Source organism: Perognathus longimembris, chromosome 3 (genome assembly GCF_023159225.1).
Source record: "Perognathus longimembris pacificus isolate PPM17 chromosome 3, ASM2315922v1, whole genome shotgun sequence".
Taxonomy (NCBI): Eukaryota; Metazoa; Chordata; class Mammalia; order Rodentia; family Heteromyidae; genus Perognathus; species Perognathus longimembris.
This window is the reverse complement of record NC_063163.1, coordinates 27,510,734-27,654,912: the sequence shown is the minus strand read 5'-3', so window position 1 is coordinate 27,654,912 and position 144,179 is coordinate 27,510,734.

Here is a 144,179-nt window from a genome sequence, read left to right as displayed (position 1 = left end):
GGGAAAATAATCAAGATCCCAATACAGACAGAGATATGAACCCTAAATAGTAGACATCAGATCAAGAAATGGGAAGACACAGCTTTAAACAAGATAGTGATAATGAAAGGAACAAACGATCATCTCTCAATCCTAACTCTCAACATTAATGGACTTAATTCTCCAATCAAACTACATAGGCTCATAAGTTGGATCAAAAATCAAGATCCATCTTTCTGCTGCCTCCAAGAGACACATCTATCCAGCACAAGTAAACATCTTCTAAAAGTGTAAAGCTGGAATCAAATCTATTAAGGAAATGGCCCCCATAAGCAGGCTGGAGTTGCAATCCTAGTATCAGACAAAATTGACTTCAAATTAAAAAAGGTAAGAAGAGACAAAGAAGGCTACTACATACTAGTAAAGGGATCTCTCCTACAGGAAGATATAACCATTCTAAATATCTACACACCAAATGCAGGAGCACCCAACTTCATCAAACAAACACTACTGAGTCTAAAAACACTCATAGGCCCAAACACATTGATAGTTGGGGACTTTAACACTCCACTATCACCTCTGCACAGATCAACATGCCAAAAACTGAACAAAGAAACCACAGATCTTACTAATTACATAGACCAACTAGACTTAACCGACATCTAAAGAATATTCCACCCAACAGCAACAGAATACACATTCTTCTCCGCAGCACATCTAACATTCTCCAAAATAGATCACATCTTAGGGCACAAAGAAACTCTGTACAAATTCAGAAGTATCAAAACCATTCCCTGCATTCTCTCAGACCACAATGGAATAATATTAGAGCTCAACTCAAACAGCCACCACAGAAAATCCTACAATTCATGGAGACTAAATAACACACTGCTGAACCATCAATGGGTCACTGAAGAAATTAATATGGAAATTCTAATGTTTATGGACTTCAACCAAGTTGAGGACACAAAGTACCAGCTCCTCTGGGACACAGCAAAGGCAGTACTCAGAGGAAAATTTATATCTCTGAGTACATACATCAACAAACTGGAGAAACAGCAACTCAGTAATTTAAGGAAGCACCTTAATTTTCTGGAGAGAGAACAGCAATCCAAACCCCAAGTCAATAGATGGAAGCAAATAATTAAAATCAAATAATTAAAATCAAATCAGAATTAAATAAATTAGAGATGAAAAAAAAATCAAAAGAATCAACAAAACATAGAGTTGGTTCTTTGAAAAAATCAACAAGATAGACAGACCCCTGGCAAACCTGACCCAAAAACGAAGGCAGCACACTCAAATAAACAAGATAAGAGATGAAACAGGTAACATCACTACAGAAATAACCGAAATTCAGAAAATAATAAGGGACTATTTTGCAAACCTTTATGCCAACAAATTCGAGAACCTGGAAGAAATGGATGATTTCCTAGAAAAAATTCATATCCCCAAACTCAACCATGAAGATTTAAACCTTCTAAACAGACCCATATCCAGTATTGAAATAGAAATGGCAATAAATGATCTCCCATCCAAGAAAAGCCCAGGTCCAGACGGATTCACTGCAGAATTCTACAAGACCTTCAAAACAGAACTCACACCAATATTTCTCAAACTCTTCAATGAAATTGAAATAGAACGTTCACTACCAGACTCATTCTATGAAGCCAGTATAACCCTCATCCCAAACCAGGCAGAGACTCATCACGGAAAGAAGACTACAGACTGAAACACTTGGGCTCCTTGGCGTAGGATGGAACTTCCTTAACAAAGACCCAGAAAGGCTACAAATCAAAGAAAGGTTGGACAAATGGGACTGCATCAAACTGCAGAGCTTCTGCATGGCAAAGGACATAGCTCGCAAGATAAACAGAAAGCCCACAGACTGGGAGAAGATCTTTACCGGACATTCAACAGACAAAGGCCTCATCTCTAAAATATATGCAGAACTAAAAAAAATTACCTTCTTCCAAAACAGCACCTCAAATAACCAATAGCCCCTTCATCAAGTGGGCTAAAGACTTACAAAGAGACTTCTCTGAAGAGGAAATGAGAATGGCCATGAGACATATGAAAAAATGCTCTACATCACTGGCCATAAAAGAAATGCAAATCAAAACAACATTGAGATTCCATCTCACCCCCGCAAGAATGTCATATATCAAGAAAACTAACAATAACAGTTGTTGGAGGGGATGTGGCCAAAAGGGAACCCTACTTCATTGTTGGTGGGAATGTAAACTGGTTCAGCCACTCTGGCAAGCAGTATGGAGATTCCTCAGAAGGCTAAATATAGAACTCCCCTATAACCCAGCAGCCCCACTTTTGGGTATCTATCCAAAAGACCACAAACAAAATCACAGTAATGGCACCAGCACAACAATGTTCATCACAGCACAATTTGTCATAGCGAGAATCTGGAACCAACCCAGATGCCCCGCAGTAGACGAATGGATCAGGAAAATGTGGTACATATACACAATGGAATTTTATGCCTCTATCAGAAAGAATGACATTGTTCCATTTGTAAGGAAATGGAAGGACTTGTAAAAAATTATACTAAGTGAAGTGAGCCAGACCCAAAGAAACATGGACTCTATGGCCTCCCTTATTGGGAATAATTAGTACAGGTTTAGGCAAGTCATAGCAGAGCATCACAAGGCTCAATAGCTATACCCTTATGAACACATAAGATGATGCTAAGTGAAATGAACTCCATGTTATGGAGACAATTGTTATATCACAGTTGTAACTACTTTCAACGTCCCATGTGTATCTGCAGCTTCTATTATTGATGATGTTCTAGTATCACCTTCCTGTGGTTGTACCTACACTATCTCTGTAACCTTGTCTGAGTATATTGGAAATCGTGTATACTGGTATTGGAAGTAGGAAATTGAAAGGGAATACCAAATTTGACAGTCACAGGGTAAAAAAAAAAAAAAGACAAACAACTACAAAAGCAATACTTGCAAAACTGTTTTGTGTAAGTGAACTGAACACCTCCGGGGGTGGTGGGGAGGGAAAGGGGGAGGAGGGAGGGGGTATGAGGGACAAGGTAACAAACAGTACAAGAAATGTATCCAATGCCTAACGTATGAAACTGTAACCTCTCTGTACATCAGTTTGATAATAAAAATTTGAAAAAATAAAATAAAATAAAATTTCACTCATTTCCTCATGATCATACCTCACATTAGAGATAGAGTGTGTTCTCATTTATATTGATTAAAAAATCTGTTCATACTCAATCACTTCCTTTGAAAAGTTTTCTTTTAGCTCAAAGAATACTTAGATGTACCAATCCCCTCACTGTGTTTATTCTTTGAGGATTTTAGTAAGTTATAATTTAGGTATGAGGAGTAAATTTTCTAATCAAGTTTTCACTTTGAGATGCGAGATATAATAAAAGCAATAGAAATCTTTATTTGAGAAAACTAACTTTTGGCCTGTGAAAAGCTTGGAACTTTAAAGTTACAAAGGCCTTTCAACCATTTCTGACTGAGTGCTCAGGAAACTAGAAAGGAGAATTACTTTTAAATTACAAGTTACCATATGTGTCAAAATATGTTGTAGTCATATATGGAAATCTATATTTCAGTAACTTCATTTTTAACTGTGCAGATGACACTTTTTCATCTAGAAAAACAACTTAACCCTTAGGGACCTTTGTTTGTCATGTTTAAAATTATATAGCTGAAAATGTTGTCAAATTGAAGATGATTTCCCAAAGGAAGAATGTAGACAACCTGTAGCCACATATTGATTTTATTACCTCTGTTGGGTGAATAGCAGATATATAGTGATAATTGTAAAATGAGACTATTGCTTTCATATTTGTTCATATTAGAAGATTCAGTCACTCTTTTTTAACCCCTGGAGTGTGAACAAGTATTGCAATACAATGTGCCTGCTCTGAGATTCACCATTATATTGCATGCTGTAATTGCACTTTCTCAGCCCTTCTCCTTTTTACCTGAGACCAAAACCTAAGTCCCATGCTTACTGAAATGATTCCAGTTAAAATAATGGAAATCTCAGGCTATACTTTTTTCAGTAAAGGCCATATATTTGAGAAAATTCACTTAAATCCAGTAGGACTGAACTTATTTTTCCTCTTTATTGTCAAAGAGTAGTACAGTGGGGTTACAGTTTCATATGTAAGGCAAGTACATTTCTAATCTGACTTGTTACCTCCTCACTCATTTTCCCTGGCCTTCTCCCTTCTATGAGTTGTGCAGTTTGTTTACACCAAATGGTTTTTATTAGTATTGCTGGTGCAGTAGTTTCTCTTTTTATCCATTGTCTCTCAATTTTGGTATTCCCTTTCCCTTCCCTAGTTCCAGTACATGTACATACAGTAACCAGGGTACTAAGATCAGTTACAGTGACAGCAGGGGTAAAAAACCACATGAAGGGAATACGAGAGAGAGAGAGAGAGAGAGAGAGAGAGAGAGAGAGAGAGAGAGAGAGAGAGGTGAGAGAGAGAGAGAGGTACGGTTTCACACGGCATGTTGAAAATAACTACCACAATGATATACCACTTGTTACCATAACTTGGAGTTCATTTCGGTTAGCATCATACAACACAGGCCATAAAAGAAGTGAAAAACAAAACAACATTGAGATTCCACTCACCTGGGTAAGAATGTCCATTATCAGGAAAAATAATAATAACAAATGCTGGAGGGGATGTGGCCAAAGGGAAACCTATTATATTGTTGGTGGGAATGTCAACTTGTTCAACCACTCTGGCAAGCTGTATGGGGGTTCCTCAGAAGGCTAAACATAGAGCTCTCTTATGACCCAGCAGCACCACTTTTTACAAGCAAGACCACAATAAAGCAAGCAGCACAACTATGTTCATCCCAGCACAATTTACCATCGCTAAAATGTGCAACCAACCCAGATGCCCCTCAGAAGATGAGTGGACTAAGAAAATGTGGCACATATACACAATGGAATTCTGTGTCTCTATCAGAAATAATTACACTGCCCCATTTGTAAGGAAATGGAAGGATTTGGGGAAAAAAATACTAAGTGCAGTAAGCCAGACCCAAAGAAATATGGACTCTATGTTTTCCCTCATAGGGAATAACAAGTACTTGGCTAGGATATACCTACCAGAAAACTGCAATAGCTCAATAGGATTGAACAGTTCTTGAAGAGCTAATACTGGAAAAATATGTGCTCTCCATTGACTCTTCCCTTGACTTTCATGAAGGTGAAGAGTATGTCACAGAAAGTGGGGAAGCTGAAAGAGAAATTTCATGTTACCTAAATTCTTCCAGAATATCTCATAAATATAAAATCAAAGGTAAACTGTTTTGTCTTCAATTATTTTAACACCCAAACTGCAAAAGTTTAAACTTCTAGTAAGAATCCTTGGGCTGAAGATATTACTCAGTAGTAGGGTGATTATCTACCATGTAACAGAATGTACTGTATTCCTTTAGTGAACACATTCTCTCTCTCTCTCTCTATATATATATATAACACATATAAAAATATATATAAATAAAAATTATTTTATAAATTATAAACAAAAATATACATATATTTCCATATGTATGAAATCTGAATGAAACAAAGTGCATATCAAAAACATATTTAATATTTCATTTTCTGTAAATACATTGCATTTTCTGTAAACACATTGAATTTTGGGTGGGTTTCAGTACCTCATTACTAGGGCTTAATCTCAAACAACTCAGGCAGGGCTTCAATGACTTTCTCTACATTTTCTACATTTTCATTACAACTCCTCCAATACTACCTGCATGAAGCCCCCACAGTTTTTTCATGGATGTATGTTACTGGTAATCAAAGAAACATTTCTTGAATTTGTATACCCTGTCAGGCACTAAACTGGGAACCTAATATTTCATATCTCAGCCTTCTGTGTTCCTAGGATACTGGGATGGGGCACAGGCACACAGTGTTGATTTATTTTTTTGATACTGTTAAAAAAGATTGAAATTCAATTAAACATGCTTTGACTAGTTTGACAAGTAGGAGAAAATAGTATTAGATACAGAAAATTGTAAATTTCTTAGTAAAGAATATGATAGTACACACATTGACTGTTGAAGAAGGAACATATATAAGAAAACCTAAAATAATCTGTGGAGTTGTTCTCTAATTCATATCCAACCATTTTTCTTTTGAGAGAATGGGAATGAATAATTGCTGCATTAAAAATATGCATTTTAGTGATGATATGTGTTTACTGCTCCGAATATAATGAATCTATCAACGATGATTTAATGACTTAATGAGTTATATCTCTATGTCATAGTGATGTTTATTGACTCATTTCAAAAAAAATATAAAATTCTTCAAGCTTTCATCATTCTCTGACTTTAGTCCTTAAGTAAAAGAAAATAATTGATGTTGAAATGCACATAAATACTCTTTGTTCATAACAAAAGTACTTTTATGAATTCTTTGATATGAATTATCTTGCTTAAAATCTTATTCATTTAATAGGTGTGGTTTACGAAGTGGCATGGGACTTTCATTACTTCTTGCTTTCACTCTCTTGCTTTCCTTCTTTTGTTCCTAAGTCCAAAGACTGAATACACCAAGCACCATTAAGTTCGTCCAACTTTTCCATTACAGTTCCAAACAAGTAAAGTCCATATAAGATCTTGAGGGATGAATAATACCTATACAGTTCCCCATTGCTGCATTGATTAGCTTCAGTAAACCCAGTACAGTCAAAAAACACTATTCATACTTACTTCTAAAAGAACATTATTCACCGTTGCACACCAAAGATCACTTGTGACTAGTGATAATGCAGCTTTAATATAACTAAATTACCAAAATAATATTAGTTTTTGTTCCCTTTTTTCTATCTTTTTTTTTTTGTCAGTCATAGGGCTGAACTCTGGGCCTGGGCACTGGGCCTGAGCTCTTCAGCTCGGTCTGGTGCTGTACCACTTGAGACACGGCACCATTTCCAGTTTTAAGGTAATTAGTTGGAGATGAGAATCTCATGGACTTTCCTGCTTAGGTTGGCTTTGAAATATGATCTTCAGATCTCAGCCTTCTGCATAGCTAGGATTACAGATGTGAGCCATCAGTGCTCAGCTCATAATTACTTTCTTTAGTCAATTCTTTCCAGAACAATAAAAATTAATGGGAGATAGATGGGTGAAAATATTACATATTACCAATATATTATAGGTGATAAATAGGTAAAAGCATAGATATGGAACAATATTGGACTTGACAAATAATTTTAGAGACAGGGACTACCCAATGTCTTATAGGAAAACTTAAAAAGCTTGGAAAAAATTATACTAAGTAAAATGAGCCAGACACAAAGAAACTCTAAGGTTTCCAATTAGTACACGTCTAGGATAGTCCTAACAAAAGATCACAATAGCTCAATAGGTATGTACATGTAAATATATAAGATGATGCTAAATGAAATGAACTCCAAGTTATGGAAATAAGTGGTTTATCATTGTCGTTGTTATTTTCAATGTACCAAGTGAGATTAGGCCATTTTCTTATATCTTTCTTCCCCAGAGTTTTACATATGATGTCACTCTTACTGATTTCATTACCATAGTTATTGTATATATGTTTACTGGAACTAGAGAAGGATAAAGGGAACATCAAAATGGAGATACAAAGGGTAAAAGGTGAACCAATGCAACAGCAATACTTACCATATATACTCTAATCCAATTTACAATTAAGGGTGGGAAGGAGGAAAATGGGGAGGGGGAAAGGAGGAAAGGGTAACAAGTTTGATAAGAAATGTAATCGCTGTCATATGTATGGAACTGTAATCCCTCTGTATATCACATTGACAAAAATAAATTAATAATAAAAATCAGGAAAGCTCAAAGGGTATTTTTGAATGTGTCTAATGTTATGAGAAGCACAATGCCTTACACAACTATTTCTAAAGTCAAATGATTAGTACATAGGTTGTGGTAGATTATGTCCCCGTTTCTTAACTCAACAAATTCTGAAGCTTGATTGTCCAAAGCCTGGAGAAAATGAATATTCTTTAGAAGAATACAGCTAGCAATAAATATTGTTATGGATTTAATTGTATCCCTTGAATTCATTTTGCAGAATCATAAATCACCATGTAAACACATTTATGAATTAGGCCTTGAGACAAATATTAGTGTTAAATGAGAAAAAATTAGGATGTGTCTCTAAGAGTATAATTGGAAGACACTAAGAGGAAAGGATATATGCCTCTTTTCTAATAGAAAAGAAAGTCAAGAGAGAATACAGAAAGAGACTGTCTTCAAGACTGGGAGACTTTCCATCCTCCAAAAATTGTGTGTAAATAAATATGCTCTGTTTAAGACACTCTATCTATGGTGTTGCATTATAGCTTTCTAAGCTGACTAAAGCAGTGTGAAAAGAGCAGAAGAAAATAAATTATCTGACTGTTAGGTTTACATCAATGATAATATGGTGTTGAAAGCTGTAAAATGTTAACAAGAAACTTGTGAATGGGAATAAAATGTGTCCCAAGAAGGGGACAACAACTGTTTTGGTGTTTTCTTTTAATAATGTTTCAAAAACAGAAAAAATATTTGTCTCAGTAAATAACTGTTCTCCACATTGCCTTTGGAATGATCATATCATCATGACCAGATATTAAGAAAGTAAAATAAATATAGTTTTCTAGAGGGAATATTAACAGTTAAACATAAGCAAAGCTGAATAGCAAGATTTTATACTGATTTTTCTTTGAAGTATATTTTCATTTTTATATCAATTCATTTTTTCCTTATATTTATGTTTAAATAAACAGCATTATTCACATAAAATTTTATATATTAAAATGAATGAGCTACTTGTGTGGCACAATTTTATTTTATTTTATTTAGCACAAAGAGGTTTTGTGTTCCTTTTTCAATAATCTGTAATATATACTTTAAAAATCACTATTCTGTGATGAATAATTGAGTGTATGGAGTTTAAAATACAATTAGGAATTGATTTATAGCCAACAACATAGCAGTCCAACATTTATATTGAAAAAAGAAAGCAAGTAAGTTATGGCCAATACTAAGAAATCATAGGAGATCATCATTTTAGGGTGAAGTGAAAACAACATACTGACATACAACATTTTCATGGATGTGAAATACCCATAGATACAAATAATGCAAATATTCATTAAAGCAAGTTGGATTTATTTTCCCCTTTGGTCACTGACAGAGGTCATCTGCAGAGATTCCTGGAGACATAGGGGAAAATTTAGATGCAAGTGGCAACTGAGAAATCATCAAATAATGTCTCAGCAACCAAGGCTATTGGTCTCACAAACCATTTTCCCAGAAATACTTTTGCTAAATTTGCTCACATGAGAATTTTTTTCTCTTCATGGACAGCTTTTCTCTTACTAGTTAAGCTTTCCAGCTGGGGGCCAGTATTACTAATGGAATTTCTTTTTTCTCCTCTTTTATATTTATATTAGTGCTCTACTAACTAAACATTTTGTATTGATATTTTCCTTCTTGTAAAATATATTACCTAGTTTTGTTTTTTATAGGCATTGATAACTTATCTTCAGATCATGATGTCAATAAAAAAATCACAGATTTTTCTATCATGTTGGAACACGCTAATGTTTTTAAAATCTTTTCAGTGGTGTGAATATTGCCTACGGCACATAGGACCCCTACTCAGAGAACAGCATTCATACACAAAAGACTGAGATTTAGCTTTATAATCTCTACCAATCAATTTGTGTGACATATCTTGCCTTTGTTTGATTATAATTTCAAAAACTAAGTCAGGCCCTTTTTCTTAGTACTTTAATTTTCAGCTCTATAATCTTTGGAGTTATGACTCTAATGTCAGGTCATTTTAATAAAAGAACAAAAAGCAAAACAAAAATTGGAAATAAGAATCTCTTGGACTTTCCTGTCAGGGCTGTCTTTGAACTACAATCCTCAGATTTCAGCCTCCTGAGTAGCTAGGATTATAGTCATGAGCCACTGGAACCCGGAATTCAGTGTATATCCTACAAAATCAAGAAGAGTGAGGGAAGGGGTAGGGAGGGGGGGATAAATGAGAATGTTGAAAGGGATGACATTGGTCAAGATTCATTGCATTCATAAGATTGATTCATTAAATGAAAACTCATTCGTACAACTACTTAAAGAGATAATAAGAATACAGAAGATGGAAGTCGCACTGTGGCTCAAGCTCTAGTGGTAGAGCACTAGACTTGACCTGAGAAGTTCAGGGACAGCATCCAGGTCCAGAGTACAAGCTCCATGACAAACCAAAAAAAAAACATGAAGAGAAAATAATAAACCTTAGATAACATTTAGAAAACTTGAATACCCTATGTACTTGTCTGATGCAGAACCAGGAGGGGAGTCCAACCCTCTGCTTTAGTGGGATAAAATGCTTGCCATAAATGCTCAGTGTATCTTCACCCACTCGAAAGCAATACCCAGTTTTCATTATGGTTGTCCTTCTGGTCTGTGTTTCTCACAGAAAGAAAAAGTAATTTTCAACTGAGATTGTACTTTTCGGGAATAAAGAGACTAGATAATACTTGTTTGCTTGTTTTGATTGTAGATGGATCATTTGTTTGACTACTAAATGAGGATATAGTATCGGCAACAATATTCATGTTTCAATTTATTTTAATTTGAATTTCAATATTTTAAGAAGGATAACAAAATTTTATATGTACTTTATAACATTTTCTTCTGGTGCCTATATATACATTATTCATTATAGCATTAATTAAATAGCAATTACATGTGTACATCTATATTTCTGTTGTTCCATAGTTGGCAAAATGTGAGAAGATACATTATGAAAGGTGTGTTCATAACACTATATAATACAGTGCAAGGTCAGTAACATGATGACCTCCTGAGGTGGAATAGTCCAATAGGCATACAATTCCTTGGTAACTGTATTCAGCATGTTTTTTTTCCATTTAGGCTAAATTACGTACTCTGAGGTCCCAGAACTATAATGTGACTGTCTTTGATGACATGAGAAGTCTGCCTGTATTATATTGTGCTCCAAACAGCAGTTAGAGATGAGATTTTAATGACATTAGTTTCATATTATTTGGTCTCAGCATTGTGGTACATACGATGGTTGCAATTAAAGAAAAACTACTTGAGGAGATTTGAATCTATTTGGGAATATTTCTCAGTTGAGTTAGCAGATACACACACACACACACACACACACAGAGACTCAGTCAGAAAACAGAATAGTTAGTGAATATGGGCTATTTAAATCTACTGGAATTGCATTATTTCCCCTATTATGGTGAGAGGTAAAATATATAATAACCAAGGTTTATATTTCTTAAGCACCTTTGGATTGTGCTCTAGTATTTAATGAGCTAACTTTTGAGTTCAAGTTCAGTTTATATAGTGTTTTCCAAAGAACAGGAAGAATCATACTTAGAAAACCTTAGGACATCATCCAAAAGTCAATTTGTGCTTTTGGCTATTCACTGTTCTTAGTGTTCTCAATTCATACTTCTTTTTTTTTCTCTCAATGCTGCAGCCAAACTTTTCTCCCCTTCATAGATTAGAAACATATGCCTGATGGATAAAACATATTCAGTGTTTCCTTCTACAAAACACCTTAAAATTCAGCTTGCATTTCATACTACTTTATTTTGCATGCTTGTAAGAAAATATCTAGGGAAAAATATTTCCTGTGAATGTAATGTGATTGTTAATCTTTTGCAACAGCTACAATAATAATAATTTTTAAAAGCAGGGGATGATTGAATTGTGGTGAATAGAATACAAACTTATCTGAATTTTCAATTAGGGCAAGCTAACATTTTAATGGAACTTTAGATAGAAAATGATGCTCCACACAGAGTGTATGTTAAGAACTGGACCAACCTTTACTATTTCAAGGCAATTTGTAACTTGAAAGCATTTTCTCCTGTAAAAGATGGTGTTCTCCTGGGTACAAGTGGTTCAAGCCTGTGATCCTAGGTAATAGGGAGGCTGTGATCTTAGTATGGGATCAAGGTTCAAAGCTTGAAGCCAGATTGGGCAAGAAATCTTTGAGACTCCTATCACCAATTAACTACCAAATGGTAGAAGATGGAGCTGTGACTAGTGGTAGAATGCTAACCTTGAGCAAAAATGAACAAAGAAGAGGGAGAAGGAAAGGACCATGAGATGGCTAGGGAGAGGGAGTGGGTCAGTGAAAGTGAGAGGGAGAGGGAGAAAAAGAGGGAGAAGGCAAGGGAACAGGAGAGGGAGCTGGGCACAGAAGTGTGTAAGACTCTAAACCCCAGAAATGGTGCTGTGGTTCAAGTGGTAGAACACTATCCTTGAGCAAAAGAAGCTCAGGGACAGTGAACAGGCCCTCACTTCAAGCTCCAAGACTGGCACACACACAAACACACACACACATACATACACACACAATCACAATAGCTTTATATGCGGACAATATATCTCCCTTATTCATAGTTTTAGAATATCATGCAAATATCTTTTATTTTAAGATCTAATAATTAAGCACTTCAGCAATGTCCTAAACAAAATTTCCTAATTTTGTCCTAAATGTCCTAAAACAAAAAGAATCTTAATAGCTACAGAAATTAAACAAATTTATGGTAGTTTTCCTGTTCTTTTATATTTTCATTATCCTCTGTTTTTTGTCTCTGTCTCTATCTCCTTTGAAACTTTTCCTGAGGCTGGCTGGCAGGTCCTGGCCTGGCACTGGACAGTCAGATGTATCACTAAGAAAATAGTCCCCTAATTATCAGATTTATGAAGAAAAGAGTCATGTGCTAGATACTGGGGAAACAATAATACTTTAAAAAATTCATTGTCTTGCAAAATACAAAACAGGTTATGTACATGTATACCTTTCTTTGGTGATATAGAAAGACACTTGGCCTTTTGTTGTCCTCAGAAAACTAGTTAGAAATGTATTTATAATGAGTTTAGAACCATGTATTCATGTAATTATGTATTCATCAAAATGTATTGATTCATATGAATGTATATATACATATATCTGTCTAAGTATACATGAGTGCTTTCCAGATGCTTTTGCTCTGTTTACACATTAACTAAGCATAGATAAAAAGCTTGACATTTTTGCCTCCATTTTGTATGTGCCATTTCTCTAAGCCATTTCTCTGCAGACATTTTACAATCACTTTGTAATACCAGAAGGACAGGGCTTATGACTGATTAATACCATCTTTAAGAGAACCCAAACTATCCCTGGGAAACACAGAGGAATCCTCAAGGAAGGCCATCTACCCCATGAGGTTAACCACATATGACAGGGATTACAACTTCAGAAACCTTTCCAAAAATGAAAAAATGATCAAGTAAGTCATATTTTTAGAACTACTTAGTAATTATGCATACTGCCTTCTCTCTTTCCCTTGGTTTTAACCCATCATTTTAAACATTGCTGTCTCTATGCTGAAGGCAGCTGAAAATGGGCGTCAGTGCTTTCTTCCCACTCTATGTCCATGCCATGCAATTTATCTTTAACTGCCCCTCACTATCTTCCTTTATTTGCTTTATATTACCATTGTTCAGATCAAATATGAGAACCTTCTGGAAGATACTAAAACTACTTTCATGGATATAGAAAATTCATAGATATATGTATAATTTCATATTTTGTTAAACCATATGAGTATAAATGTATGTATGTGTGGTGCAAAAATGGATAACATAGAGACCTGATTTGAAAAGATTTTCTGTGGAGTTTTGTAGCAAGTTTGGGCAATTTCAACCCTACATAGTTAATCAATGAGCGTTGTGGAGAACTTAAAGTATAGGATCAAAGAGGACATGTAAGCAGAATAAAATTGAAGGATTTCGATTTAGGATAAACTACACAGCAGAATTTAGGAAATGAAGTTTACTAAGAGTTGAAAGAGGTTTTTCACGGTGTTTATACTCCCATCTACAAAATTTTCTATATATTCTACTTTTCTCATTATTGTGATTGTGCAAGGCATCTTTAAACCATACAAAATGTAATCAATAAATATGAAGTCACCATCCAGGTATAGAGATTTGGTACTTCCAGTAGGAATTTTGCAATATTCTGTATCATTTCCCTTCTGATGTAGCCACTATCTAGAACTATATTTGCCTTGCATTTATACCTCCATATGTTCTGTGGTATATAGGGTATTACAACAGATTTTAGGGTATTTGTTCTGCAACCTTTCATATGTACCCAAGTATATGAGTAAAAGTATTATGTGTTTACCTGCAAAAATAATTGATATAAGTAAACACATGTAAATAAATATGTATTTTTATTTTCACCAATTTCCTTATATCTTCCCTTTTGATTACTATTTTGAGGATTTTCTTTTAGGTATTACTCTTACTTTTTAGTATGGAAGTCATTTATTTGTTATTATTACCTTTTTCTAGCTCTTCTGAATGTTAAACGTACAAACCATTGGGCATCTCAATGTCACATAGTGGATCTTAGGCAAAACTCCACATTTCCTGAGTTTTCTTTTTCATGCTACTTACTCTTGCACGCCACTTGCTCTTTCTTATCCCACCACAAAAAGTGGGATCCTTCTTGATCTCCCTCTTTATAGATAGCAAATATCCGTTGCTTTGTAGAAAGCTAAATTCTAACAATGGAGTCAACATCAATTTATTAAGTACAAACAATGGACCACATAATCCTAACACAATGCATAATATAGATCAAAATAACAAAAATACATTTCCATTCTGAATAATGGCTTTATGCCATGTATCATTCAAGGCAGTTTATACTGCAAATTTTGTTGTTGATAATGCTCTTGGTGTGTTAGAGGTAGTTGCTCTCTATATATTGCCAGAGATGGCATTCCTAAATTTAGTGCTATAGTAAAATAATACAATTGTGTTAAAATAAATTAATATGCCCAATAAATGAAATCAATACACTTTCCAATTTTTACAAAGCTATTAACAATTTTGAGCTTTTGTCTGACTTGTTAACATCAGTAATAACATATATTAACTTTTAGGATTATACTGACTCTTTAAGAATATAAAATATTTAAGACTTGTTTAGTAGAATATTAGGTGTTCTATAAATAATAATTGCCTATTTTTTTCCTGTTATAAAATGGGTCAGGTTATTTCTTTATATTATTCTGCAGCAAAATGAAAATTCTTAATTATATAAGAAGTAAATATGCATTGCACAGTAATAAATTTTTCTGCACTTGGTAATGACATCTTTAAGAAATCATTTCCTATATGAAAATTAATGTCTAATCTGTTATTGGTCTTGAACTGAACCAAACATCTTCCTGTTAATTATAGTGTTTTTTTTGTTTTAGTGGTAACTTAGAAAGTTAGCCTCCTGAATTATGTTTATGCTTTTGAATGAAAAAACCTATAGGAAAATTAACAACATGATTAGTCTGTGGTAATGTACTGTATGGTAGGACTACTCAGTTTGTGCAATCTATCTTTCTTTTTCCTATCTTTTTTTGTGTCTGTTAAATATAGCAGTTTGGATAGCTTCCTCAGGCTTCACTACATTCATTGTATATGACCCACAATTTCTTACAACCCTGCATTCTTCTCTTGCCTTTAAGGATTTCTTTAAGCTACTGCATTATTCTGTTCACATTACAATAACAAAACAGCCCACACATTTGGGCACCATAAACAACCAAATGTGATTTTTTTCAGAGCCTGGAAATTCACATCCAAGGTAGCAGCAAAGTTGACTTCTGGTGAAGATTTTCCTTCCATCTTGCATATGGCCACCATCCGTTTCATCAAAAGGACTTTACTTATCCACACACAGAAAGTTCTCTACTGTCTTGGCCTCTCTTTCTGAGGCAACCAGCCCAGTTGAATTAGGATACCATATTAAACTGTGAAATTAATAACCTCCTATAATGCTGTATGTCTAAATATAGCCATCATGGAAATGATGTTTTAAAACATGACTTTTAAAGGAGATACAATTTGGTACAAAATAACTTTTTCAAATTTATTTTCTACAAAAATATTGGGTGCTGTTAGTACAAAATATTGTCTTGCATAAACTGTAAATAACTATATTTATGTTGATGTCTGTTAAGTTCATGACACTTCCATTCTCTATATTTCCCTATTCATCATAATAGAATCACATTTCTACAAATACTTAGAGCATTGACTTCCACATGTTCTTACAATCACGTTAGGCTCATTTTTATAAGATACAGGTCAATACCCACTTCCTGAAAGTATGATTGAACGTACTGAAGCAAAACTTTAAGAATCTAGTTTTTACAAGCCCCGTAGAAAATTCTTACATTATCTGGAGATTTGGAGACAATATTTTGTACTTTATATATTCAAATCTATGTTAGATATTCCAATTGTGGACCCATGAATTGTCCTGAAGGTAATCCATCTCTACGTTTAGAGTCTGTGGACAGTCCTTCAGAATAATTTTTGCATGCAGGATATATTGGTTGCTCAGCACAGAATATTGCATAGAGTAGGTTATCCGAGAATGTTTATGAACTGAACTAGCAGATGTGTTCATAAACAAATGGCTGAGTACAGTGATGAAATTCCTGTGGAGGATGATATAGTTCTAAAATATAGCATCATGAAACAAATTCATTCAGCAGTTTAGAAAACAGAAAATGAACAGAAAGTGAGATATGTGTGCCCCATTAGAGACTCAGAAAGCATGAATCCAAATTTGTAATAACAGCTCAATAGAACAGAAAGATAACTATGTATAGTACAAACATTTTATTGTACTATAGGATGATAAACTTACAGAGTAGTGAATTCTGTGTACCTTCTACAATATAGTAATGGTAAATTCTCATGAAAAAAAAAAAACCCTATGGTAAAAACATAGTTCTCCTTTACACATTTCCCTTAATAAGATCTAGGGACTTCCAGAAACTGACTGCTCTCACAGTGACAGCCAAGTATTGGTCCTTAAAAGACTTTTCAAATACTGTGACCATTTATATCAGTAAAATGTTCATTTTTTTGGTGAAAAGGGAAAATTCATTTAGGGTTAGGCATTTTAAGTGTACAAGTAAGGAAAAAATAGAGACAGTTTTTAAATTTTGTGATGATTAACAAAAGAAAATGACTTTCATACATTGCTGATACTAAAGCAGTTTTGGTGTATGTTAAAGAGAGTTTGTGTGTGTTTCTGAAAGATCAGCAATTTAGATGGAATCCTAGAACAGATTTGCTTCTGTATACGTTTTCTGCTTGACTAAACTCTATTTTCACAATTAAAAATCACAAGATTTTTTTGTCATTTCCCATCATCCAATTTCTAAAAACACATGAAAAAGCCATCCATTCCTGATGATTTCTGATTAATTATAAAGTAAATATATTGTCCTTTATCATTTTTTGTAAAAGAATGCTCATCACTTTGTTTTCAGCTATCATTTCCTGTTGAATAATAAATTAATATATCTTTAAATTCGAATAAAGATCTTTCAGCAACCATATCTATAATGTCTCTAAAGATTTGGTGTGACAAAAGTGTAAATAAATATCTGATACATTTCCGGCTTTCTCTCTCTCTCTCTTTTTTTTTTTTTTTTTTTGCCAGTCCTGGGCCTTGGACTCAGGGCCTGAGCACTGTCCCTGGCTTCTTTTTGCTCAAGGCTAGCACTCTGCCACTTGAGTCACAGTGCCACTTCTGGCCATGTTCTGTATATGTGGTGCTGGGGAATCAAACCCAGGGCTTCATGTATAAGAGGCAAGTGCTCTTGCCACTAGGCTATATCCCCAGCCCCTCTCTTTTTTTCTAAAAAAATAATTTAAAATAATTTTTTACTGGCTAGATGCTGGTAGCTAACTTCTGTAATCCTAACTATTCAGGAGGCTGAGATCTAAGGATCACAGTTCAAAGTCAGCCCAGGCAGGGTAGTCTCTGAGACTCTTATCTTGAATTAACCACCAGAAAGCCAGATGTCTCAAAGTGGCAGAACATTAGCCTTGATACAGTTGCTTAGGGATATTGCCCAGGAACTAACTTCAAACCCCATGGCTAATAATAATAACAATAAACAATAGTAATAATCATAAACAATTATGCAATGTAAAATTATTAAGTGCAATTATTTTTATACATTTGGGTTTCTACATATCTATTACTTTATCACTCTTTTTTTGCAAGAAAACCAATGTAGCATTATTTTTATACATATACTATGACCAGATGGATTCAGTTTTAAAATATGAATTAAAAGTTGCATTATTGTTAGCTCATTACTTACACAAAAACATGCTATAATGCTATGTGGCTGTGCATGCACATTCACAAGGCTGTCTTTTATATAAAGGGAGTATTTTGTATAGTTGTGTACAGTTTTTCTATTTCTGTTTTCTATGTAGCAATATGCCTCAAAAACAGTTTTCTTTTCCTTAAGTTTCAAATCTTCCTTATCCATGGACTACATTGGCTGTTTTATATATCATTGACCAGAATAAGTCATGAGATCACATGATCCTTTTTGTGAGGGTACACAATCTTCCTTCATGGAGAATGATACATGGGGAGAGCTTCCATGATCTCATGTGAGTATGAAAATCTCAGATACTGAAGATGAATATTAAACAGCATGTAGCCTAAAACATCTTTATATACAATTTTAATTATTTCAGGGTTAGTGTAGTACTTAACAGGATGTATTCAATATATAAGTAGTTGTTATACTGTATTATGTAAAAGATAATGATTTTAAAAAGATTATATTCAGAGTAGATGCAATAATTCATACATATTTTGGCCAACAAAAGCTCAGATCCATACATGGAGAACCTGAAAATATTGAAGGCCAACCACATATGTGTGTACTTGTTTATACACACATGTTTATATCTACACAATGATTCTGCCAAATGGAATTACCTAAGGGATTAAGAAATGTTTATCTTAGAAAACTAAAACAAATGAACAAAGACTTGTACAAACCTTTTATTCCTAGATACATGATGTTATTCTCTTTTACATTCTCACTGGCACCTACATTTTCTACAAATTAAAAATATAGGGGCTGGGAATATGGCCTAGTGGCAAGAGTGCTTGCCTCCTACACATGAAGCTCTTGGTTCAATTCCCCAGCACCACATATATGGAAAACGGCCAGAAGGGGCACTGTGGCTCAGGTGGCAGAGTGCTAGCCTTGAGCAGGAAGAAGCCAGGGACAGTACTCAGGCCCTGAGTCCAAGGCCCAGGACTGGCAAAAAAAAATTATATATATATATATATATATATATATATATATATATATATATATATACACACACTCAAATATATATATGCTTTAGATCAGTGATCCAAGTTGAGAAATCAATTAAAAACTTATAGGAAAGCTGTTTCACTGTTGTGTTTCCTAGCTACTGCTTCATTGCTCATTTGTAAAAACAAACATTTGCCATGAAGACATAGCTGCCAATTCAGCCTAAATAAGACAAATGAGATAATGAGAGCAGTGGCACATTCAAGTTGACAAATCCTGCAAAATGCCCAGCTTTAAGTAAAAAGCATTCCTTTTCCTGCCAAAAGGTCTATATGCTAATGCTAACTAATTTGCCAACCTTGGCCCTACATTGTATGACAATGGCTGAGCATCCCAATTTATTACAGTTGTGACATTAATTTGGATGTAAAGTGTGGCTCTATCTAGTAATCTGTGCAACCTCTTAACCCAGCAACCAATCACACGGATGCATACTTTTGCACTGAAAAGGCTTAGCAAAACAGAGATAGTTTATAGCCAAGGATATATTAAAAATCAAGAGGCTAATTTTATGGACACCACACTGTTTGCTACAGCAATGACAGTGAAATAACTATGTTATAAACTTTGACATTGTGGAAGGGTTCTGAGAATTTCCCCCTGAATCAGTTCTTTAAACTCTCAAATTTGGTGATCAGTTTTGACAGATTGATTTTTAATATTTCAATTGTGATTGGAGATTTAGCTCAATGGAAAATCACTTGCTTTGTAAGTGAAAGGCTTCATTCTCAGTTCTGAAACACACAAACACACACATTTACAAACACACAAATATGCATATATATATTCAATTCAGAGTAATAAGAAAAATATTCAGAATCTCCTCAGGATAGTTCCAAATAAACATAGGCACTGACAAACATGTATATATTTCAATTGATGTTCATAATTATTGTTCACAAAAAATCCTCATATATTGGTATTAATTCTGATGTACTTTTATTTTGTGTACTAGCATAGAAATGAATTAAAATTTCAGTTTGAATAAATCTTATTTTGAAAAGATTAAAGTTATCCATGTAGGATTAACAGTACTTTTCATCTTTCCTATAAAAATAATACTAGGTTATACAATATGCATGTTATAATTGTATACAGGGTGGAAGAACACCATAAAGATCTTTATTTTGAATGAGTTGGTATTGATGTCATTCTTTAAATACACATAAGAAACATAAGCTTTTTACTTAGCATCATCTTATGTGTTCATAAGGGCATAGCTATTAGGCTCTTGTGATCCTCTGCTGTGACTAGCCTAAACCTGTGCTAATTGTTCCCTATGAGTGAAATCATAGAGTCTATGTTTCTTTGGATCTGGCTCACTTCACTTAGTATAACACATGTTATGGAAACGAGTGTCATATCACCATTGTATTTACTTTCAAAATGCCATGTGAAACCATAGCTTTTTTGTTGTTGATGATCCTCTTGTATCCCCTTCCTGTGGTTGTTCCCGTGCTATCATTGTATCTCACGTGAGTACCCTGGATACTGTATATACTGATATTAGAACTAGGGAAGGGAAAGGGAATAACAAAATCGAAAGACAAATATAAAAAGACAAACGACTCCAAAAGCATTACTTACAAAACTTTTTGGTGTAATCCACCTGAACATCTCACGGAAGGGAGAGGGAAAGGGGGATGGGGGAGGGGGTAATCAGGGAGAAGGTAACAAATTGTACAAGAATTGTACCCACTGCCTTACTTAGGAAACTGTAACCTCTCTGTACATCACTTTGACAATAAATAATTATGAAAAAAAGAAACATAGGCTTTGTAAATTTCACCGAGATTTTCAATTTTGAGAAGAAACTAAGAAATGAAAATATGAGATTTAAAAATTATACTCATCCTTCTATTGGGAAAGTGAAGTGAGCCAGACACAAAGAAACATGGACTCTATGGTCTCCCTCATAGGGAACAATTAGCACAGGTTTAGGCTAGTCACAGCAGAGGATCTCAAGAGCCCGATAGCTATACCCTTATGAACACATAAGCTGATGCTAAGTGAAATGAAATCCATGGTATGGAAACGACTGTTATATCACTGTTGTAATTACTTTGAACATGCCATGTGAAACCATAGCTTCTATTGTTGATGATCCTCTTGTATTCCCTTCCTGTGGCTGTACCTGCACTATCTCTGTATCTTATCTGAGTACCTTGGAAACCGTGTATACTGGTATTAGAACTAGGAAATTGAAAGGGAATATCAAAATCGAGAGACACAGGGTAAAAAGACAAACAACTACAAAAACAATACTTGCAAAACTGTTTGGTGTAAATCAACTGAACAACTCATGGGGGGAAGGGAAAGAGGGAGCGGGGAAGGAGGAATGAGGGAGAAGGTAACAAACAGTACAATAAATGTATCCAATACCTAATGTATGAAACTGTAACCTTTCTGTACATCAGTTTGACAATAAAAATTAAAAAAAAATTTAGGGATGCCACATTAAAAAACAAAGGGCTGTCCTTGATCACAACACACTGTATTCACAAACTGCTTAGTTAAGTATCAAATGTTTTGTACAACTACTTAAAATTATAATAAAAATATCAAAACTACCTGGACAAATATTTTCAACTCGTTATAATTAAAGACTTTTGAGGAAATGTAACTTAAGGAACATTTATAGTAGATAAATTTAAAATAGTTTACAAATATAGAAATAATCAAAATTTTCATAATTTGAATTATCTACTCTCTCCGTTTTGCTTAGTGAAATATACATTTTTAATATCATAAGCCATTCCATTTGTAAAATGCATCCCAAAATAATTTTGCAATTACACTAACTTTCATATTAGGTGATATCAATGTGTAGCAATACAGACATTAAAATAACTTAGACATTATATTCTCAAATATCTTCGAGGTCCTATTCTCACATTGAAAAAATGTTAACTCAATATTAAATATTTTCTCTAACAAGCATGTTATGAAGCTTCTAACTTTGCTTCCATTTATTTCTCCATCTTACTATCTACATCGTAACTGAATTTCCTTTTCTTGACCATGGACTATCCTGAGAGTCTTCACATCTAAAAACTGCAATAAGGTTCTAAGTTATGGAATTTTACTTCCAAAATTAAATTATGCAAGGACTGTAATTTCTATTTTGATTTCCATATACTGCTTTTTGTTTTAATTGCTTTTGGGGAAAGTAAGTTGTACTAATAATTCTTTAATGAAAAGTAAGCCATCCTTTGAGTATTCTTATGGAAAAACCACATCTTAAGCCAATGAGGTCCATAACTAATATCAGGACAAGTGTAACATATGCTTTATGAGTGAGCTTGAAAGTGTTGCATCTCCATTTGATTATGGCTTATAAAATATTCCAAATCAAATTTTCCCATCCAAGACATCATCAGAATTCTTGCTCACAGAAACAGTAAGATGACTGTTCTTTAGAGCTTCTAAATCTTGCAGTTATTTCTTACAGAACCATAATTAGTATACATATTATTGCTCAAAAGATAGAATTATTAGAACTCTTTAATGATGTGAGATAGTTTTCAAACAGGTAATAAATAGAAATTTTAAGGATTTTTAAGAATCTTGGAGAGCGTATAAATTACTTTGATCAGATTGTTAGTAGAAATCTGGTCTTCAATGAGTCTATAAAAGTGAGTCACATGATTTCCCTGCAATCACAGGAAACAGCATCATTGTCATCTATAATTATGTTAAATTTGGATGTAGCTAATAAACTATGAGCTCATGATCTAATTAAGCAAATTCCCAAGCAAAATGTGAAAGTTGCTACCAGATATTTCAATGTCTGATAAGAAAATGTAAATAAGGAGATAAAAGTTATGGAAAAATATAATCCCTCTGTACCACACTTGGACAATAAAGAAAAATGTTTCATAAAAAAAGAAATCATAGTTTAATGATTTGATAAAAATATCATTTTCTAATGATAAAACACTAAAGTTGAATAACTGTAACAAGTTCAAAGTCAGAATACTGCCAAGAACATATGATCTAGAAATGAAGGGAAAATGTGAGCATCCTTTTCACAAGTTCAGACAAGTTCAAAGATAGTATATGTGATTACTCCTTAGTTCTGCAAAAGCAATTCTGAAAAGGTGAAGAATATGTCATAGAGTCATGATCCAGCCATTCTGTTTAATTCAAAGTTTAGTCTGCTTAGTTAAATGCTTGCAACAATGCACCAGTTGTTAAGCAAATATTTTATGCATACCTAATATTTTCCATTGTTAAAGTCTCCTATTTTCTTAATATATAACATACATTATTTCTTTTTCTTTTAAAATATTTTACCAAATATTATCCTATTTCTCAGAATTTTCCCTCTTTTATGTTTAATTTCTCTACCTTTTAGACATTCTTCAACTCTATGCAAATAAATGAAGAAATTATTTCACCACTGAAATATGATATTCTTCTATCCACGAGTTGTTTGGAGAAGAACAAATCAGGCCATTTTATATTTTACTAGATGTTAGTGTGGCTGGCTCTCAGCATTTTCATTGTTCAGCAATTCATATAGATGACTTATTCTGCAAGAGAATATACTTGACTGAAATTTGGCCTGCATGAAATAACATAAATGTCATCTCCTAGTACAATGTGACAATTATCATTGATTATGAACAATCAGATGGCCAATTTTTAGCACCTTCAATAGATGCAACTGTATATGTTTCCATTATTTGTGGATTTATTGCAAAGTCAACAATTTAATCTTTCATAAGTATGTATTTCCATTCATACATTTATTCTATAATATTTAAGTAGTAAATTGATAAATTAACCTCAATAATTATCCAAATTTTTCAAACAATACTGGAACATCAATATGAACAATTTTTTCTATCTTGTTATAATTGATAAATAATAAGGGCTTTATTCAAGGAAAATATGATATTTTGTTAAAGGCATAATTTGTGAATTATTATCCTAATTATGATAATTAATATTATCAAAACAGGAGGTATTTGTCAAAAGTACATCTTTTTCAGATGCTAATCTTAAATTATTGACTCTATTAGTTTTCTAATTAATGACTCCAGTTTTGTCACTCAATAACAGTTGATGTCACTTTCATGTTCAGTATTTTATTTAAAGTTCAAAAGAATTTAAATTCATATCATAAAAATTCTATTCTGAAGAGAAATCTCTGATCATATGTAGGAGAAATTTTATTATACTTCAGACCTGAGATGGACCTAGGAAACAAATTCTTATCAAGTTCTTCCTCATATTTCCTACCAACTCATACATGTTTTGGTAAATTCTATTGGGCTTCTTTGTTAACTCCACCTCTGCCACTACTTTTTCCTTTGATTTAATATCAGGTGATGTAACAGAATCCATGAAACCTTCAGAAGAAATTATTCATCCTGACCTCACCTTAATTCCTGTGAATGAATCACAGAAGGCATAAGTACACTGACCTTCAGCTGTGTGTGAGGATGACTCTCCATCTCCTGCGTAGGTCACTAGTCTGCTGACTGCACAGGGGTACTTCACTATAAAACACAAGTTTGATGACAGTGTTGTGCATTTTAATTCATTCAACCTATCCCAACTATTTTTTTTCCTTGTACTTTAAACAGTTTTTCACGTAGTGTGTCAAGGAGTATATGTATGTGTCGAACTACATGTTTTCTATTACTGCTGCAAAACAATACAAAGAGCTACATACCAAAACATATCGACAATAAAGAGGAATTGGTAGATCTTGAAGAAGGCATCATTCTATATTTCTGTATGGAATTAATAGTCTTAGATCCTTACCACCAGAGACTCTAGGATAATATTATGGAACAGCTGTAATCTTTCTATCTGCCTATGATAGCTGAATTTACCATCATTATGAATTTCAGCTTGTAGACATATTTTGTCAAAGATATTTTGAAATCATGGAGTTCAGAAATAAACTCAATACTGAAGATGTGTCTGACTAGCAGAATCACAGAAAGCTTGTTAACCCTTATTCCCAGGACAAATTTCTGTGTAATAAGCTACTTCAAAATGTGCTAGCTCAAAATTCTGCCATGATTGTGCACACATTTTTATAAGTTATTAGTCTGGTAAGCTCATAGGAATATTTTCTTGGATGATCTAGGCCATAGTAAAATTATGTAGCTACAATTATCTGGGATCTTTGGATGCTACATGTCCTCACTTAAAATGAATGAAACTTTGTTAAGGTAGCTAAATATTATTGACTGTATGCAGCCACATCTACCTGATGTCTTTGTCAAGGTGGCTAAACTGTGCTTATTTGTAGAATTAGTCTCAGAGTTAAAATAAGATGAGACCCTGGAACATTGAAGATTCAAAAAGGGGGGGAAAAACCCAAATCAACTAAAACTCAAAAACAACACGAGCTCTTTAACTTTTTTTTTTAACAAGGTGATTAAAAGTGGAGACATGAAGATTTGGAGTCCAGGCCCCCTATAAATAATCTTCAACATATAGTGATTAAAATAACTATTAGTATACATGTGATTCTTGTATTCTTCATTAAATATTTGTTCACTTTCTTAAAGTTATTTATGCTTTGCATTTTTTCTTGCTCACTGGGAATAATTCCAGTAGTATCCTTGCCTTAAGTGTAATACAAGGATTAAAAGAACTAATCCATGATGTATGAAATATATATTATAGAATACAGAATAGCAGATATAGATAATTTTCCTATATAACACATTTCCTTCTTCACATAGGATTTTCAATAATATTGAATGGAAATATTACTTATGATCAACTAAAACTAAAAAGTATTTCTACAAATTATATGACTAATTTCTGATAGATTATACAAAAATGATGTTGCAACAGGTATTTAAAATTTACCATTTTGTTCTGATAATCTATTGGAGGGTTTTTAGTTGGGTTTTTTGTTTTGTTTTGTTTTGTTTTGTTGATATTTTAATGAAACTGGGAATTGGCTTCAGGGTCAAATCAGTTTGCTATGCAGGTGATCTGCCAATTGAATCTTATGTACAGTTCCAAATGAATTCTTTCATCTTCAGGTTATTTTATAGAACTATACAAGTATTTTATCATAATTAATATATTGGTATCCTCAAGTACTATATAAAATGTTAAAGGTTTTTCTCTTTGTTTTTCTATTTCTCAGAAGAGCAAAACACTGCCAAGGACTTATTCTTTCCTCCTGCTTCCTGTTTCATTAAGAATTAATGGTCATTCTCCTTTCATTTTTCCTTTGCTGTAAGGCTAGGTATAGTCTTTTAAGTTTGCTCTCTATGTGTATTTTCTATTTTTATAGGTTCACATGATATAGTGGTACGATGCATTTTTTACTTTTATACATGCCTTCTGTCACTTAGAACAATGTTTTGTACTTTTATTCATGTAACCACAGAAGGCAGTGTTTCCATATTTTTAATTTTAATCAATCACACACACACACACACACACACACACACACACACAAACACACAGCTTCTTTATTCATTGATCTGTCCATGAATAGGTTGAGTATATTTATTACACTGATTGGTGCTTCAATCCATACAAGAGTATGCATTTGTATAGGTGTTGATTCATTTTCTGGGCTATATACTAAGAAGAAAGCTTGATAGATACTATGGTATTCCTATTTTGTAATATTTTATGGATCTTTGTATTATTTCCAAAAATGGCCATATGAATTTACTTTCTAACCACAGTTTATGAAAGATCCCTTTTCTATGAATCTTCATCAATATTTGCTAATTAGTGTGTTTTGATAATATAAATCCTATGGGGGGTTATTATGTTATTATTTTGATTAATATTTTTGAAATGTTTAGTGATGAATAGTTTTATTTTATACTTGTTCACCATTTTAGTGTATTAGGCACTTTGGTCAGTGTGTGTGTGCATGTGTGTGTGAGCACGTTCGCTTGCACACGTGTGTACCAGTCCAGGGGCTTATTATATTCAGGCCTGAACACTTTCCTGAGTATTTTTTTGACTCTCTCAAAGGTAGCGCTCTATCCTTAGTTGAGCTTCCTCACCACTGCTGAGTTTGTATAAGTTTGTTGTAAATAAATGTCTCAAGGAATTTCTTGCCCCGCTCCCTTCAACTGCGAACCTCAGATTTTAGCCTTCTGAGTACCTAGGATTGCAGGTGTGCGACATCAGTTTTGGACTATTTTAGTAATTCTTTTAAGTCAGGAATGTGCTTGTATGTGTGTGCGTGTGTTTGTGCATGTGTGTGTGTGAGTGTTAGCTTTTGAGTTGACTGAGCTCCTAATATACTTTAAATGTTCATTCTTCCTCTAGAATACAAATATGATTTCTCAATCATTTTACTGTTTAACTATGTTTCTTTCTCCTTAAATTTGTTTTTATATAGTCCTATTTGGCAAATTTTTTATTGTTCTGATATCATTTGTGAATTACAGAGAAAACAAATACAAAATTTTGAATATTTGTCTGTTTGAATTTGATGCTCTTGGAATTTCTGTTGCAAATTTCAAACTCATTTATTTTCTTTTTCTAACTCATGTCATATTAGTTGATATTCTTCTATTCTAAATTTTGAATGATTTCCGTGTTCACAGATAGTTACCTATTTCTTAAAATTTTCATTTTTATAACTGCTTTTTTCACTTATTTAGGTTAAGGTTGAATCTCAAACATGCCCTTAAAAGTTTGTGTTAAAACTTCCTTAGATTTTAGAGGATTTTGACCTTGAGGACTCTAATTTCCTCATAGTTAAAACCTTATAATTTTTTAACATGTTCTTTTAATGTTCTTTTATATCACATATATTGAGAGTATACAAAATAATAATTTAATATACTTAATGCAGTGCTTTCTAAAGTTGTTAATTTGTACATTTTATGTTATATGTATACAGAATCTATGTATGGCATATATTGGCTTTTGGCTACAGTTTGGTAACTTCTAGGATAGAATGTAACATTTAATAACTGTATTCATTATAGTGTACACTAGACCTCTGGATTTGTTCACCCTATATTACTAGGTCTTTTATTCTTTGAACTATGTCCATATATGTTCTCCTACCCTGCCCCTGGTAAATACAGTTTTGCTCTCTGGAGAAAACCTCCTTACAGACCTGCTCATCTGCTCACTACCATTACTGGAGGAAGAGACAGCTTACTCCTGGAATGAGACTTTTCATATTGGAGACTAATTATTACCAGAGGTAACCTACTCTGATTAATGATATAAGTGACCTGCAAGTTTTAGAATTTCTGGTAACTGCATCTTTTCACAAAATGCTAAGTTTTATTTGGCAGGATGGTAATCACAAAATTATTTTTATTTTAATATTATTTCAAAAACAAATTTCAGCTGTGATTTTTCTGTCTATTTCAAAACAAATTCAATAACGTATGAAACAATATATTTAATATTTCGTGTATAATGCTATTCATATCCTTCAAATGAATTAAAAATTATATAGGAATTATTAAGGTTAATTAATATTATTCGCCAAATGGTATTATTTTCCTTTTCACAAGCACAATCCGAAGATGTAAAGAAGAACACTTAAAAACATTAATTTTTGCCATTTTTTCAGAAGTTATGTATCTTTACCATTGTTAAAGCAGATAATTTTAGAAATATATTAGAAGAACTCTTTTTTTGTTTTTTGTCATTCCTACAGCTTGAAATTCAGGGTCGAACACTTCTATTTGCTCAAGTCTAGCATTCTACCTCTTGAGCCACAGTGCCACTTCTCAATTTTTTCTGTTTATTTGGAGCTGAGGAATCGATCCCAGAGCTTCATGCATGCTAGGCAAGCACTTTGCCCACTAAGCCACATTCCCAGCAGCTAGAAGTCAATTGATCATTAATTTTATTCTGGGTGATCTTTATGCTTGATTGCCTTGGTTGATAATATTTCCTATTGATATCCTTTAAAGAATTTGTCTTAAATTTGACATCTTTGCAGTGATAGTAATAGTAGTAGGCTAAATATCATGTAAATGGCTCGTTTAATATCTACATGGGGGCTTTTTGACCTTAATATTCAATTCATTTTAACAAACTATATTTCACTAACAAATAAACATAAAAATCAAAGAAAGGGTAGACAAGAATATTGAAAGGGGTGATAGGATGAAGATGCACTGTATTTGCAAACTGCTTTGCTAAATGATAACTCCTTTGCATAACTACTTAAAAGGAATAAAAAGAACTAAAAAAAAAACAAAACGAAACAATCATGAAGCATGAAGACATTATAAACAAAATATTCTTCTAAATTAAAAATAAGTATAATGTACCTAAAACAAGTAACCACTGGGTGGCACAAGTGAGAGATGGAAAGGAGGAGGAGGAGAAGAAGGGTCATATTTCTCTGATTCTGTAATGTCCTCAGCAGTAGCCATATCAAGTAAGGCAAGTGCAGATGGCCATTGACTACAGATTTACTACATTAACAGGAAGGTAGAATCTGGATTCTGTAACAATGGCGAAGAACAGTCACAAAGGTGGCAGAACTTCTATCAGCAAAAGTAGAGCAAATGGATTCAGGAATTCCAAGTATACAGCAGCTACTCTTTTTTATGTGATTGTCCCGGTTCCTTTTTGTTCATGGGCTCAGGATTCATATATCATGAGGAAACAGTCTCAAATTATTTTCCTACCGTGTGTGTGTGTGTGTGTGTGTGTGTGTGTGTGTGTGTGTGTGTGTGTGTAAATATATATATATATATGGTGGTGTCTTTTAATGTGGCAAGACATTTTTACAAATATACACTGTCATGCACACACACACACACACACGTGAGTTAAGAATAGTCCTAAAAAATGTTTCAATAATTAAAATGGTACTAAGAAGATCCAGATATGTGACAGTAAACTCTGCATAGGTATTTTGCACCTTTAACCCGATTTAAGCTCCAAAAGCCCATCATTTCTTTACATTTGAAAATCAAGGCAGATTTTTCTTTCTGTTGCTTGCCTGCTTGCTTTTGTTCCAATTCTGTTTTGTGTAACATTTCTTTTTGAGACAGAGTAATTTTGTGTAATCCATTCTTGTCTTATACTCACATCTTCCTATCATCCTGTGTCTCTTATATGGATGGCTGGGGTTGTGGGCATGAGTCTAGATGCCAGGCCTATCAAACAGGCTTTTCTTTTTCAAAATCCTTTATTTTTTCATATTTATTGTCAAAGTACAGAGAGGTTACAGTTTCATACATTAAGCCTTGGGTACATTTCTTGTACTGTTTGTTACCTCCTCCCTCATTCTCCCTCCCCCTCCCCTCTCCCTCTCCCCCCATGAGTTGTTCAGTTGGTTTATACCAAATGGTTTTACAAGTATTACTTTTGGAGTTGTTTGTCTTTTTATCCTTTGTCTCTCGATTTTGATTGCCCTTTCACTTTCCTAGTTCTAATACCAGCATATACAGTTTCCAGCATACTCAGATAAGATACAGTGATAGTGCAGGTACAACCACAGGAAGGGGATACAAAAGGATCATCAACAAAAGAAGCTATGGTTTCACATGGTATGTTGAAAGTAATTACAACAGTGATAGAACTGTTGCTTCCATGACATGGAGTTCATTTACCTAGCATCATCTTATGCATTCATAAGGGCATAGCTATTAGGCTCTTGTGATCCTTTGCTGTGACTAGTCTAAACCTGTAGTAATTATTCCCTATGAGGTAGACGATAGAGTCCATGTTTCTTTGGGTCTGGCTCCCTTCACTTGGTATAATTTTTTCCAAGTCCTTCCATTTCCTTACACATGGGGCAATGTCATTCTTTCTGATACAGGCATAAAATTCCATTGTGTATATGTACCACATTTTCCAGATCCATTCATCTACTGATGGGCATCTGGGTTGGTTCCATATTTTAGCTATGACAAATTGTGCTGCGATGAACATTGTTGTGCTGGTGGCTTTAGTGTGTTCTTCTTTCCAGCCAAGCAGCGGGAAAATAGACAGTAGACCATTGCAAAGACCACAAATCAGCTTTTCTGTTACTCTTTAGTCTGACATTTCTATGGAGCAACTTCTGTTATTACAGGACAGTAATTCAATAATATCTCTGCAGCATTAGAGTCTTTTTTTATATTATCAACTAATTAGGCACTTACAAGATGCTTACTATATAACATAGATTAAGGAATATTCAATTAGTTTAAAGTATCTGGAGACACAGAGATCATTCTCACTTTAGAACTGTAGAATTGTTCTAAATCATTCTGTACTAGAAATGTACCCCCAGTACTTATTCTAAACTATCCACAAAATGTTATCCATGGGCCGGGGATATGGCCTAGTGGCAAGAGTGCTCACCTTGTATACATGAGGCCCAGGGTTCATTTCCCCAGCACCACTTATACAGAAAATGGCCAGAAGTGGCACTGTGGTTCAAGTGGCAGAGTGCTAGCCTTGAGCAAAAAGAAGCCAGGGATAGTGCTCAGGCCCTGAGTCTAAGGCCCAGGACTGGTCAAAAAAAAAAAAAAAAAAAAAAAAAAAAAAAAAAAAAAAAGGTATCCATGACAATACTGACAGTTATTTCTTTTTGCCATGGAGTCCCTATGAAAGAAGAGGGTTTTTATATACACTACTAAGAAATCATTCATCAATAGGTAGTCAAATAAACTTAATTCAATGTTTCTGCTTATTAGGATTAAACAACTACAAGTATAGTGCTGAATTTGATTTTTTTTTCTATGATACAACTTTAAATACTATTAGAGCTATTGGAAACTGACTAAATTCTCATTTACTTCCATGTAAAAGTATTTTTGTGAATTCAAATGTAGCAATTAATCTTTTTGTTAACATGCACATAATATAAATCTTTATATTGGAAAAGGATCCTTATGTGACACTTTGTTTGGGTATAGGGGAACAGTGCAACATCTTTAAGGTCCAGCCAAGGGTGTCTAAATGCAATTCCATTAGAGAGCCTCAGTCATCATTCTTTCAAGCTGGGTTCAAAAGGGCAAAGTCAGTTTTTTTTAAATGATTTTTTTAATTATTGCATGTGCCCTTTTAAGTCACTGAAAAGCAATCACCTTTTCCACTCATCTGGTAATTGTGTTCAATGTCTGCAGAGGACACTCGCCTCCAGTAGTTCTGAGACATAGACACTTTGTGCAGCTGTTGAATAATGTGCTTATTTGGGATGTGTCAAGGCCAAAATAGCATGCTTAATTTAAACATATAACATGGCAACAGTTTGTTTTCATTTTAAATTAGAGTTACCAAATTGAAGACCTTCTCTATAATAAAACTGTTAAGGCAAATTGACAGCCAATATTCCAAAACTTTAACTTGATTAATCCTGCTCTTAGCAATCTTACTATTGCAATATGTATGATCCTAGTTACTCAATGAAGGAAAAAGAAGAGAGTGCTACCTTCTGTGAATTTCAGTTTCATATTACAGTTACCTACCTCACATTGGTGCTTTTTAGATAAGATATTCATCTTAGACTGTAGACCAGTGTCTTTAAAATGAATATATGTAAATACTATGTTTGTATGTCTTTATCTTTAAAAAGGATCAAATAATCTTATTGTTTTTGTGATTATAAAGTGAATTAATTTTAAAAAATTGTGATGATCCTAACCATATTTCAGATTTGTATATAGTTTTCATCTTCAAAAAATATAAACTTGGGCTGGGGATATGGCCTAGTGGCAAGAGTGCTTGCCTTGTATACATGAGGCCCTGGGTTCGATTCCCCAGCACCACATATACAGAAAATGACCAGAAGTGGCGCTGTGGCTCAAGTGGCAGAGTGCTAGCCTTGAGCAAAAAGAAGCCAGGGACAGTGCTCAGGCCCTGAATTCAAGGCCCAGGACTGGCAAAAAAAAAAATAAAAAAATATATATATATAAACTTAAAATTTTAAACAATTACAAATATAATCATTCTTAGTCTAGTTATATTATAATTTATATGTGTTGAACTATGATGATAGGAAGTAAATGAAACTATAAAAAATCTCATGAGGGTATGGTGACTTCTGATATCATTATAATTTTATTCCTAAAATTAGTTAGATTACTCCATTTGAGCTAATTTTATATCTTTCAAAAATTATATTTTCAATGAATGGCATATTTTGACAAATATTTACCCTAATTAATAATTACCATCATTTAAGAACAACTACATTTCACCATACAGAGTAATTTTATTAATATGAATATTTTCAACTTCAGTGCAATGATTTTGGCAGTTTTGGGGAACAGACCTATAATACAGACAGAAAAAGATATGAAAGAGCACCTCCCCTATACTATATTTACCTTGCTTTTCATGTCATTTTAATACCTTTGGCATAAAATTTTGTATTTTTCATTGACATATGATTATGTCTTTAAAATGCTTTAAAACAATTTTAAATTGTTAGACATTTTAAAAATAAAACTGGCAAATATTGAATTAAAGATTTGCATGTTGTCCATTCTTGCTATTTTAATTTTTTTTCATGCCATCTGGATTACTCTTTACTCAGCCAGGAGATATTTCAACAACAATGAAGTAGATTTAGTCAAGAAGCATCAATTGATTGGCCATAAATCTAACAAAAGCCTTCTAGAGCCATATGTTTATTTGGTACTAATGCATTTTATGTCTATATAATGATAACTTATAAAATACACATTTACCTTTAACATATTCTTCTGAATATATTTGTTTAAAACAGTGAGAAATGTCGGATGTTTTGTGTGATATGAAGCTCAGTTAAACTAAGAGCAAAGGTTAAAACCATTAAGGATCTGATCGCTCCTTTAAAAAATAGTAACAAAGTGATTACAAAGGGCTAGAGCAAGAGTTCTGCTTATTTTATTAGGGATATAATTAAGTTGTGTGAGGTAATTGGCAATGAAGAATTGATCTTGAATTTCCAGAGTACTTTTCATATGTGATGAGCCAAGTCATGAAAGTTGGGAAAGGAAAAAACAGTGGGGAATATGTTTCTGTTAAAAGTGTTCATACTATACCTTTTGCTTTGTTTTGAGGGTGAGTTTTAACAGTGAATGTGTTATGACCTTGCCTGATTATTATGAGAGTATAGATGCAACCATTTCCATAAGTCTTGGACATGTTTACCTATATCTTCATAACTCTTTCTATCTTGTATGTACACTTTCAAGTATTAGATACAGAGTAATAAGGGAGCATACATATGTACACAAACATCATAAATTTTTTGAGGGTCTGATGACAGCTGTTTCATACTATACACCTCTGAGAATCTATTTTATACATCATAATACACACTACTATTTTTTTTGTTTAGTAGAGTTTCTATAACATTCTTCTCATTTGGAGACATAATTGAAAAATAACTTGTAGAAATGGTTATATTGACTAAGGCATGATGCAATGAAGGGCTATTTCAAGGGCAAATTTTCAGTGTTAGCTCCAATTTTCTTTGCAGCAAGGAAACTGAGAATCATTGTATGGAGGCCTGTAGAGTAGTGTTTATACTCATTAAAATCACTGTTCTTAATTTTTATAGCCTGTGCTGACCTAACATGCTGTCCATGATATGCAGTGGATATGTTTTGGAAATTACATCAACAGAAAATGATGCAGAATCAAAGTCAAATGTATATGCTCAGAAATCAAACATATGATATATTTAACTATAAATTAATAATACAGAAGCAACTAGAGTAAGGCTATACATAAAAATATTTAATTACATTTCACAGATTTTGATAATCTTATTTATTTTATCAAAATCCATGCTAATATTTGACAGCTCCATGATACTGACTACTATGACTTATCATGTTATGAAATTCAAACAATGTTTCCACAGATATTTAAGTATGTAGTATTATATGCACATACTGTAATGTGATGATACAATTTTAATATAGCAAACAATATTTTAGGAACAAATATGATACAAACAAGTGAAATTTTTAAAGATATTATCCCTAATGAGTGTTTCATACCTGGAATTCCATTCAGGGAGAATCTGGTATGAAATATTACTTTAAAAATATGTAAATAGCCAGACGTTGGTGGCACAAACTTGTAACTACAGCTACCCAGAAGGGTAAGATACATGGATTGCAGTTCAAAGCCATCCAGGCAATAAAAAACACATGACTCTTTTCTCTAATTAACCAGAAGTGGATTCATGACTCAAGTGATAGAATGCTATACTTGAACAAAATTGCTCAGAGAAAGTGCCCAGGTCCTGAGTTCAATGTCAAGACCTGGCACAAAAATAGACAAGCAACAAAAATATGTGCATAAACTGTGCTTATCAACAATCAGATTCTTTAATAAACACATATAAACTATTTTCAAGTAATTATATCAAAACAGCATCCTGCAAGGAAATTCTAGCTACTGTTTTTTTCAAGGTATATTTTTAATATTCTAAATTTTCATTGAATGTAATGAGTTACTGGTGGGATGGCTTGTGGTTGGAGTCCCAGAAAATTTTCTATATGAACAATGGAAACATAATATAGACAAAAATTCCCATAAAGATAAAGATGTATGGTGAGACAACTAGAAAATATCATAATTTAACCCTAATTATGATTAGATACAAGGTAGTGCACTCTATTCAACAGTATTACAACTTTCCTTTTTGAAGATTTTATTCTTCTTATTTGATAGCAACTATTTCCCTTTGTAAAAATTTTTATTCATATGTCAATACCATATCAGTATTTTCACTTGCTATTAAGGTTTTATTTTTTAAACAGCTTTATTTAAGTTTGATTAGACATTATGGACTTGGTACTAAGAAAGTAAGAAAATGACAAAGTTGTCTTTTTTATTTATAGGCAGATTTAGTTTCCTATATTTTATTTGAAAAAATAATATAGGGTGAAATGTAAATGATTTAAACAAACAGAATTTGTGAACTTTCAATTGCTAAGTGGAGAATTATGACCTAAACATGTGAGAGGTAATTTTTCTTTTTTTCCTTTTGGCTGGGTTAGCATTGACTTCCCGAAACAATAAGAAACAAGTTTTAAGCCTTACTGAGTGCCAGAAAACCGAGGGGATTGAAGGAAGTGAATTGATAGCTACTGAAGGTCTGAGGTTTTCTAGATGGACGACTGAGGTTCAAGAAGACTAATCATTTCAAACAGAAACATTCCTTCTGGCCTATTGCTACAAATCCCTAAAGGTACATTCATGCAGGAAGAAGGCAAAGCCCACATTATTAATAAGCTTAAAAACAGATTTAAATTGATCTCCTTTAGGTTATCTAGCTTGTTTTATATTCTATTCTCTCCCTTGTGTTTAGTTTCACAGGCTTTTAATCAGATAACTTTAAAGTATTGTGAACCCAGGTTAGAATTTATCATGAAAAACATCAGAAAAAGAGTGAAAGAAAGGTTTCTGAGTCAGGTAAGTCAAATACCTTACCACAATTAAGATGATGAGGACCCTTGAAGGGCAGAGAAAAGAGGGGAAAATTCATGCACTTGACTTAAGAAAAGCTGAGTAACCCCCAGAAAAAAAAAAATCAGAGAGCAGGTACCGGAGATAAAAGGTTGGCAAGGACTCCCTTAGGAATTGCACTCTGAAAATCCAGGGTTCAATACAAGCTTCTTTCATTAGTGTAAGTGTTTCTGCACAAATAACTTGTCCTTACAATTTGGTTTAATCTTAGAAATTGAAGAGGCAAAGACCTATTAGGTCACAGAGCTTGTCACTCTAGTGCAAAATAGAACCAATATCTTTCATATATAAGATTGCAGAAATTAACTTAGAAGTTGAAAATATTGAAGAATTCTTTTCCTGTAGAGGGCTTAGGAAATACAAGGCTTGTTTTAGGTTTATATTTGTTTGAGATGTTTGCTCAAAGGTGCTAAGTTTGAGCAAAAAAAGTGATGCTTTAGGTCAAGATAATAGAAATTTTAAGTCCCATCATGTTGTAAGATGCCATGGAGAAGAAGGTACTTTACTTGGCACCTTTGAAAATGATCCTTAATTTTTCTTTGCCAGTGTTTCAATTAAATATTCCAGTAGGTTGCTATCTCAGATCATTGCTAGACATCATAATGTACAAATTCAGAATATTAAACTGTATGTTGCATTCTAAACTATTTTATACATTTTCTATTGTTGAAAATAAATCCCAGATGTATAAGTATATTTTCTTTATCTAAGATGGAAAGTTATTGCTCTAACTGATATGGGAATGTGGCATATTCAGGTAAGCATATATAGATATGCTATTGTTCAAATGTACTGACCTTATACTGGCTTTTATTTGTTGACTTGAAGATGAATAAACAAGCAAAATAATTAAGGCATTAACATAATAATACTTAAATTCCAAATGTACATTTGTTAGATAATAATAAAGACACAATTACCCAAAAGCTGTTTCTAAGCTTTCAAGAATTAAACAATGTGGTTTTCATAAATAATTTTTTATCCCCATATTATTCTGCTTAATAAAAATAAAACTGGTAAGTTGTCTTTTCTTTCCTAATTTCAGATCACATTTAATTTATTCACATGTTCATTTATCTGGCATATGATAATATTGGGTAAAATACCACCTTTGATCATATATACTTAATAGAAAAAATTCCAGTTTTTTTTGTCCTTTTCTCCAGGCTAGCTCTCTGTCTAGTTAACGATTGCTGGTGATGTCAATCACCAGGAATTCCCCAAAATGGGGTCAGATCATAGATCAAAGAAAGCAAGAAACACATTAAGTGAACAATATTTTCAATGCCCACGTTATTGAAACATGGAAACATTTGACAATTCTGATATTACAGGCTTGATTAGGATATATGTACTACATTCAGATAAGCTTAGCTTAGAACTACAATTGCATGATTCTTTTACTTGAGTTTCTTTTCATGAATTAAAATGTCATTGCTTAATTAAATAATCACAATGTTGAGTTGTCTGAAGGTTTTCCCTTAAGAGATATCCTAATTGTCCTCTAATAGTTTCACATGGCCCATTAAAGTAACTAAGAAAGCTCAAACCTTTTACTTGCAGATTCAGAAAATGTTTCACAGTGTGGATCATTGTTTTCTAATTAAAATGTATGCAACCCTCAAAAACATCATCAGGATGTTTACTGAACAACTGAATAGGGGCCTAGAAAGGTAGTTACAGAGAAGACTAAAATGGTGCTGATGTCCACTTCATGTTGCTTATTCCTAAAATGAGTCCAAGTTAGTTCGTGAAATATTTACTTTAGAGAACAAACAGGCATTACAAAGATCAGTGAGTTAAGACCTTAATATTAAAAAGATTTATTTTTAAATACTTTTGAAAATAAATAAGAATTTAAGTTCTCAAGGCTCCTGTGAGCATCAATAGCAGAATATCAATGCATCAAGTACAAACTATGTTCATCTTTAGAGGGGTGATCTGGGGTGTGTGTGTGTGTGTGTGTGTGTGTGTGTGTGTGTGTGTGTGTGTGTGTGTCTGAGCTGGGCTGGTGATGAAGTCTAAACTCAGGGCCGAGGCACTGTACCTGAGCTTTCCTATCTCCATTAAACTACCCAGACAAAAGCTGGAAGTGGTGTTGTGACTCAAAGTGGTAGAGCAAAAGCCTTGAGCAAAAAAGCTGAGGGACACCACTGTGCCCAGGCCCTGAGTTCAAGCCATAAATGGGGAAAAAAATGGAATGGAAGTAAGACTTAATGCTAACACTCTACTTCCACAAATCATTTACATTAGGCAAAATTGAAAAATAAAACTATATATATATATATAGTTATATATATATAACTATATATATATATAACTATATATAACTATATATAACTATATATATATATATATACCTATATTGTACATTACAGACATTGTAGTCTATCCAAAGCTCTAACATGATGAACCTGATTCTGTGTGGTATATATACACAATGAGATTTTATGCTTCTATTAGAAAGAGTGACATTGCCTCATTTGTAGGGAAATGGAAAGACTTGGAAAAAATATATAATGAATGAAGTGAGCCAGACCCAATGAAACGTAGACACTATAGTTTCCCCCATTGGTAATACTTAGTATATGTCTAGGATAGCCCTAGCAGATGACCACAGTAGCTCAATAGCGGTGTACATATGATCACATAAGATGATGTTAAGCAATATGAACTCCATGTTATGAAAATAACTGGTCTATCATTGTTATTTTCAACATGCCATGTAAAATGATGTCTCTTTCTGTTGTTTTTCTTCCCTATAGTTTTACCCCCTTGTCACTGTATCTGATTTTGGTACCCTGGGTACAGTATTGATGTTTGTCTGAATGGGGGAAAAAAGGGAAACATCAAAATGAGGAGACAGTGGGAAAAGTTGAACCAATGCAACAGCAATACTTAAAAGACAATATGCTGTAAACCAACAATACAACCCAGGGGGCGAGGAGGGAGGCAAGGGGTAGGAAGGATTGAAGATGGGAGAAAAATGAGGGAAGCGATAACAAGTTTGACAAGAAATGTACTCACTGCCTTACATATGAAACTGTAACCCCTCTGTACATCACCTTAACAGTAAAAATTTAAAAATAAATAAATACTAAAAGTTAAAAAAGTTATCATTTTCTTGGAATTGTAGTTTTATTTATCATGAAACACATAACTGATTTTTGTTGTTCTCTTTGGTATGAAATGGTGACATTCTTTTTACCTTTCTGATCTCTTGCTGGACAATTTTCACCATTTTATTATTTAAAACTTATAAATTATTTTATTTTTCTACTTTAGTCAAGGAAAGATTCTTGAGTTTGTGATAAAATTCTTGTTTAGTTATGCTTTCCTAATATATCTCAGCTTGAAACAAAAATTTTATATTTTAGTTTTGATTTTAGACTTTGAAACTAGTGGGTGTTTAGGTGATATTGACCAAAATCATTTGTTTATCATGGGATAATACCACTAATTACCTTCTATCATCTATTTATCAAGATATTCATCAAGAACTGAATTTATGACACAGAAATTCTCAATAGACATTTAATGATCAAATCAAAAGAGGCATGATGCTTTTTCTTAACTTATATAAGATTCTCTTCACACAAATAGAACTAATTTGACATAAAGACTATTTTCTAATCAAATCTGTCATTTTTTGTTGGGGTTCTTTCTCTGACCCTGCTCAGATGCTTATTTCTTTCTCTCTTATTACCATCCGTATCGTCCTCTCCCCTAACCCTCGGCCTGCAGGTAAGTTAGAGTGAGACGTAGGGGTTACTCCGGCCTGGCGGGCACGCGACCTACGTGGTAATGTGGCCGCTATCCTTCCCTGGGAGCTAGCGTATATAGACCACGGAGTAGGCTTCTGAGAGCGAACTAACTTTATTGAGAGAAGGACAAGGGGAGATGATTCTGAAGGAAGGGGGTTGGCCAGGATTCCGATAGGCCAAGAGTTGTCACCTGACCCCCAAGAGCTGGCTGGCAGGTTGGAGGGCTGTTGGCCCAACCGGTTTCTCTGGATTCCAATCTAGAGGGAGTAGCAGGGCCGCATTCCCCAGGGCTGGGGGAGGTGCCTCAAGCCCCTTCCATCAAGGCGAGAAAGATGGACCCCAACAATTTTTTATAAATAATATTATTTCCAAGTAAGCCAGTGAGGCAAATTCTTCACCAAAGAGTCTAATATGCTATGACAATAAGTAAAATAATCCTTACCATTTTTTTTCTTTAGAGAGAGATAATTCATCTACAAAGGAATACACCACCAGGGAACTATGCAGACATGAGGCAAATTATTATTTAAATGATAAAATGTAAATAATTTAAAATGATATAGTATAGTTTTGCATGGATGTGTGTGTTTGTGTCACAGTTAATAAATATGGCAAATTATTCCTCATCTACTTCCTACTAGATTACTCACTGCTTTCTGATAAATGACAATAATAGATAATTAGGTACTATATGTACTATTTTTATGTCTTTTCTATTAACCCATTGATATCTAGCTAGGTGGATAGATACTTATATCTGTCTGTCTGCCTGTATATTTAGAGATCCCTCGGGTGATAATGACTAGTTTATCTCATACTGGAGTTTTTGCAGCTGTAAATGTGGATCCTGTGTCCTTCCTGCAAGAGAATAAATCAGACAGTATTTGAAATATAGTGAAAGCATTGAAATGTCTATTAGGAAAGGAGTATGCCAGGCCTCCCTATATTCTTAGCTCACCAAATGAAACAACCAAACCATCATCAGGGTATTTGCTTAAATATTGAGTGTAAATGGGGAAAGATTGTAGGGTAAAAGGAAAAGATATGTCTAAACTGTCCTAGTTATAAGTATGGAATGGATTGGTCATTAACTCAACCCCGATTTTCCAAAGTTTTGGAGAAGTTGTTATTACCACATTACTGGAGGAAGACAACCCAGTTCTCATAAATATTTCCTCTCGTTCCAGAGTGTAGCTTTATCATTATAGATAACTGTCTGTATTTTCTGGTAGTTTTTTTTTTTTTCCCTACATGGCTATGCTTTGCTACAGGGATAGTTTCAGTTATTTGTGAAAACATCTATCTGTCCAGCCTTTCCTGCAAGCCAAGTAACTGTTGTATATCTGCAGAGAAAATGGCTTGGAGTACAAATAAATACAAAATGGAGGGAGGATGTCCAGCTTTAATCCAGCCATTAGTTAATTCATGTGTCAGATTAAGAAAACCATGCTCTGAAGCTAAATCAGTCTAAGTACCTATCAGAAATATAATTCCATAAAAATATGAAAAGTATAGTAGTGTCACTGAGTACAGAAACCTAATTTCTTGGTAGGAGCAAAGCTGAGAAGTATAACCAGTAGTAAAGTAAATCAAGAAAAGGTTACCACTCACAGCAAATAAGTTCACTGGAGATAATGTTGAAAGCAGTTACCTCCCTAAATAATGAAAGCTAACGTGTCCAATGGAGGAAAATTATATATAATCATCAAGAAAACAAAAGGCTTCATCATGTATACATGTGGCATATTCCTGAGCAGACTATGTTTAAGGTTAGAAATCACATCCCTAAAGAAAATAAATAATAAAAAGAATGGTGGGTAGAACATCTCTGGGCTGAGAATTAGTATTAAGATAAGAAAAACTTATTCAAGGTCATTTGAAAAGGTAAATCAGAGTAAATGGGCAAGTTGTTGTCTTATAGAGCTTCTGAAAAAACTATCCTAAGTGAACAAAACAACAACTTTAAAGGAGTATTAGTGTTATTAAAGGGATAATTGTTTCCCTAAACCACATAAAAGATTACCCTGAATGCTTAGTAGTTAATTGTAATGCATAATATTTACATATTAGTATAGATTTGTATTAAAATGAATAGGAAAATATGATGATATATTATGTTTACAGGAACAATGAAAATATGAAGATATTTATAAATTAAGTAACTACTGTAAGGATCGACACTTCAACATATAGTATTACCTATGATATAAAATGTGTAAACAAGCTTGCCAACTAAAAAAATCTTTACTTTTAGATATACAGGTTTCAATGTCAATTATTTGGCAAAATGTGCCAATCTGGAACTCATAAGTCTATGACATAAGTTTGTGATACTTTTATCTCCTAAGTTTCAAGCTCTAGAATAGAAAATGGGCGCTTTAGCGAATAGTCAGAGAAATGTCCGAGAAATAGAACCATACATGGATAGATAAAGAAGAAACTGATGTGTCAATGATGTGTCAACTGATGTGTCAATGTGTGTCTATAATACTTATATTGTACATATTTGGGCTCCCTCAGAATGTATGTAAGGTAAAACTTAAGGGACTGCAATAGATGATGAACAATAGGGAATGAGTGGATTCTTTTATATAATATAATTCATGTTCACATGTTATTACTATGGTAACAAATGACCACAAATTGTGTGACTTAAAACACTCCAAATTAATTACATGTCTGCTTGAGTCTCCAGCAGAAAACTCTATGTACTTATTTTGTAGTGTTCAACTCACTGAAGCCAGTACCTAGTCCTTGGCTCATAGGTGTCTTGCAGGAGGAAATGACTACTTGCAGAGTCTTCTACTTTTGTGAATCTCTTCCCTCTCAAGGCCCTTTGGAATTGCCTAATGGTATATTCTAGGACATTTTCCTATTTTCAACCCCTTACTGTAACTAAATCTCAGAATCCCAATTTCTATCTAAAATGACATTCATGGAACCAGGGATTAGATTGCAGACATTTTTATCCATGGGGAAAGACTGATTTGTCTACAACAAAATCTGAAAGTAAAACATAAAATGGATTTTGTGTGTATTTCAATGTATAAAAGTTCACATGGTTTTATTATTTGTTTTTGTTCAATAAGAAATGAACATGAATTTAGCAGTTGAAAACAAACCAAAAAAGTTCCACACTCTGGAATCTTGGGTCCTTTACTTCGGGGATTTTCATCAGGTTTCAAAAAAAAAAATGTTGGCAATGGCAGTGTTCTCAGAAGTCGTTACTTGGGCACAATGCACACTTAATCACACATAATTTGTGTAAGGAAGTTTATGGAGGTATCTTGCTATAGGCCTTAGTTCTCAGTTGCTTCTTCTTTACAAGCTTTTCTTGGGTTAAGTGAGACTGCTGGCAACAAGAAAATGCTCAAAGACAGTAATTGAGCTTCTTCAGAGTAAAGGACGTCACAGCCTTCAGACGCACCGTTCTTCATGGGAAGAAGTTGGGGGAAGGTGCTACAAGACTTACCAAACCCAAAAGTGATGAATCAGATGAAGACACATTCTAATTTGTACCCAATTGGTTGGCAGCTCTCACAAACTGTATTTTTACATTTGCAATATTTGTAATAATTATCTTCTCATTTTGATAAATTAAGAATAGTCTAAAATGTAATACTCTTTGCATATACCTAAATGCTCCCTAATGATTCTATTCCAAGCTTTAGAGTACCCAAAAAGTGATATATTTCTAAGAATTAATGTATAAACAGTAACATAGAGACTATATTAATAGCTCAGTACTTGATACAGTAACAATGTAAATTTTCAGAGTATTGTCCTTCCAGGTTCCAAAAAACTTTGAGTAATCATATTCGAGAGAGACTATAGAGACATCACTTTGCCAGATATTTTTGATTATGCCATGCTAGTCTGCATGTCACAATCTTTCCTTAGTTATTATTATGATTATTGTCCCTCAAAATGTTCACTTCTTAGAGATAGTCTTGTTGCCATTAAAAAGCATGAGATTCTAAAAAATTCTCTCAAAGACCTCCCTGATAGTGATGTAGATTGGGAATGATGAAGTCTGTGTTCGGTGTTTTGCTTAAGAAGCAATTTTAAAAAACAAAAAACTTTGAGAATTTTCATTTTTTTAGGAATTTATGAAAGTTTTTCTTTTTAGTAATTATCTTTTTTATATTTTGTATGAAAGTAAGCTTTAGTTAGGTGAAAGTTCCCAAGTCGTCACAGTTAGCCATTATATTTTAAGGCATTGTAGGGACTTTTCCCCTCTTTAATTCAGTACTCCTTGAAGAACCTGTACATAAAAATGTATTTTATTAGTTATGAAGTAGTCTGTGACTATTAGATATCTTTATTTATTTTGTTACTATGAGTCAAGACACTGGCTTTGGAATCACACCAAATTATCAGTAAGATTGATGTCTGAGTTGCTTTAAAAGAGTCCTTTTATAAATAGGTGTCAACTTTTAATTCAACATGAATGTTATTACTATAAAAATAGGAAAGCTAGTAATCATTAAGTCAGTTACACTAGTAGTTCATCCTTCTAAGTGCATGGTATTTTTCAAGGTATTTTTGCACGCAGCCAGTTGACTCTTATTAGACCAAGCAGTCAGATGATAAACAATTGTCCCAGGCCATGCAGTTAGATAATGTTGTAAAGAATAGACTTTTGCTGACAAACCTGTGTGTTTACCAAGTCTTATACTATAAATGTAAATGACAAGATGTGATGCAGCATATACATTCCTTCTTCAAGTTTTTATGACCTTTTATATAATATATAATCTGTGATATGTAAAATAATATGAATGAGAATAATTGTTAAAATTCATAATTAAAATAATTATTAAATTTTAAAAAAGAATGACAAAGACAGTGATTACCTGAAATATTAAAAGCTACCTGGAAACCAATTTTTCTACTACTGTTAATCCCGTATAAGGCACTTGTCTTTATCTAAGAAATTCTATTTTTTATCTCTATAACATTCATTTCATGTTTTCATGCATTCATATTTTAATAAAATTACTAATGATAAAACATGTGGATTTCTAATAGATCTGTCATAAGGATTACTGCAGTCTATTTATTTTTTTTATTAAATTTTCCTCCACCAAGGTTCATACTTGCATACTATCTTTTATACCAGGTTCTTAAGTGATTCTAGGTATTTTGTTAATATTTTTTTTTAATTGTCAGTGGAAATGTTTCCTATGGTGGTTGTTTCAGAATAACTTTAAATGACTTGAGGCTTTGTCTGGTGATGCATCCATGTTTCTTGTTAATCATATCAAACTACCAAAGGTGGCTTTTAAGTTTTCCAAAGTTCCTGCAAGGCAAACTTTACAGATAATTTCTATATTCTACTTTCTCTTCCCAAAGCCCTGCATGGTATGATGTTGTCCAATCTAGATTCAGATAAATGAGTACTTCTAACCCTGTCTTGCCCGAGAAATGGACTTTTCCACGCTTCCTATATTTCCCTGTCTAGGTACACACTGTTGACACTTCTCTAAAGACTTGAGGGACAATCTCCACACAGATTTAGAGCTCACTCTGTAGTTTTCTCCTTGTTTATATTCTGGTTTGTGAAATCAGTAGCCTTCAATTCTTTTAACTCCTTAAACCTCATCTCTTCAACTCATTGAGACCCCTGGGCTGTATTGAGTCACAACCTTCATCTAGTCCTTGGCTCACAGTCGATGGGTCAATTCATGTCTTTGGCGTTAAAGAAAAAATTCAACTTGACATTTAATTGTTCAGTATGAGAGGGTAAATCCAATCATTGTTGTTGTTTTTTAATCACAGTTAGAGATAAAACTCAGAATATCATTTTCATTTTCTGTGTTTTTAGCTCTTTGAAAGCAATATCTAATGCAAGATAGCATGTTTTTGTCTAAACTGAAACAAATTGCTTTAAATTAATATCTAATTTTCACTGTCCCCTAAAAATAGACATAATTTTCTAGATTCTTCTCACAGATAGTGATAATCAATTCTTTGGATAGAAGTGATAAAAGTGATAGGAGTGTATTCCATCTTACTAGAATATAATTGGACAAATCGATAATCCATCTAAAGTCATATTTGAAAAGTTAATTTTGAAAATAATATTCTTTAACCTGGTTTGACAAGCATCTATTAAAGGACAGGGATCAATTTTCAAGTAAGGGACAAATTATATGTTTTCTCAGGAAGACTGAATTATTATTTAAATTACATTGTGTTATCACTATTTGGTAGAAAATTGCCTGTCTAATAAATGTAGGAATTAAAAAAAAATCCTAGAGATTTTCAATGCAAGAGAAATTTGTCTAATAAGTGAAATTTGACAGAATGTTTTATGGTGTTAATTAAAGATAAAAAGGCACAGTGTATTGCATAAAGTTTTAAGGCTTCAACCTAGGGTGTCTTTTGAAACTTGATAAAACAGAGATCACTTACTTAAGGTAACTATTAGTTACCAAAAGAATTTGAGTTGATTTGCAATGCAAACCCATACATTTAAAACTATATTACTTATGTAAATATCCCAAACCTAGTAAAATAAGAATGATCTTTGGAAATTTCAAACACAGGAGAGAAATTGTTGGAGCATATATAACTTATACATAGGTAGAAGATTTTCTCTGTGAGCATTTCTCAGAGCAGTTCTGGGCTTCTTTAGGAAGAGGCTGACAGCCTTCTAGAGAGAATTATTACCTGTGGATTTATAGGTAGTAATGATGTAGTGGTGTCTGTAATGATAACCCCAGTATTATAGTTTATGACCAAGCTGGACACCAATGAGTTTTTAATTTCACCTAGAAATCTAACAAAGACTATGTTTATCTGTTTCTGTTCTCTATACATTTTCAAATCCTGTTTAAACAATCATAACATCATTAGATGGTTCTATTACTACATGTTGAGTTAATTGATAAAAAGTAATTTTATATTTATATGAGTTCATGCATTTCTAATCTCAGAAAATTGTGCTTTAGGAAACTATTAGAAAGATTTTAGTATCATCTTTCTTTGAAGGATGAACAAATGGCTATATTGTTAGGATCTGTATCAAACTCACTGTCTCATGTTTCAAATTAGATGGAGTTAAGTTTCAATAAAATCATTTAATTCTAAGGCTATGCTCTTTTTTAAATTCCCATTAAAAGTTATTCTAGAACACAGAATAGATTTCATAATACCATTATAATTTTTTAAAAGGTTAGGAGAAAAAGCAGGTATGTTTGCAAAATTGTTCTCCTTCAGATGGTTTCAATAAGCTAGACTCTCAAGAGAATTATTTGAGCTAAGCAGCTAATGTGATTCTGAAAGTTTTTTCTAGGGAAATTATAAAAGCACAAAAAATTGATGAGAGATTGGTACTTAACCTTTTCCAATATTTTCTACATATTTTGACAATGAAGGTCTCTTCAGATCAAGCACATTGTCTACATAAAACAAGTTAATAAAGGTTTTCAGCTAGATTGAACCATGTGTTTCTGCTAAAAATAACAGGACACAAACACATTTGATAAATTGGATCAGCATGAATCTTATAGAGACTATTTGTATTAACTACATCAAATGCAATTAAAACTTCCAAATAATTAAAGTATTCAGTTATTTATTATAAAATTTAGCAAACTCTTAATGGCAGTTTCATAAATGCATTCACATAGTAAATGGAAAATGAGATATTTATTCAATGGGAAACCTCACTCATGCTAAATACCTTCAATAAAAATGTTTATTTAGCTACTTCCATGTTGTGTATTTTTTTTCATTAGAGATACCATGGAACATGATATGTAAAGCTAAGTCCAATAACAAAAGGTATATAAAATTAAAATAAATTCAGCACAATACTTACTTGTCTGCTTACTGTAGTCTGTATCATGGATGAGATCTTAAGTATGACTCTCCATATATATCGTTATCTATATGCATTCAAATTGTCTTCTCTTTTGCAAAATTAATTGTTTTGGAACTCTGACAACCTCCACAAAACCACCATGGCCAAAAGAAAAGTGAATGCCTATTATGTTGATTTGCTGAATATACTCTGAAGTAGCAGTAACTTTGGAAGAGTCTCAGCAGTTTATATTCTTATTTGAAGTGAATGGGATATACACTGTTCTTGTACTACATCACAGGAATTAGTTCCTTGGGATTAGCATAATGCAATTCTCTGAATCCTCTTTTCCACTTTACTGTTTCAATGTGACTGTTTGTTCATAAGAAAGCACTATCATTCACTCAGATTCATTAAAGAAGTGCCTAAGCAGCATAGTTCTGTATAATTTTGAACATCAATTTAAAAATTGTGCAGGAGAAAACTGGATCTCTGCAATTTTTTATTCAGCTTTAACACTTTCCATTGAGACATATACTAGATTTACTTCAGCACTGATTATGCCAAAATATGATCAAACTGCTATAAAAGTGCATAAAAGCATCTACAGTTTTCATTAAATAGGTTCATTTTGATATGAATATTGTTGGTTATGGGCTAACAGGGAAGATATTTTGCTATTTCTATTATGGAAAAATTATATCCAACTGCTACCCTACACTTTGGTGCAAAATATAGCTGTGAGAGGAAATATATGATTTCAACTGGAATGCAAAATATACCTGGATATTTTGATGAATTGTAGACAATAAGACGACAAAGTGCAATGTATTGTTTTCAATATTCAAAACATCATTCTGCAATGATATGACAATCATTTACTATTGTATAAAGGATTTACTTGTGAATCTATATCTGTCATTTAATTAACTTTATATTCTCTCAGGGTTTCTGTGCTTAGTATAGTATTCCACAAAATTATTCCAGTCTGAGCTTAAAACAGTATAAATATGTGCATATTTTGTATCATAGACTCAAGCCATTTTAGATAAAGGACGAGTTAAATTCAATTACTAGATTGTCAGCAAATCCCTGAAGATACTTTCAAAAATCATCGAGTGTTTGAATCTTTTAAATTAGATTCAAATCAGACTGATAATTTTATTGGCTACATTTATTCAAATATTTCTGTTGATTGATACCAATAGCTGAATACAAACCATTCTTCAAAGCAAGCAACAACTTGATTTTTGATTCTTTTATCTATGGCTTTATATATCCTATTTACATCTTTCGTCTTTTTTGTCAGCTCCTGATGACTTTAAGTGGCAAACTGCAACAGTAGTGTAATTCCTTAGAAAAGTAAAATGAAACACTAGGAAACAAGTATTCAAAATAGGTGGGATGGAGTCCATGGCAAGGTGCTATATAAATAGAAAGAAGAAAAGGGTGGGAAATGTAATCGAGAATCCAGTGTATATCCCACAAAATAAAGAAGAATGAAGGAGAAGGGGGAGGGGAAGAATGGGTGAGAAGGTTAAGAGATGTAGTATATTCATAAACTGTTTTCTTAAATGGAAACTCCTTTGTTTAAAAACTTTAAGATAATAAAAATAAAATGCAAGTTAATATTTTTGTGAAACATGTTTTAATTGGCACAAGAAAGTAAAATGCACTTCTGTGGTATGATGTTTTGATGTAAATGTGCAATGTGCGAAGCTTAAATTAGATTAAACATATATGTGGTCTCAGTTTCATATTCTTTTTCAATAGTGGAAATATATAATACACCTTTTTACTTTCTCAAGCAGATAGTACATAAGTGCTATGTACAGTGAAGTGTGCAGCACAACTGGATTTATTATCTCTATTCACCTGAAACTTAGTGCATGTGGCTAAAACGTTCCCCATCCTCTAACCTCCACAGCCCTTGAGTAATTAACATTCTACTTCTCAGCTTATATGATAGTAACATTTTTAGATTCCACACATGATCAAAGTCATGTGGTTCATTAAAAATTGCGTGGGTAATTTAATATGAATATAAGGTCCACTCCATGGTGGAGGGTTCCATGCAGATAACCTCCACCTGTTTAAATCTGCACTCAATATCTGTGTTACCCAGGCAACTGGCACACCCGGAGGCAGTTACCTCCCTCTTCTCTGCAGTCACAGCCAATCTACCTGACCATACCTCCTGCCTCTGCCCTAGATAAGGCTGGGCCCAGCTCTGATTGAGCCCTTCTCTCCCACCATGCATCATCTTGGCCACAGGTCAGCAGTTCTGGAATAAACTTTTCTCTCCTGCCAGAATACTGTGTGGTGTTCTTTATCAGCTACCTGCTTTAATCAATCATACAATGATAATCTCCTAATGTACACATGTTGTCAGAAATGACAACTTCACTCCTTTATACGGCTGAGTGTCATTCCTGGTTGACTTTAGACTATATTTTTAATATGATATTCTGTTTATTGGCACGTGGTTGATTCCAATTCTTCAATAATATAAAGTAGGAGAATGAGCATGGAAATGGAGCTGTTTCTTTTTAAGGTGGAAAGGGGTTTTACTTACAAAGGAGCTTTATTTACAACTTATAACTCAGAACAAGAACATCCCTCCACCTCCAAATACTGGCCTGTGACTACCTTGTCCTAGGCTAATTACCAAGAACCCAGAATCCAGACCAGCCTTGACTCCAAACCTCCACTCCTTAACCTCCAACAGCCTCAAATTCCAAACCGCCAAACCTCCAAAGGAGCAAGCTTCTATTCTTCCTTCCCACAGGCCTCGCCTGTGCTCAGGCCTCAGGCTTCAGGCTCCTTGCAGGTCAGTTCGGCTTTGCTCAGCTCAACTCCCCCCGCAGGCACAGCCCATTTTCTAAACTCTTCGCTCCTCTTTTCTCTTCCTAGAGATGTTTCTTTTACATATTGTTTTTATTTTCTTCTGAAAATATATGTAATGGTATGATTTTCAAATTATATGATAGATGTATTTTATTTTTCAGGAATCTGCAAACTGTTTCCAGAGTCTGTTATTTTAGGACTTTGCTGAATTCATGAATTTTTCCTGTTAATGTTTCATTATATTATCTCTTCCCAAAATACAAGATCATATCATCTATAAATAGGAATATACATCCATATTTTTCTCCATAGATAGATGAGATCATACAGAAAATGTTAACTATACATGGAAAATATTTTTAAGATTTTTAGAAAAGAATTTTTTAGGATATTTCTAAAATCACATCAGTAGTTTAGGAATTTTTCATTTTTATTGGGTTTATGCCCAGTCTTAAGAGAGGCATTTGCTGTACACAAAATTTGCAAAATGAATTACAAATGACTCCTTTCTTGAAGAGGCTGATATAATGGTTATAAATAAGACATGCTTAAGCTTCTGATAATAATTCAAAGAAGGCAGACAGAACACATGGTCTGAATACCAGAGGCTTTGAAGAAAGTAGATAAGAAATTTATACATGATAAACATAAGTGCTAGAGCTAGCTCTCAAGCTAATATTTCCCTAAGACTGTCTCATCTGTACAATGGGGACAATAAAATAAGTGAAATAAGGCACCTAAAGTGGTGTATCTAGATATTAATATAATCTGTTAAAGTGTCCTAAAGGACACTTGGATGAAGTGCTAGAAGAACACACAGAGAGAGTAATTAATTACATCTGAGGAAGTTTAAGGCAGAGACAAATTACACCTGGCCTGTGACGTTTCAGATGGATTTAAAACCCACAGATGGGAAAAATGAAGGAAAGTAACATATAGACACTGTTAATTGAAGCATTTGTGAAATTCTGGAAGAATTTCAGTGTTTCTAGACCTGTATATGGCATGAAAATATTTTGGCTCTGGATATGTGAATAGAATTGGGCAGGGAGTGTGCTATTTTGCTCTTGTTTCACTGTATATGAAAAATACAATTCATTTTATGTTTTAATGCAAATTCAGAGTTTTAAATATATGGTGCTTAGTAAGTGGTCAAATTGGATTAGAGAAAAACTGAACTAAGATATAATAGCTATGTTCACATCATAACACATTTCTTGTTAAACTTTTGGAGTCAATAAAAATCAAAATTAGCAAGAGTTCAGTCAGTACTCAGAAAGTCAGCAAAAGAGCTAAACATTTTCTTTGAAGGAAGAAATGCATTGATGTATTTGTTTCAAGATCCTTTGAAACTTCTGGGTGTAGATGTCTATTTGTACTTTGTGATAAGTGAAAAACAGTCCTGCTGACTGCTAATGTTTTAGGGGAGATGTGGGAATTACTACATAAACCACAACTTTTACAACATCCACCAACTTCAAAACAGACAAAGAAAAACCAAGCAGGAAACTATAACGTTCTTCACAAAGTATCTAAACCAATTTCTTTAATAGAAAACAGTCAGTGTATTTGTGGCTATACAGTGCAAGGCAGTCGCAGAAAAGGTTTTCTATGACTGCAAAATTTACGCGCACCATGCATGCATTCTGATGAATTGAGTGGTACATGGTAATTCCATAAATGAAAACAGCACTTACTCACAACTTCTGCAACAACAAGAATACAAAATCAAAGGCCAGACACTTCATCAGTAAGTATGCAGTCAGGAAGATCTAATCAAGGAATTCCTGTTTCTCTAACTTGCTGTTCCTATGTCTGACACAAAATAAACAAAGAAAGTCAGATATGTTGGCCGGAGATTATCACTTCTAGCTCAAGCTTATCCCTGTAGGTCACTTCCAATAAAAGGATAGCTTAAATTTCCCCTCTTCTTCCCTCTTCTTTTTTCCTTTTTATTTCTTTTCATAATCAAATATTATTTTGTACTCTCCTTCCTGCCTTCACTTCTCAGTAACCTCAAGATGGGTAACTCTCTTGGTGGAACAATCTCAATATTTGTCTCCATTTGGATACTTGGATTGTTTTGTTTATTACCAGAAATAACAACAGTAAGTTTTCAGCTTAGAAATCCAATCCATTCAATTTCAGTGATCTCCCATATTCCTCTAGAATATAAAAAGTCCTCTATCAAAACTTGCCCTCTAATAAGTCATGCACTGTTACCCATGATAGAAATTCTATTTTTATAGACATTAGTGAATCGAAAGGAAGAAAGGAAGAAAGAAAGAAAGAAAGAAAGAAAGAAAGAAATAGAAAGATAGAAAGAAGTGAATCTAAGTGACAATAGATGATACCTGTGGTCTTTAAACTGACAGCATCAACATCTGAAATAGACTTAGAGAACAAAAGAGAGACTGAGAAAAGGTGAAAGAATTCTGATACAGATCACTATTGAAAGATTAATTAGTTAACAATTCTGAATACCTAATGCATGTCAGATAGTATGAACTGTTCTTTCTGTATAATTTTCTGTGTATACTTTGTATCTCGTTTTTCCACCATACCATCCAATGATACTTTGAATATCATTTGCTTACATATAATATGATACACAATGAAAAACTAAAAGCATCTAAAAAACTAATGTAAAGTACATCATTTTTACACAGACACTACAAAGTAAAAGGCAGAATGACTAAAAAGTTCCGAAGGTTAAAAAAGAATGAAATTTAAACCAAACAACTTAAATTGTGATCTGAGACATTTACAGTTTGATGAGAGCAAATTGACAAGACTGGTCAGGGACAAATCCAGACTCCTGCAAAAGGAAACAACAAGGCAGGGAAAGCTAATGCTGCATACCTCCCCAAAACTCTGTACAATTACAAGAAGAAAAAAAATATATCTAATTTGTTCTCAGTTAGGGGTAATTGAAGATGATTGTAAGTAGAAAAAGACTGAACTAATCAAAATGGAGTACCTGAAAAAACTCTTTAACCAAGATGAAACTGTTGAAAAGTGAGAGGATGTAGAAAAGTCCATGGGCCAGAGAAGATTCAATAGGAGAAAACCTTAGTCTTTTGTAAAGCAATTCATTTCTTTTAAATAGCCAATAGTAAGATTTGCCAAATGTTTTTGATGAATTTGATAAATATCTTCATTTAACCTTCAAATTAAACTTGATTATAGCATTGCATTATTTTTCATCTTAACAGTTTTCAACCTTCAAAAGTCATGGATAATTATCAACAATTTTTCAGTTTGAGGAGTACTCTGCATGATTTCATAACATTTCATAACATTGAAATGACATAATTAAATTTACATATATTATTGTGCATAAATTTAGCATGAAGCTAGAAGACTGTTAATGTCAAGTCATAATGACATAATCATTTACATACATATATTTGTGCATTTATTATATACGCCTTTGTAAATGTAGATATATGTTTATGAATTTCCATTATAATGCACTATTGATTTCCTTTATCATGGCACAAAATTTTTGACATTGAGAAGTGATATCTTCAACCTAGTAATCTTTATATTTTTATAAAAGAATGTAACCATGAATTTTGAATTTGTAGTGTCATGTCAATAAACAAATCATCATTCTATAAACATTAATTAGAAATTCCAACTAAAATCCAAGTCTTTTTACAGCTACATTCTTCTTTTTTGGTCATGGGGTATGAACTCAGGACCTGGGTATAGTCCCTGAGGTTTTTTGCTCATGTGTAATGCTCTACTACTTTGAGCCATAGCACCACATCCAGTTTTCTGGTGATTAATTAGAGTCTCACAGACTTTCCTTCATGGACTAGCTTTGAACTGAGATCATCAGATCTCAGCTCACTAAGTAGCTGGGATCACAGACATGAGTCACTTGTGCAAGATGACATTCTTTTTGAAATACAATTATCAGCACTAAGATTCCTGCTGCAATTTTATAATTTAGAATGGATTCAAACTTTAGTGTTTCCTACATTGCGGCGGGCGGCAACCTCGTCCAGCGAGGAAAGGCGACCACCACACGAGGATCCTTCCCAATCACATTTTATTGAGGAGCCGCTTGGTTGAGGGAGAGCTTTAGCGAGGGGCACCAAAAGGCCAAAACCGCCTGCTTATATACCGTTGGGTGAGCATGGGTCGTTCCCTGATTGGTCTGTGACTGGTTGCTACTAGCAGCTGCCACGGGATTGGCTGGGACTAGAACTCACTTGCGCATGCGCAGGGTTCAGGCCGGTAAATCCGTTAGGCTTTGCCGTTATTTACCAGTAAGGCTGCAAGGAAGTAGGAGCCATCTTGTAATGGCCTTGTTGCCGGCTTCCTGCAGTTCCCCCTTTTTGTTTTGTGCAGGTAAGAGTAGAGGTCTGATCTCTGTGTGCTATTTTGGAACATTGTACTGGCTTTCACTTAGGAGGCGCCTTCCCAAGGACTACCAGACCCGTCCGATGCCTTTTTTACAGAGGTGGGGCCTAGGGCATCAACCCACATGCCATCAGACTTGCTCTTCTTGGGGCCTATTACCATAGGACTCCCAAGTGCGGTGCTATTGCCCGGCATCCTGCTCTGCTCAAATGCACGCCTATCCCTAGTGCAAGTGAAGCTACCAGCTTCCTGGGGTGCAAAGGCCATGCAATTGAGGGCTTAGTCCCTTTTTAGGGCTGAAAGCCAAATCTGGGGGGAAGCTCCATACTCCAAGGCGGCTAAAGCCTGTGAAATTACAACCTTGTCCCTTCGTGTTTGGGTTCGCAGGTGACAGACCAACCAGAGGCAGACCATACTGCCCCCTAGGCATAGTAGTAAAAATACGAGTAATACATGGGACTTCCATGTTGCAGTCTGCAGAAAACAAGGTGGGGAGGAATCTGCATGCAAGGGCATAGGTACTGGCCATGCCTTAGTCACAGCCCATAGTGTCATTTCTTTTGCTGCCATCGGGGCTGCAGTCAGCACTGTTGCAAGTAGCAGGGGGATCAGTTGTACCACAGGGCAAGTGGATGGTGTCTTCATCTTGCGGGTCTTTATTTTCGCAATGGATTTCTTCTGTCGTTTCCACAGGCCTGGTCAATCTCGTTGGCACCCAGTGAGGCACTTCTTGGCCCTGAGGAAAAACACAAACAGCTCCCCTGGATCTCGTTATCACCAGATCCGGTCCATACCATTTGTTATTCAAAACCTCTTTCCACATGACCATATCCTTTCTGACAGTGACCTTAGTGGCTGCATGCCTATCAGCAGCTGACTCACAGGCATCATTTACATTTAAAAAATTTAAGGTAAAGAGTACAAGTGAAAGCCTTTCCCTGGGGGTCGCTGTCTCAGCTATTCCCCCTTTTTGTTTTTCCAGTAATTAATCAGAAAATGGTTCATTGGGCGCCTGAATCACTTTTGTAAGGTTGCCAGCCACCTCTCCTTTGTTTGGCAAGGCCCGCCAAGCCTTGTAAAATATCTCATTTACCTGGCGGTAGACTTCAAAGGGGTAGGTGGTCTGTTCCACTGCATAAGCTCCCTGTCCTAGAAGCATGTCCACCGACCATTCGGCTCTCCCTTCTTGGAGATTCTTTCTGAATTGTATTTGTGCCTTGTCCTGAACAATGGACCTAAAGTCAAGGAACTGCCCATGACTGAGACATGTGCGCGCAATCTCAAACCAATCCGTGGGCGTCATGGCATTAACCGTGAGTCGCCGCAATAAAGCAGTGGTATAACTGGCTGTAACTCCATATGTGCGCACTGACTCCATTAGATCCCTTAGTTGTTTATAAGAGACTGGCTCATAGGTCCTTTCATCTGTTATTGGGTTCTCAAAGACTGGAAAAGCCGTGGCCAACCTAGACCACGTACTTCTCTTTATGAAGTTGCTCCGCCCGGACACCGCATAAGGCGGGGGGGCAGAGGGTGTTTTTTGCCTGGGGGCCCTGGCCCCAAGGGGGTAACCAGGTCCGTATCTGTCCTTTTCGTACCTAGCAGCGGCTTCCTCCAAGCCCTCTTCATCTTCTGGGCTCAGCTCGCTACCCGAGGTATGGCCACTCTCGGCCTCGCTCTCTGATTCACTGCCCTCTATACTAAGAGCTGAGAAGGAGTTATCAATCTTAAATTCCTCCAAAGAAGGATACAATGGGGCAACTGGTCCTTGTCCCTTTTGAGTTTGCTTTTGTTTTGTCTGTCTTGTCCCCACCGCCTGTGCGATCGAGGATTTTCCGGAGGGCTGCAGTCCCTCCTCCAGACCCTCATGGGGTCTCCCTTTTCTTTCTTTCATCTTTTTATTTTTATTTTCCTTTTTTTTATTTTCCTTAGGCCTAACCACTTCCCCCTTTACTGAGGGAAGTTACCTCCTCATGTGTTGGGTTCTGGATCCTCTTCGACCCCTCGCCTGGTCCCGGGTTTCGGCACCAGTTGCGGCGGGCGGCAACCTCGTCCAGCGAGGAAAGGCGACCACCACACGAGGATCCTTCCCAATCACATTTTATTGAGGAGCCGCTTGGTTGAGGGAGAGCTTTAGCGAGGGGCACCAAAAGGCCAAAACCGCCTGCTTATATACCGTTGGGTGAGCATGGGTCGTTCCCTGATTGGTCTGTGACTGGTTGCTACTAGCAGCTGCCACGGGATTGGCTGGGACTAGAACTCACTTGCGCATGCGCAGGGTTCAGGCCGGTAAATCCGTTAGGCTTTGCCGTTATTTACCAGTAAGGCTGCAAGGAAGTAGGAGCCATCTTGTAATGGCCTTGTTGCCGGCTTCCTGCACTACATTCTTCATAAATCCTCTTGATCACATAAAGAAATACCATTTGTTGAATGTTTAATATATAATTTTAGTAATGACTAAATAATTCTAAAAAATAAAGTCATATTTAAAAGCAACAACAACAACAGCAACAACGAAAATGGCATATTTCTGTTTTTATGCCCCAAACCTGACTATTTATGCATTCATTGTATTTTTTTGCTGTTGAACTATAAAATCTGACTGGTGATCTAGTTTCTCTGTTCATCTACTTGGTTGTAAAGAAACATAAAATGACTGCTAGTCTGCCAAAACATATTGTTAACTATAATTTGTTATCCTAATAGACTACAAATATCACAATCTTCCTGTTTGAGAACAACCCTAAAAGATAAGTAAATACAAAAGGTGTCCACGTAGAAAAATCTATTGCACTAATACTTGGAGAAAACATGGTGCTTTCATTACATTTACTTGAAATTGTGAAAAAAATCACAGAGAGATAGAATGTTTCAGGTTTCTATGAAATGCTTTCAATGGAGCATTTTGGGTCATAAAATAATGTTGGAATGTATTTTTATTTATTTAAATGCCTGAGGCATGCTCTACAACGTTGCAGGTTTTTTTCTTCTTCAACAGGTTCACTTATTCATTTGAATACTTTTTAAATTCACATATTCTCAAATATTTTTATTATCTTTATAGTAGATGTACGTGGGCATTACCTTTCTACAAAGCAGTTTATGAAGATAAGGAAACTTGGTAGATGTTACCACTTTCAACATTTTCACTCTCCATCAAAACCCACCCTTCCCCTCACTCTTTTTAATTTTACAGGATATACATTGAATCTGCCTTCTCTCCCACTTGCCTCCCCTTACTCTTTGTCTCTTTACTTGCACTGAAGTTTTAGTTAGAAGTGTGATGAGGTAAAAGATGTTTTAAGCAAGGTCTATAAGATGTCCATTGACAATGCTGAAACCACTGGGAAAGAAATACATATGTTTGTAGCCAACTAAAGTCAGAAGCATAATTGTTATGAATTCATTTTACAAGATCTATCCATTGACAAATGGAAGGGAAAAAAAAACGTTGATTTTCCTCGCATGTATAATTTCTGGGGCTTTTCTCAGGGCTAGGCATTGTTCCTGAGCATATTCACTCAAAGATAGCATTGAACCTCTTTAGTCATAGCTCTACTTCTGGCTTTTTGGTGGTTATTTGAAATAACCATCTCATAGACATCCTTCCCAGGCTGGATTTGAACTAAGATCCTGATCCTTAGATCTCAGCCTCCTGAGTAGATAGGATCATAGGCATGATTGGGTGATATCAGATGACTTTTCTCCTTTCCTCTTTCCTTTGATTTTACTGTGATTGTCTAAATATTCCGCTTTGATAAACAAAAGGGAAAATTGCATTCATTTTGTTTTATTCTTTTACGGCATAGATATGATTTTCTGTGTGATGTGTCCTAAAACCAAATTAGTCTGCCCTAAGAAAAATTGTTTTCAATTTTTAGCAACATGTACTTAGTCAATTGGTCTGTTTAGACATATGATGTGGTGTGTGCTCTGATTAAAATTAAAAAAATGGATGCCAAATAAAACATTCGGCATGAGACATAAAATACCCTGACAATTACATCATTTAAGAGTGAGTCATCTGCAGGTATGTATCCTAGGGAATGGATTCAGTCTATGAGCTATAACTTGTTTTATGGCAAGTTGTAAATAAAGTAAGCACATCAAAGAAAATATGATATTGTTATTAATAAAACCTTTTCAGAGCCTTAGCATTCAAATTTCCTGTTCTGAACCCTTCAGAGAGGATGTGGTCTTTAATATATATATATATACATATGTGTATATATATATGTGCATATATATATATATATGCACATAGTAAAACCTTCCTGTGAAGAGTAAAGGAATGTTGAAATGGAGTGTGGGGAATGCATGCTCACACAGTCTATTTTTCATAATGGTATCTTTTGATGACAATTTGCATTTTTCCCTAAGAAGAATGAAATTGCCCCTTACTCAGAAGTAAGCTAGATCGCTACATCCTATGTTACAAAATTCCTCCAAAAGCACACATAAACTTAATACAAATATTTGATTTTTAAACCTATATGTCGGATAAGATTTTCTGATTATTTATGAAAATATATAAAACATAAATTGTCCTGGGATAAAGTATTTCAGATTTAATTTGGATAAATTCTGTACAAATTCACAACGGTGATAAAAGTTTAGGAATTAATTTTAAAAATTAAAATAACCATATCTAACATAATATATATACTTTGAAATACATAATGTATTATAAAGATACAAAACTTTAAAATACTGAATCTGTCTTAACACACACACACACAATTACAAGTTCATGCAGTTATATCACCTCAAAATGTTAGATGTTTGATATTTATTGTTAAAATAAATGTTTCTGTATATATTTATAGTTCCATATGTAGCAAAGTATTTAGTACAAACCACTCAGATAGTTATAGAGATCAAGGTTTAGATTACTGATTTACTTTTATTGACATGCTGTTAGATTTAATTGAAAAATAATGTGACTAAGCTTTTGAATTAGTTTGAAAAAGTGATCTCTTAGTAGAATAAAACTAAACTAACATGTATTTTTGTATGTATGATACTTATAACACAGGAATATTTGTGTTCATATTTTAATTTTAATTAGCACATTTGGCAAATAATATAGATGTGTGTAGCTGTAAACACATTTAAATTACCTCTGACTTTTTTTCTGCATTTTAGTTAATGAATTAACAATGGAGACGAACTCATTATGATATTGCTTCAGCTATAAGTTGTCTTTACTTCTTAAAATTAAAGCTTTCTTCACCTACAGAAAAAAAAGCTTTTAAAAAATAAGTGGAGAGCAAGCTCTGAGACAAATCACATTTATGCATATTATTAGAATATGGGAATTCAAGCATGAAATCCTGATTTCATTTTGCAGGAAGCTGAATCCATATGAGAAAATCCCTATCTTCTCTCTAATTATTATTCCTTCTGAAAACTACAAAAGTTTCAATTACGTGTTGTGCTTTATCTTGGACAATGTCTCTGAAGCTTTAACATTTGCATTGAATTTCATGGAAGTCAAATGATAAAATAAGGATATGGTTACATCCACAAAATGGGAAGAATTTCATTGATTTTGTGTTGTTTCTTGGACAGAAGGGTAAGCAATTATGTCTTTATTCATAGCAGTTTTCTTGGGCACATGCATTTTCGATGGATTCTTCTCCCTGCAGTGTTACAGTAATGGAATCCATTGGGAAATAGTAGCATTTATAAACATAAGGGACTTGGCTCAGATGCTAAAAGTGAGGAAATTCCAGTTGTGCAGCAAATATAAAATATATAAGATGAAATTGCTGGGAGTTTATCCAGACTGCAAGTATGAATTTTACTAGTGATTATTAATCCAGATATTCTGTTCTAAGTATCTCTATATTTTCAGTACTGATTGTGTTATTTATACATTCTTATATAGGAAACCATTGTCTCAAGAGAAACAAAAATGAACTTTAGGAGAAGGAAATTAGATTCTTTAATATTTGGTTTTGCACATAAACAAATTTGGAAAACAATATCAACACTTCATGGGAGGAGCAATTAACAAAAGCTTTTGAGGTTAGGATATTTTATAATGAAATGATCATACTGTACTTTTTATTTGATGATCCACAGTGATTTTACTAAGAAAACCATTCACAATGGTTTTTTTTTTCATATAAAACACTTTCTTTTTTTTTTTTCAAATTTTTATTATCAAACTGATGTACAGAGAGGTTACAGTTTCATACGTTAGGCATTGGATACATTTCTTGTACAGTTTGTTACCTTGTCCCTCATACCTCCCTCCTTCCCCCCCTTTTCCCTTCCCTCCGCCCCGGAGGTGTTCAGTTCACTTACACCAAACAATTTTGCAAGTATTGCTTTTGTAGTTGTTTCTCTTTTTTTACCCTGTGTCTCTCAAATTTGGTATTCCCTTTGAATTTCCTACTTCCAATACCAGTAAACACGGTTTCCAATATACTCAGATAAGATTACAAAGATAGTGTAGATACAACCACAAGAAGGTGATACAAGAACATCATCAATAATAGAAGCTACACATACACATAGGACGTTGAAAGTAGTTACAACTGTGATATAACAATTGTTTCCATAGCATGGAGTTCATTTCACTTAGCATCATCTTATGTGTTCATAAGGGTATAGCTATTGGGCCTTGTGATGCTCTGCTATGACTTGCCTAAACCTGTACTAATTATTCCCAATAAGGGAGACCATAGAGTCCATGTTTCTTTGGGTCTGGCTCACTTCACTTAGTATAACTTTTTCCAAGTCCTTCCATTTCCTTACAAATGAACAATGTCATTCTTTCTGATAGAGGCATAAAATTCCATTGTGTATATGTACCACATTTTCCTGATCCATTCGTCTACTGAGGGGCATCTGGGTTGGTTCCAGATTCTCGCTATGACAAATTGTGCTGTGATGAACATTGTTGTGCTGGTGGCATTACTGTGATTTTGTTTGTGGTCTTTTGGATAGATACCCAAAAGTAGGGCTGCTGGGTTATAGGGGAGTTCTATATTTAGCCTTCTGAGGAATCTCCATACTGCTTGCCAGAGTGGCTGAACCAGTTTACATTCCCACCAGCAATGAAGTAGGGTTCCCTTTTGGCCACATCCCCTCCAACAATTGTTATTATTAGTTTTCTTGATATATGACATTCTTGCTGGGGTGAGATGGAATCTCAATGTTGTTTTGATTTGCATTTCCTTTATGGCCAGTGATGTAGAGCATTTTTTCATATGTCTCTTGGCCATTCTCATTTCCTCATCAGAGAAGTCTCTTTGTAAGTCTTTAGCCCACTTGATGAGGGGGCTATTGGTTGTTTGCGGTTTTGTTTTGGAAGAAGGTAATTTTTTTAATTCTGCATATATTTTAGAGATGAGGCCTTTGTCTGTTGAATGTCTGGTAAAGATCTTCTCCCAGTCTGTGGGCTTTCTGTTTATCTTGCGAGCTATGTCCTTTGCCGTGCAGAAGCTCTGCAGTTTGATGCAGTCCCATTTGTCCAACCTTTCTTTGATTTGTAGCTTTTCTGGGTCTTTGTTAAGGAAGTTCCGTCCTGCGCCAAGGAGCCCAAGTGTTTCTCCTACTCCTTCCTTTAGTGTTTTCAGGGTGTCTGTAAAACACTGTTTCTTTTATGATTTAATTTCTCATCACATGGATATCTGGGATTCAGTATTGTGTATGTAGGTTTTTCCTGCTTTTTGCTTTAAAAAGATGATGCAGTGAAACTTACAGTGAAAGTTTCTGAATATTTGAAATTTTATAGGCCAAATACCTATAATAAACTTTGCAAATGGAATTGCTAATATTCTCATTATATTATTATATAATAATATTATGTAGTTTTCTGCTATTACACAAATTGGGTCAAATACTACCAAATTTGTCTTTTCTATTTTGTATTCTAATTTAATATTTTACTAAATATTATTTCTTCAAAAAAATCTAAATAGAAGTATTCTCTCTATAGGAACAACATTAAAAATTTAAAGAAATGACTTAAATTTTCTGCAGAAAATCTGTTTTTTTATAATTAAATATATTTACATAAAATTACTGGGTAACATAATTAAAAATTAAATTAAAATACTACCTGTATCACAGAAATTGCTATGTTGATTTTGATTGAAAAATAAATATTTTTAAGAAAAAAAAGAAGTATTCTCTCACTTCAGCATTTTATCATGTCCTCTTGGATATCAATCCAAAGTGAACATAATAAAATTCATCAACAGCCTGTGTGCTTAAGCAGCACTACATTGTGTTGAATATCTGATAGTGAAATATTTTTTTTCATTGTCAAGTATACATTACATTAAACTATTGAATGTGAGTTTTTATACAAACCATCTAGTCCTCAATGATGAGCTCAAATTTCTAGCATTTTCTTCTTTGTAGAGCAGTCATTGGGAGAAAAGATATGGGATACATCACTATGTTAGGAGTATAACACTTTGAAATGAAATAAGTCACATAATTGAACAAGTCAAATAAGTCACAGGCCTTCATGATCTAAAAATAAATCATTACTCATTTGTATCTCATGGAGTTCCTGTAAGGAGTAATTATATAATAAATATTCTTAAAAATAACATTAAGTATTTAATTCAATATTCTCAAATAGACTATTTGTATTTAATCCAGAGGTAACATAATTATTACCAACAATCTGTACTTCATTCCCCTGTCTATAAATATTTTGGTGATAATTAATAAAATTGACATTTGATAACTAAGTGGTATCAAATAGTTAACATTTATATATATATATATATATATATATATATATATATATATATACAAATAAAAATACTATTTCAATTTTTTGGTCTCAAAGGCTGAAAACTTATCCTACTTATATCTGTATACTGTATCATGATGAAAAATACTTAGCAAACATTTGATTAACTCTGAAAAAAATCAGTTTTCCTTTATTGCATAATCTTTTGATCATTCACGCTAAGCAACATATATCTTAAAACTAGAAAATGTTTAAAATATAACTCTTAAATATTCATTATATACCATAAAAATAAGAGAAGTAAGGAAAGGAGTGTGTTGGAGGGGAGGGTAAAAATATTGACAGGGTAACAGATCAAGATGCATTGTATTCATAAACGGCTTTATTAACTGGAAAAATCTTTACTATGTATCCTACAAAATTAAAGAAAGCAAAAGAAAGGGTGGGTTAAGAGGTATGAGTGATCATGGTGAAAGGAGTAATATCCTATAAGAGTCAATGTGTTCATAAATTGCTTTGTTAACTGGCAAAAACGTTTGCACAGCTAAAGATAATACAAGTATTTTAAAATGGAGCATTAATGTAAGATTCTGTGATCATCCTAGCAGACTATATTTTCTTTAAAATATTCAATACTTCTTTGATACCTCCACAAGTGCATCTTCTGTGGGAACACATTATTTAATAATATACATCTTTTAATGTAGACAGTGAGATTGAGACAAAATACTAGGTCCCCACTGATGTGTCCAGTGGTCATCCAGAAACTTCAGTGTTTTAGCCACCTATATTTAAACTTAGTGATTATAGGTAATGTATGGTTCCAAGATTATTAACACAAACTTAGGAATTGAAAATATTATTAAATCTTATGCATGAGATGAACAGATTGTTTCATTATATTTAATAACAAGATGTAGTTCATTTCATTTAATGAATTCTCATGTTGTTTGAAAATAAGTGAAGATGTTTGATAAGCTGATCTTTTTGGTATTTTCAATTAATAGAAATGGATCACTGGCCCAAAATTAGTTCAAAAATCACAATGTAAATAACAAAGTAAATTATATAATTTATGAGTGCAAATATGAATAAGAGCTTCTGTTGAATTTCTAATTGCTGAGACAAATCTGGGCATATGATTATTTTACACAAGGATCTGCAGCACTACTGACAAAAGCTTAAGTAGATTGATAATTGGAAATTAGAGGATTTTTAATGCACTATATTTGCATTCTATTCCCTATGTTACCTGTCATGAAATTAAAACACATACTGCCACAAAGTCATGAAAGATTTCACATCACATTCCAATAAGATTGTATTCCATGGCAAACAGAATTATGCATTTTCTTCCAGAATTATTTTAAGATACTGTTTATTCACAAAAAAATCAAAAAACTAACCTGAATTCTCATTACTAAGGAATGTCTAGCATTCATATAAACCCAGGGTACAATATTATTCAGACACAAATGTGTTATATCTTCTCATTTGCAAAGCACATGGAAGGAAGTAGAGATTATTATGTTAACAGAAATCAGCCAGTTGAATAAAATATGTTCTACAGTCTTAGGATCATATGCAGACTCTCGATAGCTGATCTTACCAATGGCTGCTACTATGGTCTCCAGGATGAAGAGCCCGGGAGGACAGAGGGATTGGGTAAGAAGATTCTTACTAGATAAGAGCAAGAAATTGAATTGTTGTATGACAATGTAGGATAACTCAAGGTAAGAACAATATATTTCCAAAAGGGATGGAAAGACTCAAAAGTTTTCACAATAAAGCATTGCATGAATGAGGCAATAGAGATTTGGAAATTGAATTCTGTATTACACAATATATACATGTATTAGACTTAACACTGTACTCCCCAAATATGTACCACTGTGTATCATATTTTCTGCATTATAATTTGAGTTAATAATATTATTATCCTTAAGTGTTTGTACAAAGGAGTATACATTTAACAAAACAGTTTATGCATACAATACCTCTTGATCAATGCCACCCCCTTTCAAAATTCTCACCCAACCTTCTAAATATACCCCTTCCCACATTTTTCTTAATTTTGTAGGATATACACTGAATTCTTAGTTGCATTCTCAAAACCCTTTTCACTTATTTCATTAATTTAGGTTCTTAATGGGCATATGTAGAGCCTGTTGCTAGTGGCTCATACTTATAATCAGGAGGCTGAGACTGGTGGATTTCAACAAGTCCAAGTAGGAAAGCTACCTGGAAAGTTCATAAGTCTCCTAGCTCCAATGAACTACCAAAAAGCTAGAAGTGCAGTTGTGGATCAAATGGTAGAGCCTATCCTTGAGCAAGAAAAATTCAAGGAACTAAGTCAGACCCGGAATTCAAGCCCTTGAACCAGTGTGTACTCTCTCTCTCTCTCTCTCTCTCTCTCTCTCTCTCTCACACACACACACACACAAACACACACATACACATTCAGACATCATAATTCAAATTGTAGGAATTCACAGTACCACTGAACTTTTTTAAACTATAATAACAAAAAGAGTCACATTATAGAGTGCATTTTAATCATACTTTCATTGATCTTTGTCTAAGAAAGTTATGCACATGTTATATGGTTGACAAATACTTCCATGCAAACTTGTTAATTGATATTTTGTTATATTTTTATAGGATCACATATTTTATGGTGTTACAGAAATACCTTGGTATAGATTTAAGTAAGCTATTGAATTTTTGCAAATCTAAAAATGGATAACTTTTCATTCTATTTATTGAAATATTAGAGATTTTGGTTTTGTTGATATTTTGTTTAATAAATTTTTTTGCATTACATTATACTGATTAAAGTTGTGTTGAGGATATAGTAAATGTCTATCAGTGTCCATAACATTGTTAAATGTACTGTTCTCAGGAAGCGCTCCTTCCTATAGACTATAGCAGGAATACAAAGTACACATTGTCACTGAGCAAGGAGGTTCTATTCAATTTATTCCAGGAGTGAGATAGCATCTAACACCTTGATGAGATCTTGAAGGTCAGCTGGTTGAAGGGCCTACTTCACTTGTAACATGCTAAAGCAGAAGATGGTTATCTAGTTTCCCTTAGAAAATCTCCAAGGTCTTGACTTGTTTGAAATGTAACACCTTCCAATTTTAGATACCTCTAATTTTTAGAATTTTTTTCCTGCTTCAGTTGAATCAAGAGAATGGGGAACAATCACCATTTGAAACTTTTACCTCAGCTTCTTAAAGACAATCATTCCTTCTCTATTCTTCCCATATAGACAGACAGACGGTATCTGAAATCCTCTCAAAAGTACTGTCATCCAAGATCCAGGTATTCTTCCATTTGTGGGACAAGTGCTTGAATTTCAATTAGTAAGGTGCACTTAGGGAATATAATTCATATAACAAATAATCATTTTCAACAAAATTTGAAAGAGGGATTTTTTTTAATAATAAACACATGTGGCTGCTTGTTCTTTAGTCAAAAAAAGTAATTTATCACATCTTTCTAAGTTTTGGAATCTTTGTCACCATGTTGCTTTGCCCTTCTATCAGAATGATAAAACTACATGGTATTTGATAAAACAATGAATCATCAATAGAGGACCCAGACCAAAACAAATACGATGGTGATTGATAGTATTCCTGCAGATTGGCAAAAATTATCTCAAGGAGAAGGATAATTTACTTCTATAATCAGGAGATCAACAATACCAACATAAAATTTTCTAGGACTATTGGTGTTTCCGAAACCACAATAAACATTATTTTATCCTGATGCCTAAAATGTATGGATATCAATAGGATTTCTGCAAAGCTAAGTAATATATAAACAAACAAATTATATATATATATATAATATTCATGGTCAGAACCATACTTAATCAAAATTGACAACATGTTGTAAACATGAATGTATGTGTATATAAAAATTTCTGATACAAATAGACTTTATTTTCTCTTCTCAGAATCAAAATGTGTTCCTGGAATGGGAGTAGAAACAAATGACAGACATGACGTTCCTAGAAATATCAAGGCACAATTAAGGGTCTTAGAATGTGTAGACATACAAATGGCTACTGTACAGTTTCTATGCTAAAGCAAAATCTGCATTAATAATTCCATAATTTCATCTTCTAATGTTTTAGCTAGGAAGTGTTTATGAAACTTGTGTGCATAAGCAAAGTTTGTATTTTACTTAATACTGATCATTACATTTGTTATTGAACATTTAAATTTATTGGTTGAGGAATTGTACTCTGTGAGTGTGTATATGTGTATGTACATAGTAACAAAATTACAGTTGTCTTTATGGATTATGATTAAGAAAGGGCTCCAGCTACTTTTTAGTGACTCATACTTATAGTGTTGGCTACTCAGTAGGGTGACAGCTGAGAAAGGAGTTTGAAAAGTTTGAAGTCAGCTCAGGCATAAAATGCCAACAGCCTTCATCTCCACTTAGCCAGAAAAATGCTAGAATGGGAAGAATGGCTCAAGTGTTAAATTGTCAGCTATAACTGGAAATTGTCCAGCTAGATGTGAACTCTAGTCATGAGAACATGTGCCACCCCCACCACCAAAAGACGAAAATAAATTGAAGTGGTTTCGTTCTTTAGGACTAGATTATAAAACCCAAGTTAGTAGAAATTTTCAGCAATATTCTGAAGAAGAATTGTAAATATAATTGTTCTCTCTCTGATTTTATCTGAAAATCCAGACAATTACTTTAGGTGTGAGTTCTCTATTTTAGGAACAGTCAGCTATTCTTTAGACTCGAGAAAATCCTCATAAAACAGCTACAGTGTGGTACAGTTTGTATTCATGCTATCTGGTTCTGTCTTTTCATTTTGATATAAATTTAAGAAAATTCAGATATATGAACTGTCAGATTATTGTACTATATTCTTCAATTGTCTTCATTTTGTCTCCTGGTCATGGTATATAGAGGGGAAATGGTATTGTTTCAGAGATAGCAACAAACTAAACCTTGTCAATTAACATCACTCATGACTTTCTATATTGGACATTTTACCTGGTAACCTACTCATTTTTTTCCATACGAGTGCACAGACACTGTTGTTTTCTTTTTCATGCCAGTGGCTTTGTGTAGAATTTTTAGTGAAAGATGGAGTCTGAAGTCAGTCTACATTGAAACATCACAGACTCGAAGGTGTTTTTGCACATCAATACTGATGCACTGTTACTGAATCCATCATGGAAGTCTTCTTTTCTCTGTACATGCCATTCATAAGAAAAAATAATCTATGATGCTAAAAATTTGCCCATAGACAGATCCAGTGAGTTATTTAGAAATTCCCAGAAATTATGAACTCCTGGGGGGGGGAGGGGGCCACCTGGATAAGTTCAAATTAGGACTCTACATATCATTTGTACTAATGGAATATAATTTTTTATCTGATTTTGGGCTGTGAAAGAAAACTGCATCCTAAAATAATGAATGTACAAGGCATTTTTAAGATTGTTGCACTAGGGAAGAAACACTGAGCTCAATTCTCTTGAGTTATAAAGTATAAGGTTGGCAAATTTTTGGTGTGAAATAGGGGAAAACACAGGAAACAACAAGGTACGAAGTTGTTCAAGAAGGGAGGCATGCAGTATTTTATGTTTAAAGAATGTCACTCCACATAAAATATCAAGGTATTCCTCATCTGAAAGTTTGAACAAAAGGATGAGCAAAAACATTTCAGAATTTTGTGAAATTCTACAAACTACTAGAACTATCAGGTAAGTATATAGTTGAAAATATCCCCAACTTTAGGGATGAAAATTTATGGATATTTACAATTTAAAAATCAGTAGGATTACCTCAGCCTTTCAGAACTCTTATATGATGGTTAAAAAAAAATCTTCATTGTGAATCATTTTTCAACCTGGTTTAAAATTTGATTCCAATAAAATAAATGACACAATAATGTAGTAATTAGTATACCAGTGACTTATTTAGGTTTTCCATAAGCTCTGTAGTAGTTTATTATAAAGCAAACCTAATTATCATGTTGTGCAGGAAGGGCAGAGCCCTTTACATGGTTACTGAGATGTGGTAAATTTTTGCTTTGATACAACAGAATACAAGAGAAATCATTCCTGTTAGGTCACTAGATCAATACAGTGAAAAGAGCACTTGTAGATTCAAATATGATTACTGTATTACTTATTTTTATTGTGTCACACAAAGTATAATGTGAAACTGACTCTAATGCTCCTGTGAGTTTAAATAGTTCAAGCCAAAGATTCCCATTGAATGTGCTACTATGAAGTATAATGATTCTAAGTTTCACATAATTATTTTCTTGCATTTTCAGACTAAATTTAAAAATCATTTCACTTAGTAAAATTATGCTATATAGCAACATCAACTATAAAGTATTATATTATGATTCTCTCTCTCTCTCTGGTGTACACATGCGCATGCTCACGCGAGAGCTTGCGTGCGCGTGCGCGTGCGTGTGTGTCTATTATTCTATGTGGTTAGTTTACATTGTGGCTCATCTTTCATTTACAGAAATGTAAGTAAACCTATTGTTAGCTTGAATATACTCTGGTTTGAAGTGTTATATTTTTATTGAAAGTATTGTATTTGTCACATTTTCAACTCAGGCTTTTGATATTATCACTACAGACCACAAGTGGAACAAAGAAATTTTAATGGGGGGGTACTAACATTGCAAAATTGCACCTTGAAGAAGATAAGTTATTTGAAAACTACAAATTCCATTAAATGTTTTAACTTGATCTCTAACTACACTACACAAAAATTGAATAGTTACAATAATTGCAATTAGTTTTGACTTAGTGTCATTATAGAAAACATATTACATGTTTTATCTAATTCTTCAGCAAATTAACAATTACTAATTTTATGCTTCTACCTTCTTCCCACTTTATGGATAGAAATTCTTTATTTCAAACCAAATAAGCACAATTATTAGGGCCTGAGAATATGGCCTAGTGGCAAGAGTGCTTGCCTCATATACCTGAAACCCTGGGTTCGATTCCTCAGCACGACATATATAGAAAATGGCCAGAAGTGGCACTGTGGCTCAAGTGGCAGAGTGATAGCCTTGAGCAAAAAGAAGCCAGGGACAGTGCTCAGGCCCTGAGTTCAAGGCCCTGGACTGTCAAAAAAAAAAAGACACTAATAAGGCATAATATGATTTTTCAAAATTTTACTTTTGAGCCAGTATAAATTTGTAACATGATGTAAGTTCATTGTTATGGTTGCATTTATTCCCATAGTGCAATTTGGACATTCAAACCTAGGTTTTCAAGAAACAAAACAGGAAGTCTCATCATCTCTCAAAGTGATAAGTGAGCCTAAGAAAATAGAGAAATAGGAAAGAGTAAAAGAATATTGATGCCAGTGGTTTTTAATAACAGAGCTAAGAGTTTATTTAGAAGATGATATTTGGATAGACACTTAAATAATAGAGACATTTGAGGTGAGACTGAATGTTGAACATGAATAACTCTATGCATAGTCTTGTTTTTATCAAATGGTATTGTAAATAGTTAAGTCAAAATTATTTAAGTTGAAACCAAAAAGGGGTTAACATAGTTTTCAGAGTAGAAGAATCTTCACAATGTATGTGAAGTATAATGAACATGAGTAGATGCCACAGGAGGTGGTCTGAATGAAGGGCAAAGTCATGGCTCTCTTGTAAATGCCAGAGTTAGGACTCTGAATTATACCAATAGCTCCTAAGATTTGAAAGATTAGTAATATAATGAAGTCTGATAGCAGAAAAATGTAATAGTAGATTTGAATATGGGTTGCTTAGATTAGTAACAGGAAAGAATGTTTTCAATTTGAATATATTAGATGCTAGTGTAGCCTCAGGTCTTCTGAGGAGAAATCTGTATATTATGTTCTGTAACATCATGAATAAAATTAAAGCCTTGAAGTGGGTGAGATAAAATTGGTGAGCATTTAAAAATTAGTCTGTGTTTTGTGTTAGTCTTTCTAATGAATTGTATTATTTGGGTTTGCCATAAAGTCTATTATACTTCAGTTAATTAATATGTAACTGCCTGCATATCACCCAGTGGTATAAATTTATAGACATATTTATAGATTTATAGATACATTCTAGCTACCACAAATGAGGGAAATCATGGGTCTCCTTAACTTCACTTAAGAGAATTTGTTTTCCAAGTCTTCCTATTTCCTCATGAATGGTACAATACTATTCTTTAAAGCCCAACAAAAAGGAACCAGGAAATGGCTACTTGCAAGAACAGAAATGGAGCCAAGAGGAGAGGAGTACACAAATTAAAAAGGAAAGGGTTTAGAATGCAGGCAAGAATTAATTGTATACACCACATAATTGAGAAAAATAAGGGGGGGGGGTGAAATGAGAAGAAAGTGTTGAAGGGGTGACACAGATAATGATGCATCGTAACATAAACTGCTTCATTAAGTGGCAAAAAATCAACATATTCTCTAAAAATTAAGAAAAGTAAAGGAAGGGTAGGTTTGGAGGCATGAGTAAGAATTTTGAAAGAGGTGATATTAAGACACTGTATTCATAAACTGCTTTACTGAATGAAAACTTGTCTTTGTGACTAAAGATGCAAAAATATTTTTGTAAATGATACTTGAAGATGAAATATTCAAACTATCAAGAGAAATCCAGTCACAGTGATCATTTTCTATAATCTCAGCTACTTGCAAAAGTGAGATCAGGGTGTTTATAGTACTATATAACTTTGTAATACACCTTGAAGTTTGTAATTCTTCCAGCACTGTTCTTTCTGCTTAGGATTGTCTTTGCTATTCAGGGTCTTTTATTGTTTCATATGAATTTCTGGATTGCTTCCTCAGTTTCATTAAAAAACGGTGTTGGGATATTAATGGGTATTGCATTGAAATTGTAGATAGCCTTTGGAAATATTGCCATTTTCACAATCTTTCACTTCTTTGGTTAAGGTTATGCCTAGTTATTTTATGTTTTTTTGAGGCTATTGCAAAGGGTGTTGCTTTCCAGATTTCAGCCTCGGTCTTCAGGTCATTAGCATATAGAAAAGCCATTGATTCTTGAGGGTTTATTTTATATCCTGTTACTTTGCCAAAGTTTTGAATCAGCTCAAGCAACTTGGGAGTAGAGTCTACTGGATTATTTAGATACATGATCATGTCATCTGCAAAGAGAGAGAGAGAGTTTGACTTCATCTTTTCCTAATTGGTTCCCCTTTATGTCTTCCTCTTGCTTTATTGTTCTGTCTAGGAATTCTAGTACTATGTTGAAGAGGAGAGGGGAGAACAGACAACCTTGTCTTGCTCCTGATTTTAGAGGAAATGACTTTAACTTTTCCCCATTAAGAGTAATGTTTGCTGTGGTTTTGTTGTAGATAGCCTTAATTATATTCAGGAATGTTCCCTGGAATCCTAGTTTCTCCAAAGCTTTTATCATAAATATGTGCTGGATTTTATCAAATGCTTTTTCCACATCTAGCGAAATAATCATGTGATTCTTGACCTTGCTCCAGTTGATGTGGTGCATTATGTTGATTGACTTGCATATATTGAACCAGCTCTGTATACTGGGAATGAATCCAGTTTGGTCATAGTGTATGACTTTTTTGATGACCTGTTGAAGTCGATTGGGAAGAATTTTGTTGAGAATTTTTGCATCGATGTTCATCACGGAAATTTGTCATTGCTAAAATATGGAACCAACCAAGATGCCCCTCAGTAGACAATGGGATCAAGAAAATGTGGTATATATACACAATAAAATTTTATGCCTCTATCAGAACGAATGACATTGCCCCATTCGTAAGGAAATGAAAGGACTTGGAAAAAATTATACTAAGTGAAGTGAGCCAGACCCAAAGTAACATGGACTCTATGGTTTCCCTCATAGGAAATAATTTGTACAGGTTTAGGCTAGTCACAGCAGAGGATCACAAGAGCCCAATAGCTAGGCCCATATGAATGCATAAGATGATGCTAGGTGAAATGAACTCCATGTTATGGAAACGAATGTTATATCAATGCTGTAATTACTTTCAACATGCCATGTGAAACCGTAGCTTCTTTTGTTGATGATCCTCTTGTATCCCCTGCCTGGGGTTGTCCCACGCTATCACTGTATCTCATCTGAGTACCCTGGATACTGTATATACTGGTAGTAGAACTAGGGAAAGGGAATATCAAACTGGAGAGACAAAGGATAAAAAGACAAATAACTTCAAAAGTAATACTTATAAAACTATTTGGTGTAAACCAACTGAACAACTCATGGGAGAAGAGGGAAAGGGGGAGGGGAGAGGGGAGAAATGAGGGAGGAGGTAACAAATTGTACAAGAAATGTATCCACTGCCTTACTTATGAAACTTTAACCCCTCTGTACATCACTTTGACAATAATAAGTAATTATTCAGAAAAATAAGTGAGATCAGAAGGATTGAGTATTGAGATATAACTGCACAGCAGCTTCAATTCTATCTCAAAAAATATTCTAGATGTGGTGGAACATGTCCATAATCACAGCTAAGCTTTTCACAAAACTAGAAGGACCAGATAGAGTCCACATTTAGAGAGGCAAGTTAATAAGAAGGAATAGAGTTTGTTCTGAACTAATGTGAATAAATGAGTTGCAGAAGAGGAAATCTAGAAAGCAGCACTGGGACATATGAAAGAGGAAAGATGAGACAGATGAAAAAGTACAATGAAGTTGAGTATATGTAAAGCCAACGAGAAAAGACTAAGAAAAAGCCTATCTTGCAATATGTCCATCTTAGAATTCTAGCCTCCTAAGAGAGACACAATATGTTTTGGGTTGTTTAAACTATGCAGCCTGTGGGTCTTGCTATAATCACTCAAGTAAACTCATATGTGTTTCCTTATCTGTTAAGTGTCTCTGGTATAATTTCTCTTTGTCTTTATGTATGTGTTTAAGTTTTACATTTTCTATTCTGTAAAATTTCTTCATTCAGAAGACACCTAAATATTTCACTGATGTTTTGAACAAGATTGCTTTTAAGTATCTAATTTTATGACATTGAAATCATACATAAATAGTTTAAGAATTGACTTAAAGATAATATTACCATCACAATAAAATCTAATAATGAAATAACAATATCTGGAATTTACTACTGTACATTAATTAGAAAGAATTCAATCTGGAATGAAGCCAAATTCAAGGGAGAAAAATTAATAATGGAAATTGTAAAACCTTGATTTGAAAAGATCTATTGTCTAAAAATAGAGACTATGTAACCAAAACACCAAATTCATGTAATAACATTCAACATAGAGGTGGGTAGCAGATGCAAAATTACCCAACATAGACCTGGGTGGCTGGTGGCTCAACCCTGTGATCCTACCTACCCAGGAAGCTGAGACCTGAGGATCATAGTTCAAAGACAGCCTGGGAAGGAAAGTCCATGAGACCGTCATCTCCAATTAACCATCAGAAAATTGAAAGTAGTGCTGTGGTTCTAATGGTAGAGTGCAGGCCTTGAGCTTCAGAGCTCATGGCAGAGCCCAGGCCCAGAGTTCAAGCAAACATCAACAAACAAACAACAGAACTATTTTAATTGACTGTTTTGTATATATGATTTCCTTTCTTTTTTCCCTCCCTCCCTCCCTCCCTTCCTCCCTCTGTCCCTCGCTCCCTCCTTTGCTTTCTTTTCCTTCTTCCCTTTCCTTTATTTTTTTTCTCTCATTCCTTTCATTTCTTTATTTCTTTTCTTTTTGTTCAGGTTCTGGGGCCTGAATTTTGTCCCTAAGTGCTGTTTTGAACTTATTTTTCAAAGCTAGTGTTTTGCTACTTGAGCTACAATTCCAATTTCAGATTTTTTAGTCTTTAACTGGAGGTAAGTGTCCCCAGTTAACCAGTTTCTTTCCTTCCTTGTACTGGCTTCAAACCATGATCCTCATATTTTAGCCTCTTGAGTAGATAGGATTATAGGAATGGGACACCCATGCTTGGCTTGACTTTGTTTCCTTTAATATTATACAAGCTGTCCTATTTAGGATTTTAGGCTAATTCCTTTCTCTACTGGTGTAGAATCAGCCTTACTTCTCAGGAAGTATTCTTCCCAAATTACCTCCATTATCAACATTTAAAATAATCTCTACTAGATTAATCTCAGTATAATTTATATAAATATATACAATATAGTTTAGAGTTTCCTATGTTAACTAATAATGGATCTTTTACCCTTTGGGACATATATAACTCCCCTTTGTGTGCTTGAACTAAAACAAGTTCTTCAGGTTCTATGTCCATTTTCTCATTTTACACACTTTTCTTAACCTGCTCTAAATTTCCTTTGAATTTTTTTCAGTTCCATCAAAAAATTTTTTTAAGTTCAAATACTAAGTTGTTTGATACTTAAATAATGTAAGCATAAAAATTCAGCTTCTCTTTAAAAAAAGAATGTAAAAATTCTGCTTAGCAAATTCACCACGTTTTGGTATTATATTCTTTGTATCCCAAACACAAATTTCACCCTCAGTCCTCCTTGATTTAGCATGATATGTGTTATAATTTGAGATGAACTCATTTGTCATTACTCCAATCTATGTTTCTAGTACTGAGCACTTTAGAGTTGTATCCACAACTCTACATGAAATTAACTCAACATGAAATTAATGATAATTTTTTTTATGTAATTGCATTTGATCCAGATCGGGCAATGCAAAGATTACTTGATACCAACCCCGAAATCAACCAGTCTGGTTCTCAAGATAGCAGAGTTGCACCTAGATTTGATAGAAAAAAAACGTACTGCGAGGAGTTGTAGCAAGCCGAATCTGTGATGCAGGACCTTGGCAGTTCACGAACCATGTTAGAAATGCAGTGTGAAAATGAGGTTAGTACAGGTCTTGGGCCTACACTGGAGTTGCACTTGTATCTCAGGAACTACAGAGAGCTGACTTGGTCTCTGGAGAGGTGAAGAAGTAACTCTTAGCAAGCCAAAAAGAAGCCAAGAAGGAACCAAATATATTCAAAACCTCCAGGGCCTGTTTGCACTTCCTTTTGGTAGTACAGCTAAGCCAGCTCATATCGTAAAGGTTAAGATGAAGTTTCGCTTCTTAGGAAAATTAATGGCTAAGGCTATCATGGACTTCAGATTGGTGATAGCCTTAGCCATTAATTTTCCTAAGAAGCGAAACTTCATCTTAACCTTTTATAAGTGGATGCTACCACAAGAAACTTCACTGACATCACATGATTTACTTGACATCGACCCTGTTGTAGCCAGATCAGTATATCACCTGGAAGAAATTGTCAGGCAGAGGAAAAGACTAGAACAAGATAACTCCCAGATCAAAGAAGAGTCTACAGTATGCATTGGAAACACTTACTGTGAATGGCTGCTGAGTTGAAGATCTAGGATTGGATTTCACGCTGCCAGGGTTTCCCAACATTGAACTGAAATAAGGAGGAAAAGATATTGCAGTCACTATCCACAATTTAGAGGAATACCTAAAACTGGTTATATTCTGGGCACTCAATGAAGGTGTTTCTAGGCAATTTGATTCATTTTGAGATGGATTTGAATCTGTTTTCCCACTCAGTCATCTTCAGTACTTTTACCCAGAGGACCTGGATCAGCTCCTGTGTGGCAGTAAAGCAGACACTTGGGATGTGAAGACGTTGATGGAATGTTGCAGGCCTGATCATGGCTACACTCATGACAGTCGGGAGGTGAAGTTCTTGTTTGAGATTCTCAGTAGTTTTGATAATGAGCAGCAGAGGTTGTTTCTCCAGTTTGTGACTAGTAGCCCACAACTGCCTGTTGGAGGATTTCAGTCTGAATCCACCTTTGACTATTATCCGGAAGACATTTAAATGAACAGAGAACCCAAATGATTTCTTACCTTCTGTAATGACTTGTGTAAACTATCTTAAGTTGCCGGACTACTCAAGCATTGAAATAATGCGTGACAAACTGTCGATAGCAGGGAGAAAAGGGCAGCAGTCATTCCATCTTTCCTGATCACAAAAAGAAATCAGTGTCTGCCTGTTACAGTGAAAGAAAAAAAATCATGATTTCTTTTCTAAATGTATCACCTGGATCAAGGAAACATGTTACTCTTTCTTGTTGTAGGAAAAGAAAAAGACTTGCAGATTATAAAAGAGATATTTGGTTGATATTCATTAATGGCCCCATGGACTTAAAGTGATCAGGCCCTAAAATGTTGTTTTGATGAGGTTTCTTTAGCAAGTTCTTGTTTAATTTATCATTTATTTGATGAATGAAGCTTTTAACTTGCTTTGCTGTGTGAAATTTAAAAGGGATGTTTTTCCAGGCTGAACAATAAATGTCGCTGTGCAATTTTAAAAAAATGAAATTAATGATGTGACTTCTCTGTGATATACAACAGATTTCTCTGACTTATTATTGATAAGGGATATCTTTTCCATTTCCTTTACTATTTTTCTTGTTTAAAAATCCAAGGAATTATTTGCTTATGGAATGTTAATCCCTAGATACTCCATCAGCAAACCTTTTTGTTTCTATGTCTTTTTTTTTTTTTTTGCCAGTCCTGGGCCTTGGACTCAGGGCCTGAGCACTGTCCCTGGCTTCTTCCCGCTCAAGGCTAGCACTCTGCCACTTGAGCCACAGCGCCGCTTCTGGCCGTTTTCTGTATATGTGGTGCTGGGGAATCGAACCTAGGGCCTCGTGTATCCGAGGCAGGCACTCTTGCCACTAGGCTATATCCCCAGCCCCTCTATGTCTTTTAAAATGTCAAATTTAATGCAGGATTCTCCATTTCTAGTACTATGTAACAACACTCAATTCTGGTTTTGGAAAATACCGCTTTTTAATTTTCTCCCAGCTTCTACACTTAGCTCCTGCTATCTCTGGCCCACCTAATCCCTAACTTGCATCGCAGCCAGCATGAATTACTTCAAAATAAGCCTGACCACCTCACTTACTTTAAATAATTCAGTCATCTTCCATTTTAATTGAAATAAAATTCAGACTGTTCTCTTGATTTACAAATTACTACATGAGTTGACTTTACTGTCTAAAGTCTTCTAAAGCTATTTTCCTACTTGTATGTTAATTCCAGGCAACAGACCTACTTTCTGTTTCCTGAATCTGACAAACTTGTTTTAGCTTAAAGACCTTTGTTCTTGTGGGTTCACCTGCCAGGAATGTGCACTCAGCATCCATCTCTGAGACTGGCCTGGTCTCTGGGAAAATCAGTCTTCTGCAACTAACTAGCTTATTTTTCCTTCCCATCAAAATAACATTTTCTGTTTAGAGTTCATTTATGATACATGGTACCATAAATCATCTATTTTGTTTACTGAATTTTCCTCTTTCTACTAATATGGAAGCTTGTTAAAGCTAAATGTCATCTTGCATTGTCTATTATTAATTTTTTGTGTTTGAAATAATATCTGCCACTTCAACTGAACTCTAAAATGTCTGCTGAACAAAGGAGTTGTTAAGAGCTTGTCTGAAGAATTATTTATACATAAGCATCATAAGTAGTTTTTACTCTTTACTTCACTTTAGTGCATTCTACTTCCTCCCTCCATTCCAAAGTACCTAATTTTTAAAAAGGATTTTTTTTCCAAAGGAGAAATGTGTTTTCTTTTAAGTTTAGGAAGCAGCAATCTTGACAAACTTCTAACCATAAATGACCTCACCCACCCACTATATCAATAGCTGAGCTAAGCAGAAAAGCTGGGAACAATTTTACTTTCTAACCTGAACATATGTCAGCAGACTACTAAATGCTTATTAGTATGTAGTATGCTTTTGCTATTTGTGACTAATCTTAGTCATAAAATTTTAAATATTGATTGTTCTCTCTATTCCATCTTTCGCATTTCGAGATTTTAGTGTTCTATTTTATTAATTCAGTGAACTATGGGGAAATTCATACTGATAATAAGAAATAAAAACATAAGTAAAAGAGATTACTCATTTTCTGTGTGTTCATATCACCTGTACCTCATCATTCACTAGCCTGTGCAGAGGCAAACTTCTGAAGATACTTCTCCATACGCCTCATTTTTTTTCCTCACTATGTAACTCTGAACATAGTATAATCTTCCTTTTTCCCCCTAGAAATTAACAGTGACATCCATGTTAAAACAATTACATGTCCTAGTGACAATCTGTACTTTTCTAAGCTCACTTGAATCTTCTCATTCTTTTACAGTATGCTTGGAGGTGTCAGCACAAATGGAAAAATCCTACCTTTCTTAAGGAAGTTGTAGTGGAGTACTGCATTTGTTTTTGTTCAAATCAACTGCTACCCAATTTTGCTGCAAACCTGAGTTTAGAAATGCTTAAAGGCTGGCAGTTTCTTTTCCCAAAATCATTGCTTCTTGTCCTTAGCATGGCTCTACCTGCAAAACCCTATCAATCCACTTTCTTGTTTCATCTCTTTGAAATGGCTTCTTCAGAGCCATCTTCCCTGCTGTGCATCAGCTCATAAAGAGAGAGCTTTGTTCTCTCACAGCTCTTCCTATATTTCATCACAGGCTTAATTATTTATTTATTTTAATTTTATTTTTTAACATTCTTTTTATATTCATTATACAATACTAGAAATTCTTAGAAAATTACCTTTGACAGAAATAATAAATACAATTTTCTGGCTCTCTCTGCTTTATATGATCCTTTTGTTCTGAGTTTTGATCAGGCATTAAGATTTCTAGAGTGTCATTCTAAGCATCTTTTTCTAAAACATCCTACCCATTTCAAGAATTCTGAGTGTACCATAAATGAGTGAAGTGTTTTAAAAATATATAGTGAATAAAGTCCTTGAGCCTCTAGATAACATACCTCTTTTTTGGGGGGTGGGCAGATTTTGGTTGTTGTTGTTTGAACTCTTAATTTCCCAACATAGACTTCTGTTCCAATGATCTTATTGTAGTAAACTAATTGCTTCTAGATGTTTTGGTTGCAACAAACATGACATTCACCTCTGTCCAGTTCATTCAGTGTCTAGCCCTTCACTGTTATTTACTTTTGCTGTCAGTATTCTTGATTTATCCATCATATACTTAGTTTTCTCCTAGTCTATTTGCCACCTAACAGTTTCCTCCAACAAAAATCTTCACAGGATAGTAGTATCTAGTGCATCTGAAAACAGTGACTGAATCTCAATACACTTATCACTAAACAATTGCACCGTTTCCATGTCTGAATTATAAATTTATGCTGTATTTGCTGAATTCAGAATGTGGTACCAAGTAGATATTCAGCAACCATTAAATTCCACAAATAGAAGACTTAATGAATTTATGAGCTCTTGACAGGTTAGAGAAAATTCGAGTGTCTGAATAATAACAAAGGAGGCACAATTAAGGAACTGTACTCTTTAAAGAAATGCCCACATACTTATCAGTGATGAAGTCTCCAAAGAAGGCTATCACTAGCCCTTTACCAATTGAGCCCAGTTCTACATCAGGATTTTTGAGTGGTTAATAGGAGATAAGAGTCTCATGTGGACTTTTCTGCCAGGGCCAGGTTTTGAACCATGATTCTCAGCCTCCTGAGTGGCTGGGAATACAGGAGTGAGCCCCTGGAAGCTTGGATATTGTTATTATTATTATTAACCTCTAAGTAGTTGTACAAAGAATTGACATTTAACAAAGCAATTTAAGAATACAATGCATCTTGATCAATGTCAATCCTTTCAACATTCTTACCTATCTTTCCCCTGCCACCCTTTTGTTCACTATTTTTAATTTTGTAGTATGCATTGAATACTTCATTTCATTCTCCCCCTCTTCTTGTCATTCATCTACCTCTTTCCACTTGATCCTATCCCACCTCTTTCAAGTAATCATGTCCTCAGGTTTATTTTGTTGAACTTTGTCTTTGCCTTTTTAAGGAATTAGGCAATTTGAGTTCTCCCTTTACTGTACCATATTTCAGTTAATGGGTTTGTATACACTTGCATACCACCAATGTGTTTACTCACAAGTTTATAAGCTAAATCTATCTTCCAAATGTGGAGCAAACCCTGCAACCTTTGTATCTCTGGGCTTGATTTCATTCACTTAACTTTTTTTTCCAACTGTTTCCATTCAAAGAAAGCTTTTCTTAAAGAGTCAAGCAGTCTCCTTAAAGACCATGATATTAAAACATAGTAGGAGGTGGGGCATTGTGTTATGCCCCAAATCCTAGCTATTCAAGAAGCTGAGATTTGAAGCTCATATTTTAAAGCTAATATGAGCAGAAAAGTCTGCAAGGCACTATCTCAAAAATAACCAAGAAGAAAACAACAACAACAACAGCAAGAACAAGAAACAGACTAGAAGCTGGCTAGTGGTAAAACATCACCTCAACAAGAATGCTGAGTAAGCTCTGTGTGTGTGTATGTGTGTAGGTGTATACATGATAACAATTATACAGGTTATATGTAGTATCCATATCTATATGAGAAAATTTTAATACTTCTAAAATCTTTATTTCATTCAACATCAAGGATGAGAGTGCATCTATGCTCATACTATTAGATTCCCATTGAAAATTTTCACATGTATAAGCTGAATAAAAGGTGTTTTCTCTTCTCCTTACAAAGCTGACTCAACGGAACTTCCTTAACAAAGACCCAGAAAGGCTACAAATCAAAGAAAGGTTGGACAAATGGGACTGCATCAAACTCCAGAGCTTCTGCACGGCAAAGGACATAGCTTGCAAGATAAACAGAAAGCCCACAGACTGGGAGAAGATCTTTACCGGACATTCAATGGACAAAGGCCTCATATCTAAAATATATGCAGAACTAAAAAAATTACCTTCTTCCAAAACAAAACCGCAAACAACCAATAGCCCACTCATCAAGTGGGCTAAAGACTTACAAAGAGACTTCTCTGATGAGGAAATGAGAACGGCCAAGAGACATATGAAAAAGTGCTCTACATCACTGGCCATAAAAGAAATGCAAATCAAAACAACATTGAGATTTCATCTCACCCCAGTAAGAATGTCATATATCAAGAAAACTAACAATAACAGTTGTTGGAGGGGATGTGGCCAAAAGGGAACCCTACTTCATTGTTGGTGGGAATGTAAACTGGTTCAGCCACTCTGGCAAGCAGTATGGAGATTCCTCAGAAGGCTAAATATAGAACTCCCCTACGACCCAGCAACCTCACTTTTGGGTATCTATCCGGAAAACCACAAACAAAATCACAGTAAAGCCACCAGCACAACAATGTTCATTGCAGCGCAATTTGTCATAGCTAGAATCTGGAACCAACCCAGATGCACCTCAGTAGACGAATGGATCAGGAAAATGTGGTATATATACACAATGGAATTTTATGCCTCTATCAGAAAGAATGACATTGTCCCATTTGTAAGGAAATGGAAGGACTTGGAAAAAATTATACTAAGTGAAGTGAGCCAGACCCAAAGAAACATGGACTCTATGGTCTCCCTTATTGGGAATAATTAGCACAGGTTTAGGCAAGTCACAGCAGAGGATCACAAGAGCCCAATATCTATACCTTTATGATCACATAAGATGATGCTAAGTGAAATGAACTCCATTTTATGGAAATGATTGTTATATCACAGTTGTAACTACTTTCAACGTCCTATGTGTATGTGTAGCTTCTACTATTGATGATGTTCTTGTATCACCTTCTTGTGATTTTATCTACACTATCTCTGTAATCTTATCTGAGTATATTGGAAACAGTGTATACTGGTATTAGAACTAGGAAATTGAAAGGGAATACCAAAATTGAGAGACACAGGGTAAAAAAAGAGAAACAACTACAAAAGCAATACTTGCAAAACTGTTTGGTGTAAGTGAACTGAACACCTCAGGGGGGGAAAGGGTAAGGGGGCGGGGGGGGGTATGAGGGACAAGGTAACAAACAGTACAAGAAATGTATCCAATGCCTAACGTATGAAACTGTAACCTCTCTGTACATCAATTTTATAATAAAACTTAAAAAAACAAAGCTGACTCAAGCACATTGTTATATGCTCATTCCATTTGTTTTATATTAAATTTAACTCATTTTCTTTTGGCCAAGAAAGATAACACCAGATACCTCATGATAAGTGTACGGGGGGGGGGGGGGGAAAGCAGTGCCCTGAATTTAGTACAGATCAAAACACATTTGCTTTTTGTCAAGACTTTACATTTAGTCAGGAGTTCCTGTTGAAAAGCACAACTATTTCTAAGAAGAAAACAGGCCATAGTGTCTCTGGATTCATATCAGATTGAACGAAATCTTATCATGCCATTAGGGAGTGCTTTCCTTTTTCCGTGGATGACATTGTGTCACTTTTTTCTCTGCATTACCTATTAATGAATTCCCAGTACTGTACGTGAGCTTATACATTATTTGAATACCAAGTTGTTCTCATACATTAAAACTAGGGTATGAGGAGGAGGTAAAATAGTTTTCACTGTGAATATGTGGAGCCACTTAAGTGGCTGTCAGGTGTCCCTTAGTTCAACAGAATCTTTTCTGTGTCCCCTGGGAAGTTTTGAACATTTCTTTGGAAATGAAATGTTTTTCTTCCTACTCCTACTGCATTTCTTTGAAACCCACATACAAGCCATTATTCAAAGAGTGAATAATCCTGAATACTCTCCTAGGAGTTCATCCTGATGCATGCTGAATGTAATGTGAAATGGAAGAAAAAATGGTGTACATTTTTGTAAATAGCTAGAATAGTTACAGTTGAAATTAAAAGAAAGTTGGCTCTGAATTTTATGAGTTTATTTTGTTGATTTCACTATTAGTGTCTTGATTTAAGAAAATATATCTGAAGCAGCTGGATTATCCTTTTACCTTCTATAAACATTATAGCAATACCTCATTCTGCTTTCACATTTTTTACTATTGTATGTCATTAAGATACTGCGATATAAAATGTTTATAAAATATCTGGGACTGACCAGATGAACACTGACTCTTGTAAAGTTTAGAGGAAAGGAAAGCACTTTGTTAAACCAAATCTGAAATGTGTTTAAAAATTAATTATGAGTGACTCCAACTTTATATGAAGTAAAGTCAATCACAGTGGTATTCCGATGTTTTCTCATTATCTAGCTTTATATATATTTCCCTGAATTTAACCAACTTCTTTCACAACCACTTCAGAATTATGCCAGTATCACTTGAAATTGGTTACATGTTCTATTCACAGGTACTTTGTGTTTTGTTTATCCAACCATAACAATTATCTTAAATTGGAATATTATGCAGTACTTGTTCTTTAGTGTTCATTGTCTCTGTCTTTGGGAATATGGAAATACTCAAAACTTGGAAGAAGAGGCACAAAAGTGCTTGGGAAAGTAATAGGGCTTCCAGGTAGGCAAGTTTTGAAAACATAATGAGTTAATCCATAGTGAGTTTGTTCTCTTTCTTACAATAATTTTATGTTTCACTCTCTGGACTCTTGTAATTATATATCAGTATATGACCATGGGAAGCAAAGCACCTACTAGAAATTGTGGTGCTCTGGATGATTAAAATTAGGAATCTAAAAACCCATAGAATATTAAATAATTTGTTTTAGGAACTGTGTTTATAGGCCAATGTGTAGATTAAGAGATCTGTACTCAGAGATCTTTAACATATCTCTAATTTTTGTTTTATGCTTTCCTCTGTTCATTTATTAATCACTTTTTCATTTGATAAATAAAACCAAAAAGTATTCTTTTTTTGTGTCTATAACCTAAAAACAAAATGCTGGGTAAGGTAGAAAATATGCTGACCTATATTCATTCAATTGAAAAGGAAAACCTTAAAATGTGTGTGTGTGTGTGTGTGTGTGTGTGTGTGCGCCCACATGTGTGTATATACATACACATTTGACTATGTATTGTGAAATAAGAAAGAATAAAGCAGTAAGGATTGAATTTATTTTAGTGTGAATGACAGAGGTGACATTGTGACATTTAGTATATGTTGGGATGGTAAGACAGCTAAGTCATGTAAAGATAAGAGTGGAAATATAATATTGTGCTGAAAAAAAAAAAGATAGACCCTAGAGCCCCAGGAAAGTAATAAACTAGCATAAGCAAGGAAGAGAAAGTCTTTGTGGCAGAAATTAAGTTTAATTTTTGTAATTATGAAATGTAGACATGACTAGCCTATGTTCAGTTTTCTCCAACATAATAATTAGTGAAAATTTTACTTTATATGTGAAGATAAGTCACTGGGTGTATTTTAATGACAATCTGTTCACTTGAAAGCCTAAATAGATATAAAACTGTAGGAAAGCAAGAACAGAAGCAGACAGATTAGGCAGGATGTGGTAATACCAGAAGTTAGGTTAAGGGGTAACTGAAGACTGATGAAAAGTAATATATAAAGTGTTTTTTTCAGCAGATTAGAAATGTCTACTGGATTTTACATGAGACAGAACTGAAAGAGAAGTATGAAGACAGTTTCTGGATAATTGTTTCTATTCTCAAATTAGAAAAGTAGCCACCTTCAGAGGAAGGAAGGGTACCAGAATAATAGCATAAGAAGCCTCTTATTCAAATTTCATATCCAAGAAAGTTCCTGGAGCAAGTCAGCATAAAACTGTTTTCATTCTTTTAGCATAATGACATGCAAAAATATGTTATTCCCGTGTGACATTGTCACCTTAATCTTTTTCATTGTTCCTGGTCTTTTCTTCCTTTCTATTTCCTCTTTCTCTCTTTCTTTCACTTTGTTTTAAATTTATTCTGTTATTTCTTATAGATTGTGTATATTTATGAGTCCCTCATTAAATTTCTTATGGTACACACCTTAATCCAAATGACACCAAAATCCAAAAGATTTTCTGGGAAACAATGGAATGTGATGGAAAACTAAAAAGATCTTTTTTATACGATTGATAATATCTGGGTGATACCATGTTAATTGTGCAGATTTTAGGCTACTAGGTTCTATATTAATCAACAGCATCATCTAAAACCATTAAGATTCATTCAAGTGCTTGTCAGTATAATTTCTTCAGAATGTTACATATATATATAATGTTAATTTAATATAGGTGTGTATGAATAGATTCCCAAGAATATCGTTTACATACTCAATAGCTCAAAACTTTTTTTCTCTTTTCAAATAAGCCATCATCTGAATAAAAACACGGAAGTAAATTCATTGATTTACCAGTATGTGAGAATATATTTTTAATTATTTGAGGGAAAAGAAAGTCAGATGCAGGAATATCTACTTCATTGAAAGCTTATATCTTCATTGAAAACTTTAAACCCTTTAAGGAGATAAAACGTATTAGAAAATATAAGATCTACTTTTGACTTGATACCATACTTTGGGTCAACTGGAGGAAATACATAATTAGGTAATAGTAGTTAATATTTATGTAATATTCAATATTTTTATAAATTATTACATGTTTTATTACATGATCATATTTAACCTGAAAATCATTTATGCGATAAACATTATTCTTAGTTTTAGGAAACAAGAAACAGTAAAAGCAAGTCATATAACATTCCTATCACATTCTTCTTCAGTTTAAAAATTGTTAAACCCAGCTGTCTCTACTCCTAGACATTAAATAACTCATACATATGAAGCATGATGTTTGCACATCTCTGAAAATAACTTTCTTTCAGAAGCCTTGTTGCATGGTGTAATGTATTTGTGGTAATAATATCAAATATGCATGCACATAGACATAAAACTTTTTGTGATAATAGATTCTTTTCATTTTATACATTCTGCTAGCACAATGTCTACTGGAATGCTCATTATTCACTTTTAAAATTCATCAGTGAACAACAAGAAGTATGATCCCCACTTTTGCTTATTTCACTTAACAAGGAAGAGTCTTGTTAATGGCCAATCTGGGCTTATTTCCCTCATTTCCTATTGACCTGTGATGCACATCTAAAAGATCCAATCCCAGGATTTCTGTGACCAAACTGCTTCTGTGCTAGCCAGACTACTTGCCAATATGACAAGTATCTGAGTGACACAGTTTCAAGGAGCCAAAGATATATTTCAGTTCATAGTTTCATTCCCATAGTCAGTGACTTATTGCTTGGGGCCTGAAGCATGAGAGAACATGGTGACAGAGAGAGAATGTGATGGTAGGCAGCTACTTTGAGAAAAGAGCACTGGGAAAAAGTCCTGTACATGGTACCTTTCAAAAGGTAATCTTTTTCCTCATATGAAGTTTTTGCTTAAACCATCTCCTAACAATGGCATCTAATTATAATTCTATCTGCATGTGAATCCATTTATGATGTCAGATCATCATCATCCAATCACTTCACCAAATACATACATCTGGACATTACCACATAGGGCAAGCAAGCTCTCTGCCCAGGAGTACTTTGTGGGAAGAGGGAAAGCATTTCCTATCCAAACCATAATAATCTGAGTTCACTAAGTCTGACAGGATCATGTTTATCCATCCACGGCCAAAACACATCTATACAAATAAACATTTTTTCTTTATTATATTCAGAAGTGAACTAACATTCTAAGCTACTGCCAATCTATATGGACTACATGATCAAGGCCATTCTATATCATTACTAAGTGGGGACATATTTGTTGTACTTTTTTTCCCTTCCCCAGTGCAGAATATACAGGACATTAAATCAATAGAGTCTTCTACAGTTCTTGTTTAGTTAGGCTTGAGGTGAAAAAAAATCATTAATGACAACAATGTTCAGAGGCTTCCTTAGAAGGGAAAAAACTACCTTACAGCACTGCTGTGAATTCCACCCATTTTGCATTAAGTAGTACAAATGGGCTGTTAAACATTGTTATTGCATTTTCATCTTCCAAGAAAATGATATTCTGTGCTACTCACTTAGATCAAATATTGGGATTTCAAATAAGCAGACAACCTCTGTGTCTATGATATCTTCCTTCAGGTTTTCCGTAACCAGTGATTTATTGCACAGATTAGACAGTGGTTTCATGTATAATGCTTGGCTGTTGTTTTGAAGTGATAACTTTCTAATGTGCTGGATATTTGTCTTGTTGGGATGAGTGTACTTATGGATTAATGTTTTCCAAAGACCCAGTAAAAAAAAATACACACCCATGAATAAATGAAGCACATCTGTAAACCACTTGCACTATGACCTAGTTAAAAGTTTTGTTTTATCACTGTTAGAATATTTGCAAAACATTTAGGATCATTAGAATACGATGTCTGCAGTTTGCAGGTTTTCTTGCAGTTCAATAGTATGACTTAGTAGCAGCACAAACTCAGACAGATCAGAGAGCCATTTTTACACCTCATTTTTTTCCTTTTATTTTTAATATAATCTTGCAGCTCAGTGCGAGAGCTCCTCTGTGTGAATTGACAGTGTGCCATTGCTGTGGTGTGAAATTGCAGTATGTATCTTTGCCCCAAGGAATTTAGCAGTCTGTACTTGAACTTTGATAAAAAATGAATGGATTATTTCTCCCCAATGGGAAAAGCTGAATGGCCTGGTGTGCAAAGCATTAGATCATGACTCAGAAGTCATAGCCTTGTCACTTACTTGCTGTGTGACCTTGGGCAAAGCAATTAACTTCTCTGTGCCTCAGGTTCTCCATGTGTATAATGAGGACCATGATTTCTACCTTAAAAGGAAGGTAGAAAGATTAATGAGGCAATGTCTGCAAAACACATTAAGCTCCATGGAAGAGAGGTGCTCTATAATTACAAGCTATTATTACTGAATTTAAAAGACAGTAAAATGGTACCATTATTTTATCTTCTCCTGTAATAGTTATTTCAATTGGAGCTGAATTTGGTAGAGTCTTAAAGCTGGATAGCCTATTTAAAATACATTTTGAAGGATTTCTATTAATTATACAAAATATCAGGTTTTCAATACAATAGATCTGAGATTTAAGCCAATTCTGTACATTGGCAGAATACAAACCACAAAATATTGAGTGTCTATGGCTTCAAATTTATTCTACTGCAGAGATAGCACTGAGCCTAATTCATCTCAGGGAGATAGTTATCTATTTGATCCTTTAGCCTCAAAGAGAGTGGTATTAAAACCTCTCCTACTACCCTGTTGTAGTTAAGTAAAATAGGCTTTCACATCACTGAAATTATTCATGTACAATTTAACTAGAACTTTTTTTTCCATTCTCAGTGGGAAGGCAAATAGTCATTTTACAAATCACATTAAACTTTTGCATGCCAAAGGAGAGATTCAACTGTATAATTGTTTCAATGTTAAAAATATCTGTCCTTTTCCATTGTTCTTTAGATTTGTGGTTTACAATTTTGGTCTTTTGACTCTGAATTTCATTCGACTTTTTTTCAGTATCTACATAATCACTAGGCTTGAGTGATGAAGATAAAAGTAGGTGGGATTCCATTTGCCATCGAAAAGTCTTCTGAGACCTTTGTAATTCACAGAATCCTGTAGTTACTGAATTAACATATTGACAACCAGTAAAGGCAGAATGAATTCATGAGAGTGGATGATGAAACAAACACATTTTGCTTTAGCTTTTCTTGTTATTATTGTTTTCTATTCAATATGTAGTATTATCTTGGTATTTTATATATTCCATAGGATTGGCAAATTTAATCATCTCAACAGCTGATGAAATACACTGGTACCTTCTGTATTGGTAAAGGAAGAAATAGCCACAAAGAATCATGTGGATGGGTGGATTGAGTTAAATATCTGGATACTGGATTGAATTACTTCATTTCTATAATACACTTCACTTTGTAAGTAAGGTCTAATAATACTTGTTTAAAATTAATATTTCACAACAACATATTAGGTATCAATTTGTTAATATAATGCCTGGCATGGTCATTATATGGAACATACTAGCTTCCTGTCCATGGTTTTCTTTTAGGTTGTGCTTAATGATAGCTGTTAGTTATTATAGGTAGCATGTATAAAAGGTAGAGCCATGATTTTGATACAAGATTTCCCAAAGCCCAAATTCTAAACACTATTCAAAAATATTTTAATTAATGTAGAGCCAGAGTGAAGGACCAGAATAACTCCATATTGTACTAAGACCCCATTCTGTACTTGACTGACATTACCGTAAGTCCTACCCCCCCCACCCACCCTTCGCTTCCCAGTAAAGACCATATCCAACCGTGACTTATGAGTGGAATTTTCAGTATCTAATCGTGAGTGTGATTTCCAGTATTTGTGAGAGGGATTTCCAGTATCCAACTGTGAGTGCAATTTCCAATATCTAATCAAAACCCTGCAGCTGTGTACACATCCCCCTTGCTACATCCCTATGGCTTAACCAATCAATTTTAAGGGCGTTGGTCCCTTGATCTGACCAATGACCCTTTCCAGATTCCTTCCCCCCACCAAATGCGCCAAACATGCTTTAGGATTATTTTTTAATTTTCCGCGGTGTGTGTTGATTTGTTAAAAGATGCTATGTATGCTATGTCCCTGCATTCCCAAAGAAATGTATAAAACAGCTGGGAGCCTGAGGCTCAGGGCCTCTTAGCGTCTGATGACGCATGCTGAGTGCAGGGAGGACGGAGCTAGCTTGAAATATATGCCCTTTTTGATGCTTGCATTGGTCTTGGTCTCTGGAGGTCTTTGGGGGATCCGAACTCTTACGTTATCAGAAACTCATGTATAGAGAGCAGTTCTTCTTGTGTCCCTAAGACAACACAAACAAATTCCTGGGTAAAATTCACATTTAGAAATGTGTCCATTGCATATGTATCATTTATTATGTATATGCAGATATGCACTCCTTTCAATACATATTTATCACTTAAAATACAATTTTATTCATATTTTAAGTTGTTGAGCAATAGTTGAAAACATGTAAAAAATCACAGCAATAATCCAAACAATTCATTTCTTTATTCATCTCCATAACAAAACGTTGTTGAATTGTTAGCTGTAACACTGCTGAAGATACAAAAATCTATGAAATTGTCTTTCCTACCCAAGTAGAATTTCAAACAAAACTTACTCTATGTAGAGGTGCCTACCAGGGTGGGGGAAAGGGAGGGAGGGAAAGAAGGAGATAGACCCCACTCTGATTGTAACACCAAGTGAAAATGGTATGGGACAGTAGAAATGTTAGAAAAAGGCATTTGAATTTAGTAGATAATGATATCTCTTCAAATATAGGAACAATATTTTCAGAAGAAAAGATACATTTAAATGTAAAGTAGAGGTTAAATTAGGTTGAGAAGTGGAGACAGAGGCCTAGGGAGGAGAATGGAAATGAACTGGAATATCGTGTTTGTTTGACTCTGTGCCAAAGTGTTTTGTCTTTGGCACATTTCTACATTTCGTCACTTCTATGACATAGGTACCGATATTAAACTAAAACTAAATTCAGACAGGATAAGACACACAATTGTGATATACCTGAATATTTAAGGAGACCATTTGACTAGCTAACGTTTAGTACACAAAAGACTAGTGACTGAATGAGAGGTCAATAAGGATCAGAAAACACCTGAGCTTACCTATTCTGTTCTCTTGGTCTTAAATACAATTTATAAAGTGCCAGGATAGAGCTGACTTTATTGGTAGAGGACAAAGAAACTAACTTACTTTACATGTCGTAAATCATTGTGTGTCCTTGAGACTCACTTTACTTCTTCTTACTTCTATTTCTTTCTGGAACATTAAAAATAACAGTTAATGGCAAAGTCAGAAAAATACTAACCTAATTTCTGATAACAATTAGAGACAATTTAGCCTTGGGTATTTTTTTTTTAGAAAAACTTTCTGAAATTCAGTTGCTGTATATGCAAGGTTTTGATAGTGTTATTTACTACTTTTATTATTTTAATGAGATTAGAAATAATATATGATAAAATTTAATAAACAATCCATCATTCAGAGATAATACCCTCTTTCTCCTTAGGATTATTTTTAGGATTAAAAGAGATAAAGTAAAATGACGAGGATGTTTTCTAACATAAGCCTTTGAATACTGAGAGGAAAAGAAATTGCTATTCCATAAATTACATATTCATATACACATACACACTCAAGAATATGTAATTTCTATACCCTCAAGATAACATGAACACTCAAGCAACCTATTAAATATCCAGAAAACTTCTCTACTCTGTCCAGATTATAAGGACTGTGTCCTCTGTACACACCTGATTAATGCAAGGTTGAATATTGCATTTGAATAAGAGGATAGTTTAGGACATGTGTAGACATCCTCTTTTAAACATACATTTTTGAATGTTTCTTTGGTATTTTTAATATCTTTAAGTAGTTGTATAAAGGAATTGACATTCAACAAAGCAGTCTATGTAGAGTGTGTCTTGGTCAATACCATCCCATTCAACATTCTTACCCACCTCTCACCCATCCCTCACATTATTTTTCGAATTTCTAGATTATGTATTGACTATTTTTGACATTTAACAACAAGAAATGTACTCACTGCCTTACATATGAATTTGTAACCCCTCTGTACCACACTTTGACAATAAAGAAAAAAGATTTTTAAAAAGGAAGAAATGTGCACACTGCCTTACATATGAAACTAAGCCCTCTGTATGTTACTTTGACAATAAACAAAAAAAAAGAAAGGGGAAAAAACAGTTTATGTATGCAATGAGTCTTGATCTCTGTCACTTTTTCAATATTTTGGCCCTCCTCCCCTGGAACAAACCCTTCCCTTACTTTTTCTCAATTCTATAGTATATACAAAGAATTCTTGCCTGACTTCAACCCCTTTTCCCCTTCATTCATCCATCCGTCCATTTCCCCTTTGCCCTCACACTTTTTGTAAGTCAATTTTCTGTAATTAGATTCTTAGGCTTTGACTTAGCCTTTCTAAAGAATTATACTACTTGAGCTTTCCATAGAACTTATTAATATATATGAAATTAATTACTCATTTCCCCAGAGCCTATAAAACAAAATATACCTCCTAATAGTACTAAAAAGATACGTTGTATTTTGACTTTATTGAAGGACAATTGTCTTATCAATTATATTGATAATTTCATTCAATACTTGCTAAATACAATGTATTATCATAATTTAGTTAAATATGCATCAGCCTAAGCTTAAACCATTCTGATTACTTCCACTTACAACTTGATTTTATTAGTTCTCCTAGTTACACTCATGCAGAAAAAAGAAATCTCCTGTTATACAAATTACAATTCTAGACACTTTTCATATGTGACATCCTACTCCCCTTCAGGACTATATCCTGGCTCTTTGTTAAACATTTTCCTTTCTCTGCAGAATTTTGTCCCTGGAATTGAAAGATTTACATCTATTATTGTAAATCCACCCATATTTAATATACAAAATGTAGCACTAACATCTATATATCCATGTATTTCTACTTTGGTTAAGCTTAGATTGAAAATATTTCTTTCAATAAAATATCGGTCAATGGTAGTGCAGAAGTCTAAATTTGCTGTGGGATGAGTATTTGGGAATTTGGATTTCATGATGTCTTTAAATCTCTTTTAGTAGTAACTTTAATATAGTCTTTTGGGATACAATTATTTTTCAAGGTTGTGTCATTTTTCAGAATGTAACTAACTTTGTCGATAAGTTGTCCAAAATTAGTTTTGAAATCTGAGCTAAGAAGAAAAACAACATTTTTTCTACTTCATTGAAAATAAATCTATAAAAAATAAACAGCAAAATGTGATAAACAGCAGAATGGTCTGCCTTGCATATGCTGTGTTTTTATCCATCTATGTATTAAGAAGTGCTCATGTGAGTTGCAACAATGGAAGGTAGCAGAGAGCTATGTGGCAAAAAATTCACATTCAAGGCCCAAGGTTAGTATTCTATAATTTGACCTGTCTGGATAGCAGAACTGGACAGCTATGGAATACTCTTTGAAATAACTAGTTTGTACCAGTGATGCAGAGTTAGTGTTTCCTGCTCTAGTGATTTAATTCAATATCAAATAATTTGGAGATGACATATTTATTTCCATTGCTATTCAATTATAACATGTCCCTTTTTATGATTACATTGGCATTTTCATGAAGTTCCTTAAGAGATAGGTATTTCACGGCAAAACTTATCATTCTTGAAGTCATACTAGTTTTTCCTCTATTCAAGAGGCTGTCTAATAAACACAGAACAACCTATGTCAGCTGAGTGTCAGGTATGTGTTTCTACATACTTGGAAGTAGACAGGACAGAATTATATTTTGAGGTGAAACTAGGAGGAAAAAAAGAGTGTAATAAGTTCATGAGACTATTTCAACCAGTTACTGAGCACAGTGGTTCGAATGGAATAAAGATGAAGGAGATCAATGTGCTTATTTAAAGTCTAAAAATGAAAGGACACTATACTTACAAACCCTCATGTTACGATATAGACATGAGTCATCTCTCAAAAGGTTCATGTGTTGAAAACTTGGTCCAGATTTGGTGGAAACAGCACTGAAAGTGACTGTACCAAGAGGATTCTGCCTTCATCAGAGGATCAGTCTTGATTTGGTAGCATTATTAGATGGTAATAGGATGTGGATCTTGCTTTGAAAAGATAGGTCATTAGTGGTAAGTCTGTGAAGACTATCTTGCTCTAGACCCTTCCTTTCTTTCTCTGCTTCCAGTCCATCATAAGATGAGCAGCATGTTTTCTCCCTCGTGGTTCCTGCCATTTGGGTCACCCTGGCCTCAGGCACACAGCAATGTAAGCAATTGATCATAGACTGAAACTATGAGAAAAAAAAATCCAGCTTGCTTTTATAAATTATGCCTTCCAAGTATTTGTCACAGTGATAACTCTAACACATCCTACCTAGTTTTTGTTGTTCCTTATATCTTCCTGATGTTCTAGGATTCTTTCTTTCATTATTTTTTTTTCTATTCAAGTATTGTTATTACTTAAAGGACCTGCAAGAAATTCTGTTAATTTTGCTTCAGCCAAGTGTGACATTTACTTCACTTTGACTATATACCATGTGTAATTGACATACTTTTATTTATTGCTTTATAGACTTTTTTCCTGAAATAATGATTTCAGATGAGCAATTTGCTGATATTCAGTTTAGAATTCCCCTAAAGCTTTGTTTTTTCTTTCTTGCTATTTTCAAGGTATGTATGTTTGCATTATTTTTTTAGAAGTTTGACTATGCTATGTTTTCAATAGATTTTCTCAATTTACTGCCTTTGAGTCTCACTGTCTTTATTTTTTGGCTCTGTGGTTTCATGTTCCTCTTTAAACAAACTTGAGAAGTTTTTTAAACTTAAATTGCTTCTAATACTCTTTCAATTTTACATACTTTCTATTTTATTCATTGGTACTGATTATATGCCTGTATATACATAAATGTGCATATATGCATTTTGTGTATATCATTATATTTTGAAATTCCACATATTTCTAAACTTTTTTATATTTAGTCTATTTTTTTCTTTGTTGAGCAGATAAATAAATTTTACTGATCAAGTTTACAGTGTCTGTCTATTCTCTGATCATCCCACTCAACTACTGAGTCAGTCAGAATTTGTTTTACTTTTCTAAAGGAGATAGTATCTTTTCTATAATTTCCATTTCCATTTCCTTCTTCTCCATCTTCATTTTCATCTTTGACTTTTTATCCAATATTGTTTTCTTTTTTTTTGTTTGAATTTCTATGTTTTCATTTGCCACAAGAATATTTGAAATTGGGGTCTGGGAATGCGACTTAGTGGTAGAGTGCTTGCCTAGTATGCACAAAGCTCTGGGTTTGATTCCTCAGAACCATACAACTAGAAAAAGCCAGAAGTAGCAGTGTGGCTCTAGAGGTAAGGTGCTAGCCTTGAGCAAAAAGAAGCCAGGGACAGTGCCCAGGCCCTGAGTCCAAGCCCCAGGACTGGCCAAAAATGTGTGTGTGTGTGTGTGTGTGTGTGTGTGTGTTTGAAACTGATGGTTGAATTATTTCAAAATATCAGGTAATTCCATACAGCTGATTTTTTTTACAGTGCTCACATCAGTCAATCATTTGTCCTAATTCAAATAAAACTGTCTTAGTTCTCAGTATGACAAGTGACTTAATTCTGTCCTGTACACGTTGTCTTTAAGACAACGTGTCCTAAAGACATTGGAAGATAACCACTCGATTAAGGTTAGCATTTGAGATATGGACTGCTTTGGGGAAGTTGTCTTTCCAGTGACTAACTTGGTAATATTTGTTCATATGACATCATCTTGGTTCAGTGTTTAATTTGCTTTAAGGCCATGACAAGGTTCCTCTTGGTATTCCTTGTTAAAGTAAGAGATTTTTCCAGATGGACCTCTGAGTGTTTCTAGAAGTAGAAAGCGTGTCATGCTTGAGAACTAAGGAAATGAAAATTTGCTTTTAATTAGAGGCTATTCATTCATTCATTCATTTACTTATATATTTATTGTAAGATGCCCTTATTGATAGCCCCACCCCCCACCAACTGAACCCTTATAATGGAAAAGTTACTCTCCAACCAGAAAAAAACACAGACCTCAATGTTGCAGACCAACGGTTCTGGCTGAATCACACTTACCAGTCCATCTTGCTCACACCAGACACTGTTCACAAGAAGAGTATAAGAGCGCCAGGACTTCTGTCTGCAGTTTCTTGTTATGAGATTTCTGTGGCTTATGGGATGACAGAGAAATCTTTAGGATCCACTGTGATCCTTTCTAGAGAAAACCATTCTGACTTATGGCCAGGTGTTTTACCATGGTTTTACCTCAGCTGGAAGTCATACACTTCCTGGGGAGGAAGAGTACTTTTCTTACCCCATTTTCACAAGAGTTCTGAGGCTTTTGCAGTCTTCCCTGGTATTTTGCACACATTCTCATTTGTTCTTATGAAGAATTGGCCTACCTACTCTCTCTATTGGTAGGTTGCACAGTCGAGTGGAGTTTACCTTAGCCAAGATGGCTATGTTACTACTCCAATCATCAGATCTAAAAGAAAAAAAAAAGTTAACTTCTTTGTTCCTAGATTTCAAATATTGCCTTTTATTTCCTCTGGTGTTATTTTGACCTTAAAAAAAATTGTTCTTGCTAGTAAGTGGAAAATATTTCTGTCATTTATCAGGTATGTGAAGGACATTATAATTTCATGTTTTTAATATCAATCACTTTGACAAAAATTTTACTCTCACATTATTAATCTTTTAAATTGTGTGTAGTTATATATTAATATATAAAACTACAAAGTATGGAAACATTTATTCTGTTATTGATAAGAATATTAGTGGTAATATCAGCATGATGCTTTAATGTTTGGCAGACCTTTCTTTAAATCAGGGTTAAAAACACATTAGATACATAAATTATTGAAATTCATTTATATTGTAAGGGGTTCTAGACTTTTTCATGACATTAATATATTAAATAAGTTATTTAATGAATTAGAAAAAATGTTGAGGGCCAAAGATGTCTTATCACTGCTTCAGTGAATTGAACAGATAAAATCTTTCCCTAGTCAAGTGCATATTTTTGAGAGAGAAGCAATTTCTAATCTCTGTTCAAAATAACAGAGACATTAAAATATTAGTTGTCTATGTCTATGTAACAGGAAAAGAATATACCTTTAGATTCTAAATTCTTCACATCAGCTACCTACTTATCAATCTGCAAATAACTTACTTTAAATTTATCTTAAATGATTTACCCTAAATTTACTGGTAGAGTTACTCAAACGCTTTTTCTTAAAGAAAATTTCTTATGAAGTCTAGAAATATTGAGCTAAGTTTGTGCCACATTTATGCCCACCTAAGTACTTGAAGAGAAAACCCCCTATATTTCTTCCTCAAATAAAATATTTTCATATCTCATGATGATACAGTGAGTGTGAATCTGTACCACAAATGATATAATTGATAGAGGATGAATGAGAAATTAATAGTGGATGAATAATTAGAACAAATTTAATTTTGCAGTACAGCAATAAACCTTCTTAGCAAAAATGCAACTGTGACATTTTTAGCTAAAAATAAAATAAAAGTTTCAGGAAATTTTACTCTGTATTGGCACGTTTACATGCTGCCTCCTGAGTGTTACAAAGCTTTGTGATATTGCATCCTCACCATAATTTAGCAATAGGAACTCACTTTTTCCTAATGACACCATCCTTTGAGCATTCCACTAATAGATCATGGGCTGATGATGTTCATTAATGATGAATCACACCGATATATCATTTCCCCTGTCATGCAGGTGTTTTACCAGATTAATTTCATTGGTGCAATGACCTGTGATGATGATGCATTGCTTGAGGATAATGCAATTCCAAAAGAAATCCAATTTAGAATTAAACCTGAATTCAGCAGCTTTGAAGCTTTATTGAAAAATGTCATAGAAACAATAGATATGAAAGAAACATGCATTCAAACGCTAACTATATACATTTAGTAGTAATAAAAGAACAAAGCAGCTCATACCGTTTACAATAAAGCTGTAAATTAAACTTTGGTTTCTTTGCTTATTTTTTGTTTACTTTTGTGCTTTTCTTAGGGCTTGAATTTATGGCCTGCGCTCCATCCCTGCATACTCTGTGCTCAAGGCATTTGAAACACAGCTCCACTTCTTCCTTTTTTAGAAGTTGGTTGGTGATAACAGTCTCACAAGCTTTACTGCACAGCCTAGATTGAACTGACATCTTCAGTTTTAGATCTTCAGTGTAGCTAGGGTTACAGATGTTACATAGCTTCTTGGCAATAGTTTCAATCTAGTTATACAATATGGTACTTAGAGCATTTTTTTCCTTATTTAAAATTAGAAAAATTATGCTGTATTATTTTTTAGCTTATCAGAATTGCTAGTCAGTAGATGATTGTTACTTTTTCTTAATCTCTCAATGTGAAAATTATACACCAGTAGCTTTATGCATGAAGTAAGTAAAATACTTTATATACTCGACTCAGGTAAATTCTTTTTTTTTTTTTTTGGCCAGTCCTGGGTCTTGAACTCAGGGCCTGAGCACTGTTCCTGGCTTCTTTTGCTCAAGGCTAGCACTCTGCAACTTGAGCCACACCACCACTTCTGGCTGTTTTCTATATATGTGGTGCTGAGGAATCGAACCCAGGGTTTCATATATATGAGGCAAGAACTCTTTTCACTAGGCTGTATTCCCAGCTCTCAACTCAGGTAAATTCAAAGAGAGATTTCTGAACACTTATTTTTCATATGTATTTCAAAAGTATATTAAAATGCTATTTTATTTTGGAGCATATAAACGAAAATCTTAAAAGATCATTAAGGCAAACTTTATTACTCCTAGTAGTAATGAAAAATGTTGTTTTTTATTATTACATTCTTACTTTCAATTATACAGTTGAGTCTTAATTACTACCCTATTAAATTACTTTTATATTATTTTCTTCTATATCTTATAGGGTATGTTTAATCGTTTAATTTTTCTTTGAGAATACATCTGTCTTACTTTTCTTCAAATCAACAGGTACACTTAAGAGTATCATGTCATTGTATCCATTATATTAAAATTTCCAAACTCAATTTTAATATGTCAGTTTGACAAAGGCTTTCAAACTAGTCTAGAAAGAGGGCTGAAATGTATGCTTTGTTTAACATCCATTGGCTATAAAGGCTATTTGTCTTAAATATATTTAAGGTCAGACACCCTGTATACTAAACACAGATCAATGAAATAGACTTTTCTATGTGGGTAGCTCTCTAGTTAGTCACAGGAATTTGCATATGAGGAAGTCTTGAGTGAATAGTTCTTTGTATTTATACTTCATTACCACCTACTCTTTATAATATGGAAAAAAAACAAGGGGAAGTAAATAAATATGTCATTAATGGACCTTTATGCTATTGGGATGCTTATTCTTCATCAATTTATTTTTTTCTCAAAATTATTGCTTAGATTTCCAACAATGTGGCCATTATTTCTAAGGGATTCAATATGCACCAGCTAGAAGGATTCATTTGACATTTACATACTTCCTCTGATCATAATATCTTACTATTCAATCTGTACACACAAAACCAGAACATAATTCCACTACAGTATTTTTGCCATCATTATACCTGTAATCTTTGACTAGTATTTTTGGTAGTTAATATATCACAGATACCAAATCAAGGCTTGATTCTGTCACAGAGAAAATGTGACAATGGGCACATAATAATTCTTTCCACGAGCCTTTCTATGTAATCTACCTAGAAGAACTTGCTGGTAACGTGTGAATTAAGTAGGTCATTAGGAATGGTTGCTTATGCAAATTCTGAAACTTAAAACATAAAACAGTAAATGTTTTTTTCTAAATTTATTATTAAAATACTATAGAATTCAAAATTAATCTACAATAAGAATTTTATATAAAGGCTATATCATGTATAAGTGATAAAACAGGTTCAATCTCAGTATTATAAGAATGAAAAAGTTAAGCAGTAGTTTAAGCATTCATGTAATAAAGAAATGTGTGTGCATTTGTATGTATGCTTGTGTTTATGGTTGTGTGTGCAAACACATATCTACAATGAAACCTCATATATTTTGAGTTTTGCATGGTTGACATACTGAAATTAAAAAAAAAAATGTCAAGGTCTTTCTCAATTTTACCTGTTCCCAAGGTCCTTGTAAGATTTGCCTGTATCTGAGGTTACACTGTTTCTCTAAGGCTGACTCTCAAAATGTTCAGTCATGTTGGGCACCCTTGGCTCAAGCCCATAATCCTAGTGACTCAGAAAACTGAGATTTGGAGATCATGGTTCGAAGCCATCTGAGGTAGAAAAGTCCATGAGACTCTTATCTCCAGTTACTCCCTGAAAAATCTGGAAGTGGTGCTATGGCTCAAGTGGGAGAGTGACAGATTTGAACAAAAGGAGATCAGTGACAAAACCAGGCCCAGATTTAAAGAACCAGGACCAGAAAAATATAAAACAAAGTGCCAAATGTTTGTAGTACATTCCACACTCAGAGATCATTCAGTGCCTCCCAAAGTGTTTTACAACCTCTCTAAAGTTCCTAAAATCCTTACATCTTCTATCGCCGAAAAAGACAATTTTTAAGTCTAAATAACATGGCTGCTTGATATTTGTGGATCATAGGACACCATTTACTGTTTTGCAAATGTATGCTTTTTCTCCTGTGAATCAGACTATCGCCTGTTTATGATAATGTTTTCCCTGAAAAATCTGGAAGTGGCGCTGTGGCTCAAGTGGCAGAGCACTAGCCTTGAGAAAAAAGAAGCCAGGGACACACACACACACACACACACACACACACACACACACACACTCCTAGTTAGATACTTAATTCATATTTTCTTACCAGCTGCTTCTTCTAGGTAGATTACATAAAAAGACAACTGGAAACAATCATCATGTGCCCATTGTCACATTTTCTCCAACACTGTGTATGTGTGTTTTTTTGTGTGTGTAGATAAATAGATAGATAGATAGATAGATAGATAGATAGATAGACAGATAGATAGATAGATAGATACATACATACATACATACATACATACATACATACATACATACATACATAGATACATAGATAGATGGATGGATGGATAGATAATAGTCTTTGCCCTTATTTCTTGGAAACTTTTGTCCAGGAAATCTAAATAAGTGATTAGAGTTCAGCAAAACTAAGCTGCATATCTTTATAAAAGGGGCAGGTTTGGGGATGGAAATGAATCATGTGGCCCAGGATTTCATTTATCATGCTTGTACATTGAAGTTCAAAACACTGTAAACAAAGCTTAGAGTAGCTCTCAGTTTTTGAACTTGGAGATTTGCCAATATTGTGCTATACAAGAATTCTGTGCATAAAAAGTATTTCCTGGGGCTTCCAATATTTGCCTATGTACATTTTTACAACAGAACCCTAATCCTAAATATGTTGCTTTCCTAGTTATTGTGACTTATTATGGTAAATTAGAAGACTTTAATGATGTTATAGTAACCTCTGGATTCAGTAACTAAATTCTTAGATTCAGAACTGAATTGCATTGCTTCACTGAAAATGTGTTTGGGAATGGGATAATTTCTTACTTTTTAAAATATTCTCTACGTATCATACTCATTCATTGCTAAAAATATGCAATTTGTAAATTTCCATGGTTTGTAATTTGGCAACATCTTCCCCAAAATACACATTGAAATCTTGGCTGTCATCTACAATGATGTTCTTACATGTACAAAAGGAAAATCTACCTCAGTGTTCAGTTTCAGGAAGACAGTAAATAATGGTCATTTAATGCAGAATCTTATACTAGTGTTTTAAGTGTGGTATTAACTTGCAAATAACAAAGTAGATCAACCTGTAATATATATTATGAAGCACAAATTAAGTACTATCATAAAGCACAAGATGCATTACATTTTTACATTATAATTTATATTAATAAAATTGAAAATACAATGTCTTAAAATATTCAGTATGGCAACAATATGGATTGTCACTTAGTAGTTAATTCAGTGGAGGAACATAAGGCAGAAAGGATTATTTGAACTTTTTTTTAATCATTTGCTTTTGTTACCTAAACTTCTCAATTATTTTTACCTATTAATCAAAGCAACAGGGAAGAGATAACGATTAAATAATAAATTATGAGTAAATGGTTTAAAATTACATGTTAAACAAATAATGAATACTGACATATGGATTATATGAAAAATAATTTGTGTAATAAATATAATTTTGCACAACAAAGAGGATATGTAATTCAAAAATAGACCTAATAAAACAAATTAAATAAATTTAATCTACTATGTCAATGTAATCAGAGCAACTAGGACCCCTGAGCTAGCCATTATTTATGGTGCCAATAAAAGAGCTTTAGCAAAGAGCTGAATTTAATCAAAGTATATTATATGCATGGAATTATTACAATGAAACACCTATGTATAATTAATATACACTAATAAAAAGGAAAAATAAGAAGTACTAAAAGTTGTAAAAAAAGATGCACTCTTTATCTGACTTGTGAAACCGTAAGTCGTCTGTACACCACCTTTACAATCGCAAGAAAAAAGAAATAAATAAAATCATATTAATGTTCACAAATCACTATTTCTTTCCACACTATGGTGAAATTTTTTGTAGTATCTTAGTAATTGAAATGAATTTGAATACTAGTTATTAAACTATTTAAAGTTATCTATTTTTGGTTTTGCAACTTACTGTGACTCTCTTACTGTTCTAGTACAATATTAGTTTAATTTTTATTTCAAATTTTATTTCTATAAATATAACATTTTTGTTCTTTAATAAAGGAATTAAAAACACAGAAATAAGTTAGTCATGAGAGAGGAAGCCAAGCCTTGAATTGTAACTAAGTATAAAAATGGAGCACTTAATATTCAAGACTATGATTAAGAATGTGGGAAACAAGTTTCCTAAACTTTTGATACAAAGTATATGAATTGTTACAATAATTCTTCCATTGTCTTTACAAAATTCATTGTGTTTACTTAGTTAAAATACTACACTAGTGTAGTTAGATTGTATCATATCTTATTTATAAAATACATTAAACATACTTTTAGTGTCTGTGAGTTATTACTAAATTTTGTATCATTTCTGTAGCTTGGAAGATTACAGAGAAGAACTGTCAGAACACAGTAGATTCTTAATCCTAACTCTCAGTGACATATGTTTTACATTGTTAAGACATCCATTTTGGAAAACAATACACAGAAATGGAAGGTGAAGAGCCCATTCTTTCATGTGGTTGGTATTATTCATAAACATGGCATCTTTTTGGCCTTATGAATGTAATCAAAATATACATGATGCACACACAGGTAGTGTCTAAACACCTTACCAGAAGCATCTAAGTTAGACAGTACACTTACTATCTTTTAAAATAGCAAAATAAATTTAAAACTGTATAAAATATTCTTGTCATATCTGATTAATATGTTTTCAAATTCATCTTTTGTATTATTAAATATGCACTACCCTCAATATCATCAATTAAGTCCAAGTGTCATCAAATACCTAGTAAACGTTCCATGTCCTTTCTGGGGGAAAAAAAAATCACAATATTCACAAAACTATCAGTTGTGTGTTTTAGAAGGGTAACTGGTATGCTTAGTTGATCTGTTGAAATATTATGTCATAAAAAAGTCTTCTTCAGTTATCCACACAGTACCATAGACTATCATGCAACTCCCAGTTCTTCAGTTTCTGTGTGAAGAAAATAGGAGTTTTGATATATCATTTTACATGCTTGTAAGCATTTCTGACAATTTCAATTTATCTTAATAGATCATGTCAAAGACAATACTGCTCTATCTTATTATAAGTAGGAGATCTACACAAAGAAATGTATTGCTTAGCCAGTGATAATTAAAGTTACAATTACACATTAACTTATATTGCAATATTAAGGATGATATATCATGAAGTATATTTTATGCTGTATTGTTTTAAGTACATCTTTTGAGTATAAGAATCTAAACTCCAAACTCCACTTTCTTATTCTGAAATGAACTTTAGGAGTACTGAAGAATTTGAAACAGCAAGTGGTATCTGTGCACTTAACAATGCAATATTGACTCTGCATGTACATAGGCTAAATAACATTCCATTATGTACACAAATATCACATTTTTCCCTAACAACAAAACTCTTGTAAGAGTTCTGTCCCTCAGCAAATATTAAATATGTGTAATGTTTGGAAAACAACATTTAGAGCAAAACATACTTCTGCTTCAATTACTTTTGTTGGGAGATACAGTCAAGGAGGAATTTGAACTAAGCAGCAAAGGATTCGGTGTTAATTTTTGGCATAAGGGGCATAGTAGAAAGGCAGAAAGGCATGGTATCTGTGACTATGTCTATGCTAGTCTTGTAAACCACAATCATGGTGATGACCTGTTCTTTAGCTATGTTTTATAGTTTTGTTGTGTGTGTGTGTGTGTGTGTGTGTAAATATTGTAAAATAATATAAAATTGACACTCAAGTTTCCATCTTTTCAAATTCAATAAAGGCTTGAAATGAAAGAAAATGGAGTTCTGAGAATTCCTCAGTGTAGTAATGAAACAAACAAAAATCACAGTAATATTGCAAACAATAATAACAAATGAACACATCATAGCATCATCGTATGGGAAATTCGTCTGACAAGAAGACTGAAGGTAAAATTTTGAGTGTTTCTTTAAAAAACAGAATTTTATGATATATTTAGAGGGTATAGGAAATGAGACTTAAAATCATACTTAAGTATGGCTCTGTAGGAAAAAGAGAAGCAATTTCCTAGCAGAGGGCAACGTTCTTGAGTGGTATAGCTTAATTTACTTGACGGGAAGCTACATACAGCTTTTATAACAGTCATGATGACTTACAAATTGGGTGAGAACTTTGGAAAAACATGAGTTGAAAATTGATACAGAATGGTAAAACAAATCTTTGTAAATTGTCCTATAAAAATAATTTAGAATACATGTTTATCTGAATTAGGGCAGGAAAGAGGAACATCAAAATACTGAGACAAAGGATAAAAGGCAAAGAAATGCAAAAGTGATCGAAGACAATGCATTGGAAATTAACTGTGCAATTTAGGGGAGCAGAGAATTGGAAAAGGAAAGGTGGGAGAAAAATGAGGGAGGAGGTAACAAGTTTAACAAGAAATGTGCTCACTGCCTTACGCATATAACTATAACCTCTAAAAAGCACCTTGACAATAAAATAAAACTATAGAGAGAGAGCAAGAAGTTAACTCAATAATAAACTTTAGTTATTAATTTTTGGGAAAAAAGAATTAGCATAGAGTTTGACAATCTTTACCTACAAAGGTTACCATTTTGGTATCCAGTAAAATGATGGTCAACCATGAGGTATATGTTGTTATCTACTAAGTAGAATCAAATTCTTTCATCAACATTTTTTAAAACTAAAGGTGATAGATACACAGAGAGGTTACAGTTATGTAAGTCAGGTAATGAGTAAATTTTTTCTTGAGCAGTGATTTTGCTTGCTTAAGAGGCTAATCAGTCAAGTAGCAATGTGGAGACACAACAGCAATGCTTAGCTCTTATCAAGATTAGTGTCAAAATAACTTAATATTTAGTAGATTTGCCCCAGTAATTATTATTATATTATTCCAAACGGCATACATTTGATACCAAATAACTATTAGAGTGAACAGTTTTGTTTTGTTTGAATTCAAGATTAGAGATACAAATTGTTGAGACAAATTGTTTTTCTCTATAAGCCATTTTTTTCCTCAGAACAATCCCTTTGCAAAATAAAATAAATATATCAAAGAAAAATCTGTACTCCATGGATATAACAGCATTAAAATGAATGAAAGAGTACAATAAAAATAAGGGAATACTTTTAAGTCATAAAAAAGGATAAAACATAGTCTTTTGTGACAGCATGAATAAACCTGAAATATACTTTATTCAGTGAAATAAATCAGACATACAAAGGCATATTTGGCCTATTCCTTTCATTTAGAATCAAAAAGGATTTTTTTAGATGAATAGAAGAGAGGTTGACAAAAGCTAAAGAGGGTAGCAGGAAAGTAGTGATGGATAAAGGTTGGCACATGGGTGCAGAATTACCCAAACAGGGAGAATGGGTTTTACTATTGAGAGCCTCAGTAACTGGTTGCAACTGTCAAAGTATAAGTCTCTGGGAGAAGAGTTTAAACTTTTCTCACCTGAAAGAAGAGAAAAAAATGTTTGAAGTGGTAATGTATATGATATGTTACGATGACTTTTATTCAATGCATTTTCATTAAAGAGAATAATGGCCTTTATTGTAACAATTTCATTCAATAGCTCTATAAATATGATCACGTAAGATGATGATGCTAAGTAAAATGAACTCTAAGTTATGGGAATAAGTGGTTTATCATTGTTGTTATTTACAATGTACTATGTGAAATTATGCCTTTTTCTTTTGTTGTTCTTCCCTTTGGTTTTTATCCCTGATGCCACTATAACTGATATTGGTACCCTGGATATTGTATATACATTTTTCAGAAATAGGAAAGGGAAGGGGAACATCAAAATGGTGAAAAAAAAAGGGGAAATAAGAGGAACTAATGAAACAGCAATAAGTACAAGAAACCATGCTGTAAAACAACTGTCAACTAGGAAAAGGGGAGGGAGTGGGGGAGGGGGCAAGATGCGAGAAAATGAGGGAGGAGTAGGTAACAAGTTTGATAAGAAATGTACTCACTGCCTTACATATGAAACTGTAATCCCTCTGTACATCATCTTAACAATTAATTAATTTAATAATCTACAGTGGCCTACAGTTTAAAAAATATATAAAAACAAAAAACCAACACTTGGATTATATCAATTCCTATATTCTCTTCTCTAATTTTTGCTACTCACACTTCCTCCATTCCTCTTCTTTGTATTCTTTCTACATTGGTATATATATATATATATATATATATATATATATATATACCATATATACATGATATATATGTCACAAATATGAATATATGAATTCCATAGATTGCACATATGTAATAAAACATAATTTTTTTCAACCTTACTTATTTTGGTAACTATTATATTCTCCAGTTTCACCCCTTCTTTTGTAAATTAGATGATTTTGTTCTGCCTAATGACTGAATAGCATTCTCCGTTATAAATTCATCTATTTATGGGAAAATAGCCTAAATAATTATGAATAGGTAACCATAAACATTTATGTTCAAGTGTGTGTATTGTTTAATGAATACTTCGTTTAGATACATACTACAGGGCTGTATAATTACGTGGTAGTTATGGTTTTAGATTTAGGGAAGTTCCATTCCAATTTCCATAGTGAATACATTAATTTACCTTTCCAAAAATTTACAAGCATGATTTTAACTGACAACATTTATATGGTGCTACTTCCTTTAATACCCATAATGCATAATTTAGGGAATCAAAGGGCAAGTGATATTTTTCCAGTTATTCTTTTTTGTGCCTTTAACATTATATTTCATCTGTTCTTCCTTGAACATGTCTCAGGGTGCTATGGCTATTTTTATATTTAAATTAAACAATGACACATGTATGCTCTTTGATACAATGTAGTGCGATAAATTAAGATATGTAATAACCAAAATGTTAGTCAATATATAACAATAGCTTTAAATCTTTTGTATAAATATAACAGAGAAAATGTTTGCAATTCATTTAATTTTTGTTAACTGATACAAATGATAAATACTTTCATATCAAAAAAACAGAATATAGTCACACTCATTTTGGATTCAATAAAGAATTTAATTTATTTTTAATACACTTGATAATATACTGTGTTTACTCTTTTCCTGTAAAATTTGCTGTGCTATAATGGACAACATAGAATTTTTTTGTTTCTTTCTATATCGTGGTGTCATTTCAAGTATATTTTATATGACTACTTAGTGAAGTAAATCAAAAGACATTTATACACAATATTCATAAATTATTGGGTGTATTCTGTTTTTTTTCAGGTATTTTGTTTTTGTTTTTGTTTTTTTTTTGCCAGTTCTGGGCCTTGAACTCAGGGCCTGAGCACTGTCTCTGGCTTCTTTTTGCTCAAGGCCAGCACTCTACCCCTTGAGCCAAAGCACCACTTCTGGCTTTTATTATATGTGTGATGCTGAAGAATTGAACCCAGAGCTTCATGTATACAAGGCCACTAGGCCACTAGGCCATATTTCCAGTCCACATAATATATTCTAATTTGATAAATAAAACTACCAAATATAATGAAATATTATACTCAAAACTTGTGGGGCACCGGCTTGCAGCTTTAAGAGGCGGTCCTAGCAGGCCAGCCTCTTCTCCAGCGCTGGGGCCATGTGGCTGCTAGCCCTGCCTGCCTTCTCCTGGTCCAGAACGGAAAAGGTGGCTCTAACTGGCCCCGCCTCCCGCCTTGGACCCCGTGTGAGCCAAGATGGCTGCTGGTGATGAACCCAGAGGCGGTCCTGGGGGCTGTGATGACCACCCTTAGGGGAAGTCCCATGACGTCACTCTTGGAGGACAGCCTAATCAGCCTATCACAATGCCTAGCTAGCAGCTCCACATCCCTCCCCTTCCTGATGTCATTATTGCTATATAAATCCAATCCCAGAATAAAGGCTATGGATGTTTGCTTGACTTCTCCCGGAATTGCCTGTGTGTCCTGTGTCCTGCCTTAAACTTAAGAGGGGATTAGGGTGGGTGGTTTTGCAGCTCTCTACCTCCCTGGGATATGCTCAGCATTCTCCCGCCGGCCCGGGAGAAGTGCCTGTAGCCGAGTCTTCCCGACAAAGACTTATTCTATTCTTGAAAATATTGAAGAAAAAAATAATCCTTCGCTTTAAAATTAATAGCACCAAATATTTATGGTATAAATATATTTCTTTTATGATACATTCTGTAGTAAATGCATACATTGGAATCATTGGCCATATACGTCCTTCCACAAACAAAAATAGTAAATTCCAGAAAGCTCAATTGCTTCATTGCTTTATCTAGATATTCTCTAACCTTTTCATTAAATTCTCAGACATTTATTTATTTATTTATTTATTTATTTATTTATTTATTTATTTATTGCCAGCCCTGGGCCCTGGACTCAGGGCCTGAGCACTGTCTCTGGTTTCTTTGTTTTTTTGTTTTTTTTTTTTTTTTTTTTTTTTTTTTTTTCTTTCTTTCTCAAGTCTAATACTCTGCCACTTGAGACACAGTGCCACTTCTGGTCGTTTTCTATACATGTGGTGCTGAGGAATCAAACCTAGGGCTTCATGTATAGGAGGCAAGCAATCTTGCCACTTGGCCATATTCCCAGACCCCCTCAGAATTTTTAATACTTTAAAACATCATTTTCCTTTATCATCACATTTCCTTCAGAAAAGCTCAAATGCTCTAACAGTGAGAAATTACAGATATTTGTACTTGTTTATTGAATGTTTCTGCCACAAATATAAGTGCCAATAAAGGCTGCAGGTAATGATATCACCAGGTATGCTGTCAGGCAAATGCTTCATGAAGCCCAAGGGATGGAATTGATCAACTATTTAAAGTTTTAAAGGAGGAGAGCACTCTGAAAATGCATGAACTAACAAGAAATATGCATGGGAACAGTCACAGGTAAGGAAAAAAATCCAATTATGTAAGGGTTTTCTTTTTCCCTCTAGTTTCAAGTAAACAATATTTTTCTGATTCTGCTTTCAAGATTTGCAGCAGTAACAAGAAAAGCAGCATTTTTTACATGCAAAAGATATGAGAACTCCAGCCTAAATATCTATGTCACAAAGGTGACATCTACACAAATTCTTATTCAAATTTATACTTACCACAGCAACTATACACATATGACAACTCAAAAATAAATCCAGTTTAGATGTGGGCTGTTTCTTTCAAGTAAGATTGAATGCAATTTTAATAAAAGTTTCTTATTCCTGACCCTGTATCAAAGATCAGCCACAATCATTTGTCATGGATCCCAGAAGTGTAAATGAAGGCAGAAGCACAGTGTTACGATAAGAACGGGGACATCATCTATAATTAAATTATGGATTATGATAACTGTATTACCCATCAACTTGAAATTAAACAGCATGGATCCCAGTGTGGGGTTTTCTGTCTGTTAACACTCCTGGGATGCCTATTCAGATGAGACCATTAGAGCTGAAAATAAAAGCTGGCTTCCAGGTCCCTGTCAAGGATATAATGTCCTTCTGTTTTGTTTAAAAGAGATGAGAAGCTTGAAAATGTAGGAAATAATGTTCTCATGGGGTATATATACTTGAAAACATATCTCAACTTTCTTAGAGACAAAAAATTTTGTAAATGACTTCATTACTAAATGTTAAATGTCTTATAGTATTAGCTACATTCAATATAACATAAGTTTCCTCAACAAAGTAGGCAATAACTGATAAGATGAGAGCTATAATCAAGTCTTGCTGCAAGACATTGCATATCATGACATAATATAAACAGAACTGTGAAAGCCCCTACTGATTTATTCTTGTTCCTATTAATCACTGTACCTCATTATTAAGCTAAAATTTATTTTTAAATGTGTCCTTAAAGGCCTATTTATTAAAGGCTTATATATGACCACCTCCACATAAAATGGTGCTACTGGATGAGTCTGGAAGCTGAAAAACAGATCCCAAAGTGAGGCCTTCCTTGCTATGTGTCCTTTCTCTCTGTCTCTCTCTGTGTCTTTGTCTCTGGCTCTGTCACTCTTTTCCTTTAATTATTTACCATTCTAGTCATTAAGTGCTTTCCTTTGGTTTTTGGTGTTTTACCTCTGCTCCCAATTCCCATGTTATGTTGCTTTGTCACAGCCTCAAGTCAACAGTCAAAGCCATCATTGACTCGCACATCAAAAGCCATGAAAGGAAACAAAGCTTATATTATATTTTATTTTATTTTATTTTATTTTATTTCATTGAATCTACAAAGCAACAATGAATTGCTCACACAAGTTGCACCTTGTCATTAAAGCTACAATTATTATATGCTAATAAAATGTTAATGAGGAATTAAAAAAAGAAAACAAAACTTATTGGGTGGTTCTGGTGGCAACTATTTGAAAAGTGGAAATAGTATGATGATATCCTGTCCAGGCAAAAGTTGGAGATTCTAACCCCCCGCCAAAAAAAAATAGCCCCAAATCAATCAATCAATTATCAATCAATAATGGTAGAGTACTTCTATTGATTCTAACTGGGAGATCTTGTACTCCAAAAAACAAGAATAGAAGCAAGTAATCAAACAAAGACTCCAACCTTTTCCCATTCCTAGCTGATTGTCTCAAATATTTCTTGTAGTATCACTGTTAACAAAGGCTACTATTAAACTTCAGTGTTCTATCTAAAAATGAAAATGTCAATGATTAATGTTCTCTTGAGAATTTTGTCGGGAAATATATTTATTACAAATAAAATTGTCACTTTTTAATTATTTGGCAATGTGATGTTAGAACTTAGAAATGTTGTTTTTGGTTTTTTTTTTTTTTTGTGGATTGAGTTATTCTGTATCTACAGTTCTTCTGACTTGCTTAAGTGCCCAAGTTGGTGCCCTGCATATGAGAAGCTTAAAAACCTGAGACTTAGAATACACAAAAAGTCATAAAAAATAGGAAGTATTGAAAAATAACTTGATGTAAAATCCAAATACCAGTGATGTATACATATCCTATCCATGATGTGTTGATTTACTTTCTTATTTCTTCTCTGGTAGCCCAATTTTTGCATTTCCTGTAAGATTGATGGTAAAATGAATTTTAAAACACAGTTTAATAATGTAATTGTTTTTCTTTGATACCTAAATGATCTCTTTGAATTAACTCCTTGCATTAGTGAATGAGACAAGTGTTGAGAAAGCAAAATCTCTCAGAGTGTTTGCTCAATCTTTTATATGAGAGAGCAATAAAAGTCGGTTGTTCTCAGGTATGGAAAAGAGGGTAAGTGGAAAGGGGGACACAGTCAGTGTAGGTATTTCTATGGACAGAAAATCATGGTAAAACTCTATAGTTTGTGCAATTAGTCTGGGTAAACAAAATAAGCATTATCTTTTACCATAAGAAAATGCTAAAAATAGCAGCTAGGATGATAACTTAGAATACTTCATCATAACCTGGAGATAGGAACCTAAACAGAAATCATGCTTTTTTCCAAACCTCAGACATGTTACATCTGTGTAGGGAATTCAGACTCTTCTCATGGGACTCAAATGTATTAAACCATACTAATATCGCCACTGAGACTAGCACTACAAATAAAGTTTTACAAGGTCAATTGAGAGTCAGATGGTTTAGAACTAGTTAAGATTTATTATAACCCAGAGCCATTTGCATGCAAACAAATCTCCTCCTTTCTAGCACTTCCACTGATGTATTTTTTGCCACACAGCAAGAAACTGAAGAGCTCTAATAGCCAATTGATATTAATAATTAATCCAAACATTTCTTCTGCTCGGGCCTTTATTCTGTAATTGACAGGGAAGCCAGTCGTTTATTAAATTATACCATAGACAATTAGGAAATGTCACTCTGGTGCCCCTTCAATCGCCCACACACTTATTTAATAAAAATTCTTCTAATACCTCTTAGCACCTGAAGTCTATGTAAATTATGCAAAACCTCGCCTCTTATTCTTCAAGGACAGAGGGGCAATCACATATCTAAAATTGTTCAAAATCCTTTAAGTACAAACACCCAAGCCACTTAAAGTAAGCTCAGAAAAAAAAAAGTAGAGGTAGAAAAGTAATGCCTAAGTCCATTTCTGAAACATCAATTATTAAGATTTAAAGACCATAAGAATGGGAGTTAATGTGTGATGCTTATTCCTAGAGACACAAGTTTTAAATTTACCCCAAGCGAAATTATTCTGTTAACCTTAGGCTTTCACAAGACATCATGAGCACTTCTACACTGGATAGAAAGAAATCTTGTCAAGGATATGGAAAAGAGGAAAAATGAATAAACTACAGAATTGCAAATTAGCTCTAAGTAAAAAACATGTTGTTTAACATTTTAGTTAAACAAAATAACAAATCACCTTACTGGCATGCAGATACATTGTTGTATTCTATTCATGTAAAGAATATATATATACATATGTATATATGTGTATACATATGTACATATATGTATATATAATTTTGTGACTGTTTTATTAAAGAGAATATTATTTGATATTAACTGATATTTGTAAATGGTAATAGAATACTCTTTGTCTTAATTGTCAAAGCACATTTCGCACTATGATTGCTTACTCAAGATTAATTTATATTACCACAGATCTCATGTCTACTTACATAATACTGTACTGAAATCTAAAACAGAAATTTCAGAATGAAAAATCGAACCTGAAAACTTATGTCATGTGACAGGAATAGTACACAAAGGACATATTTAAAGATTTCATGGCATTAACATTTCAGATTCAGTCAAATGTATCTGATTAATTCTCAAAATTATATATGTCTATTGCTTTTTGTCATGTAATGTAAACTAATAAGTCAGTTGCATTATTAAACATTACAGTTCTAAGCATTTAAACTACTCACTAATGTCAAGTCCTAAGAATTTACACAGAAATATTTTAATTATTGGATTCAGTCATTTGTAATTTATCCTCAACAAATGTTTTCCTGTTCCTCCTTCAGGAATCAAGCATTCTAGCCTGGTTCTTTGTAAAGCAGGCAAGTTATTCCACATCCTGTCTACAGAAGCTTGTGCTATTCTCAGTTGCTATAACCAGCTGCATTACTGAAAGCAGGCTCTGTCCTTACATATTATAGATGGATAGCTTCAGATAAGAAAAAGCCATATTGGTGAATGGTGGCTAGAATTTTGATGTTTCTGTCTAGTAGGTGATAGGGTCATCATTCACATCTCTAGGTAATTTGAGAAGATGGTTGTCTGGAGGAACAGATAAAGACTCATTGGACAGTTTCAGAGGAAGAGAAATTTAAGAGACTTATGAATTTATTATTAAGTATCTGGTTTATAAGTTTTGTGGTGGAGGGAAATAAAAAGAAAAATAAATGTGTGAAAAATTGGGTGCATTTTCTGTTGGATAGCATGTACTTTTTTATTGGATTATAGTAAATCTCTAAGTAGATGAGGGCCATGTATAGCATATAGGTTGTTTTCTTTTAATCAAGCAATATTTGTAGAAAAATCTGAAAATTCAATTCACTGACAACATTCAGAATAGATTATATAATGTATACAGTATGTATTATAGTAGAACATAACATATTATAAATGACAGGATCAATTTTATGCTAAGATGATTCAATTCTATTTCAATGTACTTAGTTTAATTTGTTGAATTATTTTAAATAAGCTATCTTCCTGCTCCTGGCAATGAGGAAAATAGAAGATTAGAGAGGTGGGTATAAATATTATTTCTTTACCAAATATGTTCAAAAACAGTGAGAGAGCAGCTCAGTAAATAAGAATAGAAAATATGAAGTATATTAAAACTAAACTGACAAGAGAACACTATATGTGGAATAGAGAGAAACAATTATAAAATCTAAATTTGTACAGATACATACTTTGGCTGAGGACACATTGCAGATCTTCCTTAGAAAATATGTCTAATCTACCTTTGACTCAAAATACTTAACTGCAGATGGGAATTAAATGGCTGAAAGCATAGCTCAAATAGTAGAACAACTTGTCTAGCAGTCCTAAAGCAGCCCTGCATTCATTGTTCAGTAATGCATGTGAGTACACTCACACATGAGATTAATACACCTAGTATATGAAATTAGAGAAATAATTAAAGTAAATCTGTTCCACTGCCTGAAGTATCAGCTATTCAATGACTGTTAGCAGCTTTATTTTTTTCCTTTAGTACTTTTGTAATAATTTCTGTTTATATGATTATTCACATTGAAGGGAGAAACTTTCCAAACTTGAATGAATGCACAAGTAACAATGAATTCTGTTGGGACTTGTTTGGGAGAGTGAAGGAATTGGGAGGGAGAATGAAGAGAAGAGGACTCTAATAAATTTGCAATGTGCCCATGGGCAAGCATTTAAATGAGACCATTGTGTACAACTATTTTATGTTAATAAATATTGGTATCAAGCTCTATTTCAGGGCCTATATGCATAAGCTGTGCACAAATGTATGTATATCACCAAGTTATAAGCACTACTAAGTGGCATAAGAGATTATAGAGCAAGGTAATATTAAGTTTAAGGTACAATTATCATTAGAGTATACTAAAGGGTAGAGGATGTAGCTCAGTGTGGTACAGCACTAGCTTAGAATATAATAAAAAATATTTGTCTGACATATTGTATTTAAGTGAGGATACAAGCCGTAATCCTAGGCCAAAGTTTTTATAATGAAGAAAATCACTCATAAGCATAATTATTTTTAACGCTCTAAATACCTAAGCAAAATGATGTACACTGTGTAAAAGACAATTCAAAGCTAACCTTAGGAACCACTTTATTAAATTACATAGGTAGGATCCAAATACAAAGTGTAATATGATCTTCATCCCAAAGGTCAATGATTGTAACTCTTGGAAGAGAATACATTGATATTGCCTACTCTATTAATCCTACGCAATGATCCTATCAGTTTTTCAACAGATACCTGAGCATTTCATCTGTTACTGTAAAAAATGTCTTACATGAAAGCTTTAAACTTGTAATGTAGGAATGTTTTTGTCCATAGTCAGAGACCTATGTTGAAAATAAACTAAAACTTTTATGAAAATTAAGAGACATATTTAAGGAATTCTGTAAAATCCCAATTATGTAATAATACTAACCTGTTCAGCATGTTGTTACCATAGGTCCTATTCACATGCACACACACCCTCAAACATATAAGTACCAGTGGGAATTTACTGTCTTTTTTTAAAGCTCAAGTTTGTCATGTGACACGGAGAAAAATTAATTGCTCTCTAAATAATAGGCTAGAAGAAAGAACTATCATACTTGAGCATTATGAACCTTACCTCATCCTAAAAAAGAAGCTGAAGTCAAGTGAGAGAAATGGTCTGCTGGCTCCTAATATATGAAGTGACACTGATGGATGAAAGGGAGTTTTCTTGTGTACCTGCTGGATTGACTCTTGGATATTTCCTGTTTCTAGTACCATGGGGGGTAAATGTATTATCAGCAAAAACAAAGAACTTTCTCTTACAGTTTTAAGAAAGTGTTGCTTCATTTACTTATGAGCAGCCCTTCTAATTTAACAGTTATGAATCCCTCAAAAGCATGAAGCTTCTGGGCCACACTATTCTTAAGAAGACACTGTAAGCAGTCATTTCAAACATCAGAAATAGGAAGGCAAACTGTATTCACCAGATAGTACTAAATCACCTCCACAAAATATCTCTAGAAAAGCTTGTAAAAATAAAAACCTAGATTTACAGAAATGAGAACCGAACTAGTGATTTTTACATGGTGTACTGTTTTGTTTTTGTTCCAAGGTCACTTCTTATTGTATTTTTTTCTTAAATATATAATTAAACTCTGAGAAAATCCTATGCCCATATTTGCTCTTATTTATATACTCATTGAAAATTTCAAGTTCCTGCCACAGTAATTGATTCTGAATAAAGTGTGAGTTATTTAACAAACCCTAAATGCTCTCCATATTCTATTTTGTAATGTTTGAATTCACATAGCTCTAACTGTTCCTTTTCCTGGAAATCAATCGGAATGACATATGATTACTTCTCTGCAAAACACAAATTTAACACTTGAAAGTTGAAATATTATAATAAAAACATAAATTATTATGAAAATTAAAACTATTAGTGACTTTTCAGTAGAAATTTGAATATCCAATTTAACCTACAAAAAGGCATGTACACACAACTTTCACACACACAGACACACACACAGACACACACACACACACACACACACACACACACACACACACAGACTAGGAGCCAGAACAAACTAAATCATCTGTATATCATTTTCTCTGAGAGACTGCTAGGATAATTTATGTCTTCTCACAACAAAAACAAGACTATTAAGAAATAAGTCTATATTTGTAGATCTTTGAGCATAAGTAAATCAAAATTTTTATTTTTCTGGTAGAAAGAAGAAAAAATGAAAAATGCGACAATTTATAGTTTCCTCCAAACAAGTAAATAATCAGTAACTCAGTGATTTTTCAGTGTGTTGAGCAGTAAATAGTATATCCTTTTATACATCTTCCAATTATCTTTGAAATATCTGTTCTTTCTTGAACTACCTGAAACATTTTTTTAAAATTATTACAAAGTAACCCTCGCTAAATCACTTGAACAATATATAAGTTACATATAGTTAAAATCATTTGCTATTTTTCTGAGAGAAAAATGAAGTAATTTCCATGATTCTAATTCTATAAATAAAAATGTATTTTATCAACTTCTTTATAATGTGATGTCTAATCATGTGGGCATTCATTATAGCTACTTGTGCGAACTGAGTAGTGATATCTGAAAATTTTGAAAGTTTTTAATATGGGAACATATTTTCTCATTGTTATAAATAAATATGAGATAGATGTTGTTTACATATGCAATGTGGAATTTAATTCTGAGCTTCTGGCTTTAAAATGTTTGCAATGACTTTTGTTGCTTTGTGATAGTTGTCACAGATATTTCATTCATCATGCAGCATAATTGGCATCCTGCCACAATTACTAAATCCAGCAACAATTGTTAGCTCTAGGGAACTGCCAAAATGAAGTAAAGCTTTTTCAAGCCCCATGTAATTAACAGAGATGTTTACAGGAGGGAAAGTGTGGCATATCAAAGCATTTCTTTTAAATATTCGTAGTTACTGTTCTAAGTTGCTCTGACTTTTACTATTCCAAATTGTTGTGTGAAGATTCTGTTGTAAAGGTATCCTCCTTGCCTAGGGAGTGTGTCATCACTTTTCCATTTAACAAGATCATATATATTGTGAGTATAAAGATACACAGGTTTGCATTTGAAATTGTATATTCTGTGGAAAGATTCATGGAGATGGGTAAAAAATAAGAATGGTCTTACTAAATATTAGAGAATTAGTATAGAAATTGTATAGTAGTGTATGGAAGGAATTGTCGGTGACATAACTGATGTTCTCAAATCTAGCATTATATTCTTACTTTAGGGAAAAAAATGGGCAAAGATCAGTATAACTGCTCAATTAAGCAAAGCTTCCAAAGTAAATAGATTATTTTATCTGATCTTGTCAACCTTTAATACTTTTTCTTCAGTACTCAGAAAAATACAAATTACATGACAGTTCTGATTGTTCTCTCACCCAGGTTAACTAAAATTAAGCCAAATAAGGGAGGGGGGCAGGAATTGGGCCAAAAGTTTGAAATAAAACTCTTATGCTAGCCATTGTGTTTGCTTGTTAGGCACATTAGAGCTACCACAAATTAGGGAAAACATGAAACCTAGATTTCTTTTGGTCTGGCTTAATATGAAAACTTCCATCTCTTATCATTTCCTTATAAATGATACAGTCTCATTCTAATGGAGGAGTACAATCCCACTTTGTAGATATACAACATTTTCTTGATATATTCATCTACTGAGAAGAATAAGAGTTGATTCCATATCTTCAATATAGTAAACAGTACTGCAACGAACATGGCTGTGCTGGTATCTTTAGTATGGCCTTGTTTGTGTTCTATAGGATAAATGCTCAGGAGTGGGCTGTGTAATAGGGAAGACTTATGCTTAATCTTTGAAGAAAAATCTACAATTTGTTATTGTTTGTTTTCTTGATAATTATCATTCAGAATGGGATGTGGTGAAATCTAAAAGTTGTTTTGATTTGCATTTCTAAAAAAATACACTTCTGTATCAAATACTATACAGATCTTTAGATATTCACACACAGTGAGACCAAAGGATGATATGTTTAGGAATGAAAAGAAAGTTGCATCTAAATTTATAAAATAGCATTTAAAATATGTTGAGATTTGAGAAAATAAATCTATGTTTTTGGAACTGTGTGCTTTAGGTCAAAGAGTACTTGTTTGACCCTTCTTGCTGATTTTAATATAAAGTCTATTTTATCTGATATTTGTGTTTCTACTCTGGCCTCTTTATTAGGGTCATTTGTTTGAAGTATGTTATTCCAACCTTTCTCTTTGAGAATGTGTTTGTTTTTGTCAACAAGATGTGTCTCTTGTAGACAGCATATGGATGGGTCCATTTTTGATCCAACTAGCCAATGTATGTTTATAATTGGAGAGTGAAGTTCATTGATGTTGAGAGTTAGGACTGCAAAGTGCCTAGTAAATCCTGCAATGATGTCCACCTTCTTAAGGGCTGTGCTTCATCTATTCTTACTATGTTTATCTGGTTCTGTAGTAGGGAGCATTTTCCACGCTAATATCATGTTTTATTTCCTCAGATCTCAGCCTCCTGAGTGGCTAGGATTACAAGTATGAGTCACTGGCACCTTGCTTGGTTTTCTTATATATCATGTTTGAGCACATTTTGAAGTGATGGTTTGGTGGGGATAAATTGTTTCAATTTGTCTTTGTCATGGAATGTTTTCATTTGCCCTTTGGTTATGAATGAGAGATTTGTTACATACAATATTTTCAGTTTGTAGTTGTTTGTCTTTAATGTTTGGTATGCATAATGCCTGACTCAGTAGAACACAAATTTGGCCACATTAAAAGTACTAGCACAAGTGCTCTTATTGTAATGTTGTTTATCCTAGACAAGATATGAAAATCAACCCAGATGTTGTTTAGTCAATGAGTAGATCAATGAAGTGTAGTATGGATAAATGTATACAATGACATTCTACACATTCATCAAAAAGAATGATACTGTATTTGTAAGGAAATGGAAAGTTGTGGAAAAAATATATTAAGTGAGTTAAGTGAGACCCAAACAAACATGGGTTGCACAGATTCCCTCATTTATTATAAATAGAAAATACCTTCTGTACGTCACCTTAACAATAAGATTCAATTAAGAAATAAATAAAATTTTATAAAAAGAAAGAAAATGCCTATAAACCTACAAGTAAACACACTGAACAGTTGAAAACTGGATGGGGACATGACAAAACCTACAGGTGTCTAGGCATTCACACACTGTGATACCAAAAGAGGGTAATATTAGGAGAGCAACACAAAGACACAATACCTATATGCATCTGATTACATACAATAGTATTTGTTGAAATGAACTACAGAAAATGGAAAAAAATGAGGATTTCTGTTGTTGCTGGGTTTTTTTTTCCTTTTCCTTCTCTCTTTTTTTGTTCATTTACCTGTGTTTGGGAAATAAGAGGAGGTACAGAAATGGTATGACGAAGAGTGAACTAATACAGCAATTACACTCACTAGACACTGTTCAAAAGTAACTGTACTGTACTGGATGGGGACAGAAGGGAAAAACTGGGAGGAACAAGGGAAAGAATGATTTTGATCAAAAGGAAATGCACTCTTTATCATATATAACTTAATGCTCTGTACATAACTTTACAATAGCACTAAAATGCACTAAAAAGTGGTGCTTTGGCTGGGAATATAGCCTATTGGTAATAGTGCTTGCCTCATATACATGAAGCCCTAGGTTTGATTCTTTAGCGCCACATATGTAGAAAAGGCCAGAAGTGGTGCTATGGCTCAGAGCGCTAGACTTGAGTAAAAGGAAGCCAGGGACAGTGCTCAGGCCTGGAGTCCAAGCCCCAGGACTGCCAAAAGAAAAAAAAAGTGGTGCTTTATTAACTCAAATTTTAATTTGCATAAATTGTAATCTATAAAAGTTTGAAAGTAATTAATTTCAGAAGTATTTGAAATGCATACAAATTTCATAATTTAACGTGTGTTCTGTTTACAGAAATTTCTGGGATAAGCTGAGAAAATGGCAGCTACGTAGTAGATCTCCCTAATCAGAGATTTAGGGTCTTAACTTGCACTTCACCCCCAAGAGATCCAAAAGAAAATAAGTAAAAAACAGTTAATCACAAGAAATAAGAAAAACTTATACTTAACACACACAAGGACAGAAAACTTCAAATGGTCTTCCCCCTCCACCAACAATGCTGCAGTCCTTCAGCAGCACTGGGACCCTGACCAACTCACACAGTGACACAGATCAGCAATGTGAGATTACCGCATGTAGACCCAGAAAAATTTCACATTGCTGGTCATAGCTCAGAACCAGTCCCAGGAACTGTGAATACCCCCTATCTGAGACCCCTCCCATGAGAAACCAGCACTGGTGATTATGCAGAGTTCTGGGCCCAGATCCCCTCCCTTCTGCCCAAGAAGGGACCACATACTGGAATAAGGCAAAGAAGCCAGAGACCTTCCTCACCCCTCCCTCCCCTCCACCTCTGACTCTGCTGGCTTCCAGGGGAAGACCACTGGAACCAACACTGGTGGGGCACTAAGACCCTGAATCCTTTACAGCCTAGGCTACTGGTAGAAAATCCTGATCTTCTACAAGACAGCAGGGAAAATCTCCTCACACTGCCCAGTGGGAGCCTGCCCTTTCAGAAGCCCAGGATCACACTGGAGGCCTGAAACCAACCCTCCCAAACCCTATCCCAGACTGTTTCAGAGGTTGAACCCCAAGTGCACAACAGCCTGGCACTGAGTGCATGCCAGTACATCAAGTAGTATCCTATTCTGGTGCCAAAAGTCACAGATTAAAGAAAATTAGGGTAGAAATTAATGAGAGACTTACAAAAAAAAAAACAAAAAAAAAAAAAACAAAAAAACACTATGCATAAAATCAATGAACCCAAAAGCCATATTTTTCATATTGAAAAAAGGACCCAATTTTGTTTTTAACAAATTAGAATAGTAGAAATTATATTTTTCTGTTTAAGATTACTTAGAGATATAGCATATAATCCATCTAACACCTACAAAATCAGCACAACAGAAACTTTGCCATGAAAACAAGTTTTAAGGTAAGCACAAGTATGCAGACAAGTATGAGATTGCTTATATAGTTGTATGAATACATCATTAGAAATACTGAAGATAAAACTAATGACAAATTGTAGTATGATAACTTAACAAATATGTTTCTAAAATCCTTTCTGTTTTTAAAATTCATAGGATTGTTCAAAATATGAATGACAAAATAAGTCTTGTTTTCTCTTGGGAAATGCATATTTTTGCAAAAGAAAGAGAACTTTGAAAATAATGACTTAGACATCCCTCTTATTTCACTTTGTTTATAATGACATTTGTCATTTCTATAATCTATAATATTTATACACTTAAAATTATTTTTAAAAATGATCTGAGCATGTTAGTGCATATATGAAATATCAGCACTGGAAGGTAAAGGAAAAAGCATTGCTCCTCCAAGGTCTGCCTGGGTTCATTTGATGTGTTAGACTCTATCTTTTTTTTTTTTTTTTTGCCAGTCCTGGGCCTTGGACTCAGGGCCTGAGCACTGTCCCTGGCTTCTTTTTGCTCAAGGCTAGCACTCTGCCACTTGAGCAACAGCGCCACTTCTGGCCATTTTCTGTATATGTGGTGCTGGGGAATTGAACCCAGGGCTTCATGTATGGGAGGCAAGCTCACTTGCCACTAGGCCATATCCCCAGCCCTAGACTCTATCTTAAAAACAAAACAATAATAATAATAATTTTATTATAACAGAATAAACAGGACCTGGTATGTAACTCAAATCAAAGTGTTTGCTAGCATGTGCAACAACCTTAGTTATGCATTAGAACCAGAAAAAAATATTAACAGGATATTTTCTAATCTATTTAGAAGTATCTCAAAGAAGTTGCCTGTCAAATTATAATCAAAACCTTCAGGTAGGGTTAGATTTATTTGAAACATAATCATTATAATTTAGGAAGCAAGGGAGTTATTGCATCCATTTAAATCTACGTATCTGCCCTCATACAATTTAAATCAATAGTTCTGATGGACAAGATTTTAGCATAAAGCTTGAAACAATACTGAACTGTATTTTATCAAGTCTCCATTATTCAGTAATGAAATTAGCATGCTTTTTCATATATATAGTGGAATGCATATGCATGGTGATATATGGAATACAAAAAATATCATCTGTTAAAGATTTTTAAAATTTAAAAAATGTAGTAGAATATATTTCCTCCTTTTTTTTTTTTTTGCCAGTCCTGGGCCTTGGACTCAGGGCCTGAGCACTGTTATGGCTTCATTTTTCTCAAGGCTAACACTCTGCCACTTGAACCACAGTGCTACTTCTGCCCTTTTCTATATATGCGGTGCTGAGGAATTGAGCCCAGGGCTTTATGTATACGAGGCAAGCACTCTTGCCACTAGGCCATATTCCCAGCCCTACACTTACTCTTATAACAGAAAATATTAACAGTATCTCATTGCCTTTATTAAATCAATTTTCACATTTATTTTTTATTAGTATTAAAATATTTGACAATATTATTCCAAATTCAGAATAAAATATTTCAAATAAACACATAGATATTTTGTGGTAATTTATCAAGAAATTTATGGAATAGAAATTAAAATATGAATACTCTTTTTTTTTTTTTTTGGCCAGTCCTGGGGCTTAGACTCAGAACCTGAGCATTGTCCCTGGCTTCTTGCTCAAGGCTAGCACTCTGCCACTTGAGCCACAGCGCCACTTCTGGCCATTTTCTGTATATGTGGTGCTGGGGAATCAAACCTAGGTCCTCATGTATAGGAGGCAAGCACTCTTGCCACTAGGCCATATCCCCAGCCCCTGAATACTCTTAATAGAATCAATGCCTTTGTTCTTATTTGAAATTTATTTTAATACCTGAAATTACTCAACAAGAAGTAGCACATAAGAAATACTTGCACTTGATAGCTAGTACATTTTTATCCACATTTCCCACTAATTCCCTTTAGTTTCCTTAAGCATTGAAAACCAACATTCTATGCTCAGTTTCTATGAGATCAGATTCTATGTATGTGGGAAATCATACAGTATGTAGGTCTGAGCTTGCATTATTTTACTTAGTGATCCCTAGATCCATGTATGTCACAAGGAGCAATATTTCTCTCACTTTTATAGCTAATTATCAGTGCATTCTTTAGTTGATAGACAGTAAAACTTTTGCCATCTCTTTGCTGTGTGACCAGTTGTGCAGTGGAAACTAGAACATAGGTCTCTTCAATGGGATGATTCAATTCCTTTTAGTATAGACCTAGTTTTCTTGACCAAAACAAACAAGTAAACCTGACTTCATGACACAAAATGCACATTTCACAAAATGGGAGTTTATCAAATGAATAAGCTATTACATAGGAAGAGAACAGGGCAAAGACACAATCTATAGGATGTACAAAGAAATGATAAAAATGGTTAATAATACAGAGTACCTAAAGACCTCAAATGGGTGGCAAAACAAATAAAAACAGAGATAATTTTGAAAACAAGTCTAAACTTTCAAATGAACTCTTCTCACAAGGTCTCAGAAAATGCTCAATAGCTTCATGAATAACAATGTGCAAAATCACTAATCAGCAGGAAAATGCAAATCAAAATCACAATGAGAATAACCTCATCTGTGTATGAGAATGGCTATTATCAAAAAGACATAGAAATGAAGTGGGAGAAGGGGGAGAATGCAGATAAGAATTCACTATAAATACCACAAAATTAAGAAAAGCAAGGGAAGTGACAGACAGAATGGGATAAAAATGTTGAAGTAGGCAATACTGAGCAAGCTATATTGTATTCACAAACTACTTTGTTACAAGGCACCTTCTTTATATAAGTATGTAAAGATAATAAAAAAATTAAGATAAAGGGCATGATATCTTGATGAGCATGTGGAGAAAGAGGAATGTTTGGATGCGATTTGTTGGAATAAAAAAAAAAAAATTCCCATTATAGAAGCAGTATGGAGAATCCTCCAAACAATGAAAATTTGAACTGTCTTCTGGATCCAGAAATCATTATTCAGTGTCAATTGAAAGGAAATTTGTCATCGTGATTACCAGAGGCAAGCTGGGGAGAATAGAGGTGGGACAACAGTGGAGGAATTAAGACAAGTGTGCTGTGAGTCAGAAGGAAGAGGTCCCTAAGCATTATTGCACAGTAGGTGAGTATATTTAACAATAATATACTGGACATTTCCCTCAATCCAGAAAGCTGAATGTTTTTCCATGTTGAAATATTGAATATTTGAGAAGTTTAACATGCTGTTTGGTTTAAACTGTAGGAAATACAGAGAAATGCTGAAACATGGCTTACCTTTACTACATACATTTTTTTTTTTTTGGTTTATGTACATAAGGTTAAATTTTAATTTAATTTTTACAAATAAAAAACTTTTTTTAATTTCAAAGTGATAGTTAAGATAATATAAATGCAATTTGGAGGTGAGATCTGGCCAGCACCATCTTTGGCTGTTGAGGGGTGTCAGATTTACTCCATCTCAGTTTAAGAGAGCAGAAGCTGACTCCATCTTCCCTAAGCTCTCCTCTGCCCCTGAGCCTCAGGGTTGGGAGTGTGCCCTGTAGGCTCAGAATCCAGGGAAGTTCCCTTCACTATGATAAGATTGTGTAAACTGCCTGACCACCTGAGTTGTGGAAGGTTTAAGGAACGTTCAAGGTTAAACCTGTGACCTCCCAGGACTAGGCATACCCACCTGCATCATGGGAGCCCCACCAAATCTATGCACCAATTCTAACTAAAATGATAGGTTGGTTCAAGTAGTTACTATGAGACAGACTGTAACTCCACTGGCCCTGGAATGCTATATAAGTGTTGTAAACTCATTGGCCACCTGCCTGTGGCAGGTTTGACTATGTGATGTTTGCCTTTGTTTTTATTTGTTTTTATTTTTTTTCAAATTTTTATTATCAAACTGATATACAGAGAGGTTACAGTTTCATGTTAGGCATTGGATAGATTTCTTGTACTGTTTGTTACCTTGTCCCTCATACCCCCCTCCCTCTCCCCCTTTCCCTCCCCCCCCCAGGTGTTCAGTTCACTTACACCAAACAGTTTTGCAAGTATTGCTTTTGTAGTTGTTACTCTTTTTTTACCCTGTGTCTCTCAAATTTGGTATTCCCTTTTTAATTTCCTACCTCCAATACCAGTAAACACGGTTTCCAATATACTCAGATAAGATTACAGAGATAGTGTAGGTACAACCACAGGAAGGTGATACAAGAACATCATCAATAATAGAAGCTACAGATACACATAGGACGTTGAAAGTAGTTACAACTGTGATATAACAATTGTTTCCATAACATGGATTTCATTTCACTTAGCATCATATTATGTGTTCATAAGGGTATAGCTATTGGGCCTTGTGATGCTCTACATCACTGGCCATGAAGGAAATGCAAATCAAAACTGAAGTGCCAGACTTTGAAGTCAGGCCCCACCACGTGAACCCCATTTTAGAATCGAACCCTGAGCCAATCAGATTTGTACCTGTGTTCTAATCTTGCTTGCACAGCTGATTGTTGTAACCTTGTTCTTTGCCTTTATAAGCCCTGTGTAATCACAGCTCGGGGCTCCCTCCTAACCTCCGCTGTGTCGGTGGGTAGGACGAGGCCCGAGTTGGCAGCTCGTTAAATAAAGCCTTGCCTTGCTTTTGCATTTCAGAGTGTCTGAATCTCGGTGGTCTTCTTGGGGGTGGTCTTGCGACTTGGCACAACAAAACAACATTGAGATTCCATCTCACCCCAGAAAGAATGTCATATATCAAGAAAACTAATAATAACAGTTGTTGGAGGGGATGTGACCAAAAGGGAACCCTACTTCATTGTTGGTGGGAATGTAAACTGGTTCAGCCACTCTGGCAAGCAGTATGGAGATTCCTTAGAAGGCTAAATATAGAACTCCCCTATGGCCCAGCAGCCCCACTTTTGGGTGTCTATCCAAACGACCACAAACAAAATCACAGTAATGCCACCAGCACAACAATGTTCATCGCAGCACAATTTGTCATAGCAAGAATCTGGAACCAACCCAGATGCCCCTCAGTAGACGAATGGATCAGGAAAATGTGGTACATATACACAATGGAAATTTATGCCTCTATCAGAAAGAATGACATTGTTCCATTTGTAAGGAAATGGAAGGACTTGGAAAAACTTTTACTAAGTGAAGTGAGCCAGACCCAAAGAAACATGGACTCTTGATGTTTGCCTTTGTAAACCGGCCTGGAAGGCTGCTCAGGGTTGCAGTTTCAGCTCAGAGTCTGGGCTGCTACCCTGGCCAGTAGCTTTGCTTTTGACTTCCCCAGTAAATCCCCATCCTTTGATCATCTTTTTGCTGGAGACTGAGTGGTAGACTCTTGGAGGAACCAGGAATCCTCTCCTTTGGGGGGAGATTATAATAAAAACTTAACTTTTTAATATGTATTTTGTCTTTGCTATCATAAGTCATAGAAGCAAAGGTAAGATAAAAAGAATATTTAAAATTGAAATAGACTCAAGAGACAAAGGAAAAAAAGACAAATGACTCCAAAAGCAATACTTACAAAATCTTTTGGTGTAAACCAACTGAACAACTCACGGGGGAGAGAGGGAGATGGGGAGGGGAGGGGGGAATGAGGGAGTAGGTAAACAGTACAAGAAATATACCCAAGGCCTAACGTATGAAACTGTAACCTCTGTGTCAAGGTCCTTTGCCCCCAGCGCTCTCCTGGCCAGAGGGAGAGGTGGGGGAAGCATGCCCCGACCAAGGCGGGCCAAGAAAAGGTGAAGGGTCACGAACCGCCCGCACTCAGCCCACCTTTTGCTGGAGGACAATCAGACAGCCCTGGAGAGGGTCTTGAACAATCTCAGTTTATTTCGGAGGAACTTTGGCCTTAAAGGGGCAGGAAGGGGAGGAGTGTAAGCTCACCTAACTAGGGCCTGAGGGGAGGCCTGAGCTGTCCATCAAGGGTTCCCCTCCGGGTTCACCACCAGGCGCCATCTTGGCCACATGTGGTCCCAAGGCTGAGAGGCGGGGCCAGCTAGAACCGCCTTTCCGGTTCTGCATTATAGCCACACGTGACCCCAAGGCTGGAAGGCAGGCGGGGCCAGCCAGGCATGCCTCACATCTCTGTACCTCACTTTGACAATAAGAAAAAAAATTTAAAAATTGAAATAGATGTGATTCTGAAATAAATTAGAGTAGGGAGCAGACAACAAGGTTCATCCTGACTTCCAGCTATGTTATCTCAAGGGCGTGCAAGGTCATGGCTTAGGGAACCAACAACAAATTTCATCCTGACCTCTGGCAATGTTGTTATCTCAAGGACATGCAAGAACATGGCTTACTTGAAGGACAGCACTAATCTGGAAATGTTTGAAGGACAGCACTAATCTGGAGATGTTTTATTATGTCCACAAGAGTCTGTTTTATGTAAACCATTCAACCTTATCTTGTTTTACTGCCTCTGTTGTGGCAAGTTGCAAAACTACCACTAAGAAGACCACCAAGACTCAGACATTCCGAAATGCAATAGCAAGGCAAGACTTTATTCAAGAGGGGCCATGGCCCAGGCCTTGTCCTACCCACCGACACAACAGAGGTTAGGAGGAAGCCTCGAGCTACAATTACACAGGGCTTATAAAGGCAAAAAACAAAGTTACAACAATCAGGTGTTCAAGCAAGCAAGATTAGGACACAGGTACAAATCTGATTGGCTCAGGGTTCGAAGCACCCCAGGGGTGGTCAGAGTTAAGCATTCCCAGCGGTTAGAGTTCTAGACCGACTGAGCCATAATGGGCTTATCCTGGGTCTGCTCACAGGGCCTGCTTATCTCAGGTTCACATGGTAAAGTGGGGTTCACGTGGTAAAGTGGGGCCTGACTTCAAAGTCCAGCACTTCATTTCCCCCCCCTTTTTTTTTGGTACCTTGGGAGCTAATCATGGCTCCATTCTGTCCATTTCAATGGCTTGCATGTCTAGGGGATGGCATGGGCAAGTATTAGATCTTGACAAACTTGTAGGAATCACCTGTGCTTCTCTGTGGGCCTGCTGGAAACTGTTACTAAAAACCTACAAAGAAGCTGGAATGGCAATTAAACATTTTGGTAGCCATAATTCTCCTTTTCTCACTTTGCAAAAATTATTTAGGATAATTTTACTTCCAAATTTCTTATCTAGAAATGTATTCTTGATTTCCAAAGCCTTTTTAACACTAACACAACACTTTAGCTTTTATCTGCATCAGAAAAACTGAAGCTGACAGGCATTCTGAAACCAGGTGCTGCCCTTTGCCTATGGGCTGCTTGTTTCAAAAGAGCCTCTTTTTTTTTTCTTCAGTCCCAGTTACTGCATGGCATGAAGACCTTTGAATTTTTCCTTAATGCAAGAATTACAACTAGAAATACTTATCTATTCAGCTTTCCAATATATTAGTGAGAAACATTGGCCCATTTTGCCATTTCCTCCTAAATACATAGAGTTAATGAGAGTTTACTTCTATCCCCATTAGTTTAGTGTATATATATATATACATATATATGTATATATACATATATATATCCTTTTAAATCCAAATTTCTGACACTTAGCTCTGATTTTTTTTTATTTGAATTAAAGAACCCTGAGAAATCCTTTTTTAACTCTAGTTCCTCTTTAAAACAATGAAATAATACCTTTAAAGCATTTGGTAATGCCCAAACTTGATGATCATTTGAATTTAAACTTAAACTTAGTTTTGCATCATACTGCAGTCTTGAACATGTTCACACTCACACATGCACACACACATACATTTTCAAAAGATCTTAAAGCACACTGAAGAAGCATCGGCCATACATTTTAAGATAAAAACTTTAACAAATGATTTTAGCATTCTCCAGCCTCATTTTCCAGGGCTTGATAGTTTTAGTAAAACATTTTTAGTCTTAGTAAAACATTTTAGCACACCAAACAATTTTCTGCTTAAGAAGGCTGGGTGGGGGTCCCCCTAGAGTTCTTTTTTTGCGGACACTCTCACTGATTGACTGATTGTGGGCTGTCACCTGTACATCATTCCAGTGAGCTAAAGTCAAGTCCAGGGGAGTTGAAGGAACGTTCCCATCATCCGTTTGTCAGTCAGGCACAGCACAAGAAAGAAACACACAAAAATAATCATAGGCACAAAGACCAGACAACACTTACAGATAGACTTAGGGAGCTGCGGCTTACAGGTTCGACTGTGTCTCTCCTGCCCCTGTGAGGGGGCAGACCACAAAGTCTCACTGTGTCTCTCCTGCCCCTGTGAGGGGGCAGACCACACAGTCTTGAGGTTCTCTCTCTGCCGTTTCTGTGTAGGAGCGGACCAGACAACCCCGAATATAGAGTAGACTGGACGGGCGCCCGTTAGAAGGGCCCCCCGGCCCAGTCCTTCAGGTTAAGGGTGGTAGTGGGAAGCCTGAGCCCCCTGTGGAGGGCTTGAGGTGTTCCCCAAGTGCTCCAGGACTTTCCATACATGCTTGTCCACTCCGGCTGGTCCTTCACTACCTACAGGTTCAAATTCAGGTGGTTGGCCAAAACAGAAAACAAAACTACAAATCACACAGACACAGACACACAGAATGAACAGCGCTATTTTCTTACTTTCAGAGTCTGGGGTCTCGGGGGGTCTCTGGGGCCATCCCAGACAAGCCCCCAAATGTTGTGCCAAGTCGTGAAACCACCACCAAGAAGACCACCGAGACTCAGACATTCTGATATGCAATAGCAAGGCAAGACTTTATTTAAGCGAGCTGCAACTCGGGCCTCGTCCTACCCACCAACACGGGGAGGTTAGGAAGGAGCCTCGAGCTGCAATTACACAGAGCTTATAAAGGCAAAAGACAAAGTTACGGCAATCAGGTGTTTAAGCAAGCAAGATTACGGGTACAAATCTGATTGGCTCAGGGTGCGAGGCACCCCAGGGTGCTCAGAGTTAAGCATTCCCAGCGGTTAGAGTTCTAGACCGACTGGGCCCTAATGGACTTATCCTGGGTCTGCTCACAGGGCCTGCTTATCTCAGGTTCACATGGAAAAGTGGGGTTCATGTTGGCGCCTGACTTGAAAGTCTGGCACTTCACCTCTTGTTACTTACCAACTTCAGGGTCTTCTTGTTTTCTTAAACTTTAGTTAATCCTATGCCAGGCCCTGGTTCCTAAACTGTATATAAGCTGGACGTTAAGAATAAATTGTGCAGCAGTCTTGAGCTACAGTCTTGAGCTGCAGACCTCCCGAACTCCATCCATCCTTTGTCTTTTGTCTTTTGTCTCTTTTCTTGTATCTTTCTTTTTCTTTAATCCTCGCCCCCTCAATCAGGATTCCCTTTCGTTGCCAGCTGGCTCCAGCAAATTAGTATGCCTAAATACAATCACTAACATATTAACAAGAAGCTATTTACAAGCATCAGTCTTTATTTTGAATGTTGGCAGATAATAATTAAAAAGCCCAACAGCATTTTGTGTAAAATATCACTTATAAAAACAAACTGATAATGATTCTAGGTTATTGCCTACAGGCAGTTGGAAGCACAGGGATTTCACCTCAAGCCATCTTTATCTTAATGCCATCAAAAACTAATTAATAGCAATATAAATTGATACAACAGTGAACAGAATGCCTATGAGTATATAGTGTATTTTATAAGTAAGATATTCTAATAAATATGCTGTTATGAGAGCACAAAATTCAAAATAAAAATCATATAAGTAAAAAGTTAAAAAAGATGAAGAAATATTGGTCAGGCTAACCCAAACAGAACATATGTGGACAATATTACAATCTACTAGAAATTGGCCATGATCTTATAGACCATCTGTGCTCAGCCTAAACTGCAGGAAGAGGCAAGTTTGGGGATGAGAAGTACTTTGCTGGTCAGTGTTTTTGTTTTGTTTTCTCACCCTATATAATTTGTATGAGTTGGTAATTTTATCAGGTCTGTGAACCTTTCATGGACTGAACATTTTTCTCAGTATGTGAGGCATACCTCTTGCCATTCTTTCCTCCATCTTGTAATGAAATCAATGTTTCCTTACTCATTCTGTTGCTCTGATACTCTACTGATTAACCAGGTCAGATATTTCAAAGAGAAAAAAAAATAACTAAAGTACCAGTTGTAATGCCCAAGTCACCAGACAACCACCAAGAAGACCACCGAGAGCCAGACGTTCCAAAATGCAAAAGCAAGGCTTCATTCAGGCGGGCTGCAGCTCAGGCCTCGTCCTACACTCCAACGCAGTGGAGGTTAGAAGGAAGGCCCGAGCTGAAATTTCACAGGGCTTATAAAGGCAAAAAACCACAATGTTACAGCAATCAGGTGTTCAAGAAAGATTAGGATACAGGTACAAATCTGATTGGCTTGGGGCTAGAGACATTCTGGTGCAGTTAGAGTTAAGCATTCCCAGGCAGTTAGAGTTAAGCAGAGAGTTTCCTGACGGGCTAGGACCTAATAAGCTTGTTCTGCTAACCGGGATCATTGGTGGCCTGGGTTACTCATAGTTTAAATAGTCTACTGCCTCAAAAATGGGGTTTACTTAAACTCTACACAGTAAAGGCCAGAAATAGAACAGGTGTGAACAGTTCGAGTTTGCCCTCTAATTCACTGCCAATTAAAACTTAGTTCTTTTTAAGTGTATTGGAGATGGATTTTTTTAATATCCCGGTACAATCTAATTTTGCGTATAAAATAATCTGGGATTGTAAAAGCCTCAATTTATAGCTAATATTTACACACCTATAGGTAGTATTTATTGTCTTATACTTAAGAAATATTGCAATTCCCATGTGTCTGTTGTATTAAACTTCTTGCAAAGTATATCTTTGTGATTTAGTTCTCCATGAATGAGCTAATAATTGTTATGTACATATTTTTATAATACTAAAACCCCATTATATCAGTTTAAAACCTTGAATTAAAATTTCAGGGCTGGGTATATGGCCTAGTGGCAAGAGTGTTTGCCTCATATACATGAATCCCTGGATTTGGTTCCCCAGCACCACATACATAGAAAAGGCCAGAAGTGGTGCCATGGCTCAAGTGGCAGAGTGCTAGCCTTGAGCAAAAAGAAGCCTGGAATAGTGCTCAGGCCCCTAGTCCAAGCCCCAGGATAGGCAAAAAAAAAAAAAAGTGCAAATTTCTGTTTAGAAAATATGAAAATAATTCAAAAAATATATAGGCTGTGGTAATTATATGTATATAAACACGAAATGATTTAACTATCTATATGAATATGTACATACATCTGGCAAGGAAATGTTAAAAGAGGTAACTGATGTTATGCACATGACATGAATTCATATGCTTAATATAAAAATTCTAATATTGATAAATGCTAAGAAATAGACTGAAAGATATTAAAATGGTTCAATGTCTAATTCATAAAACTTATAAATGAATAAGTAGATTAATATATATTTAGATATATCTAGCCTTTTAGTGTACAAAGCAATGTGTCTACATGTCTCTCTCTATATGGTGTTTTACATATATATATTTACATATATATATATATATATATATTTAAACATGATGAGAAACATTACCAAATACTTTACTTTGGGAGGTGAGGAGGGCCTAAGGTTTAAATTTGGATATTTTCCTGTTGGAGCACCAAAGTGAACCTTGACCCCAGTTAACTTAATTTTTGCTATTATTTGGATAGGGCATCATATTTTTACCTTCAAGTGGGTCAAGAATATCATCCTAGTACTTAAAACATCTTAATTAGTTGTGAATAGAGGTAAACTTACTGGTTGAAATGTAAGGGTCTCAATACGTCTTTTCTTCCCACTGGACTCAACAACAATTTTCCTGACCTCAGCCTTCCAAGTAGCTGGGATTATAGTTTTCAACCACCACACCTTACCACTAAATACTTTTTAGACACTTTGTACATGCCTAGAATTTTACCAATCATTTGTTAATATATTTATTAAATACATAAATTCAATTATAATTAAAATAAGTGAATATATTTATTTTTGTGAAACTGGGGATATAAAATCAGGGTTACAGAATTGCTATTCAAGCATTCAACTATTTGAGCCATTTCTCCAGTAGAGGAATGGATTTATAAGAAAATTTCTATGTTTTATTTACTTTGCAGTATCCACATGGTAAGCCACATGGTGATTTTCTTTGCTTAACCACGTGTTACAAGCTAGGGTTAACTTTGCATAGGTTTTACAAGAGTGTACATGTGTAGTCTCACTCCCATTACATAGCTGAGCTTGCTTCCATTTTAAACCATAAACGTAAGAATGTAGCAAAAGCACTACTTCAATTAAATAACTATGTGAAAGACAGTCTAGGCTTCACGTTAAGCCTATTCTACATTACCCCCCAGAGCATACTGGGAACAAGATCATATGCCTAAACAAGCCCAGCTGAATTCTGACAAAATAGTGGCTCAAATCATCAAACTAAATTTTTCATCTATTGTTTGTTTGAAATACTAAAATAATAAAGATGCTAAATGTTGACAGCTTGTTTTTCACACAATTATTTTAGCAATAATCAATCTTCTTTAGGAGTAGTTTATATTGTCCACTAGAGTACAGCGGACACACTGTGTTTTCTCGTTGATAAGAATCAGATAAAGAAGTTAAAGTTCCAAGATCATGTAGCTGAACAAATGGGAATGTTCTCATCTAAAACACTTGTAGACACATCCGTTTGTACTTAAAAAGGTAACTAAAAACTTTCAATTTGGGGCTGGGATGTAGCTCAGTGGCAAAGTGCTTGCCTAGCAAGTACAATGGCCTGGGTTCGATTCCCAGTACCAAAAAAGAAAAATTCAGTATGTACTCATTTTCCTAGCTCATTAAATATTAGAATGTATTCTTTTCCCTAGATTATTAAATGTTAACATTCCATTACTTTCAGAAATACCTTATTTGAGTTTTTGATATTGCATTAGGAATTGAGTTAGCTTTTCACATAGAAGCTATCACACTTTTAAATTTCAGATAGATATTTTGTTCAAATAAAACCAAACATATCTTTCAAAATTGTGTGTTGACAGGAAATTATTGCATAATCTTTGTGCAAACATGAAATCATACAAAATTATTTTGTCATTATTAAAAGTTCACATGATATAGAGATAATATTTATCATGGGAAGGCGCATGTTTCAACATGTTAACTATGCCTGTGCATTTCCAGTGTTTATAATTTGCATGGTAACTAAACACTACAGATTGGGGTAGATAAGTATCTTGTCATTTGTAAACAGTTTTGAAGCCTGTACTTTAAATCACTGACCTGCATCCATGAATAGCATTTCTATTTCATCAAATATATTGAATCAAATAACACTGGGAGATATTCTGTTCAACCTACTATAGTTAGTGTGCTTTGCTTGAAATCACAGTGGTTTATAACAGAGCACAGATAATACTTTGGTCTCAATTGTAAGGACATGAAAAGTCTTGGAAAAAAATCATATTAAGAGAAGTAAGTCTGACCAAAAGAAATATAGGCCCCATGGTTTCCCTCATTTGTAATAATTAGTATAGGCTTAGGATATCCTAGAATAGGAACACAATAGCTCAATAGCTTTGAATATAAGACCATTTAAGATGTTGGTAATGGAAATGAATTCCAAGGTGATGAAACAAGAGATTTTTTCTTTTTATTGTTGTTTTTTAATGTATTCTGTGAAGTTATTAATTTTTTCTTCCTTTTTTTTCCCCTTTGGTTTAACCCCTATTATCACCATATTTGATTTTGGTATCCTGTGTCTTGTATATATGTCTATCTGATTTGGGGAAGGGAAGGGGAACAACACAATAGTAAGAAAAAGGACAAAAGAACCAGTGCAACAGAGATACTGACAAGGCACTATGTTGGAAAGAACTTTATAACTTAGGAGGAGAGGTGGTAGAGAGGGAAAGTGGGAGAAAAACAAGGGAAGGAGTAACAATGTTCAACAGTAAATGCACTCATTACCTTACATATATAACTGTAACCCCTCTGTATATCACCTTGTCAATAAAATTAAGTTTAAAATAAACAGGTAAATAATGCTTTTTTTTTTTTTTTTCTTTTGGCCAGTCCTGGGCTTTGGACTCAGGGCCTGAGCACTGTCCCTGGCTTCCTTTTGCTCAAGGCTAGCACTCTGCCACTTGAGCCACAGCGCCACTTCTGGCCATTTTCTGTATATGTGGTGCTGGTGAATCGAACCCAGAGCCTCATGTATACGAGGCAAGCTCTCTTGCCAGTAGGCCATATCCCCAGCCCTAAATAATGCATTTAGTAATAATTGCATGGGTATCTATTTGGAGATATTAAACATAAGATGATTAAAGAAAATGGTAAATAGTTCCAATTCTCTATGCAAATAACCCAAAACAAAAATATTCTATATGTAGAAGAAATATCCATTTATTCTTTTTTCAAAATGAACATATGAGGCATTATCATTTTTACAATTACTCAAATGATTGAAAATTGTCTTTGTCTAGTAAGATGACTTTCCTATCTGTTTTTAGGATATAACAATATTTGGTTTTATTAGCCAAACAAAATCTCTTATAAGGATAATAAGGTTTGTCTTTTGAATTTGATGTGTTGAGACTCTCTCTCTCTTTCTCTCTCTCTCTTTCTCTCTCTCTCTCCCTCTCTCCTTTCCCCCATCAGATGTACTTGATTTTGAACTCATGGCCTTACACATACCTGTGGCAGGGGCTCTACCACTTCAACCAAACTTCAAGTCCTTTTGTTAAAGTTATCTTTCAGGTTTTGTCTTGTGTGTTCAGCTCATGGAAACCTTGAATAGCTAGGACAAGAATACTCCTGCATGTGTGGCATGATAGAAGCATAACACATCCAGCTATTTGTTGAGGTTGGGTCTTGCAAAATTTTCACCTGGTCTATGCTCAGACTTTGATTCTTTCAAACTTTGTTTTGCAAGAAGCTGGTATTTGGTATGAGCACCCCACTTGACATCTTCAAGTTATCTATGATAATTCATGAACTACAGAACATGTAATTTTGGTCTTACAAAATAGTTCAACACTACCCTAAAATCATGAGTAAGGAACTAAAATAACAAATGGCTAGTAGATTCAGTAGAGATATAATTTCTCAATGTCAGTCATGGCTAAAGACTTGCAATTGAATTTCATTCTTAATAGCACTTGTAGAATTGATAAATTCTCAGTATTATTTTTGGGAAATAATAAGATTATTATTTCTTATTTTATTATTGTATGAGAGAACACATTTCACCCCCTACCACATTACCAACATTGACCTTTTCTTATTTACCTCAAAGTACAAAGAGTACCTTTATTACTCACAGACGCTAATTAACTTTCCAATATAGTCAGCAGTGCTTCTAAGACAGGAAAGGGAAAATGGAATTATATATATAATTGTACATTGGGTGAAATAATTGCACTTTGTTTTTCAATTTTGTTCAACAGAGATTTACATAGTAGACACTTTGTCCCAGCCTCTGTGTAAATACCAAAACATAGTAAGAATAAAATTAAATAAAGTAAACTCTCAGCCATAGAGATGTGAAAAATGCATAAAGGAAATATTATGACCTAGATCCCACACCTGATGCACAGCAAAAACTGGGGAATCCAACATAACTTTAAGAACTGAGGTATTATTCACATTTTTGGTGACCTCTGAAGACACTCTTCAACTATCCATAGCTCTACTACATGACATTACATTTTACTACAAGATACCAAAATGATGTTTTCCATCTCTTTAAACTCTTTAAAGTAATATAATGAGTTGAACTTTAATGAAGTTTACATTGTTATGGATACATAGTTGTGTCATTCCTTTAAAATATAAATATTAACAAAAAATTCCCTAAAATAATACTATTGCCAACTGCTCTAAAACAAAAACATATGAATGAATTTAAAACATTGAATTAAACTTAAGAGCATTGAAAATATCTAAGCTTGTTATTAGGAAAGTTTAATATTATAAGACATATGTAGAAAGAAGATATAAAAGTAAATATAAGTGTTTTAAGTCTATATTTTTTTAAATGCAATGTTTAAGATTTGATATATTACCTGATCTTGGTGTAACCATTCTATTCTGTTTTGGGTTTAGTCTTATTTGTGTTTATTTATTTGTTATTTGCTCTGATTATTGTGGAAATCATCACATGCTGTAAGTCTGATATTTAGAATTAGTACAAAATTACAGCTCTCAAAGTACATAAGATATTTACTTCATATCTTTTGCAATTACTTCTAAGTATATTGAATGATTTATATATATATCTATGAATATATATAAGAAATAAATATATCAATTATTTTTAACTAACAATTAATTATTTCCTAAATTGGTATTATACTTTTTTTAATTATAAGGAAAATATTTATATCTTATTTTCAACCAAATATTTGAAGTTTCTGTATTGGTGTGTTATATCAGAAATCAATTTGTTGTACCTAACCTGAGAAAAAATATTAACATTTTATTGTTTTGGAACTATTCTTATGATGAACTCTATTGTTTTCTAAAAATGATTTCATGAATTGTTACATTGAATATTATTTTGATAAAATGTTACAACTTTATCACAAGATTTATTTTATAAAATGAGTTTATTATAACAGCATAGATGAGCTAAAACAAAGACATTAACATGAGAAAGGGAGTTTAAGATTAGTTTGTTTTGTATTTTGGACAGTTTTTAGGAGAAAATACCATCAGACTTTTTATCTGGCAGTAAGCAAAAAATATAAAGTTAAATTGTAGTTAACAACAAAAATGTGTCTAATAAGCATCTCACTTAAAAAAAAATTCCCATTGAATAGGGCACTTTCAAGTTGGTTAAAACCAATAATTTCAGAAAACAAATATTATCTTTAACTGAATTTATTGTGCTGTATTTTGAGATCAATGTAGTGTTATGACCTTCAACTTAAGTCTGTTGCTATTATCACTTTGAGGCACTAGATTAAAATATGACCTTTAACAATTACCAAGAGAGATTACTGTGTTATCCCTATTTGAAGAGTTGTTAGTGCTTTTAACTTTTAATGAAAGCTTTTATTCATCCAGTGTTACTTAAAAAACTCAAATCACTTTTTTCTTCAGGTTTCTTGAATTCTAAGGATGGAGCTCTTTAAGGAAGCAGGAGCTACGTAATACAAGGAAATGTTTGGTGATCACTGCACATATGCTTGCTGGAGGTTCATTCAACAGCAATTGCTGTCAATTGCATTGAGAGATCTAAAGCCTTGAAAATGTGTTGGTCTTCTGAATATCACTGAAGAATCCTCAGGTGAAATGTTCAAATTCAGTTTGTCAGGTAGTATATGAATTCAAAATTCATAAAGCTTCAAAATTCATATTGCTATATCAATATCTGGGTTTTAAACTTTTACACATTTACTTAAATTTTCTAACAAGTTGATAAATAATTAATCAACAATGAAGTACAGTGGAAAACTGGACTATTGGCTATTTGATTTAATCAGACCAACTGGTTAATGGAGAAAACTGCCGCATCTGTCTATTTGTGTGAATTCTTGGTTGGGAACAAAAGTAGATGTGAACTCTAGTTTGAAGAAGTAGACAAGTTTCCATCAAAACAGGAGAACTTTACAGAAAGTGTTCTTAAAATTTGGGAGAGAAACTTATTTTTGCCTAAATATAAAGTGTTGAAATATGTTAATTTACAGAAAAAATATTCTAAGGATTATAATAAAAGAATATAAAAGTAGAGGTGATGTTTTAAAGCATGTGATTGGTAAACAAAACAGAATTTTGTTAATGTGAAAGTATGATAGTATTAGAACTCAAAGTTTAAAACACAAAATAATATGAAGAATGGTCTACTGTGTTGAGATGTACGTTTTCAAAAAATAGATGCTACATGAAATTGAATTTTGATGCATAGTTTAAGAAAAATTAACAACAAAAAGAATATGAAAATGAGAGAGGAAAAAAAAAAGCATAATGTTCCTAAAGTGAACACATGGCCCCTATGGCTCCTGGAACTTCAGTTTGAAACTGTACAATCTTAAGGGAGTCTGCACATGTAACTTCACAACAAATGTTGGCATGTACAGATGTCCATATGCTATGTAAACAAAACCTGTCAATCAAACTCATGCATCAAGTGGTCCTGATTATGAAATGATGGAAAACACCCTATATTTACAATTCACTGTTGTTTTAAAGTCTTTCCCCAGACTGCTTCTCTCTTGCAATGTGTCTCATTTTCTCTTTAGCAAACCTATCATTTCCATTGTTTTGAAGATTGCTAAAATTCTCTCCCCAAAACACACATTTTAAGTACATACATTTTCAGCAACATATTAAGACTATTAGCTGCATGACCTTCCAGTTCCAACATGCTTATTTTCATCAAAAACCTTGACATTGTTAGAAAACAATGTGTTTTCCCCAACAGCCGCGTGTGAGAGAACAAGAAGTCAAATTATTTACTATAATTTTTATTTCTACTATCATATGTTTTTAATATTTAGATAATATTTTGATTTTATTTACAATTATTCAATGGCTAAAGATATTGAATACCATTAGTTGCACCTATTAGTGCATCTCTTCTGTAAAATGTCCCTTCAATACTTGTATACTTAGTATTTTCTGTTTGTTTTGTTTGTCTTTTGCTGCCAGTCCTGGAACTTGAGCTCAGGGCCTGGGAAGTTGTTTTTGAACCTCTTTGGGCCCAAGGCTATTGCTCTGCCACTTGAGCTACAGGACCACTTAGGGCCTTTTGTGAGTAGTTTTTGGAGGTAAATGTCTCATAGACTTTTCCTGTTCAGGCTAACTTTGAAGTGAGATCTTCAGTTTTAGCCTCCTGAGTAGCTAGGATTAGAAGTATGAGCCACCAGTGCCCATCTTAGAAAATATTTCTGTATATAGTAAATATTACTCCTTTATTGGATATTTGGTTTCTATGTGTATGGGTTGTTTTTTTTTTTTAACTCCATGATTTTACTAAAACAGTATCATTACAATGTGGAATGAAGGGCTGGGAATATGGCTTAGTGGTAGAGTAAACACACTAGCCTAGCATGCATGAAGCCCTGGGTCAATTCCTCAACACCATATAAACAGGAAAAGCTAGAATTGTGCACTGTGTCTCATGAGGTACAGTGCTAGCCTTGAGCTAAAGGAAACCAGGGGCAGTGCTCAGGTCCTAAGTTCAAACCCCTAGACTGGCAAAAATAAATAAATAAATGAAACTTTGGATGAAGTCAGAGGTATAGTGACTACTCATACATAAAACACTTCTTTTTTTTTTTTTTTTTTTTTTTTTGGCCAGTCCTGGGCCTTGGACTCAGGGCCTGAGCACTGTCCCTGGCTTCCTTTTGCTCAAGGCTAGCACTCTGCCACTTGAGCAACAGCGCCACTTCTGGCCATTTTCTGTATATGTGGTGCTGGGGAATCGAACCCAGGGCCTCATGTATACAAGGCAAGCTCTGTTGCCACTAGGCCATATCCCCAGCCCCTAAAACACTTCTTTTAATCTTTAGTTTTAAACAATGATATTTCACCAATAAGAAATTCATAATTTTAAATTTTAATTTATCATTTTTTTCTTATTGGATATTTTTCAAATATCTGGTATTATATCTATGTACTCTCTTATTTCCTTATAATTTGTCAGTATAGATTTTAGTTTTTGGTTGTTTGGCTTGATTTTTGTATAAGATGTGAGAATTTGATGGAGGTTGTTCCTGAGGTAATGGACATAGATATTCAATACTTGCAGCACCATTATCTGAAGAGACTATCTTTCTTCCATTGACTTGTCTTTGACCTTGGTCAAAGATCAATGTGCTATATCTGCCTAAGGTCCATTTCTGAATTATCCTTGCCTTTCTCTTGATCTTAAGGGGAAACCATTCGTTTTTTTTTTTTTTTTAATCACTGTATATTCTTAGCTATACTGTTCTTTATTTTTCCTATTTATTGACAAAAGTCATGTACAAAGAGGTTACAGTTTCATACGTTAGGCCTTGGGTACATTTCTTACTGTTTGTTACCTCCTCCCTCACTCCCCCTCCCCCCTCCCCCTTTTCCTCTCTCCCTATGAGTTGTTCAGTTAGTTTATAGGTTTTGCAAGTATTGCTATTGGAGTTGTTGGTCTTTTTATTGTTTGTCTCTCAATTTTGATATGCCCCTTCACTTCTCTAGTTCTAATACCAGTATATACAGTTTCCAGTGTACTCAGATGAGATACAGTGATAGTGCGGGCACAACCACAGGAAAGGGATACAAGAGGATCATCAACAATAGAAGATATGGTTCCACGTGCCATGTTGAAGGTAATTACAACAGTGATATAACTCTCATTTCCATAACATGGAGTTCATTTCACTTAGCATCATCTTATGCATTCATAAGGGCATAGCTATTAGGCTCTTGTGATCCTCTGCTGTGACTAGCCTAAACCTGTGCTAATTATTCCCTATGAGGGAGACCATAGAGTCCATATTTCTTTGGGTTTGGCTCACTTCACTTAGTATAATTTTTTCTAAGTCCTTCCATTTCCTTACGAATGGGGCAATGTGTAGCCTAGTGGCAAGAATGTTTGCCTCTTATACATGAAGCCCTGGGTTCAATTCCCCAGCACCGCGTATACAGAAAAACGACTAGTAGTTGCACTGTGGCTCAAGTGGCAGAGTGCTAGCCTTAAGCAAAAAGAAGCCAGGGGCAGTGCTCAGGCCCCTAGTCCAAGGCCCAGGACTGGCCAAAAAAAAAAAGAAAAAGCTATACTGCTATACTGTTCTTGGTAGACGTCGCTTAAAAATCTGAGAAAATGCTCTGTTATTTATAGTTTATAGAGAATT